General features: G+C 40.0%; 2 protein-coding genes across 4 annotated transcripts; one reads left to right on the top strand and one right to left on the bottom strand.

Annotated features, from left to right (window-relative positions):
• Positions 1-11,346: 11,346 nt before the first annotated feature.
• On the bottom strand, positions 11,347-12,588 carry HTR1A (5-hydroxytryptamine receptor 1A). The gene has a single exon (XM_054186206.1). The coding sequence runs from the start codon at positions 12,586-12,588 to the stop codon at positions 11,347-11,349; it is 1,242 nt and encodes a 413-aa protein (XP_054042181.1).
• A 53,767-nt stretch (positions 12,589-66,355) lies between these two features.
• Positions 66,356-141,722, top strand: RNF180 (ring finger protein 180). Of its 3 annotated transcripts, none has more exons than XM_054186884.1 (7): positions 66,356-66,420; positions 73,134-73,269; positions 75,535-75,630; positions 78,179-79,132; positions 117,056-117,281; positions 124,335-124,460; positions 138,437-141,722. In XM_054186884.1, the coding sequence occupies exons 2-7, from the start codon at positions 73,168-73,170 to the stop codon at positions 138,634-138,636; spliced, it is 1,704 nt and encodes a 567-aa protein (XP_054042859.1). In that variant the 5' UTR covers positions 66,356-66,420; positions 73,134-73,167; the 3' UTR covers positions 138,637-141,722. The 3 variants fall into 3 exon arrangements, with proteins under 3 accessions (XP_054042859.1, XP_054042858.1, XP_054042860.1); XM_054186883.1 differs by having other exon boundaries at positions 138,434-141,722; XM_054186885.1 differs by lacking the exon at positions 75,535-75,630 and having other exon boundaries at positions 138,434-141,722.
• The last annotated feature ends 2,457 nt before the right edge of the window (positions 141,723-144,179 follow it).

Below are 144,179 nucleotides of genomic sequence, written 5' to 3'. Positions count from 1 at the left end.
GTATCCATCTTGCTCCATCTTGCCCCCTAAAACTTCTTGTCAAAAATTCTTGTATGCAGATTTGAATATCTACAAGTGGACTGAGCCACAGGCATTTTGCCTCGGGCATCACTGTTGAGATCTGTTTCATTTCTGCTGTGATTAACTTCCCAATTTTTCTTAAGTATAAAAGCAATAGTAGAAAGCCACTGTCAAGACGTTTATAAAAGTTAATTCCGTCTGATTTTTAAAAATGTCAGCATAAATGATGTGTCTGATAACTGATGCTTACTTCATCTAATGCTATTGCTGAGTGCAAGAGGGGAGTTCCCTACACCTTCTCATTCTTCCTTCTTCCAGAACTGGCTATATCCCAGGCATGTTTAGCATTTGAATTTCATCCTGCTGCAATACATTTTTTATTAAACTTTTGTCTGGTTGAGGACAGGGATTAAGTGCTGATATTCTCCCGCATTCCTTCGTGCTGCTCTTATACGCACTGGAGAGAAAAAAAAAAAACGACACCAAACACACACACCAAAAAACCACACAAACAAACAAACAAAAAACAAAACCCAGAGGAATTGTGATCCCTGTCAATTTTCCTATTTTGATGGGGAAATAGAAGGAAAGGAAGAAGGCTGCATGTACTGTCCTGGCCATTACTGGTATCAAAGGATTAAATAAGACTTGTTTGCTGTGCCTTGCGATTCTGATCACAGGGATATCATCAAGCTTCATGAACAACAGCCTTTTTATCAGTCTTTTAGGCTTTCAAGTAAATTCAACACAAAACCCGTTTTCTACTGGAACTGTTGCAGGTGTCTCCCCCTTCTGCCTGCCTTCTGATGAGCATCTAACCAGCCCCACAGCACAGTCAAACACCCTTCATCAACACGGGTCCAAACTGCTACCACGCCCGTAATGAAGTAATTTCTTGATTAGGACTAGCTGATGATTTAATATCTTTTTTAGTAATGCAATTTTTTTTTCGACAAAACTGACTGAACTAAATGCATATTTTTAAATTCTAAATTACAATTTCAATATACATCAGAAGTAGCTACTTTTAGATTTTGAATTCAGAATTCCTCTGACATGATCCTTTTTTTGCTTTTTTACCTGGTTCCTCAGGAAAAGAGGATGAAGTTGCAAGGAAAGAGAAACATTTTTGGTTTTCCCTTCCTCTTCCATTTAAAGGCACACAGTAGGTGCACCCTAATACTGATCTTTGAAGTCTTCAATGCCAGGGGTACTTCAGCTGTCATACCTATGTCTTAACCTGAATAACTCTTACATTCTGGTTTTACATAGAATTTACCTTGCAGGAGAACAGCAGACAGCTATGCAGTTATCAGTGCCTTGAGAGCAAGAACAGGACACTCTGGCCCAGGATGCGGCAACCATGATTATAATGATGAGCTGCACTCTGTGTGCGACACTCTGGGAGGAATCCAATGTGCTTGGTTTCAGATGCAAACTCTTTAAATTAAAATGATTTCTTTGGGTCTCTAATACTATGAAGACAAGGTTACATCCTTTGGAGGGGCTGGCATGTTTGTGCATGTTTTCCTTCAGGATAACATCCAGAAGAAGATACAACCACTCAAGTTTATAATAAGCAGCATGTGGTATGGATCCACTCTACAATCTCACTGACAAGTTTTCATTACAGCAACTACTGTCGCTATTCATAAGCGGTGATGCCAAAACCCAGTAGCCTTCCAGAATAATAATCATAATTACTGGCTTTAAAACTCTAGATTTACTAGGCTACTTTACGACACAAGACTAAAATGTTAAAACTCTACATCTTACAAATCCAACAAAAGGAAAAAAATGCAAATCTTTATTCTGGTTGTAAAGACTTCTGATGGAGATTATATATGTGAATTATTTTGCTCTTTATGGTAATCTACTCTGTATTACATGATTTCACTTTACTATTACTGCTACTAATCTTCTGCACACAATAAGTCCTAAAATCCACCAAGGAAAGGAAAGGAAAAATTCAATTGCTCAATAAACAGGAAGCTTTCCATGCAACAGGAGCACTGACTATAACCATCCTTAGTTGTTGAAACACAATGGTAAAAGCTGACTGAGTTATGAGTGAAATTACATGGCTTTTTCTTTTCTCTCTTTATTTATCAAAATCTGAAGAAAGTTCTTAGAATGAAATGTAATTTTTTCTGCTTCCAAGTCATATGTCACTACCCTTTGCTTTTTCCTTTTCTTTTTTAGTAAAATACAGCTACTGAAAATTAAAATGTTTCCAAACTGGAAAGATGAGTCGTGATTGGGACTTTAAGGATTTGAGTGAAATAAAAAGAGGTCTATGTGACATATCAGAAGGCTATTGCTTGTTGCCATGCAGGTACATTTCTGATTACCCCATAATCTACCACTAGTTTTGTCTCTTAGCAAGTTATCACCTTTGTCTTCAGCAACCTAGGGCAGCACTAGTCTGATTTTAAAGTTGCAAGTAAACAAAAAACTTGTAAAAACAAGCCTTACTTGTTATTTATTTACATAAGACTGCAATTCCAAATGTAATTTATCAATTTATTCTGCACATACTTTTCACAAATACTGTCACTTACTACAATTACATGTCCAGATACATAAATCGCTTACTTTACAGTAGGAGTGACGCAGTTTTCCGTGGACAGCATCACAACGCTTAGCAGTGGGTAAGTACTGCGGTATCCTACTGGCATCTGGGACCTGCACAAGAAATTCTGCTCTCAAAGCAGGTCCCTTATGCAGCTGCCCATGCCTAAGGTGACATCCCTGCAAAGGCAGGGGCTGAGCCCCTGCCTGCTTCGGGGGTGGACAGTGGAGTGGCGCATCCAGAAGCGCTCATCTCTCCTGTAAATAGCACTGCTGCCTCAGAAACTCTTGTGTCTGGGCAGTAATTTGATGGGGAGAAGCCAGTTTAGCCAAAACACCATTTTCGTGTAAAATACATGAGATACTTTAAAATTACACAGTGCTGGTAAATTATTTCAATTCTGAATGTGGCTAGTGCCTTTTAAATGGCTATTTCACATAATTTCATTATGTCGATATTAGCAATGTATGTATTATGGGACATAAACCGTGCCTATGTCATAAGTCACTAAACACAGCCGCCACTTTGTATTGCTTGAAACATTTTTCTCCACTGAGTGGTTCATAAAGGAGATGATTAAATCTAGGTAAGACAAGATGTTACCTGTTTTCCATCGTGATAACTTAAATATTCTTTTTCGTATTGTTACAGTGACCTTTTACAACAGATCACATTCTGTTGTGATGTTGTGAAAACTTGTAACATTGTCAAAAACATTCCACACACATTTACTTAAATTCCATAGGGAAGCATTGTTTTACCTGTCTCTACTAAGAGAGCCACAGCTTGTAAGGGGGTTGATGAAGAGGCAGAGTGCTTGTTATCCCATTTTGCTTGCTGAAGCCAGACTAGAATTTGTGCAAATCTGATTTTTTTTAAAGTTTTGTGGAGCCGCAGAAGAAAATGAGACTTCAAAGATAGATCTCACAGTAATTTCACTGTAGTAATTTTGAAAAAGTAGAGAACTTTTACCGAGCAGTTTTGAGCAATTGGATGGCTTGCCCACAGAAAAAAGGGAAATAAATTCTGAGGGCTACAGAAAATGGCATTCTCAGGCAACTAGCCCAAGGATTTTCACAATAGGTGTCTGTAATTGAAGTGCAGTGGGGAAAATTGCCTCTTTGACCTGTATGGTGTTTTGATTAAATGCACGTGCACTGAACTATGACAAAATAATGTAGCGTATCAGCTGGCTCAAGACATAATACACTAAATCCATGCCTTCTGCAATTCTTCTGAAGACAGCAGTTTTCTTCAAGGAACAGACTTGATTCAATGAGTTTCCTGCTTTTTTTCTTTTTTCTTTTTTTTCTCTATCTGGACTTTTTTTTCGCACTTAAGACAGCTAAAACAAGGTATTAGGCTCTGCAAGGAGAGCTTTAAACCTGGGAATTCCCAGTTTTAGCTCCAAGTCTATTGCCGTCTAATCACAAATGCACATGGCAGGAGCAGAGACTAATGTGATATTAAAGAAAATAGCTATGAATCCTAAACGTAACTCCTATCAAAAAGGACATTCTCTGCATCTGTTTTATAGTTAGATGGGCTTTGCTGACTTGTTACAGATAGTTTCTCCTCTTAAAGGGTGAGAAAAAGCCAGAGTCTATAAACATTGCACACTCTTGCATATCAAAAATAGTGAAACAAGGCCAACCCGGTAATAGTGTGTTACTGTCCTGTCTACATTAGCTCTCCTGAAAGCAAGAACGACATTGGCGGATACAACCATCAGTTTCCTGCAGGAGAGCAGGCACTCCAGGGAGCCCAGACAGTCAAGGCTGTTTTGATCAAAGAGACGACCCCTCACAGATATGTGCCACTAACTCAGTAGCACCAGTTCCAGGGCTTGAGCCAGAGGCCGGGAGAGAGCCCATGGAAGACCATTCAAAGGGAGGAGGAAAAGCCACCTGCCTGGATTGCAGAAAGCTGGCAGTAATTCTTGGGACTGTGTACAATAAAGGCAAAAAGCAAAGTGTGCTGGAGGCAATTTTCAACAGGCAGTGTGACAAGATCAGACCCTCTTTGGCTCAGACCTGGGCTGACCTGAGGTTTACAATAATCTGCCCAGTGTGACGAGAGTAGTCTTCTCCATTTCAGGAGCAGAAATTTCTGAGACTGAATTCCAGTGTCCAGCCTCCTCTCCAAAAGCAGGCTGAGCTGATTCTGTGTTGTGAATGCTCACACTTGCTCACTGCTCCTCTCCTTCAAGAGACTGCACATGCCGAAAAATTCCTCCAGGGCAAACCCCAAAGGCTATCACAGGTAGGTCTCCCCCGGGGCCTTTGGCTGCATGAATTTTCCATGTTATTCACCACCTATGGGAAGCTAAAGAAAGAGGCTGGAAGATGAGGGAAGTCAAAGGACCACCAATTTGAAGGCAACACCCGGACTGGCATTTCGTCTGCGCTAAGCATAACTTTTCCAAAATCTCTGCCTGACATCAGTACCTAGATGACAGGCAGCTGGCCAAACCCGAGTCCAGGCAACACCTTTGAGCGTGGTCCAACTGTTGTACCTGATGATTTGGGTGTCTGTCTTCAAACCCAACCCAGCTTCACTTCACCTGGCAGCATTCTTCCAAAGCCCGCCTAGAAATGAAAGTCTACTGAGATCTTGACTTCAAAGACATAATGTTTACATGTTAAATTTAGTATCTTCTCAAATATTTCACAACTCACTATGGTTCAAAAGACTTAGGCTTGGACTATAGCAATTCAAGCCAAGGACCATTATATCTATTTTATTTTGTCACTGGATAGTTTAAAATCATAACCAGCCACTTAGATATCAAATTGAAAAATGACATCTTCCTTCTGAGACACTTGAACAAGAGACTACGGTATAAGCCAACTCTGTCCTACCAAGCAGGTTTCAGTTTAAAGATCGGATTGCACATGACACTCCCTAGTGAGGATGTGTGTGAAACTCTATAGCTGTCCTGGTTTCAGCTCGGACAGAGTTAAATTTCTTTTTAGTAGCTGCTGTGTTTTGGTTTTGGTATGAGAAAAATGTTGAAGAATGTTGATAACATGTTTTTTTAGTTGTTGCTAAGTAACGTTTGTATTAGCCAAGGACTTTTTCAGCTTCTTATAGAAGCTGAGAGGGAGCATAAACAGGACAAGCTGGCCAAAGTGATATTCCATACCACAGACATCATGCTCAGCATACAAAGGGGGGCTGGCTGGCGGGCAGGGATCTGCGATCACTGCTCAGGATGAGCTGGGCAACCAATCATTGGGTGGTGAGAGACACTTGTGTTGTATCACTTTATTAATTTATTTTATATATTCTTTTACCATTGTTAGTATTGTTGTTGTTTTCTTCTTCTGTAACTGTTGTATTAAAATGTCTTTATCTCAACCCATGAGGTTTTTTTCTTTTCCCCTCCTTTTCTCCCTCTTCTCCTTACACTACTGAGGTGGGGAGGGGGGTAGTGAGTGGGCAGCTGCATGGACCTCACTGATGACTGGGGTTAAACCACAAGAGCATGCGCTGTATGATATTCCCTCTAGTCAGTTCCGTACAAACTCCCTTAGGAGTGGACTCCTACATCCGCCCACCAAAACCAACCGTGGTGGGAACGCCAGGAAGTAGGAACAAGTTACAAGTTAAAATAGGCCACAGATAACACCTTTAGCTTACATCATGCTCGTTGCTTCTGTATGTAAGTTATGGCTCAGTAGAGTGGGTGTAAATAGCTCTGAAATGTGAAAGTCAATTTGGAAGGATTGTATTGACTCTGCCTAATAGCAAAAGAGCTTCAAGTGCTGTTTAGTACAAACAATAAAACAAGATGTTATTACACTGGGAGCAGCTACTGACCTCTGCTTGTGCTGGCCAACATTTTCATTACAAGGCTCTTGTGCCTTTTTCATTTGTCTGTCTGTTTGTTTGTAAGAAATTTTTTTTCTCCTTTTTAAGACCCTCACTATTTTCAACAGGTCTGTGAAGCTTGCAAGAACCATCTGGATGGTCATGTGCCTTTTTCTCTTTTTTTTTCCTGTAGTCCTATCAAATTTGTTCAGGTTTAGTAAACTTTAAAATATTTTATAATCCATCTGTTTCCCATCCCTCATCTACATTCTGCAGGACAATGCTGACAGCCTGACAAACTAACTTGGCACGGACATCCGCAAAGCTGGGATTTGTGGCCGTATATAAGTGTTTGTAAGGGTTGAGTCTCCAGTCCTCCATGTTTTTGAGCATTTGCCTTTTCTCTTAACTGAAACATGTACAAAAACACCAATAAATCTTCTGTCACTCACTGCCCAAGTCAAGAAGACACACCGTTAAGTCAAATAACTTAGATTACATTCTTGCTATGGAAAGGATCATGCACTAAAGGTTTTTTGCTTCCAGAAGGAATTTCATGCTGCACAGTTGACCCTCTTTGTGGCTGGAAGTCACACTGGCTACCCAGAGATGAGAGGAGCACAGCTGTAGACAGCAAGATAAGGTAAGGCTCATAGCAACATGTACCAAGCAGGGTGACCTGGGCTGACATCCAGAAATAGGGAAGATACAGTATATTTTGAAAGCGTGAGAGGTGTGACCATTTTAGATTTCACAGAGCCCCACTAGGATTTTCGCATGATACATGATAGCCATTTGGATTTTCTCCAGCCGTATCCAGAGGGGTAATAGTCACCTGTACCATTAAAAATTCTTCTCTGAGCAGCTATGAAACAGAAATCCACTCCCAGCATCCTTTTCTGTTTCTTCTTTCTGAGGGATGAATTTTTTGGTTATGTGTTTTAATGTAAGATTCACAATGTTGCTCTGAGCAATGTTTGAAACTGAGGATTCATTCTAAAGAACAGATTTTTAACTATGAGGAGATTGGGGGATATTTGTTTGGGGGATTTTGTTGTTTGTTCCAGACCAACAGCATGTTTCTGTCAGAATGGGAATGCCAGGGAAAAGTAGGTAGTCTTAAATATTTTATAGGGAAAATTTCTATTAAAATAGATGAAATTGCATGGACACAAAATCCATTTTGCAGTTTGATCCAGTATAGATTGTGCCGGCACGTCTTTCCCTTTTTCCTATCCCATTGTCTCCCCAGCCCCAACCATAAGTACAGTTGGCCACTGTAAGTGTGCTTGGACTGCTCTGCCAGTGCTTCTTGTCAGATGTGGATTCAGACCCAAATACAGCCTGGACTGGAGTCACGGAGCAGAGAAAATTCAAAGTTATGAAACTGTCTTCTCATTTTACAGCAGTCTAAAGAAGCATTTTTAAAGGAAGAAAAGGTTAAAGCCTTTACATCTGTGTCTATCTTTGGTATTCACAATTGACTCAAGTTGTCAAAACTCAGTTTTCTGCAGCTCTGTTTAAAACATAAAAGATATTGCTTTCTATTTGGATTTTTCTTTATTCATTGCTTGAGCTTCCATAGGTCCTTTGAAACTGAGAGGAAGCTCTCTAAACTGTGAGGAGGTTGCTCGTTAGTGGAGCAAATACAATACTGCAACCAACTACAAATATTGATATAATACAGAATTGATTTCTCCTTAAAAGCCACTAAATCCTCTGTTTGTTTGGGTTGTGGGTTTTTTGGGTTTTTTTTAATTTTAGTGGAAATCAAATGAGGAATTCGAAAAATACAGCACGGAAACAAAAAGCCCCATCTTTTCAAGCAGGCCGTTTCCTCCACATTAAAGATTTAATACAAAGGAGAAAAAAAGACAACAGAAGGAGTCAGAAATGTAAAACTGCTCAGAGAAACACTGTCCCCACTGAGGTCGGACCGGTATTTCTGCGGCGGCCGATGCATGAGGCAGGGAGCATCCCGGTCTGGGGGATGCAGTAAGACACCCCGCGGCACCGCGGCTGCCGGCCCGGCGTGGGCGCCTGCGGGGTCCGGCCCGTTTGGCCCCGCCGCAGGCAGGAGAGCCGCCGAGCAGCTCTTTTCCCCGGCGAGGAGGGAGGCTGCCGCCAACCATCCGCCTGGAAAGGGGGTAGCAGGGGTCCGGGTCCGCTCCCCCCGGCTGCTGTCCGTGCGAGGAGCGGTCGCCCGCACCGGGAGACAGGTGGAAAAGCCGGATGGGGAAAGGCGCGTCTCGCCTCCCTGCGCCAGCCGGAGGCATCTGCTCTCCCGAACTCCCAAATTCCCCCCGCTCCCGCCCCAGCCGGCGGTGACGCAGGGTGGCTGGGGCATCTCGCAACCGCCGGCGGGGTTTCGGGGGCTGTGCCCGGGCTCCCCCCACCCCTCGGCCTGCAGCGCCGGGGTGGGAGGCAGATGAAGGGGGCACAGGAGTTGCACCCCTCCTACCGCCCTGCCTGATGCGGCTCCGGGTGGGCCCTGCCTCCAGCTACCGGGGCTCTCGGCGGAGTTGGACGGCCCCCGTCCCGCAGTCGGGCTCCAGACCCCGGGGCGCGGGAAGTCGTGCGGGGCCCGACGCGGCGGGGGGGGGCACGCTTTGGGATCGTTACCGACGAGTTTGCAGGAAGGTCTGCGAAGAAAAAAAGAAAAAAAACCTTTTTTTAAAAGGTCAAAATGTGCCCAAACGCACTTGCCGGAGTCGGCAGGACTCGGGTAAGAAGGCGGCGAGAGGAGGGAACCCCGAGACGCGCCGTCCCCCGCCGCCCTGGCCGTGCGCTCCCGGTCCCGCTCCCCACCCTGCCCCGGGGCGCCCCGCCGCCCGGCCCGGCCCGGCCCGCACCCCAGGCCGGGGGTGGGGGGAGTTGTCCCAAAGTCACAGGGTACCCGAGCACGCCGGAGAAGTTTCGGCTCCCTAATCGCTGCAGGCTGAGTCTTCCGACAGTCCGGCACTTAAGGAATATCTAGGACACACGTGGTTAGGAGTGATCAAAGAGGAGATAAGATCAAAGATCACTTTAATTGCGAAAATGAGGTCAAATAAGATTTTCAGAAAATCAGCTATATATCTGAGGCTGTTGAAAGCACTATTGTCATTTAATGTAAGCGGCTGAAGTTCAGAAATGACTGGACACTTACATTCACGTGACGCACAGATTTAACATTCCCTTTTACCTACAGGTAACACAGATTACACAAAAATAAACAGGAAAATATATATATATATATATATTTGGTCAAGCATTCATTTCAGGCAGCCCGCCGCAGCCGGCCCAGCGCCAGTACCCGGCCCGACGCCATCCCCCCACCCCCACCCCGCCCCCGGCCCGAGAGCGGCCCCGGGTCCCGGCCGCAGCCGGGGACATGGCAGGGAAAGGGGTCAGGGCGGGCAAAGGGACTGTGCGGCGAGCAAGGCTGTCCTGCCGCCCTCCTCCAATCCCGGTCCAGGCGGGGGAAGGGGAAAAACCCCGGGTTTCCCGGGGCCAAGCAGGTGGGGTTAAAGGGAGAGGGGGTATCCCCAACGTGCGGGGGGGGGGGCTTTGTGGAGCCGCTGCGCGGAGCAGCCAGGCCAGGTTTGGCTCTCTCTGTCCTTGGCATCGCAGTGACACTCTCTGCTTCCGGCCGTAGCTCTCAGCTTGCGGGAAGGGTCGTGCTTACCCCCGCCGGGGCTGGCCCGGGTGAGGGGAGACCCTGCCCCTTCCCAGCCTGAGCCGAGGCGCTGCTCTCTCCCTCTGCGGCTGCCGGCGGCGGCTGCTCTCGGCCCCTCCCCTGGTGCCACGGAGCACATGGCAATGTTTTGGTTGATCGGTTTGGTTCAGTCTGTTGTTGTCTGTTTGTAGTTTGTTTGTTTGTTAGTTTTTTGTTTGTGTTTTTTTGTTTTGTTTTTCCCCGAGCAAAATGTGCCGCAGCTGGCTGCGTCCGAAGCAACCGGAACGTCTCCGGAGAAAGTTTCAAACAGCTTAAAAAAAAAAAATAGAAAAAGAAACGCTACTTCGCAGGCTGCTTAAACTCTGCTTAAACTCCCTGTGCCGCTGCGTACGCGGTGAACTCAGGGACAGTCGCACAGCGCCAAGCCTTTCCTTGGTGGGAAACCCTCGGTCAAAGGCATTTAAGAAAAAATATCTCCATATAATGAGGGGAGCGGTTGGGGTTTAAGCCCCATCACCTCCCTGCGCTGTAACGAAGGGAAGCACGATGAACTGGAAGGTCCTAGCATAGAAGGAGAGCTGTTAGACACACGTTAACGCAGACGGGGATGTTGCTCTAAGTACCTTGCAAGGTTACAAAACACTTTTCCCCCAAGAAAATCCACTTAGTGGTTTCACAGTCCGGGAAGCGACGAGCCGAAAGCCCCTTCCTCCGCCCGGGGAGTCGTCTTCAGCCTCCGTACTCACACTGCCAGACCGAGATCGGACGCTGAAGCCCCGCGCCGTCTTCTCGTAAATCCAAGAAAAATCCCCGAAACGGCGTGTTTCTGCATAGGGTGGTTTATTTTTACCAATGCTACTCGGGCAGACACTGTGGTTTACAGCAACCACAAGCAACGACCTGCAAACCTGAAGTCTACCCAGACTGATGGAGGGGAGGAAGGGAGAGCGGGAGGGAGGGAGGGGGGAGCGCCGGCGCCCAGCAGCGGAGTCCCGGCGAGGCCAGGCGAGGCGAGGGCGGCTGCGGAGCCCTCCCGAGCCGGGCATCCCCCCCCGCCGCCCCCGGTGGAGCCCTGCCCTGCCCTGCCGTTCCCTGCCCCGCGGGGCTTGTCCGACGGGCGGAGGAGCCGAGGACCCGGGCACGCTGCGGAGCGGGGTCCCGGAGCCCCCCGCCCTTACGCCGGCGCTGCAGAGGGGCTAGGCGGGGGGCACACTGTGGCGGAGGACAGGCGGATGGAGCCAGTGGCAGGAGCCTCCGCTGCCCCGTCCCAGCGCGGCGGGCTTCACTGCCGGCAAAATTTGCACTTGATAATTTTCTTAAAAGCACTTTGGAAGTCTTTGTTGAAATAGGCATAGATGATGGGGTTGAGGAGGGAGTTGGAGTAGCCCAGCCAGTTGATGACTGCTCCCAGCCACTCGGGCATGTAGCACTTACTGTCACAAAAGGGCAGGACCAGCGCCACGATGAAGAACGGCAGCCAGCAGAGGATGAAGGTGCCCATAATGATGCCCAGGGTCTTGACAGTCTTCCTCTCCCGGGACAGAGCCATCCTCCGCTTGGCCTCCGTGTTCTTCTCGTTGCGCCTCTCGAAGGAGGGGGGCGGCGGGGAGCCGCACGCCTCGCTGGGCAGCGGCAGGTGAGTCTTGGAGGAGCTGTTGCAGCGCTGGACCTCGATGATCTCCAGGGCGGCCCCGTCCTCGCCCTGCCGCACCGCGCCGTTGACACACGCACCGGGCTTGGGCTCCACAGTCCGCCGCCAGCCCTTGCCGGGCTCCCCGTTGCTTTTCTTCTGCAGGGTGGCTGGAGAGAGGGTGAGGCAAGTGTCGGCGATCTTCTTCTTCTCCGCTTTCTTGACAGTCTTGCGGATCCTGAAGCGGGCCGCCTTGAAGATGCGGCCGTAGAGCACCAGCATGAGGAGGAGCGGGATGTAGAAGGCGCCGAAGGTGGAGTAGATTGTGTACCCGTGGTCCTTGCTGATGGTGCAGGCATCGGGGTTCGAGCGGTCCTCGGGCGTCCTCCAGCCCAGCATGGGTGGGATGGATATCAAGAAGCCGATGAGCCAGGTCAGACTGATAAGCACGGCGGCCCGCCGGGGAGTCCGCTTGTTGACATAGTCGATGGGGTCCGTGATGGCCCAGTACCTGTCCAAGGCGATGGCGCATAGGTGCAGGATGGAAGAGGTGCAGCACAGCACGTCCAGCGAGATGAAGATGTCGCAGGTGACTTGCCCCAGCGTCCACTTGTTCAGCACCTGGTAGAGGGCCGCCATGGGCAGCACCAGCACGGACACCATGAGGTCGGTGACGGCCAGCGAGCCGATGAGATAGTTGGCCACGGTTTGCAGGGAGCGCTCCAGGGCGATGGCCGCGATCACGCAGGCGTTGCCGCTCACGGCGCACAGGATGAGCGTGCCCAGGAGCAGGGAGGTGAGCAGCTGGTAGCCTAGGGTCACCTCGGCGAGGCCGGCGCCGCCTGACCCCTCGGGGGAGCGCTCTGGGGAGGTAGTGTTGTTGGCCACATCCATGCCGGGCGGGGGGGTCGCTTCAGGAGACGGGCATGGGAAGAGGCGCCGGTCACTTGTGCGCTCCCCTGGCAGGAGGCATCGCCGCCCCGTCCGCTTTGGCCACGCCGGGCAGCCCCCCCACCCTCCGCCACCCCTCCCTCCCCTATATAGCGCGGCGGGAGGCGGCCGAGGCTCGGAGGACGGCGGCTGGCGGAGCCGCCCCGCGCCCGCCCATCCCCGCCGCCTCTGCCCAGCGCGCAGCCCCGGGCGGCGGGGGCGGCTCTCCCGCCGCCGCTCGCCGAGCTGCTGCCCCTCGCTCCGCCGCTCTCCCGCGCCGCTCCTTCCTGCTCTGCCTCTCCGCTCTCCCCTCGCTTTCTCCCTCCCTCCTTCCCCTCCCCTTCCGTCCCCCCCACTCCATCCCGCCCTTCCGCGGGGGGGTCTCGCTGGGTCGCCATCGTCCTCCGGCGCCGCCGGCGGACCGGGCGGGAGGGCGCGGGGGCGCGTCAGTCGTCGCCGCCCCCTTCCCGCTGGGGGGTACACCGCTGAGAAACCCACCACCACTCCCCCTCACCGCCGCCCCCTCCAAATCTCCTCCCCGCAGCTCCGCCCCGGGCAGCGGGGGCTCTGGGCTTCCCCTCGGGAACTGCGCCGAGGCTTGTGCGGGGTATGCGAGGCGGGGAGAGGCTTTCTGTGGTCAGGCGTTGTCGCCTGGGCCGGGGGACACCGCACACCCCAGCGCTGCCTGCGGACGGGGAAGCGGGAGCCAGGGCGGGTGGCTACGGGGGTGCTTATCGCCACCTGCAGGCAGGCGGCAGCGGCCCGAGGGCGCGGCGCGCGGGGGGGACCTGGCCGGGCGCCCCTGGCCGCGGGGCCGGCGGGGCTTTCTGCCGTCTGCACCCTCGCCCCCTGCCCGGCCGCCGCTCCGGCCGCAGCGGGCGCGGTGCTGCGTTGCCCGGGGAGCAGCACCATCCATGCCGCCGCGGGTGCGGGGACAGAAAGACCACGGGCAGCAATGTCGCGTGGGTGTCTCGGGAAGGATTGCTGTACAGCCCAGAGGCGGGCAGGGCTCCCGCTCTGTCGCTTTCGAGTGCTGGTAGCGATGAAAGTCCCATTCGTGGTGATTCATGTCCTCGCCCCAGCGTCCTGCCGTCGGGGGTTCCGCGGCACCCCGCGGCCTCCCGCCGTCCAGCTCCCCGAAAGATGGCATTGACCCCCGGCGCCCCCGAGCCGGGAATTACAGTGCAACACACTATTGAAATCATTGTCCTCTCAAAAAAACAACAGCAACAACAACAAAAAGGGAAAAAAGCCCAAAACGTTGCAGTTCCTCCCAGTAGGAAGAGGAAAGGCTGAGTCTGAAAGTGAAATTAGAAAAATACCTCTGGGAACAATCTTGAATAAAAAAGAGCGTCAGATAGATACATCATAAACAAATCCATTAAAATCTAGTATATAGAACAAACAATCGCAAACCTGGCAAACATCTGCCATACAAAGGGAAGAAAAAAAAAAGTGGTATTTACAGTCTTAACTCCAACTGTCCGTGAAACGTAAAAGAAAGTCCTCTGACATAACTTCTGTGGCAGGCTTTCCACTATCTTGCGGCTTTTTAGCGATATAAGATGTTTCATTCTGCTTTGTAATTGTGCCATGCAAGCTCAAAAAGCTCAGAATGCCAAATAAGTAATTGCTTAACAGGAAGAGTTGCCAGATTCTAACTTAATCGAACTTCAGATGAGGATCACACAGCCTGGCTTGCACACGCTCAGGTTTCCTCATCTTCTCTCAGTCAGCACTTAAAAATAAGGCTGCGTTCACAACTTTACAGCATTTGGACAGATTCCGGCCAGTTCCTCTTTACGGGGGGTCCAGGCTACGCTTCTCTGCCTCTAGGCTTGCTGTATTTGCTATAAACGACCAAGGCGCAGAGACGCGCTGGGTAAGCGGAGCAAAGCTGTATCCCTGCATGCCAGTTTTGTTAACAGATCGTACTAACATTTACGTGCTCTATGCCCTATCGAATGAAGATTAACACTGTTGAGACACAGACAAAACAAAACGTAATCGATATTTAAGTGTACTTTGCTGCTTCACTACCAAAACCTATTTTCTTTTTAATGTCTCCTCGAATGCACGGCACTTGAGCAGCCGTCTATTTAGACACCCTTTCCCTTCAATGAAATCAAAGTTTGTGCTTCCTGCTGCTTAGAGCCAGCCTGATGCAACGAAGAAAGTGCAAGTCTGGGAGGCAGGAAAATCTCTGAGAGATTGTCCCAGCTTTCTTACATGGTGGTGGGCAAGTCATTAGCCTAATTAGATTAGCCTGAAATTAGCGTTTCAAAGCCACGGGGAACTCGGATTTTAAGAGTCCACGAAGGACTCCTGGGGAAACTGTTTCCAGAGCTGTTTTGCACTGACACGGCCACTCTTTGCCGAGTCATTCTAGTGGGGGAAAGTCGACAGGGTCCTTTTTCAACTGAAATCTTCTAAATCGGCTTTACTTTTTGAATTTATGTTTTGTTTAGGGACTGAAAGTCATTTCACTCTGAATTAAATTGAGAAGCAATTTAGGCGACCATGGAGGAAGGGGAGGGAGTAGGAGGTGGAAGATGTAGACGAAGGGAAAACTCACTGTTTTGATGTGATAGTGTCCCTAATCCTACTAAGCCTTTAAACAGCAAAATGCTGGTTAAACTTTCAAGCAATTAAATGACGTGCTAATGTCTTTAGATAACCTAGGTGAAGAAACTAGGGAAATTCTTTAAGGAAAGCCATAGTCTCATAAAATCCACCCTGATTTGAGAGTAAATGAAACCACAACGCCACACAACCTTAAAAATTCCAATTAAAATATTAATGTTATTCAGTTATGACACAGCTGCAGCAAGCAAGAGGTTCCTCGGTAAGTACAAAAAGAAAAAGCATTAACGACTGTGGCAGAAGATGCTTTCCTGAGCAACTTCATTCTGCACATTCCAAAGAAAGGGAGAGCTATGTATTCTTGATGCTCCAGATTATGACTGTATTATATATTTGCCAAATTAAAACTGAAATGCTACAATTTGATCACAGCATTTTGTTCATGATGTTGCATATTACACTTTGGTTTGAAAAGGATTTAGGTCTTGGGTTTCTTTTTTTTACTATTCACCAGGATAAAATCCAGCATTTGTTTTATTCAAAATATTATGTTCTAATAATGGTTTCAAAATGAATGGGCTTCACTAGGGACCTAAGGAAATTAACAAATTCACTGATCCAGTATGTGCAGTCTTCTGTGAAAAAAGTTCCAAGCAGGTGGAAGGAAAGATATGCCAGGAGACAACCTACCAACTACAGCCTTCTTGAATTTTCTTGTTAGGTATTTTGGAAATACAGCCAACAGGAATTAGCACTACTCCACACTGTTTGAAACTTTCTGAAGAACAGCTGTAACTTTAAAATACAGAAAAGCAAACAAGAATTTCATGGCTGAAGCGACTGTATCATTGAAACTCCTCTCTTTCACACAAGCATACACATTTCACTATGAGATCCACTTGAGGATACCTGCTCTCACCTTTCATAAAGAGCAAAATGTTTCACAGTACTTCAACAAATTTAAGCTCTGTACTGTAAGAGACCAAAAGCTGTAAGAAGGGAACAGAAAATTTTAAGGCCATTGCTACTGTTGTAGCTGCATAGCTCTCAGCCAAACTGCTCTGGATGAAAATGAGTCCAAATTTGGCAATCTGTTTAGTCCTGACTTTGTGGACAAAACGAACCAGCTAGGAACCTAAGTAACTTTCAGTACCAGTAGCAGAACTGTTCCCCATGTCCTGTCTCTAGCTATGGCCATTTTGTGAAGCCCTGCACATCCAACTCATATACATAAAGAGGGGAAAAAAATCCCTCTTGAATCCTATAATTAGTCTGCTCAGAATCAATACACCACAAATACAGTGCAATAGCACAATAAGGAAGCCTAAATTTCCAACTTCCAGATCACCTTTGTGCCATCTCAGTATTTTTCCCCTTTTGGGGCATGGAGGTGGGGCTGGCTAGTTCTCAATGCAGCCCTGTGCAGCCAGCTCAGAGCTGGCTAGCTGTGGCCCACTAGGAGCTATGCAGTGCTGAGATGTTTCAGTAGCTCTGCAAGAATCAGCTCGGGTCTGAGATAACAGCATCAGCACAGCACTCAGCTTCAGGGCTGAGTTAAGTCCTGCCAAGGTACTGAGATGTCTCTCAACCTGTTCCTTAACACTCCATGTTCTGCAAACACAGAACAGTGACACCCCAGGTCAGGCTTGGAAAGATCTGCTGGCTCTGGTGCCAGTCATGCCAAAGCAGCAGTACTGCTCCATGGCTTTAACAGGTCTTGGCAGTGGTACAGTTGAGTTCACACGCTGTTAATTCAGCTTCTGGTGGCTCTGCACCGAACCCAGTCAGATTTCTGTTCCCTCTTCATTGCATAGTTAGGACCAGTTAGAACCAGATCAATAATCTGGGTCTGATAACCCAGAGGAATAACCTGGAAAATGCAGGAATAACCACCGTCGCAGAACGCTGGAGCCCTGTCTGATATGTTTCCCATGTTATTGGCCATGTTTCCCATTGCCACTATCGTCCGAGACACTGTTGAGCTGACTGCAAGTTTCACTGCCCAATTCTCATTCTGTTCAGCTGCCTTACTGTAACTCTCCTGTTCATCATTTTTATTAAGGCCAGAAACAAACTAGTTAGATACACAAGTTTTTATTTGCTACTTCTGCCTTTCTCTGCCAAGAGCTTACAGCAGTAACTAAAATTGTAGCATAACTCAGCATAACCCAGAAAAAGGGATAATTCATTCCACCTCACCCTCTTAGAAGTAATAAAAGAATAGGTAAATATTTCATCCAAAATGAATAAATATTATGTATATTCAAGCGGCATCATTGAAGTGAAACTGTTACTAGTGATACCTGCTATCAAAATCATGGGGCAGCTTTTATGCAATTCTAGAAATCTAAGATTAATATTGAAATATGTTTACTTTAATATTATTCTCTGTGAAGGAAAGACACATTCAAGCATATTTGTTCAAACATAAGTTTTCATAAGTTCATAGAAACTTCTCAGAATTTTGACATTCTGGGAAAACTCGACTTTAGGCTCAATTTTCTGTGTTGCCCTTTCCATATGCAGCACAGCTGTGATTAAGGAAGAGCTGGAAGATTGTCTCTTAACCATTTGTGCATTTTCTCGATACTTAAGCTGCTGAGCACAGATTTGATCCCAGAGAAACTCTGTGACAATCTATTTAGTCGACTCAAATCATGCTGTGGAGAACAAAGCAATGTTCCAGTTATGCTGAGGTTTTTATCAGCACATCTCCCGTGTCAGAGGCAAGGGAGAGCAACACGCAGAGCTGGTGCATTAGAAGCTGGTCCCTGTAAAGAAGGACTTTGCAGCTGGTTAAGAATCACCTGTGTGGTGCAATGCAGTCCCAAGAATCCAAAATACAACGAAACAGTTTCTTAAAAACTATAATCTGATATTTGTAATTTAATTAAAAGTACTTGCTCACAACTAATTTTTTTCTTAACCAGAGTTTGCAAAATAAATCATCTTAATAACATCCTCTACACAATTTTAAAATTGCTGACTAGCACTGAGCAGCTTCTTGGTTAAATCAGGCTTTTTCTTGTAGTTAATTAAGATTATTCTATCTATGTATTGAACATTCACATTCATCTTGTAGCAAAATACACAACTGGCTTAAAACATTTTCTGACAATACATACCAGACTCGAGTAGTATTCTACATCTTAAGCAATTTTTCCAAGTATTAAACAATATTTGCATGATTCTTTAAACAAGGACTGCCAATATATTCCAAGCTTTGCAAGCATTTTTATTTTTTCTGTTATTATTTATTTTATTTGTGGATACGTTTTAATGGACATATTCAAACTTTTTTTGTTTTGTTCTCGCCACCTGCCCCCCAAAAAAGACCTAGTTTCTACATAAGAAGTAATTTTATACAATGAGCATTAAAAGAGTTTAAAATAAAATTTTGCATTCTATGCATTTTTATTACAAGGGCTGTTTTTGATGCTTTTATATACATATGTTTTCACTTCAGAGGAGACAAAGTAAGAGGCAAATTATTCTTGAATAACAGCAAGTTATGAAAAAACATCTGATTTCTCTAGCTAAAGTTCTACAGGCCTTAGCTTTAAATATCAGGCCAATATAAATGAGTTTATCAATATTTTCTGAAATAAAGTTAAGGTGTTTGAATCTTACAGTTGAGTTGCAGGTGCAGCAACTGATGAACTCCTCTGCTTTTATCATGTCAGAGCTTCAATACTGCACTAGAAATTAAAAGTAAATTACGTAGCATTATTGTCTCCTTAATCAATAAAGATGGCAGGTAGAGTTCCAACATCATGGCTTATAAAGGATATAAACTCTCCTTTTTGATGCATGCTGACTGGAGCTCAACAGTATTGACTGCAGTTCAATAGTATATTAATCCAAGTGCATTTTTCAAAAGATGTTATTATGATTTAATTTTAATTTCCTTACATTAAAATGAAGACAATATTATTATTATTAAAAATAATACAATTTGGAAAAAGCGGAGTGATGTCTAGACATTAAATTTTAGGAAGGTCTTTTCTTTGCAGACTAACTTTATCCTTTTAAATGGAAAACAACTTATTTTATCTAAGCAGAGAGGAGCCACATTTAGTCACACAGACTCTGCTTTTAGAGTGACCTTGACAAAGGCCATGAGGATATTGTCTTTCTTTATCTATTAATCTCCCTTACCCAGGGCATTTGTTGGCACAGTACTAAACCACCACGTCTTCCCAGGAACCTGGGACCTGGTTCATGGAGGAAGGTGGTCTTGTTTTCCTGCTGGAAGTAAGTATGCTCTTGAGGAATTACTCAGTTGCAACCCCCTTCTTTTTCTTTATGAGTTTTCCTAGTGCAGTCACTGTACCATGCACAAACGCTAGTGCTTGAGGCAGCTAAAGTATATGGCCAAGGATATGGTGTAATGCAGAAACATCCCTTTTCGCAGCATCCTTGGTATCAATTTATAAGGGTTCACTCGTTATTGCTGGTCATTAACTTTTAAGTGTCTTACTAACTAGCAGGGTTCAGGTTGAGTTAATCACCCAGGATTACTATGTAACAAATGAAGTTCAAAGATCCCGAGAATACAGATCCACAAAAGTTAGCACATTGAACATACAGCCTCTTAATCCTTCCAATAGTAAGTGCTAAGGAGAAGAGTGTTATTTAGCCTGTTGTCACCAAAGTAGTTCAGATACCTAATTCCATCGGCAGAACTAGAAACCTCAGGAAGCTGCTATTTTCAAATAGTTTAAAAAATCCTGCGGTTTTGGGTATAAGGTGATGGGAGGCATCACTACTATCTCCTCTTGGTTATGTTTGTATGGGATTAGGCCTGTTCAAAATAAACCTGCTGGACAGACGTCACAGTCTGTGAATCCAGCTGGAGCTTAGATGGGAGCAGGAAAAGAACAGTTCTGCGCATTCACTGCAGCAACAATGTGGGCTTTCTTAATTTGACCAGGGAAGTCACCAGTGGAAAATAGACCAGTGGAGAAGTCCAAGACACAGACGAGCAGTGCGGGCCACTGCCCCACACCTCGCTTTCACCAGGTGATTCTAAAAGGAGGCCAGCAAGGGAAAACATACAGTGAGGGCAAATATTTTGGCTAACCATGGCATTTAGAAACACAGAGACTAACACATTGTGTAATCTAATGCATGAGTTTACTACCAAGACAAGCCAAACAGACCTTGGCTGCTACAAAGAAACAAAACTAACAAAGCTACAGCTAAGTGAGATTTGATCAGATCTTAAACATCACTGTAAGAATACGAGGGTGTTTGTGTTATTTCTTGGGTGCCTTGATGACATTAGTTCTTTCCCAGTGTTCTTTTTTTTCTTCTCTGCTCTCCTATCCTGTTAATCAATCCTTATAAGCTCCTACGTGCTAGGCAAAATTTCTGTGCTCTCAGGAGCTTCATCACATCTGCCACAGACACTCAACATTCCCTTTCTAGTTGCAACTGCCATCTGAACTCCCTCTTAGCAGTTTCTGTCATTATTCAATTAGGTTCAAAATAAGTACAAAAGGCTTTTTTTTGGCCTGTGATCACCTTGTTATCACTTCCCCATTTTTAATCTCATCTGACCACATGGGATGAGATTTTGAGGCCCTCAAAACTATCTAAATGTCTCATTGCAACCATGGAGGCTGTAAAGTGTAATTGCAGTGCACAGTGTCCTACTAAAACTTTTATGAATATTCATCTACAAGTAGGCTTTGTGAGAAGCAGAATTCTGCCCATAGGCACGTGTTGCAATAATGAGCTTAGTTGAAAACCTAGCCCTTACTACTTCTGTTAGGTGCTGTCTCCAATTACCTACACGCAAAAGCTCAGCATTGTAGCACCAGTATCTTTACCACTACAGAACAAAATCTGAGAATGAGGTGTTAAGAAAATTCTAATAAACCAGACCTTCCTCTCCATTCTCTCCAATAATCTTATCTTCATGACTGTTCATACAAAAGTCACAATGTGTTTTAAGTAGTCAAAGTAGTCTTCACTGTTTTTCTTGCTAAGACACGTTTTATGTTAGTCATGAAATGCTATATAACCTTTCTTTCACCTGTACTCTGGTGCAATATATAATTGCATTACTGTAAAGAAGCATAGAATTATGCCTCTGAGAAGAGCAATTAATTTCCTTCACTCCACGTGTCCAAAGGGGAGGGTAAACTACCAGTTGTTACCTGTTTCCATCGATCTCCTTCAGAAGAAAAAGGAGTATGTCAAAAGCCTCTTCTTCCTCACTATCTGAATATCTGCGGGGCATTCTTTTCCCCATCCAACACTCTGATTATGTGAACCAAGAAAAAACATAGTTTATTCACTAATCGAATAAAGTTATTTTTCTAAAGACAGTTCTATGAAAATTAACACTGCGGCCATACATATACTTCATGTATCTGTTCCCTTTGTATCAGTCCTCTTCTGCATCATATTCTATTTTTAGTAAGAAATCAATATTACGATATCACCCTTGAATTCAATTGCATTTTGCTTATTCTCCATTTCTGTTTCAGCAGGACTTTGGCAAGTAATTATGCTGGCTAAGGCTTTTCAAACAAAAAAGGGAGTAAATTGTTTTCTGCATAAATGCACATATCTGTTTTTGTTTATCTTGATGTCAGAGTAACATTGTCATCATGGGGATAGATTTACTTGTATTTGATTATTACAAGACAATGAGACAGAGCAGAGCTGAGGAAGATGGTATTTATGACTCTCTGTGTCTGCAATATCACTCAAGTTAATAATCTATCTGGCTTTAAACAACACAAGAGAGAATCACAGGGAAAAAATGATTACCCATTCTATTCCTTACACAGATAAAATCCTGGATGTTCCTTTAGGGGTTCATATTTTAAACTGTGGCTGCATCTTCCTCTGAGGGGCTTCTATCTGACCATTCTTGAAGTGGTAGGTAAATACATAAGGTTCAAAGGGGGAGAAATGCCTGTCCTTCATTTCTGTCACCAGAAATCCTGCCTTTTAAGTCTGTGGCACCGTTTCTGGCCCTTTCCAGTACTTAAGTACATTTTTTTTTTCTGTTAATCTACAAAAAGTCAAGTCAATTGGATTGAAATTACTGAAGTCTAAGGGGCTTTCTCAGAGGGAGATTTGGCTTCATCCCTCTTACTCTGAAGTCCCTGTAGATCCTGTGCAACCTGCAGCTGGGAGAAGCTCCACTCATTGAGAAAAGCGATGCATCTTTATCCGTCAGTGGCCATAAACTGGAGTTTCAGAGGACAATTATGCACAATATACCTATTGGAGAAATTACTGAAAGATTTTGCAGTCCCACGCAGTTAATGATTAATGTATATTGAAAAACAGGAGAGAATCTATTCTTATCTCTTTACATACATTTTTACCCTAATATAATTAAGGTCATAAAAATATCAGGTTCAAAAAGAAAGCACATTTTGCGCTTGGCCTTTATTTCACATTTGGCAATGAGTTGAATAGTTTAATTATATGTTGCATAAAGGATTATAAATGGGGTTTTACATTTTTATTAGAGAGTTTTCTATTTGTGTATTGAGAAAAGCCTGAAATACCTTCTATATCCTTATTTTATCTAGCGCTCATATATATTTCTAATAAGTTCTGTCTGAACAGAATTAACCCAGTCTTTTCACATCACAGGGAAGCTTTTCTATCTGTCTAAGCTCTTCTCAAAAGTAGAGTGCCTGTTGTGTCTCTCGGAAGCATTGTCCCAGGACAAGAGAGCCTATAAAGTTCCTTTTCCTTTTTCACATTTCACTTCGGCAAATGTGAAATTTTCACCTGAGAAAGTAATTTAGTTATTGCTTCTAGTCTCAATCTTCAGAAGAGTGTTATCAGTAACTAGTTCGATAAGCAGCTCTTCTCTCTCCTTGAACTACCTTACTCAATGCATATATAGTTTGGAACAAACTCCTGTATAGTATTTGGTTTCTCTTGCATCCATTTTTCTGATGGTTAGATAAAGATTTCAAGCTTTTTCAATAAGTAATAGCATTGTCCATATTACTTATCATGAGTGCAGACAGAAATTAATAATCAGTATTTAAATTAAAAAGTCTAAAGAAATTTCCTGGATAAAGAACAGTGGAAATTGGTTAGAATAAATGTCATTACTAAGAGATGTGGGTTTGATTTCCCAGCTGCTGTAAATCAGGATAGTTTAATCAAAATGTAATTATCAATAGCCATAAATTATAACAAAAACTGAGAACCTAGTAAGACTCAAAGACATTTGTGACAGATAAAATAGAATATCCTCTGTCACATGAACACAGACAAAAATTAACTCTGGTTTCCATCACACTTGGTCACCAAGTGTAGGTTAAAGATTTTGACTGCTGTTAATAATGCTCCATTATTCCATGTTTTTAAGGTAGTTCAATGGAAGAAAGAAAGTGGGCTGAAAAATTTTCAGTTGAAATGAAATTGTTTCTTGGTTACTCTGAACCACAATAATAGTTGCACCTTTTTCACCTAATAAAACATGTCCCACCTTTCTTAATCAGATGCAAATGAGGGTGATATTATCAGATGCAAGAAACTGGATGCAAATGTGTCATTCCTTTAATATACAGGCATTATGGAAATACAGACATCCAAGACTGTGAAAATAACTGCAAACTGAGACAATGCTGGAATATCTGCTCCGCTGCATGATGACTGTAATCCTGCACCCACCAATCTTCATCCACAGGATCACTGCTGTTGGGGCTACATTCCTGACTTTGGGTATCTGCCAGTTTTTGCTGTAATGGTTATCATGTCATTCTGATCAGCCTTTAACAAATGCTTTCTCTATAATAGTTGTTACCTATTCCATATAGCAATTCCATTTGCCTGCTGTATTGGGGTCATTGTAATGAAAACCACCTTTAGAGTTCTGGTATGTACATGTCACTTTTTTCTAACTCCTTTTTCCATTTTTTATTTGTCTTCTGTTGAGGTTCACTGAAGATGGATCTTTATCATCTTCTTTCTTCTATGGCTATACTAGGATCCTGGGTTTCTTCATACCTGAGGTGGATATTCCAATTCTTCATAGGATGATGTTCACAGAATGGACACGGGATGAAGACAGTCCTAAGTCTCATGCATCAGGAAAGTCCCCACTGATTTTAATGAAGTTCTGCAATCATAAGGGCTACAGGTTTACCAAGTATATATGGACAGCTTCACAATACCAACAAAATTAACAAAATTCACAATACCAAACAATTAACAAAATTTTTCTTTAAAACTACATGAAAATAAAGACTCTGGCAAGCAAAAATCCACCCATAAATGGTCTCTTGGAACAAGAGCCTTTGCTCAGACAAAAAATTTTTTCCAACTTGAATTCATTTCAGGCAGAGAGAGTTGAGAGTGCAGGTTTTGCAAAGTATTTTAAGAACATATGCCATGCTTAGCAAACATATAGGTCTGTTTGAAAGGGTATGTCCCACTGACATATATGGGCAAGTCAACTACCCCACAAATATTCAGAATTTGGGGGAAACAACAGATGAATCTCTGGCTATGTTAAAAGCAATTTTTTTTTTTTGTGTATTGAAGTTCTTTCCATGGTCTTCAGTGAGGATAGGCTTTCTTTCAACAATTAATTTTCATGTTTATCATATCTTGGAACAGATTCTCTTTTATTTTCCCAGAACATCAAAATCCCCACTTCAAAAATGCTTAACAAAAATTAGTGTTAATGGCTAATATTTACAGCAAATCACACATTTGACTAAAACTAAAAGAAGATGAAACCCAATAGTTATCCTAATTCAAATAATGATGCTTCTGTTAATGTATTGTTGATTGTTCATTTTCTAAACGGTAGAAAGGTGTCAAGGGAAAGTATAGATTCAGTATTTGTCTCTCTAATTCTCTCTTGATTAAAACTATTTTACTTTCTCTAAATAAATAAATATCCATTAGTCCCCAGGGAGAGTGATTCAGTGGTTGCGTGCATACAGCCATAAGATCTCTATCACTGTGACAGATTAATTGTTTATACAAAGCAGCACAGCTCTAACAAGCTGCTGAATATCTCCACCACAAGATGAAAAGTGCCTTACTTCAGCATATCCAATAGCCTCATGGCCAGCATGCCTTCTGGGCATGGAGAAGACCTAAATTCAAGTCTCTCCCACAAATCAAACAGAGTTTGGAGGACTTCAGTACACATGTTCAAGACCTTAGGGATGTATCCTAATGATCCAGCTGTCACTTATGAGAAGATATCTCTCAGTTTCAGGCCGTTTCTGAGGAAAAGTAATTTAATCTAAATAGTACTGTCCTTTCTATAGACATTAGTCCTAAATTTGTGCATGTATCCTGGAACAAAATTACTCTTGGTGTCAATATTTTTTCCTCCAATGTCTCATTCTTTAGTCTTGGTGTCTGGGAGAGTTTACTGAAGACTGGAGTTAGACTGTAATGGAAATCCAACTCCTTTAAATTGTAACCCTAACAAGTTCTAGCCTAACAGCAAAGCAGGTTTTCAATCTGAAAAAAATCAGTAGTTTCACAGATAATAGCTAAAAGCAGTAGCCATGGGGAATAACTGTTATTTTGATAGCCATGGATCTCACACAACTTTATGGCCTTTTATTTTACTATCAAGCAGTGTAACATCTTTCAAGGCCAGATTCCTAGTTGCTGAACTCAGATTGGAGGTATCTTTTTAGGCTCTGGATTAATCAGTCAATTGTATTTTTGCATCAGGAGGGAGTTTTCCCAAAAATCTAGAATAATCCAGGCTAGACGCATATTTCCTACTTGGCAGCCTCAGATTTGGTTGCATATTTGGTACTCAACATCTCTCTCTGAATTTGTCACAGTAACAGCCTGGTTACAAAGGCCAAGGACGAGCACTTGTCTCCACATCTATGATTTTAGACTGGCAAACTGTGAGTTGTCTGAGAGACCAGAAGCTTTGGATACCTGCAGGCTGGATCTTCTTCTTTCACAACAGGATCCTTAATTGGACCAAATGGCTAATACTCCCTAAGTGCAGGTATGTGGTCATAGCTCTTTATCTGTGCACTGGATACTAACTGTACCTGGATACGGATTTTTCAAAAAATCAAGCTGCAGCCCATCGCTTGTCCTATAAATTCTCAGTCCCAAAAGCTGCAGCCCATAGCTTGTCCTATAAATTCTCAGTCCCAAAAATGAATTCCTAAGAGCAAGTCTCTAGCGGCTTTCAGCCATAGGTAGCCTAAGAGTGACCCAGCATTTGCTTCTTTCCTATGCACCAGATTTACTCCAGTATAATTCAATGCACTTTCTCCTAGATTACAACAAGGTGATGAAAACCAAGCTCGCAGCATGCTGCAGAGATCTAAGGCATTTCTATACGTGATTCAGCAGTTGCAAACCTGCAGCTGAGATAGTGTTTCCATTTACATTTAGCCCCCACTTTTCCGATTACAAATGTCAGACCAATGATCTGGTACTGGAATAAATCAGAAATAATTCAATTAGAACCACATTGGTTTAAAATTGAAAAAAGTGAAAGCAAAATCAGCTGTATGATCATCTGCATGCTATTCTGACATCCATCTAGGATTCTGTCACAAAGTTGTCGTCTACAAACGTTTTTGATAGTACAACCCCAATATATGTTTGTTTGTGTTTTATTTATTTATTTATTTATAAACTATACACGTTATATATGCACATTCTAAAATGCACATAAAAACAGAAATGAAAAAAGTGTAAGATTAAGATGAAATAAAGACATTTTAAAATATTCTTTTGTTTTATTTATTAGTGGAACAAAAAATATTTTCTTTCCATACCCCAACAGATTGTCTAGTGCATCCCCTGGGGTGCGCACACCCCACTTTGAGGACCACTGTTTAGATTAAAGTTCTTTCATTGCTGTTTCTTTTCCTAAAAAAAGACCATCCCCATGTAATTTACAAATCACTGTCAATGACAACGGTGTTCTGCATTGATGGTTTAACTGGCAGGAAGCATTCAGCAGTTTAAAATGTACAACTACAATGTGGCAAGCCCTGCCAGCTCTGCCATCATAGTTTCTATAGCTGACTAAATGTCTTATTTGTTGCCCAGGACCACAATGTTGAGATATTTTTTTCTGCAAAGACATCATCTGACAAACAATTGCCAACACACAATTGCATATGAAGATGTAGATACCACTTGAGATGAACTATCTGGAAAAGTCGGAGAAAGGAAACAAAAAAAGGACTTAGAAGCATGAAAATAAAAGAAATCTCATAGGTAAGAGTATGAAACTTGTACATAAAATCCTGGTTCCCCCAAAATTCAAAGTTCCCATCCACTTAGACCACGTGAAAATTCTGCACCAAATACAGATGTGGGCAGATGTCCTAGTCAGAGCCAGGCAAGATTTCAAACATGTACACTGTAAGTCAGATCAATGCATATATTTAGAAAGATAAAATATATTTCACTTGCTGGAAAGAAACTGGGTTGGTGGAATGTATTCAGTAACTAGCTGGAAGAAAAAAAATCCATCTTTTGAAATTAAATGAAACTGTGCTTAAATGTATTTTAGCTGGCAATCAGAAACTGCCAGTCTGACTGATTTTTAAATGTAACTCAGCTGCAAGAAGGCAATCCAAATTTTGAGAATTCCATTCAGGAGTCAGCTAATAGGTACGAAAAAGAGCAAAGCAGCAGCAAAAGCTATACCAGTTCTTATCAAAAAGAGATAAGGTGCAGATTAAAGTGGACTTGTAAATGTTCTGCTTTTGGCATGTCTTTTTGTGAAGAGTTTAAACCCCACAATTACAGTAGCAAGGCACATCCTTTAACTTCTAGTGATTCCAGGGACCTTAGTGAGGCTATCTGTATGCTTAGAGATAACTCCTGATTCAGCAAAATACTTGAAAAAATGTTGAAACTAGCAGGCATTTACATTCTTCAGCGCTCCTGATTGAAATCACATAGCTGCATGTTTGCTTTAGGACACGGGTCAGTACTCTTTACTTATTTCAGTGGTGTTTCTGCTTCAGGGAAGCAGATAAATCTGTCAAATCTCTAAATCAGATCAACACATTAAATGGTAATATGGACACAAGAGGGAATTACTAAAGCACAGAGTCTTAAATCATGGGTAGGTGGGAATGCCCTTTACATATATGTGTACAAGCAGTGGTCAGAATGAACCAGCATGTGATGGTACTCCAGACAGGTATCTAAATTTTTCTCTCAGCCACCTGTGATTAGGAATCAATAGGTAAAATGTAAGAAGCCTTCTAGTATGTAATGCATAATCCTCAGCAGTTCTAGGATGAAACCACTCAATTTTGAGCCTGGCAAATAGCATTTTATAAGCTTCCTATAAAGCTTGCTGCCTCTCAGTCGTCATTCCAGTTCAGGTTAGCAATCCTAAAATTAAAACAGATCTCAGCTGCTACCCGGGCTGCAGTGAGGTATAAAGAATAGCCAGAAATGCTGCCAGTACCCTCATGCTCACCTGAAAACACCGAAAGGGGTTGAAATTGATGTGAGAAATTTCACATACTGCTTCAGTTTTAACAGAAGGGATCCAAGCAATGCAGTACCCATGAAATACCTTCAATAGCTCTAAACATTAAATTAGCTCATTTTATATCATATTCTCCAGGGACCTTTGCTTGTTTGGGACTTGGGGGGGATTTTTCTGGTGATGAAGTTACAAATATATTTGTAAGTAATGCATATGGGACCAGGGGAATTTAGGTTAGTAAATGTTGAAAGAGGAACATAACCAACATAGCAGACCTCAGGAAGTCAATTGTGCAAAGACAATAGAAAGAACAAGAACAGTTTTCACATTGTAGTAGAAACAATTTGTCAGCACTTGAAAGAAACAAGTCAGTGTCCTGGCTGACTCAAGCTGCTAAACGTCGTCATTTAGCTGGGAAACTGCAAAATGTTCCTCATATACACAGGGTGGAAATGCTGAAAAAAATGAATGAACAAACAAATAGCAGCTATTATAATATGAATCTCTTATGCAAAGAAGTCTTTGTAGCATAACAGAATAAAGTTGGGGAGAACTCTGCCACTAAATTATGGGTAGCTCAACTTTTAATACCCTGGTCAAGGTTTTATGTTATATGCTTTTTATAACTAGAGTTGAAAGAAGTACAATAAAAATTATTGGCTGGAATGAATATAAACCACCATCAAAGAGAGTGGTAGTTTAAAGAACAATCCTTCCTTTAAAGGGAAATGATGGAATGACTCTATCTAGGTTATAACGGTCATATGGTACATATGCAAGCATTGGAGCTTGTGAGGGAAAAGCAGAAAAATCACAGCCATTTAGCAATCTCTCATCCAGAAACTCCTTCTCATTTCTCATTCCCACATTTCTCATTCCCACAGGCATAGGGGTCAAACACTGTAGAGTCTGGCTATGTGGAAGGACCAAGGGACAGCAAGCTTACACGTATGTGCGCTCTTCAGGATCATCTTCCCTCAGCAAGCCAGACTTCCTTTGGTAAATGGCCAGAAATTGGACAGAAATATGTCTGATCATTTTTAGCTACATGTTTCCACTATTTATCACTCTGAGATATGGGGTCACAATTGATATAAAGTAAACCACACATTTTTGTAGATGCTGCATATTTATGGGCTGGGAATTTCATGGACATCAGGGGAAAAAGAATTGGCTAACACCGAGTGCCTTTGAAAATGTTTCCCTAATGGAAAGAGAGCAGTAATGGAACAAGGACAAGTTTTAATATATTTAATTAATGCTTCAATTATTATTTTCTATTAATAATTTAAACAGTTTGGGGACCATCAGCCATTGACAGCACCCAGTTCGGCAACCATATACAGTAAAGAGCAAGGCAGGCAGCTCAAACTGTCTGTTCTAGTCAATTAAATGGGAATGCTCTTGGGCACTGAAGTGAAATGCGTGAAAAGGCCCACAGCTACGCTAACAAACTCTCTTAGCACCCAGAAGATGGTAGTTGCATGCAATATGTCTTTTAGCAACAGTCCCAGAGAAGGCACAGGGATTGACTGGAAGTTGCAAATGACCAGAGCTGAAGGCATCGCAGGGAAAGCTCGTGCAGTACAAGGGGACATGTTTTGGTGCATGAGCACATTTGGGCTGCTGCTCAGCAACCTGGGAAGCTGTAAACTGCAGTGGTAGATGTAGTTGCAGAATTCAGGTGTATTGTTGCACTTTATAATTTGATGTCTGATCTCAGACACACACAAACACTTATGTGCAAATCTGAACAGTTAAAATTGCACACTTCAAGAATATGCTGTGATAAACTGCCTAGACTCTAAAAGAGGAAGGACTGATCTTGGTTCTGATCTGATTTGTATCTAAACAGATACAAATTTCATATAATTTTGAATTTTGTTAACCCACTTCACTTCCACACCCAGATTTTCTTCTGTTCATTTTGTTTGACATTGGCACTGAACTAGGCTGCAGTTACTAGCCTTTGGCATAGAACTGCTGAAGTGTGATATTGCTGAAATTAGCAATAACCATAAAATGAGAAAATGTGCAATAGCTGGTTATGTAGGACCCTCAGCTAGTGAAAGGGCAGCTTTGGCAGTAGTAAAGAAAGAATTTTTCCATGGATTGATAAAATTAAGACCCAAAGGAATTTCTGATCATTCAGCCTGGTCTTTTACATGGCACGGACCATTTTATTTCTGTCAGTTACCCCTATACTTATCCAAATAATTTATTATCCAATTTTGATTTGAAGGTATTTGGTCATTAAAAAAAATACTTTGATAGTTTGTTCCAATATTTCACACCTTCATTGGTAAAGCCCGTGCTTAACATCCAGTTTGAATTAGTCTCTATACAGCTTCCAGACTTAATTTACAGCAATTGCACTTCTTAGGTTTTTTTTTCTTTACAGAGAAGAGAGTTTTTAGCTGTAGGATATCTCAAATAAAAAACTGAAAGAATTGTAGTAAATTTCAGAGTCATCATCTCTCTCAGGTTGGAAAAACTCTTTAAAAGTTTTTTGGTACATTTTTTCACTATACTTCTTCATTTAAGAGTCACATTTACTAGCAGTTTTGGAGGTATTTCTACATCTGTTCATAAGCACTCAGCTGCTTTCCCTGATTCATTGAATACTAAAGCACTCACTCATTTTGAAAATAAAAACATTCAAAATAATTTTTTCTTTTCAAGGAAAATTGACACCTAGTATATTTTCAACCTTAACAAAGCCTCTTTTGGTCTGTGATGCTATCATCACTTGTAAATTTTATTCACACTCTCTGGGTATAATAAATGCATATTTAATACACAGCACTTTTTCAAATATTTTTAAAAAATCTGTAATGTTCAGTAATTCAGTTATGCTGTTTCCACTGCAAAGCAGAGGCTTTTGGGTCATCTGCAGAGAGCTGGCCATTTGAGATAATTCGAAAACTGGTAAGCTCAGGGCAAAGCTGCGGATTTGGCTGCAGTCAGACTTGGTAGAATGTTACACTGACTCTTTTATTCCTGTGGTGGTTTTAGCTGTCATATATGGTTTTGCCCCCACCTACCAGATTAAACCATTTTTTTTTGTCCAGAAGACCTTCTTTATTTATTGTGTGTGGTTATATGCACATTTCCCTAAGTGACAAAGCTAACCCAAGTGACCCCTGTCTCTGACTACTCATTCCTACGTCACAACACAAGGCATCACTCCTCAGCTGGTTTTACACAGCTTACGGGAGTCCCACTGCAAACTAAACGACTGAATCACTGAGATCACCCAGTCTAATAAAGAATAAACAAGCAACAACATTTTGTGGGACGTTTCTTTCCCATGGCCCAGGGTGCAGCACAGCTCATGCATTTTGGCACTGCCAAAAATGAGGTGATGACAAACTACAATGTAGAAATAAGAACATGCATCCACAAGCAAGCAAAGGGAAATGTTTTATACCATCTGGGATATACTTGGGAAAATACCTGCAACTATGCCGTCAGTCTGTATTTCCAAGAAACACTGAGTCTGGCTTTAGGGCTTCCAGTACCAGATCAAAATCACTGCATTAATGTGACACAAAAGCACCAATCCATCTCAAATTCGTTGCAACTTGAGATGTTTTCACACATGCCTTGATGAGCTGACTTTGTACCATGAGAGAATTATCATCTGAACTCCTGCATCTGGATTTTGTCATAAAACCAGCCATGAATTCCACAGTATGCTCCAGCTAAAGAAACATAAATACATCTATAGACTGCATGCTTGATTTGGATCAATTTCTTATAAATGAGTGATTCAATAATATGTTAATTTGCTGTTGATGACTGTGAAACTATGGCCTCACTCTGGAGTGAGACAGTTCAAAACGACAGCCATGACAGATGTGTCAATTGTACAAATAACTCACAATTTTTCTAACTCTGTTATCTGATGTGAATTTCTAGCAAAAGCTGGAAAAAGCTCCCAGTATACACAGTTTAGTACTGCAGGGTGGTGGTTGAGTCAAATATGACCTCTTCTCCTAATACACATACACACTTCCAATATCCACTCCTTTGCCTCCTCAAGTACAGATTGGGTGTAATAGACTGGAACCTTTCTTTGAGTTAGGGATTGTGTAAGCAGGACAAAGTTCTGCTCCACTCTTTTACACTCTCTTAGCACTAACTTAAATTCTAGCGCTAGTTCTTTGTGTCCTGTGATAAAGAATTCTGTATTCTTTTTCTGATAACTATTGTTCACATTATTCATGTAAGTGGAGTGTCGCACAGTGATTGAAGGAAGGTTTCCAGCCACACAGCTTTCCTGGTCTTAAATCACTCTATTCACAGCCCTCACAGGAAGACCGGACCAAGGACGCTACTAATCCAATGACTTACAATAAAGAAAGTACATAAAATTCCACCAGTATCTCATCCCTTCATCCCAGAAAACAACAACAAAACAACAATTAGAAATATTAAAGGGATAACTCCATTCACATTTATTATCATGAAAAGCTCCACAGTCACACCTCATGAAACACTGCTGCAGACTGTACTCCCCTATTTTACAGCAGACAACAGATGGCCAGACGTGCCCGACTCTCCACTGACGAATTTCCAAAAAACTAACACAGCTCGGCCTGAGGAGCACTTTTGTCTTGACTTCTTTTGAAGTCAACAGCCTGCAATACCAAACACAGCTGGGGAAAAGTTCACAGTCCACTTCAGGAGTCCTTTTCCACACAGGAAAACCACAAAGGAAAAGCAGGTATCTGGAATATCTTGTTTTGCTGTGATGAAATTGTTCTCTATATGTAAAAACTGGTGTTGCCAGCTTAGACAGTCTGATAGTGTCTTTATGGATCTTCTCCCCAGCGCTAACCATATGGCCTGTTGTGTACAATATGACATTAGCTGTTCTTTTAAATTTGCTTTTTTACTGCAGTTCTGTAATAATGTACTCTATCGGTTCTGTTCACGTCCCATCATGTTTCATTATTATCTCCCCTCAGAGTGCTCAGTTCTGTGAATTTTCCTCGTATATCTTAAATGCGATTATGCTTGACTGCTTGTTCCTAAATAGCTCCGAATTGCATCGGTTGCTCAATTAATTATGAAAATCTTACTCATGTATTCCTCAGAAAACATGTACACTTCCTCACTTTGTGTGTTTTGGTGAGGCGAATGCCAGTGTCACTCAATTCTGCGAAGATCAGTGAATGCTTATTAAAATATTTTCCCCTAGTGTCTGTACACTCCTGCTACGAATTTAAAGAAAAAGCTAACCTTTAAAAATAGAACATATACAAAGGGAATATTATTTGCATGTGTTTTATGGATGTGATTCACAAATGGAATGCTCTTTAGAGTTTGGACTCTATTATAGTAACACTCTGAATTCCAATCTCCTGTCTTTCCTCCAAAGCATTTTAAACTTGTTGTAGTCCAGTGGTATCTGAAGACTTTCTCAATATGGTCTTTATTTCACCTTCCAGGCCATTAATGACATTCTTGAACAGAAGCATGCCCTAGACAGACTTATGCAGTAGTCCTGAAATGACCTCCCAGACTGAGAGGACACCATTGAGAATCACATTGTGTTTCCCCACTGGATGACTACTTTATTTCATCTGGACCATATTTCCGAAGTTTGCAAATGAGAATGTCATGCAGGACAGTGACAAAAGTCTTACTGAAGCCAGTATATCATATAACCTGCTTCTCCCTCATTTGCTAGACTGGTTCTCCTACTAGAAAAGGAAATTACATTAGCTTCCGCTATATAATCTTGACAAATCTACACTGGATACTTTAATCAGCATTGTTATCCCACAGATGCTCACAAAATTGATTGTTCTAGCACTTTAGCCGATACTGATATTAGGTTGACACACGTATAATTCTCCAAGTCCTTCTCTGCTCTTTTTCAAGGTATATGTCATATTTGCCTTGTCCTTTCCAGGTTCAAAGTGATAATCTCCATTGATTCCAAGGTTGCTCAGGATTTCTTCAACAAACCAGAGTTTCACCAGCCCTTGCAACCTGTAGTCATACAGCATATACAAATACTTTATTTTCCTTTGTGTTATGGTCTGTTTACCCTTGTAAAGAAAAGTTCATTAACAAAGTGCTAATAAATGGCTCTTTGAGAGAATGTTTCATCCTTTTCTGCATCTATGATTATCTGAACACAGCTCCCCTTTACAGAATAAGCCTATCTGTTCCTTTCTGTTACAGAAGAATGCCTGTTTCTTGGTGTTTTCTTGTGTCATTTACTTTCAAGGTTAGTCTTATTAATTTTGTTGTTATATACCTGTGCTTGTTTGCTCATTAAATAACAGCAGATGCAGCCATATTTCTCCCTTTTTGTGTTACCCTTTTTTTTTTTCTCCACAGCTTGTCAGTTTGCCACTCTGATTTCAATAAAGATTCTTTCACTAATTACGTTCTTTCACATATTCCTTTTTAACACCTGCCTTTGTACTCTTACTTCTGCATGCATGGTTATGACTACTGAATATGCAAATCTAAACAGTTTCTATGTGTTATTTCGTAATTTCTGTTCCTTAAGGAATTTTCATTTTCTTCAATAGTATTTTCATTCCCATTAGTTTTCTGATATAACGGATTAGCAAACACTTCCTACTAGTTTTTTTTCTAATTATCTATTAGTTCCTCCTAAATAAGACTCAAGCCACCACTTCAGAATAGTATGAGATGCATTCAGGATCATGTGTTGGAAGAAAAAAAATTAAGAGATCAAATGATATTATCCCGTATCTCAAGCCAGCCAAAAGGTAATAGATCTGTAGTCTGTGGGTTACTTATGCATTATGCTAGAAATTAGGTGAACAATTCCATGATTGATAGGTAAGATGCTCTGGTGTAGTGTCTGACATAGGCAATTATTTCTCTTGTCCATCTGCTTGCATTTGTGTGAGGCTTAATTTGGTAGGCTCAGTAACAACTAAGCTGCTTCATGAGTGATCAGCTGGATTTGCTTCAGAGGCATCGGTGCTGTCAAGGGGCTGGGCAGTAAGGTTAGGGCAGTAAGCTTTCTGGTTTTGGTCTGACAACACACATCTTACTATGCCCCGGATAAGCCAACTGCGGCAATTTGCCCAGGACTACTACAAGTTTCAGTTATATGGACCCATTAGATTAGGACTTTTGTAACCAGTGGATTTGCTGAAAAATCCATATATGTCTATATATGTATGTCTTCTGCAAGACTAATTTGAACATCAGCAGCACCCAAGTTTTACCTCACCTCCAAGATAGGCCAGTTGGTGAAAGCTTAAAACACTGTTTGCTTCTCTCTGAGGACTTCTGGGTCCTTCTGCTAATGCTGAAAGGATGAACGCAAGCTTCTATACCTTTACGTTTTGTCTCTATGCTACCTAAATCATATATGCCCCGTGTAACAGGGAAGAATGGACAAACTTGTGCTCAAATATTACAAAGGTAAACATAGAATCTTAACTACCTCATACACATAAGTCTGTACTATAAAAAACCTGTTTCTCCTCTTGTAGATGTTTTTCTCCTTTATTACCTGTAAAATTCTCTACTTTACAATAATACATAGCAAATGCTAAAATGCTGCCAAGATCAGATGACAGTATTTTATGTTCCTTTTGCTTTGATGCATACCACATCATGCAGGGTAACAGACAATTACCCTTTTAAGGACCGAATCTTCATGTTAAATGTAACAATAAAGAATAAGATTCTACTTCTTAAATGTGAATAAAAAAATGACACTCAGAGTTTGTAATTTCTGTCTGCCTAAACGCTGTCAATCACTCCTGCTATGCAACACTTAAAGGCTGTCAGCAGTATCTTCTAGAGGCATCTAATCTTTTAGAAGTCTCCCTGCAGTATTACTGATTATAAAAATAATATACAGCTGCATGCCATGCATCACATGGGGGGAAGTGTGTATTCTTTAAAATAGATTTATTCAGCCATTGTGCAATAGTTTATGCAATGGAAATCATGTTCAGTGATGAATCACTTTCTACTGGAACGATCTGTACATGCATGAAATCACTAAAATAATAAAATAATTAGTCAAGTTTGAAACTTAAGGCAAATAAGCCTATTAGATACAACACCAAAGATTTATTTGTCTTCTTGTTTCCCCATATTTTTCTGACTCAACCGGCAGGTACAGCTTCTCAAAACTGTAATAGACTTTATACAGCCAGAGACACAGTAAACACAGAGTCTGGCACGCCACATAAAAATAAAAATTTCTTTCCATTAGTGATCCTCAAGTTTGTTAGAAATCATTTCCATTTATAGGGGAGGAGAAACCCCTTCCACTGCTCCTCTTCCCTTCTCAGTAGATCTGTACCATATGCAGTGTGTTTCCTTCAATCCAGGGCAGCCATTCTGTTTCTGTGGGCAGGATACAAGGACCATTCTGATGCCGCAGCTGGATTGCAGTTCCTTCAGGACTGTTGGACCTAAATGTTTGACAGGACTCATTCAACACAAGTCTCCACTTTTGTTACAAGCATTTTCCCAGAGCCTATTCCCATGTGCCCAGACAATGCAAATGGCAGTACAGTGTGTTGTCAGTAGCTTTGGCCTGCGGGAGGAATCCTTCCCCTGGTCATTAGCATTTGTCAGGTGTAAATTCAGAAGGAATCTGCAGCTCCAGCGTATCTTTACGAGACAGTCTGAGTATGAATTTTACAAGTCATAGACACGCCTGTTGAACAGCTGTTTTTTTCTTCCAATACCCAAGAGTGTGTCTGGGGATTTTAGGTGGGTTAAGTAACTCCTGGAGATGCCATATTGGATATCTTTTCCTTAGCATATGTTCTGAAGAGCAGACACATGTGACAAGGCCCTTTCAGAAAAAATCCTTTTATCACAAGTGCTAGTCCCATGTTCAATCACAGCAGTTCAAACTAAATCATTTAATCTGTGGGAAAATGCTTGCTCACTCTCCCCTTTCCACCCCTGGACCAACATGTTCTTTCAGCCTACTCCCAGTGTCCTTGATTTTGACATTTACCACAGTCATATGGTCAACTTTATACAATTATGACTCAAGAAATGTAACTCACTTTGAAAGGCTGAACATACTTGTCAGTTTTCTCATTCACAATGACCTAGGCAAGCATATTTGTGCAACAGTCTTCTATTCAGTATTATCTGTGGTCTAAGAAGCAAGTTAATGCCTGCATGCTAATGCGTTTCATCTACTCTTCCCGTGAGAACTTCAGGGTCTGTTTTTCCTTCAGTCAAGAGACCTCCCTCTCAATGTTTGCCACTGAACTAGGTATATTCTGTAACATCAGCAAATGCTAACAAGTAAATTTTTGTGCCACCAGTACATAAGAGGGCAAGGGTCTGGCATGAAGGACAGAGATGTCAGTGAAATATGTACAGAAAATACTTTCCCAAAGCCTGAAAAAACAGACAGAAAACACAGTAAACTGCACTGAAACTTGGACAGTTAAGCATAGATAAAATTAGAGGACAAAACATACAAAGGACATATAAAAAATGAACAGTTGCTTTTTCTCTGTACACAGTTCTCAGCAGTGAAGATAATTAAGTACTTTCTGCTCAAAGTAGGAATTGCTTATAGTCCTAGCAATGAAAATGTGTATTTTCACACTTTCATCTGTATCCACAATACCAAATTTTATTCTATTTACAACACAGATGAGTGAACTTTCCCATCATTACAGAATTCTCAAATACATTAACAGAAATGTGATTCTGCCCAAGTTTCCTTTATTTGATTGAAATTCATGGCTGGTACACATTGATGTTTTCTTCACCTCTATTTTATCCAACTTGATCTCTCCTATGCTGTTCACTGTCATAAAATTACAGAGCAAGATTGGGTTGTCCTTTGAAAACAGGTCTTTCTTTTGATTTCCCTCTGCTCTGTTACTACAACTGTGGAAACTTTTCCCCAGTATTTCTGTTTTAAACATTCACCACAGTTTTGTTACCTTCAAAATCCAGTCACCTTTAGACAACTATAGTTTGGTAAATCTAAATCAACTTATTCCCCCAAAGGTATTGGTCCATTTTCTTGCGCACAGAGCCCTACAACAAACATAATGTAGCACAGTTCTCTATAAAGAGAATTTTCTGTGTATCTATAACTGTACTATCTAGAGTCCACAAAGTCTCAAAAAAATGTTATATATTTTCTGTTTTGGCTTAAGGAAAAGAGAAAAAAATCCTGACCTTGGCATTAAGCCTGGCTAAAGTTGCAGAGTCTTCTAGATCAGAGAAATTCCTATCTCTTGTAATAAAAAACAGTTTTTCAATATTCAGATGTCCAAATTCATGATGCCGGGAGTTGCTCAGAGTAATCACAAGCTCCCTGGGAAAGTCCTATGGAATGCAAAAGTGAAGACTACAAGGAAGAAATTAGAAAATAAATTTGCAGAAATTACTCAAACAAGCTATGAATTGTACTTAAGAAAGACATCCCTCCAAAAGGATCTTATTCAAATAATTGTACTCTCTTGGATTATTACTAAAAACCTCGATGGTGCAATAATTTTTCCATTAAGATACTCAAGATACTTAACTGTTTTAAAGGAAAACATATCAAAAGTGGTATCTACCAAGGGCAAATCTATCTCTCAAAAAACCTGAACCTCGAAAAAGAGTTTTACAGAAAATGTCTAGAGAGATGCTAACTTGTACTGGAAGCACAGAAGTTCTACTTGCTAACTGACCATTTTTCCTAGTGGTTACAGATTATAATGATGTGAAAAACTACCATAATGTGAGGGCAGCACCAGGATGCCTTTTTTGATAATTTCACCTCCAAGGTGAAAAAGTAGATACAACATTTCTAGTAGCTTTTGTAATCACTATGGCAGTGATTTCTTTGAGAATCAGTGCATAGTGTTTACATTGGACAACTAGATCAAATACATGTGACAAGGCTGAATCATCTGTGTCATATTCCATAATTTTGTAAAAACGTAATAGAAACGACACAGAGCCAGTTCTGGAAAAAGTAGAGACCAGGGAGGAGAAACTGAAGAGGGAATAGCCAAAGACAAAATCTCTTCCTTTTATGGAAAAATCCACGTTTGTCACATTGTGTAATGCTCATGTGATTTGCAGACTCCGGTGGCATGCCTCATGCTATATGTACCACACACTAAAGCTTTGGTCTGGTCCTGCTTCCTGTTAAGCAGGTCCCAAAATGCCAAGAAAGGCTGAAACATTAACGAAACAGCAGATCTAGTGTAATTATTTTTAAGTGCTACACATAGCATTTGGTGATTTTACCTTACAGCTCTTGCATGCAGTATCAAAAAAACTCACAAACCAAACTAAAAAAAAAAAAACCAAAAAAAAAACACTGAAAGTTTGTCTCTGTCTATGACAAATGAAATCTTTAAAATTATTATGTGTAGCCATGCACAGCATTTTCTTCTTGCTGCTTAGTCTCATATCCTGGTTTTCATTCCTGAGTGTGTTCTGAGCGCAGCAACTGCGATGCAGTTCTTATCGTTCTGTGAAAACTTTGCTATGACTGGACATAATGCAGATGGATTTGCTTAAGACATTGTCATTTGAGATCTACTGAACAATCTTGAAAGTATTATAAGATGTAACTAGGATCATTTCCAAAACATTGTCAATGGAACTAGACATCCATCATTGCTGGTTAAGGCCATTGCTGGGTATATTTACAATATGGTTTCATATTACTTTAATCCCAACATAAATGCAGGTTGCTACTGAAGGAAGTGATTTACATCATCCACATAACCCTCATCAGCACATCCACAGCACACACGAACATTTATTTGGTCATTTGATGAATCAGAACAGGAAAGTGGTGCAGCTGAAAAGTATTCTTTTAAACTACTTGTTTACTTTGCTGTTATCAGCTGGATCAGTTCCAAGGCCCAGTTTACCCATCCCAATGCTAAGATCTGCACAAGAAAGGGTCTCGGTACAAGTGGCTGCAGGTAGTGAAAAGGTCAGATTAAAGCAACCATGAAACAACCACCTCAGAGCACAAGAGTCAGTGGTAGCGCCTCTTTGTCAGGGTGCTGGCTAACACTTCTTAAATCTGTCACTTTTTAATGGCAAATTATAATCTGACATATTAGCTTTTGTTAAAAGAAACTCTGGAAGAATCAAATTCTTGAGATAAGAGTTTATCTTGACTGCCTAATAGATTCAAAATACAATACATCTGCGCTAGATTTTTAAACAGTTATTTTAATGATATTAATTAATGTGTTCACAAAACAAACAAAAAATCCCGGTTTTACCTGGAGGTAGGTGTACACAGAGAAGAGAACCAATATAAAAAAGCCCTGTGATCCTATTCTATCAAAGACCTTTACAATAATAAAATAGTTTGCAACAGGTGTTTTAGGCAAATTGCACAGAAGTTAATTGATAATTTGTAAGTGTCAAAACAAGCTGTGATTTATATGGTTTATCAGAGTGCAGCCTATGATATCAGCACAGGGAAATCTTAATTTTAACTATGAACTTTAAACATAACCATGTAATTTTTAGGTAACAAATTGTAAAAAAAACCAAGGACAATAATTTCATTGGAAAACGTTTTACTCTCCTGTACTACTGCCAAGTAGCCCAAATTGCATTTCTAAAGCGAAAGTTAACATCATGTTGACTGGCCTCCTGTTTTCTGAGCCTCCGAGGAGGAGCATTTTCAGATTTTCCCCTATTGCTCATTAAACTATAAAAAAGCCCTTATTGCAAAGACACTTAAATTGGTTGAACTCCTGTTTATGTCTATGTCACCCAGATAACTTATTGACTCAAGTTAATTCAGTTAAAAAATAATTAAAATAGATCAAGCATATTTTTTCTTTTAGCTCTTTGAACTGCTCTATGTAAGCTGCTTTGGTTTACCCTGCTGCAACATTTTACATATGCAGGCACCCAAAGGGATCTTAGTTTTGTAAAGGCTGCCTCTTGCTCAACACACAAGGACAAAATGGGTGAATTCTGTAACTGGAAGAATCAAGATTGCTGCCGTTTGAGCTAAGGAATCATGACTCAATTGTTTGAAGGGATATGCACAGAGAGGAAATTGAAATACATGTGCAAGCGCATAGACTAGACTACGCAAAGTCGTATAAGTGAGTGGGCAGGAAAGGTCAATGTTTTTATAGGCAAATTATAGAGGTTATAATTTTCAGGAGATAGCCACTTGTATATGATGTCCACTGGTACACTCAGCCAGGGAAATCTATCGTTAAATGCTCTCCCATATGTGGATGAATTAAGAAATTAGTTCGTGGAATTAAGAAATATTCTCAACTGCAGAGCTGGCTATCTCTCCTGGGCACCTTTGCATCTTCTTGAAGGGAACTGTGCAAAGACAGAATGACCAGTTCAGTAACAGAGGAAATTTTATCAGAATCTATTCTAATAAATTTTATTGAGTAGAACAGGTTGATATATCAAAAAGAGGAAAATCCCTCAAAACTATTTGTAAAGAGTGGGAACTTGAATAGATGACATGACAATCCTCTCGTATCATTTCATAGTCATTTTAGTGGAAGAGACAAATTCGGTAATTTTTATTTTGCTCATACATCTTGCTAAAGACATAAGTGATGTAAATATTCATAATTTTTTCCATTATTCAGTAAAGATCCTCACAAGAGCCGTCTTCAACAGTTTTCTTCATGCAGATATCTCAGTCTGGTTGTGGCCTGAGCCCATCTCAGTTGGGAGAAGTTATCTTGTCTTAATTTGGGTATTGCTTTACGGCCATTATTGAAATGTGGCTTTAGTACAGGACTGTTAAAATAGCAACTTGTGATCTTAAAGCATGTTACTACTATTTAAAAGTAAAAAAAAAAAAAGATTATTTAAAAATTAACTTTATATATATTTGGAGTTCTGTATAGAAGCAGTAGGATTATATTCTAATGTGTCTCCAGTTCCCATGAGACATGTTCTGTAGTTAGGTGACCTATCCACACCGTGAATCTGTTTTTTTGTTTCTTAGTCCTCAAATCAGGTTTTTGTTGTTTTGTTTGGGTTTTTTTTCCCATTTTACACATATGGAGATTAAAGAAAGTGTCTTCATGCAGCCTAGTGTACCCTCTACCCACCACTGGCACCATTTTTGGATCTAGAATCAATTCTCAATGCCTTAAATAGGTTCCATGCAGGGGCCTGGCAGAGCATGGTACCAGTACAACTGAAACCTTCAAAAGCGAAGTCTTCTTTCAGGGCAGCTTTGCAGAAAGATTCTGGAAGAAGACTACTATAATTGAACACAGACTGCAGTTTTTTACCACTTCACATTGTTTCAATACTGATAAAAGAACATAGGTCCTTCAGCGTGGGACGTGTATAACCCACCAATTTTACTAGTCTGAGATCTAAATTCTGCCCTCATTGCACAGGGTTGTGTTCACTGAAGTACAAGAAAATCTGACATAAAGAAAAGGATAGTAAGTTTCTCCTGTGTCTATTGGTGCAACAGATCTGCTCACCTATAGAGGAGAAAGAAGGATTTAACTCCTTATCAGTGAAATGTGGCTTATGCACAACACCTTTACTGAATACTGGAAGAAAAGAATACACTTTGATTTTCTGATCCCAGTTGTGTCTGCATATAAAGATAGGGGGGAAAAAAGTAAAATAAACAGATTTGATACAGTAATAATGATGATATTTTTACAGACATTTCCCTGATTAGGAACTCATTGTGATGTTTGAAATAACATTGCACTGAACACAGTGGACTCTACCAACAAGAATAATATATTTCAAAATTGCTATCCAATTTTTGTATGGCAATATGAGCTTTGCAAAGCAGACTGAAAAAATATGTAATTCTTTACATTCTGGAACTGGCACAAACAGGCTGTCTGACTCAAAAAATTACTCCAGCCAGTGGAAGTTTTGTTGAATTATGATATCGAGCAGGTCTCACATAATACATATTTGAGGACTCGAGAGCATCTTAAATCAGATTTTTGTTTATTTTTATTACTCTGAGTTCAATCACATTGTTGCAAAGAAAATTCTAAAGAAAGATAAACACAGATTATTTTTATTGTGAGAGGTGCAATTTTTATTCTATAATTTTTTGAAAAGGGATAGATGGTCTGTAGTAGCTCACATTGAAATCAACAGAAAGCAGATTAATCAATGATGTCAAAAATCCCACACATAAATGCCTTCTCCAAAAACTTACATTCCTCTAATTAAACCTGCCATACAAAAACAATTTTCAGAAAACAGCAAAGGTAAAAAATACTTATTTGTATGACATGCCCTCATGACCCTAAGCATGTGATGGCTTACAATGACAATGGAACTGTTCAGACGGGAGAGGAGAAGGCTCAGGGTGGGTCTTAACAATGCGTACATTTATCTGAAGGGAGGGTGAAGAGAGGACAGAACCACACTCTTTCCAGTGGTGCCCAGTGACAGTACTAGAGGCAACGGGCACAAACAGAAGCACAGAAGGCTCCGTCTGAACTTCAGGAAACATTTTTTTATTGTGAGGGTAACTGAGCACTTGCACAGGTTGCCCAGAGAGGCTGTGGAGCCTCCTTCCTTGTAGATATCAAGAGTCCACCTCCGATATTGTCTTCAGTTTTGGGCCCCTCACTACAAGAAAGACATTGAGGTGCTGGAGTGTGTCCAAAGAAGAGCAATGAAGCTGGTGAAGAGTCTAGAGCATGAGTCTTACAGGAGTGGCTGAGGGAACTGGGGATGTTTATCCTGGAGTAAAGGAGGCTGAGGGGAGACCTTATTGCTCTTTACAACTACCAGAAAGGAGGTTGTAGCAAGGTGGGTGTCAGTCTCTTCTCCCACGTAACAAGTGACAGGATGAGAGGAAACAGCTTCAAGTTGTGCCAGGGGAGGTTCAGGATGGATATTAGGAAAAATTTCTTCACTGAAAGGATATCAAGCACTGGAACAGGCTGCCCAGGGAAGTGGTTGAATCACTATCCCTGGAAGTATTTAAAAGATGCGTAGATGTGGCTCTTAGGACAATGGTTTAGTGGTGGACTTGGCAGTGTTAGGTTTATGGTTGGACTCAATGATCTTAAGGATGTTTTCCAAACAAAATGATTCTATGAATCTATTCAAAAGTCTGGACATGATCCAGGGCAACCAGCTCCAGGTTGAGAACCTGCTTGTGCAGTGGGGCTCGACAGGGTGACTTCTAGAGGTCCCTTCTGACCTTAGCCATTCTTCAATTCTGTGACAACTAATCCACTACTGAAACAGAATTTTCACACATTGAATCATAAATATTAATTGTATATTTATGCTTACTATACTTACAGGAACTTGATATTAAAATAGGATGAAGAAAACATGTGCAATCAAAGTCTTTAGCTGGGAGAAATGAATGATGGTCAAAGTCCAAAAGAGCTGCTCACTTTATTGTCTACAGCTCTTTACCATAAGACCAGGTGAAATCTGCAGAAGCAAAATATTTTATGGCTAAGCTTGCATAAATGGAGGTCATATGTGACGCAGAAAGAGAAAATCTGTATATATTGAAAGAACATTCAATAGAGTGAAGGTAGAGTGCAGGTCAAGTTTGAATTAAGAATGGTAGCTCACTCAGCTGATGGTTGCAGAGAAGACTGTTTATACGCTTCAGTGCAAACTGACCATCTGTACTACTAGCAGCCTACAGAAATGTATATTCAATATTATTGTTATCCAAGCCAGCTCATTTAAAGCTAGCTTGGATACATCTATCTAGGCTGCAATTGCCATAATTCTTTTCAGACGCAGTAGCTTATACAATATTCCTATTGCTTCTGCAAGAGACCCTGTGCATAATGTTATCAACAGAGTATCATTATATTAGAATATAACCACTTAAAAAGAATTGAATCCTGCTTGCCTTGTTTACAGAAGAAATTCTACTGAAGTAAGTCTACTGAAGACTGCTTTCCTGAACAAGTGGAGGAGGATTTGCCTTTATTTGGAAGTATACTTCTCCAAAGCCAATAGGATTTACTCATTGCTTACATGCTACTTTCTTTTCTTACATGCTACTTTTTAAATGGAATGTGAAGAAATACAACTTTTGAATCTTTTTTATATCAAAGAGGAAAAAAACTCCATCAGATGAGGATAATAAAGAGAAATCTGCATGTGTTTAACAATGAAGCAACTACCTTTTGCTTTTCCTATTAAAAAATAAGTTGGAATTGATACAGAGAAGCATTTATAATTAACTGATGCAAACTGACAGTTGTTGATTGTTTCTCACACCATTTTTCATTTTGCATGGTTGCCATTTTTTCTAGTTAAATCACCTACAGACTATTCAAATTATTTGTTTCATTCTACAATACCTTTCTATGTCCTTCACAGCTACTTTGTCAGAAATTAGCAACATTGATGGAATGTTTGGAAAATATGAACTCTGGTCCTCACAGATAATCTCTTAAATGGAATTAAAAAAGGGCACTTCAATGACAACACACTGTGACTGTAAGCAAGCTGTTCAGAAGGGATTTCTTTTTACCTGTGACTTCATTAGTAAATCTGACCTTCAACAGAGTTGTTAGATCAGACAGATAGTTCCAAGTCAAGGCTGTAATACAAAATCTGCTTTATTGTTATTCCAAACAATGTCCTTGTAAGAATGTTTTGCCTGTATCTCTACTGCTCAGATTGTTTTGTCGCCATAATGTAGTGCCTTGATTTAACTGCCTGAAAGGTCCACTCTGGAAGTCATAAATAAAAAAATTAAAAAATCAGAATTTATACACAAAGACACAGATCAACTCCAAGATAGTCATCAAAATACTGCTGTTGTTGAAGGCCTGCTCTTGTTGCTGCTCTGTATGAGAGTGGAGTATACAATGATTAGGATTCTGCTAACACAGTTTTTCCTTATTTAAAAAGTAAGGAAGGATGTTTGTTTTTGTTTTTATTAGACTTCACAGACAAAATATGTACAGCCTGACTCCCATGGATGTCAGTAACAAAAAAGCCATAATGAGCAAGATCAGCTGTCAAGACCTCAGTGAAAATCATCAGCGAGACAAACTTGCTAACTTTCTTATTGTAATTCATAATCCATACCGCCATACACAGAAATTAGCACTTGTCACTACATACTGCATTCCCTTTCCTCATGTACTGTCTTCTCTGTATGTTCAGACTGAAAGTTCTTAGTCTGGGGATTCTTACATTTTTTACTAATGCTTTGAACCTGTGGTGATCAGTCAGCTCCCTGCGCATAACTCCAGAGCTATACAGCGCACTTTACATGAGGAGAAGGAGCCATGGAGCTCCCCTTATGCTTCAAATCTCAACAGTCTTTCCTATCTGTGACCTCAACTGCTTTTGCTCATAGCTTCCATTCTTGGTACACTAGCCTGGGAATGATGGACAGATTAATGAAGAAAAGATTGCAAGGCCAGCTGTGAAAAAATCAAGACTGCTTAACAAAAGTGGCTGTATACTTTTTCTGGGGTGTTCAGTGATTTTTTGCATACATGACTCGCAGTCAGAAGAATTGCAGTATTTTTGCCTCACGTTCTATCAAATCCACAAATAATTAATTGTACTGCAGAGGTTTTTTTAATGTCACTGTGCAATGTTGGCATGACTTTAGTTATAAGGTGCGTGAAGGAAATATGCATAGCTTTAAAAATAATAAGCAGCTTAAAAGCTAACACAGATATTGTCAATGGACAGACAATACACTAATATGCAACCTCCATTCAAGATTTATTTATACCTTATAATAATGACCTTTAGCAGGAAGGAAAGAAAACTTTGAAACTGAAATCTTCACACAGATAATTCTTGACATTACTGAAGTCCTCAAAACTGGTTTCCAAACAAGAGTAAGAAATACTGTTCAGAAATACTTCCAGATCTTCCCACATTTGTGCCAATAAACGTTCAGGTACTCTTGATTCTGTACCTTCATTATTTGTCTCTTTGATTCTTTCCACTAGAATCTGCAGCACCAGAGACATAGTACATGCCAAGTAGAACACTGTGTTAGCCAGGAAGAAGAATGAGACTGCTCCAGAATGTAGGAAGACATCAGTATAATGGATAAAGGATGCCTGAACAATTATCAATTACGACATGAAACTCAAGACTTCAGTCAGTGCTTCAGTGACATTTAGGATTTGAGGCAAAATAAATTTCAATTGGTCTTAAAGGTGGAATTCCATTTCCTTCATTAGTGAGGACATGAAATGTTTCACTACTTATCTCAGACTTCTGCAGAATCTATTTAACTTAGACAGGTGTGATTAACAACTAAATCTCTTGCCTTCTATGTGTTCAAAAGTTTCTTTTATATCTTTATATTTAAACAAGTAGGAAATTGCCCTTGAGAATATGAGTTAATCATTTTCATTGAGCTACATCACCATATTAGCAATTGTTTTCAAGTAAAGCTAAATTATCTTCTCAGAGTGTATTAAGTCAGAGTAGTCTGCACTTTTAGCATCTAATTGGCCTCAACTGGATGGTTACACACTGAGCAGGCACCTGTTTTAGAGTGATATTCAGAAACATAGCTTGTACTTTACCTGGTTTATGTCTTTCAGATTTCTCTCTTATCTGTGATGTTTGGTGTTTTTTATTGCCTCGTGTGAGTGAGAAAATGCACTCGCAGATGCATTTTAAGAAGCAGGATCAATGTTTTCACGCTAGAAAATCCTGCGATTGAGAGCTGGCAACACTTCTTGTGTATTAGTATGCAAAGAGTTTGTTACAGTGAGCACCGTCACTTCTGGTTAAGATTTGGGGTAAGGAGGTAAGGAAATCAATGTATCAGCTGCTCTTTGGATGCTCAGCCAGATGCCAAGGAGACAAGGTCGTTTCTGCATGGCTACTCTGGAAGAGGGAATAAGTGAACCTTACAAAGTGAGACTGTTCCTAGGCCTTCATTATGGCACTGAACAAAATGATGTAATGTCTCTTGTGTCACTTGATATACCATAAGTTCAGTTAAGTGTGCCTGTGACAAGTTGCTGACGCCAACCAGGAGGGAACAGCTCACTTCCACACTACTAAATTACCTTAGCCTCTACAGCAGCATGGGCACATACAAACTGCCTAGTGGAAATGATTCATAGTGTATCACAAACTGGGCTTGGAAATTGGTTGGAACAATGCAAGCTTGTGTGGGCCAAAAATATACTAGGAACCGCACAGCATGTACAGTTGAATTTCAGTGCTCAGGAGTGCTCCCTTGCACTGTTCAAATTTACTAGTAGGTTTCAAAAAGAGAATTTATGATAACAGTGAGGTTCCTTTGCCCTTAGGACTGTTTGAGGTAGTTTGCTTGGTTAAGGATTGATGTAATCTCAACAATGATGCAAGTTTCTGTGTACATGAAGTGTAATGGCTACATCTACTTCCTGTAAAAGAATAGCAATCATTAAGGCAAGGGATACTTCAAGTAGTCATCACACTGAAAGAAAAATTGAATTGCTCATTGTTTTTCTCTTCAAGGAAGTGATATATATAATTTCAACCCTTGCGTGAGTAACTCCCCATCATTTCTGTGCCACAGTAATAGCAGCGACATGGGAAGCAGCATCAAGAGGCTTTTTCCAACATTTCTACTCACACTTGTTGAGAGTTCCAGAGAGCCAGCCAGCCTCTGATGCAGCAAAAGTTCTCCCGAGTCCTCAAAATTTGCAGAAGACAGAAGAGAAAAAAATCCTAATCTGAAGCATCCTGAATTCTCAAAGAAATTCTGACCAGAAGAAGATGGCTGATTCCAGAGAAGACTAACTGACTTAGGTATGTCTTAATGCCCTTGCTTCTTATCTAAAAGTTAAAAGCATTTGAGGCATTACTGCTAAAGCTGCATTTAAGAAAAAAGTATCTTAAAGATGAAAAGGATGTACTCAGAATGGAAAATTTTTATTCCCCTCCACCTTCTAGTTTTGTATGATACTGAGAATTCTAAAACAAGGAAAAAGTAGAACAAATGAGCTTTCTAGCAGAAACCTTCAAGGAAGCAGAAGAAAAATAAAACACTGTCTAACTTAAGATGCTTTCAGTTTTTAAGTATAGAAAACTACTCAACCAATGAGAAAACACTCTTAAGAAAGAGAAGCGTAAAATGTTATGGAAATACAGTTCAACCAAACAGATTAATGGTCTACCTGTGCATTTTTAAGATCTCTTAAAATTTTACATAGCACCTAAACCTTCTCTCTTTCCCAATGTTTTCTGAGTTGCAAACATTTCTATCAGGAGTTGCTTAAATTTTGTGTGCTTAGCAGTTTTGCAGATTGTGCCTTTCAGATTCTAATTCCTCTATCTGCAGCTGTGGCTCTGTGCTTGAAACCTATGTGTGATCCAAATCAGAATGCTGAGCAGCGATGTGTAACGAGACTTCAGAGTAAAGAGTTGTATGTCTGAGGCCTTGACTTTGGAGTCAAATGTAGATATCCGAAATACCAACACTGTCAATTATGTTAAATTCAGAGGGGTAAAAATAATCTGAAAGGACAATCCAGGGGGATGACAAATCCCCACTAAGAGCACAGTTGCCAGTTCCAGAACTCAAGCCAGTGTAGATGTTACACCATTGTGCTTGCTCACCACTGGGGACTCCTGTGCTTCAGTTAATTGATCACAGTTAGCAGAGGGTAGAAACAGAGGAGTTAAGCTTTGAAGATACTGATTCAGATTCCTCCTACAGAGACTGAGATTCTTCCACATGTTTCCAGTAGTCCTGGCAGCAAATGCATGGGTGTGGAGCACACTTCTGTAAAAGGCAAGCAAATTGCTGCCACTTCTGCAGAGGCAGAAAATAGCTCCCTGCAAGACTTGCTCTGCTGCGTGAAACTCCAGCTCAAAAATAAGGACTTTTAACTGAAGTTTTGGAAAGTAAAAAGCACTGAATTGACCTCTTTTTACACAGAGGTGAATCTTACCTATACGTAGAAGCAACTAAGTTAGGCTGACGGATAACACCTGGAAAAAAAGGGCCCCATTGTGCAGACATCCCAGTTGAAAAAAAAAGCCATGGCAAGGTGAAGTATAGAGCTAAAGAAGACAGTGCTGTGCTCTCATTCTGTTGGCTTTCTAAACTGTGGGTTTACAGCTGATCTGCCTTATTAGTAGAAATGTTTGCGCCTCCTTTTCACCATGCTTTGAGAAACCACTAGCTGTTACAGTGACTCTTGACTAACACCTCTGTTTGGGGGAGTGGAGGTTGTTTTCTAGAACTACCATCTTTGTATTCTTCCATACACTGAGGAGGTTCAGACGGGCAAACCTAGTACGACGCAAATTTCAGCCCAGCTAATTGTATTACTAGACAGTGGAAAAATCCCTTTTAGCGTGGGCTAACAGGGTAGGTAATCTATCTGTTTGTCATCTAGTAAGCAAAAAGGGAGTCTGTAAATCTTAGAGCAGATGGTAGATTTATGCTACAGTCTGTGTTCTTTTCATGGGATTTATTACCATATGTGCTGCTTCTATTTTACCATCCTTCTGTTTTGATTACTGATACAACTCTATTTGAATGCAAGAAGGATTAGGGCTCAGTGTAATGTATCCAAGTCAGGTTCCAAAAGAGCAATAAGCAATGTACTCTTCCTTAATGTAAAGATGGTACAAGATCAAAAGTTAAAATTTCATGAAATAAATTATCAAATTGATTTAATTATCCAGTTTTTTGATATGCTGTAGTCTGGGATTTAAATTCTTCAAAGAAGGGGTTAAAGGCCACCATGAGCTTTTAAGAACATTAATGCTAAATTAGCATTAATTAGCATTAGTATTAGCATTTAGCTACACACTGAAATCCGTAAGACAGTTGGCAACTTCAAGAAGCCTTCTTTGGTGGATCGATAGACAGATGTCTCCTCTGTTTCTTCATTCCAAGCCGCAGTACTATTATTCCTATTTTTACTCCAGACCCTCATCCATTTCTTGTCTGTCTCTGTCTTCATTTCAGGTAGTTGACTTCAACAGATGGGAGGGGAGCAGCCAAAAGGAAAAAACATTCAGCCAAAGATGAAGTCAAATATACCTTTATTTCCCTAAAGAAGTGAGAGCCTGTCACTAGGTTGCAGAATAAGTGATCAGTGTATCTCACCGAAAGTCAGAAATATTTTCGCAATAAAAGCAGCCCAGAAGAGATCTGTGATTCCAGTATCAATTCTAGAAGGTTGAGAAGAGGCTCTGTTTGGCATCCTATGGCTCAGTGTTCTCCTCTATAACTTTATAATGAGGAAACGGATGGCCAGCACTAGCCCTTGAAAAACAGCTACGGTTGTGGTGCTACCTGTGTTGAGCTATAAAGCACCTTAGGCCAAACCACAAAAATCATCATCTTTCCTGGTTTTCATTTGGTTTAGTTTTGTTGAGGAAAAGGGGAATCCACCTTCTCAAGGATCTGTTTGGGGTTTTTTCCCTCATCAATATGCTGGAATGAAAGAAGTTCATTGTACATTATTGATGTCTCATCATGTTCTTTTTCTATTCAGGAAAAAATCTGTGACTTCTAGACAGCCTAGGACAGCTAATAATCAGAGAGTTGTGTATTTGTTTGTTCTGTTTGTTTACTGTGATATAAATACTAAAGTTATGGCAGACTTGCTGGAGAGGGCAATCAGAGCCCACACAAATCTGTATACTTTACACACGAAACCTGGCAGAGCCAATAAGAGTCAGTAAATCGCCACTCTGAGCATTCATTACTGACACAATTTGCATTTAAAATAAAGAGACACACTAGACACCAAGAGATGCCAAAAGAAGGATATTCTTCAAGTTTCTTATATTTTTGAAGTATAACACCTGTAAGCACGCACCATGCCACAGGGTAAATTGTGACAGAAACCAGTCAGAAACACAAGATCTCACCTCAAGTTCAGTTATGTTCTATCGAGGCACTTTATAAATAAAGGTAACTTTTAAACAAATTACAATAACAGAAATAGAAACCACATTTCACAGGGAAAGCCTAGTGCAAAGATGCTTGAGAAACCATTAAGCATACAGGTCTGCTCATACAGCACTATTCAGCACCAGTACTAGCAACCATCATATTAACTTTAAAGAAGTTAGCTTGGGAACCTTTGACAGTCTAGCCACAGCCACACAGCTCAGCAGAAGCTAAATTTAGCCTGGTAAATATCAGTTCTTAACTCACTGCTGCTTTGAGTGGATAGCCCTTGATTCTCAACCCAGGTTTGTTATATCTCTGTAATTTAGAGCAAGTCATAATCTTTAATAGCCTTTTAAAAAGCAGCCCAGCATAACCTGGAGAGTATACTGAGTGAAAGATCCTGCCTGATCTAGAAGAAGGGACAAATGACTTTTTGAACCAGTTACGAAAAGGAGAAATCCAAGTGCCAACATTTACAACATCTTTGCATTGGAATGTAAGATTTGTGTTTAACCGATACCTGTGTGTGAAATGCTTATTGAGCATATATTCATACATTCATTATTTCTGTCAAATATTGGACCTCCCTTTCTTAAACATTGGTCCCTTAGAGCTTTTAGAAACTACACAATTGCTGTAATTTGGCAAACACAATTCTACCATGTAACATTCCTACTAACAGTGGACTCCTGGACAATAACTAAAGTCTGTAAGTTGACATACAAGTACACATACAAAACAAGCAAGAACATCCACCTTCATCTTTTTAAGCTACAACAAGTTCTTTTCAAGGTAAATACTACCGGTAGTGAGCCGCTAGCTAATTATACCATATATAAAATGGTGGCTACAGAAATAGTAACAACAAATGCACCAAAGCTACTTTAGGTGAATGTCTAGAACAATGCATGCCACAGCAAGGAAGGCTCTTTGGGGAGGAGTCATAGGGAAATAACACCTCTGCCAAAAGAAAATGCCTATTTTTAATAGTAGTAGTTGCTCTTGGGAAGATCTAATTATAAATACTGTGTTTCCCCATTTCTTTCAGTAGGTTCCAATCTCTTCTGAAGCATGTCAAAAGCATATACGGAATGACAAGTTATTAATACCCAGAAAAATCAGAGAAAAAACAACATGTCAGTCATTTTGACTGTTCTGTTATCGCAAACCCGATGTCCTTTCAAAAACATACAAAAAGTTGAATATATTCTTTTTAGCCAATTTGCATTAGTGGTCTCTCCCACCGTGCATTTTCCTTGGAATAAATATCCAGAATACAAATAATACCAGGTGAACTCTGTATTTTGGAGGATATTTTGGGAACAGTTTGATGGTGACACAATGGTGGGAGGTAACATAAATCATTAAAGTGCCATTGATATATCTCACATTAAGGAAAGCAATTTCATTAGGCAATTATCTAAAAATTAATTAACCTTGGGGTGGCGCATGTAGAAGATGCTTTTTGATGGCCCCAAATCAGTGAAAATTCCTACTGTTGAAATATGAAAATTTCCTATGATGAAAATCCCATTGTGGGTGAAGATGAAGTAAGTGAGTATAGGAAAATGTCTGAACAAAGTCTCTGTCTTGGTCTTGTTCTCACAAATACTTAAACCATTTACATCATGATATGGGGATGTTGCCTGCAGTCTGATGATGTGTCTTTTCAAAGAAGGTCAGCCTTCTGAAATATGCTTGATTTTTTTCTGATCACATCAGTCAAATATAAGCTATTAGCCCTCCCTAGTTCGCTGCAAATAGAAGGAACCATCTCAAATTAAAAAAAAATCCTAAAAATGACACTTGCTGGCAAAACACTTCCAAATACCCAGCCTGTCAGAAATACTCCTTCATATATTTAATATCATATTATGTCTTTCAAGCCCCATATCTATATAAACAATTCACAAGCATGGGCTTCCCTAATTCTATATCAAAATAATCACAGCAGCTAGGGCCAAAAATAGCTAGTGGGTCACCCACCAATTATTTCCCTGCCAATATTTAAGTTTGCTCTTGTGGATGTTACATATTGACCAGACTCAATGACATAACGTAGAAATCTTTATGTTAATCTTTGTGTTCTTTTGAGAGTGACAGTGCATACTGTCTTTGCCATCCTTTAATACCTCAGTTTTAATGTTTTTCACTGCTAACAGCTTCAATCTCCTTTATCTTTTGAGATTTTAATTTTCTGTTAAGATCTGAATTACATGTATTTTAGTCAAGAAAAGAAATTAAGATGAAACCATTACCTAGTATCACCTCCCTTTCCCAGGAGAATACAAATTTGGCTGATGTTATCAAACTGCTAATTCCGAGCATTATTTTCAGACTGCAACAGACTGTTAAAATAAGAATCGCAGGTGTCCATCACTTGATTTAATGCTTTTATTTTATTAGATGACAATACGTGTAGGATTTTGCTCATTGATGATTCCCATCTTCAGGTGGGATTTTTAGGAGAAGCATTCTGTCTCAATATGATACCAAAGCCTCCCTCCCTCATCTGCAGCTACTGTGAAATTACTTTAATATTTTGCAATTAATTATGGTGAGCAAGATGTTTGTGTATTCTCCCTTTGAATGTTATTACTAGATATCCTTAAAGTAGCTCCTAATGACCAAAGCCATGCTGACTTCTATTGTGGCAGGTGCTCAACAAATGCACAGTAAGTAATTAAGCAATGTTGATAATTTTCAGATGCATTTTCTGGGCTGTTCCATCTTCTTTTATTGAATTCTAAAAGCATTTCCATGTATTAAATGAGTAATACATGTGCACAGTTTATAATAGGGTTTTGATATATTGAGAAAATGCTATCAAAATAAAATAACTCCCCCTCAACAAAGAAAAATACCCTTACGTTACCCATCCTAATTACAACAGTCTAGGTAAATATTACTTTGGCATTTGGTATGACCTAAAGATCAGCAACAGTAAGCGTCCTTATGTCACCCAAGTTTCAACCACTATGTGATGTATTACAGATTGGATTACTTACCCAGAACTCCATTGGGTGTGGTTTGGGTTGCGATTTGGTATTTCTTGTTGTTAATAAACTTTGTTACAGTATGCTTTCTGAAAGCTACACACTATCCTTTAATTTCTTTTTATCTTATGTTTTGATCTAAAATTGCATCCTAGAACATTGCCAATCCATAAATTAAAATGTTATTTGAATCATTATCAAGGCACGTTGAATGGTATTGTTCCTAATACTGACTTTTTGTTGAATCCTCATGTTTACCTCCCCACAATTAGTTTGAGTAATTATTCTTTAGTTCATAATAACCACACCCATTCATTTTATTTCTAATCTAGAGGCACAGCAATCCCCTCCCAGCAGCCCTATTTTTAACAGAACTGAAAATTAATTTCAGTAAATTCCGGAAGGATGCATATGACATTATGATCGAAATGAGATTCATAATGTTCCAGGCACTACCAGTGAATTAATTACTCATTACATAGGTTGGCTTTTATGAGTTGGTTTTATCATTTGTTTACATCATTTCCATAGTTAGTGGTGAAAATTTTGTTAACCAATAAGTATTTCAGCAAGAAGATGTAGCATTTCAGCAAGAAGATGTAGCATTTCAGTTTACACGTTAATGAACCGATATGAAAAATTACATGTTCCAGTAATGAAATGAATTTCTCTCTTAAAGACTCAATCTCACTTCATCAATATTTGATTTGTAGCATTTGTGAAGATAAATGTCACCACCATAAATTAAAATTATTTCCTCAGTATGTAATCACACTTCTACACAGCTAACCAATTTTGGGCCCCTCACTACAAGACAGACATTGAGGTGCTGGAGCATGTCCAAGAAGACCAACGAAGCTGGTGAGGGTTCTAGAGCACAAGCCTTATGAGGAACAGCTGAGGGAGCTGGGATTGTTCAGCCTGGAGAAAAGGAGGCTGAGGGCAGACCTTGTTGCTCTCTATGGCTGCCTGAAAGGAGGTTGTAGAGAGGTGGGGGTCTCTTCTCCCAAAAGACAAGCGATAGCACAAGAGGAAATGGCCTCAAGCTGCGCCAAGGGAGGTTTAGGATGGATATTAGGGAAAATTTCTTCACTGAAAGGGTTATCAAGCATTGGAACAGGCTGCCCAGGGAAGTGGTTGAGTCATCATCCCTGGAGGTATTTAAAAGACACGTAGACCTGGTACTTAGGGCCATAGTTTAGTGGTGGACTTGGCAGGGTTAAGTTTACAGTTGGACTCAATTATCTTAAGGGCGTCTTCCAACCTAAATTATTCTATGATTCTCTGAATATTTCTTTATTCTTATCTCCTAAATTCCTCAAACTTTTTACTAATTAAATAAGAGTTGCATCCATTTCAAGATAGTGCTTTCTGTTTAGGTAGTTTACATATTTTGCTTTAGCCATCTTTTTTTGTTATACATCTCCTCACAAGCTTTATGCTTGTGCCTCTGCTGTCACTGTGATGCTTGCTCTTTGGGGCCGGAGTCAGGGCATCCCTAACAGAGGGGTATTGACTGTGGAAATCACTCCCTCTGCTGGTCATTCGAGCCTCTTGCTTTTACAGTTTATAATCACAACCCAGCATTTACCAGATGGATCCAACCTACGGTTTTATCTTTTCCTATCTGTTTGGTGTCCCACTGCCTGGAAGCACAGTCAGTATTTTTGCTTTACATAAAGCAATCTCATACATATTTTTATGTGAGCAAGATATACTGTCTGCATGTTTCTGTTGAACTCATAAAATTAAGAGAGGGATATTTAATGGAAAGAACAGATACTTGGTAAACAAATAAAAGAAGAAAAGCAGTGCCAGATAAAAAAAAATACTGAACACCAATAAGAAAAGGGTAGATAAAAACTAGAACACAAGAATATTGGTACCTTGAAAGATAAGAGATACAAAAGATTGCAAAGGGGACACAGAAAATATCTTAAAACTATTACTACAGAAAAAATACACAGGCTAAGCAGGTATCAAAGAGTGCATTAAAAAATGCAGTTAGGAGAAAAATGGAAAATAAAAAAAAAAAAACCACAAACAAACCCCAAAGGCAGATACCTAGACCTGGATTTTGTGGCTACCCCAAGCATGTGCTTTCTACAAGGCAGCGTGAGAAAAATATGTATCCTGTGTAGTGTAGGATTGTAACTGTGCATGACCATCAGTATAGATGAGAGCAGTACCACTCCTGTTCATTGACAATTCAACCTCATGGAAGTTTATGGATAGCTGAAAATACAATTTTCTTGACATTCCTACTTTATTTAAAAAGTGTTACATTAAAAATATGCCACAGCACACATCTGATTTCTTCGATTAGAAGACATGCAAACATGGTTATGGGCACAAGTCTGCTAATGACAACTAGTTGTTCCTTCCCTCGGACTCAGAAATAGTGTCTTTAGCTCTTTTGGTCAGTGATGTGACACTTCTATGACGCACCACAGGTGGTTGCTTCAGGAGATGCCTGTGTCCCAGGATCATTCAGAAGCATCCAGAGCAGCGGCAGATACGCTGCCTACACACAGTGACTCGTCAGGAACAGAAAACTGAAGGGCAATTGTGTGCCTAGAAGGGAGAACTCCAGTCCACAATCTCTCCAGCTGTTCTGGAGCTCTCCGAGCAGTAGGCCAAGTAAGCTCTCACTGCCAACCTGACACAGGCGATACTCCAGTTGGGAATGTGATTCTTTGACCCATCACTTAGCATCTCCTTAGCATGTTGCCTGGCCGTGAGAACATGCAGAGCACAGGTGACTTCTGACATTATTTAGATTCTTTTAGCCATCTGTTTAGATGGTTTAAAGACCTATTTTTCCCAATGTTTTACACAAATCCCTGTTTTCAATATAACACAAAAACATTTTCTTTCTCCTTTTTATTAAAGAATTAAACTTTTAAGAATTCAGCTTTAAAGGACAGTAAAATGTTACTTCATGCATTTCTATAGCCCCATTAACTGGACAGATACTGTTGTAGCAAACTGAATTTACTTGCAAAATACCAACAGCTCTTCTCACTTCACCTCACCTTGCAATGGGCAAGAAGAATTAAATATTTTTGTGGAAGTATAAAAGGATTTTACTACTCATTATTAAAATTAAATAACATCTTCTTATAATCCTCATTATTTAAATTGCATATGAATTTACAATGCTTTTGCTGTGCTGCACTTATCATGAGGAACTTGTAAAGTATAACACTGTTAATACAGAAATCAACAAATATTGTACCTCATATGTCATTAATATTACTAATCTAACCAAATGAAAAAAAATTGCATCAAAACAAAAACTGAAACATACACAATCACAGATCTAAGATTCCTGCAGCAGAGAAAAAGAGGTGCCGTAGCAAGTATTTGGCACATTCTGAAACAGTGACATCATGGACCAAAGGATAAAGCATTGGCTGAAGACTGCCATTTAATATAAAATTATGATTACACGCCAACTGTATATTGCATTGCCACTGTTATACATCAGTATATCATCATGATATTGTACCATCTTTTAAGAGCCAGATACAGTCTCTGCCATGCTCATCCCTGAAGATACATCCCAAAAAAAATCACTGCACCTGTTCTGAGGATTTTCAGTTTGAGCGATGCAAGTGGACCACCTGAGTGGATGTGGCAAGTAGGAGCTGCATATACTATTCTGTTATAAAGAGTGTACAGATCACGTTAACTGTAACAACTATGTTGTGATTATTTTGCATTTCATGCTATTTTTGCTATGTCTTGACTGACTGAACATCTACTGTGAGAAAAGAAGACAACTCAACAGCAAATTTATTAAGAGGGAAAAACTACAGGAACAATTGAAAGGAAAAAAATCTCCCTTTAATTAGTGGGCTAACCTACAATGCCTTACGTGTGAATGAACAATTCTTCTTTTAAGCTTGATAATTTTCATAAATTCAAATTTTTAATAAGAAAATATTCAGTTTCCCACCTTTTATTTGTACCTGGTATGTATGAACTCAGATATTTAATTTATCTAAGATATGCTAACACATGTTTCACTGGTGGATTTGTTTTCCCCTGATAGAATTCAGTGAGGTCTTTGGCTGATTACTGTGAAAAATATTTTTCAGAAATACAAATTTGTCATGAACAAGGCTCTGAGTTTAAATCCTATTTTTTCCAGTAGAAAATCCAGATGTAAAAGCCAAGCTATTTGTGCAAATAATGACCATCTCTCTGTTATTAAGGCTTGAGAAATACAGTAATTTGTTAGGGAAGCTAGAGTGCCTGGATGTTTGTTTTGTACCAAAGTTAATCTCTTTATATCCGTTTTCACATTTCAAGGTTCAAAAAATTTTTCTGTGTCCCCATAAAAAGCACATACAAAAACATTTTACATGTCAGGATGTGAGAATATGCCTTGCTACCCTGTATCGAGATTGCAGGAATTATTCTCTTTTTCCTTTTTCCCTTTTCCTTCCCCTCCTCCTTCTCCCTTTCCTTTGCTCTCTCCTTTTCCTTTTCTTTTCTTCTTCCTTTCCATTTTTAAAATTTATTTATTTTATGGTAATCACGATAATTAGGCCAAGTTTCCTACAGTATGGGGAAAGACAGGAAAGGTTTCTTGAAACTCAGACCACTATAGCTTTTCTACCTCATATTTTTCAAGATTCTATGGAACAGTGTCAAATATTCATGACTGATCAGGTTGCTATAAATCCTGACATTTTTTTCTTATTTGGAAAGTCTTGTGTTTAAACCATTATGACTGACTACTATTTATTTTGGGCTCATTCAACAGTACCTGTGTCCCAAGAGACTGACAGGAAAGCACACTTATCACAGTATGGAACATAAATGATGCATATGAACAGTCAACTCTACTGGGCTAATGAAAGCTATTTAACATCAGGATGCTGAAGTACATTTTAAATTTGGGATTGGCAAAGCAACCAGCATTCGGGGGAGTGAAGGCAGATGGAAATAAAACCGAACTGCAGACAACTTATCTTACAGAAGAACAGTGTGCTGCATGATCACATTCTCATTATCTTCTGTGGAATGACTTTTATCTGCAGATTTTTTCCCTACTATTAATAGCAGTTATTTTTTCTGTGTCCTGTTACTCATTAGAAATTTTGACATTAAGCAAAGTTCATAGCCTCAGCATAATTTAAGTTTCATGATCCCATTCAAGGGCATATATTTTATTACATAGACAAAAGAAAGAAGTTACGTATGATAACAAACTGCATTATGAGTCCTACACCACCTTTGCAACTGCTGGAAGTTATCTCTGGGTATAAGAATCCCAGGAAAGAGCTCACATTGTTCCCAACTATATCCTGACATACTTGGCCACTTAACAACTTAAGTTTCAAAACAGCAGTTCTTACTGATTTATTGATCTATAGGTGGATTTTTGACATCTGCTTCCAGAAATAATATAACAGTTGATAGCTCCAAAGTAGGGAGGGCAGTCTCCCTGTGTTCTCACTCCTGACAGAAAGGCAGGCAGGGGAGATATTAGACTTCTGCGGGATGACACAAGGGACAGACCAGACAACGGTACAGTTCAGCTTCCATTGCTTTTGTGAACTGTGCAGTTTTCCCACTGCCAGGTCAGAAGAAGCCCCCAGGCACGTCATTTCAGGCTGCAGACATTGGTTTTGAAAGCCAGGATGGAAACAAACAGCAGATCTCTCCCCAAAAAAAGCCACACACACTTTCAAAGACTGGGGAGATGACAAGACAGCGCAGACTGATTGCAGCTGCTGTAAGTTCCCATGTGTTTGGAAGCTCTTGCCAAGTCCCTGGCTAGAAATGCTCTCTCTTATGCACTGCAAAGTGCATCCACACCAGGGCTCCACACAGACCACCCCAAGCTGCTTGTAATACACCCAGATCATGACAGGAAGATGTTTCCAATGAAGAACACTCGCTAGAGTCACAGAATCCCCAAGGAAGAGATTTCTTCAAGGCACTCCCACCAAGGCAGGGACTGTGCCACTGCTCCTCACAGGACCTGAGCTTCCTCCTGTCCACATACCCAGAAGGGGTTCTCCTGCACCCCAGCCCTTGAGCCCTGTAGCCCAGGAACAGCCCATGGTCATTGCCAGCAGCAGGGCACCAGCTGCTCAGGCTTGCTGTGCTGGGATGTGGTCTGGCCAGCCTGGAGCTAGGATTTCACCAGGCTGAGCCCTCATGGCACTTTCTCTGCTGACCAGGTGGACACTGTGCCTTCATTGCACTCTTGCTCACCTCGGTAGGGCACAGCCATGGTTTTACACAAAGACCAGCACCAAGATGTGTCTCTGCACGGAAGGAGGTATTGGGTGCAACCATACCAAGGTCGTAGCAAAGGCTGCCAGCAGAGCAGAGCCCCAGGACGTCAGGGCAGAGACTGAGGCGTGGAGGAGGCCAGGTCTGGGCTAATGAGCACTGGGGCACAGACTGGACCTGGAGACCTCCCCACCCCGCCAAAGGGCTGCCCAGCTGTACTCCCTCCCACCAGACAGGCCCCATCGACATCAGGTTGCAGCAGACACATGAGGGGGAAGGTGTGCACAGCACCAAAAGAAGGAGGAGAAAGCATCACAGGTGGGGACAGCAATACCAGTTGCACTGTTTGTAATGACAGACTAAGACTTTTCCTGAAGTTTTCATAGTTTTATATTCTTCTTTAATATTTAGATTACTAACAAGTGCCTCCAAGTCCCCTTGTGGGCCAGCGCATGTTGCAGCTGCTTCTGGGGCACCCCAGTGTTGTCAGAGGCATGGCCTCTTGTGGGCTGCAGAGGCCTGGAAGCTGCTGGCCCTCCTCTTCTGGGGGCACCAGGGCCACCCAGGTGAGCAGTCCCTGCCCTGGCCAGCAGTGGAAGGATCTGCCACCACCTGCACCAGCTCCTTGTGTGGCTCCTCCTGCTCCTTGGATTGTGGGGGCAGGAGTACCCCCCAGGGAGGCAGCGGGGCCGGGGGTGGCCGCGGGACTGTCATCCTCCTCCTCGGTAGCATAGGAGTCCAGCAGGTCCAGCTGCTGAGGAATCTCGTTGCACCAGTCACTGGTGACATGGATAAGCTGGTGCACAAATGTTACTGCCTGGTTTTGCAGAAAGGGCCTGCAGCTCCTGGACCAAGGCCTCCTCATCCAACCCACAGCAGCACAGACTTACTATGATGGTGCCCTGTGTCGAAGCTACCTCCCACCAGAGGGACCCATGGAGCACCTGGTTGAGCCAGGTCAGCAGGGGCTCAAGGATCTCCAAGCAGTCCCAGAAAAGGCCTGCCAGACCTCAGGCTGGAAGCCAGCCATGTAAGCTCTGGGCACTGGTCCCACAGCCCCCTGCTCACCCTGGTGGCCAGCAACCTGAGGAGGCAGATGGGGCAGCTCCACTCTGCCTGCGTGGCCATGTTTGCTTGTCGCAGTATGCTGGGGAGAGCTGAGGACAAGGAGCTGCTGCCCCTGCTGGTGCCACGGTGCCAGCCGTGGATGTCACACGCTGCAAAATGCAGAGAGGCCATGGTCATTCGCTGTCCCTGGGAGGGGACGAAGAAATGCCCAGGTCCTTCAGAAAGGACAGCCTCCCAGGCCCCTATAGCTTGGGTGTTGCTCAAGCACTCCCCACCCAACCTGGGACAGGGTCTGTCTATGTGGCCAGGACCTCCCCAAGCCCCATTGCCCATTCCATGGCCACCCAGGAGGATGTTTTCCTGCACAGCTCACCTCTGCTGCTAGAAGCACTCCCCAGGGTGCTTGTCTGCCTGAACCAGAAAGGGCCAGGGACAATACAGCTGATGGCTTTCGGCACAGGCACAAAGACCTTCCAACAGCAGCACCAAAGCACAACCCAGCACCAGGAAAAGCCTCGCTCAACCCTCCAGACATCACAGGCATGCTCAGCAGGAGTCCAGGCATGAGCCAGGCTGAGCCAGGCTTTGCCAGCACCAAAATACAAGCAGTGAGGGCTGTGTGCTCATGGTCCATTGCTTGGTGATGTCCCAGTGGGCCATCTGCTCCTACAGTGCTTGCATGTGTAGTGCTCTCTATGGCACTGGCAATCCTGCCTCTGCACACATGTCTGGGGCTACCGCTATGCTCCTTTCCACTCCCTGCCCTCACCTTCTATCTTCTGCTTGCCATCAGTGTTTCGTGCCAGTCACCACGGCCTCAGCTCAGCTGTGTCCTCCCAGAGTCCCACCAGGTTGCTCTGGCCATGGCGCTCTTCTGTAGCAGAGCTGAGTCAGACAGTTATTTAACTCTACAAGGTCTCACTAACCTGAACAGCCCCACAGTAACTATCTCCAGAATGTGGTATATGCCGTAACACATAAAAGATGGCTTGGTTTTTATCCATTGCTCACAAAATGTGTCAGTTCTTGTGAAAATGAAAGAATGTAAAAGATTTGTTTCTAGTTGAAGCTTTCTGTTCACACTCCATGAGTTAAATGGAGACTCAGTAGAAGGAAAGTTTTGGTGTGATCAACCAAAAGGCACTAATAGCACCACCAACCCCTTACTCAGCAGGGCACGGTGAAGACACCAGCAGAAATCCCGATGTGAGAGAACCACCTTCAAAAGCACTCTTTTTGAGCAGCACACCTTGCGCCCCACTCCCTGTCCAGAACTGTACTTGCAGTTGGCTGTGCATTTTAATCAGCAAGTATCCCTTTCCCATGGGAGTACTACAATTCTTTGGGCACAGGCATGTTCTCTTCCATCCCGTATAGTCCCACAGATCATAAATTCTTTGAAGCTGTGCCACCATATAGAAAAAAAAAACATGTTTTTACCTTTAGCTGGGTGACTAGTGTGTTCTCCCAGATTATGGGAAATGCGGGATAAATAAGCAAGTCGTAGAAAGAAGTGACCTTAGGTCTCTTTTCTGTATGAGTACTTTCACTTCTAGGAATTAGTTCCCAACAGGTGATAAACAGAACACGTCTAATAAACTTCATTGACCTTACTCATTTGCAGAACGTGTCTTCTTTATGGCGTTTTCTTTTATCCTACCTCAAGATAGCAGGATTCCTAGATTAGCAGGGCTCTGAAGCACAGAGAGGATCCCTGTGTTTAACAGTTTTGGATTCTATTCCAGGGAACAAGTGACCAGAAACTAAGAAAATGGTATTAAGAATGACTTTATAAGATCTAGTCCTAAGTAACTCTAAAAATGTTTACCCTAGCTCTAACACAGCCTATATAAATACAGCAATTTCAGGCTGATCTGATTGTTTTTTGAAAAGAAGCAAAGGGAAAGCAAATGATTTATTAAATGATGGATATTCTGTATAGGTTTTAGATTTCTTACAGGAGTAGGACGAGCTTTACAAATCAGATTTGGAATCTTAACTGCAAATATAAACTATTATCTTCAAGGGAAAGGGCAAGAAATAGCATTTTTTTACAATTGACTTTCTAATAGGAAAAGTTCTTCAATGACAGGTTAAATTGAAAAAGTGTGTATTTTTGAAAGGAAAATAACATGTAAAAAAGACTATAATCTCCCTACAGTGAAATGTTGTGCTTTATGGTTATTGTAACACTTAGTGTTACCAAAGTTTTTCCAACAATGAATCCTACAGTGAAGGGTGAAACAGGCCAGTGCTGCTCATTGGGCTTCTCCTAATAAAATGCTGTTCAAGTGTGCAAAAAAACAGTTAACAGCAACAATAAATTTCCTCCTGGGCTCAGTACCATGTCCCAAAAGTTCTACCCAGTAGCTTCCCTCTCTTCATTCATTTCTCCTAATACTCCCTCTCTGGTCATTTTCTAAGACACTTTCCTCCAGCACAGGTGATCAAATAATAGATATGCAGGTCATGGAGATGACCCCAGCTGATGGGGACAGCCTAATGGGTCAAAGGACTACGGAACTGGGTTAACGCCTATGGTAGTCACTAGTGCACTATTGAATACCTGGAGAAAATGTAATTTCTTCTATTGGAGAAGATGTATTTTGATAAAAGGAACTCTACAGGAGTGAAAGTCAGGTCATCCATTTTTCTAGGCAGCTAAGGATTACTTTTTCCAGCTTCATCAACGCTACTGGTAAATAAAACATGTCCCTGATGTAGCTATTGGAATACACCACCACTTGTTAGAAGAGTTCATAGAGCACCTGTGAACATGTGCCATGGATGTGAAAACAGTATGTGCCACTTTCTATGCACAAATCACTACACCACTGCAGTGTGTTTCAGTGTTCACTGATGCCTTCAATAGCCTTCGATATAGTCTCCCTGCTGTAGTATCCTTGTCTCAGAACAAGAAGTCAGAAATATTCCTTGGTTTCTGATTTACTGTGTGTCAGTTTGGCACTGATCCTCGGACTGCTCACCATAGCTGCCTATTCACATAATCCGGGGTTGCTGATGACACCCACTATGTGACTGCGTGTCAGCACTTGTGGGTCCCCCTGATCTGCCCGGCCTGGCTCTTTGGCAGTAACCTCTCTGGGTCTGGGCTTGTTCCTCGGGCCCGGAGAAACATATGGGTTTTGTCCCAATTTTTATGGAGAAGTTTTCCACTAGTTAGCCGCAGCTCGCCGCCGTGCCTCTTCACGGCTGTCACAGCCTGACCCCACCCCGGCTCCATCCCTGCCAGTCAGGAGACGAGAGGACGTGCCACCCTCAGGCCTCGGGTGAGGCCGCTGCCCCCTTCCCCGGCGATAGCAGGGGCTAGCCCCGCAGCCGGCCATGGGCCCGGCCTCCCGCGGCGACGAGGGAGGCAGCAGCCGCCCGAGAGGCCTGGCCTGCCCCGGGCTGACTTCCACGGCCGGCCAGGCCGGGCGGGCGCCGCGCTAGCGGAGCGCTTTCCGGCGCCGTTTGTCTCCCGTCTCTTCCCGTTCGCTGGAGCAGCAGCTGCTGCTGCGCAACCCCTTCCCCGCCCGCCCGCCCGCTCGCTCGCCCCAGCGGCGTCGCCTCCCCCTCTCCGCCTGGCACAGCGCGATCCGGTAAGCCAAGCGGGGCCGGGGCGGGCGGGGCGGAGGGAGGGAGGTGCCGCCGCCGAGCTGGGCCCTGCCTGTGGGGGCCGCCGGACAGCGGGGCGTTGGGGACGCGCGGTGAGCGCTGAGGTGCCGACACCTGGCTGGAGCTTGTGGGGGGCGGCGGGGGCTGCCCGTCCGGGGGCGAGACCGGCGCCTGCCTGAGGGGGCGCCGGAGCCCGACTTCTCCTCAGAGTTAACTTGTTGGTGCCGCCGCCGCCGCCGGCTGTCAGCGCCCAAAGCGCCCCGCCAGCCCACCGGAGTGCGGGGCTGCCAGCCCGGCCCTCCCTGCGCCGCTCCGGGGGCGGCTGCCGGGCGCGCCGCGGCTTCCTCCCGCCCAGCCGGAGGCCCGGCCGCCGAGCCGGGCCCACAGCGGGGCCGCTGCCGCCGTGCTGCCTGGTGGCCTGCGGTCAGGAGCCCAGGGGACGTGGGCACCGTATTCCTGCTCGTTTGGTCCCTTATTATGTGCAACAGCTAATGTCTGTACTTGCAAGCGCATGGAACAGGCAGTACTGGTCTGCGGGATGTCATGCAAGGAAGAGGTGACGCGCCGATCCATGGTTTCCATGGACCTCTTAGGTCTGTGCCCTGTCAAAGGGATTTAAACGTTCCACATTCCCTTGCGGTGTCTGGTAGACCTGTTGACTTCAGCGCATGCAGTAGGATTCTTTAGCAAGTTAAGTAACGCATTGCAAGTAACATTCTTTCCCGTTTTTACATTAACTGCCTTTTAATTACGTGGGTTACTCTTCCTATAAGGGAGTTATCACAGGCTGGCCACCCTCTCTCATCAACCAGCGGTCCATGGTGTGGAAGCTGAACACACAACAATAGCTGAACTGGTAGAACAGTTCGTAATCGAGCAGGAGCTGGCAGAGGAGCAGATGGCACAGCTCCTCGCACATCTTGCAGTTTTGCTTCTCTGGCAGCCTGGAGTCAGTTCTTTAAACTTTCTTTTCTGTCTTCACATCTAAGTGCTACTTTATTGAGAAACACTGGTTAAGTATGCTTTTAAGAGTGCCTCTTTAAGCAGAAATACGTTGGAAACCAGAAGCTAGCAGCAAGTTATTATGTGTACCTGAATGCCTTCCATAATTGTTTCTCCGTCCAGCAAAGTATCAGCTCCTCCCTTTCTGGGAGCAGGAACTTCTGGTATAGATACTTGTTGGCTAGGACAGCTCATCTAGCTTCTCTCTGTCATCCTCCTTCAAAGCTGCTACTCATCTGATATTTTTTCAAGACTCCTGGTAACTAACGCTCAAGTTTCTGTGCCCTAATTTTTCACTGCAGCCTAATTATTGTTGCAGTCTTCATGGCTGCAGTGTTCTGAAAGGAACACAGGTGACTTTTGAAAAAAAAAAGCGTTGAGAACCACTTGTCCTGCTGTACTCATTTGCTTATTGTTAGGCATTTGGGGATGAAGGGCAAGCTAGTTGAAAAGAAATTCTAAACTAGGTTTTCAACAGAAATTCAGTGGTTTGTGTTTAGTTCTTCATATTGAACATTTGAGAATTTTTTCTTGGGGTTTTACTTCATGTTTTCTAGCAATCTTTTTGAAGAAGAAATGGACAAAGCTTAATACATTATACAATTAAGATTGTATAAGAAACTTAGATCTAAATATCAAAGAGGACTTACTACTAGTGAAGGGATTCCAGAAGGAAAAGTGTCCCATTCAAGGAGTGATGAATAAACAGGAAGCTGATCTGCTTTGTACCATTTCTCTGGCTGCTATGTCTGCTGCTTGATCCTTCACCTATTTTTTGTTGTTTTCTTTGTGAATAGTTTCGCTGCCTTTCTGTGGTGTTTCCAGCTTTCTGGGTTTTCCAGACAGAGTGGGAGGAAGGGAAAAAATACAATTCCTGTTTCCTCTTCCCTTAACATATTGATGAGCATGTATGAATCTGAAAGTCTTAAGGATATCATGCTGAAATTACTTAAAAATTGTTTGCTGCTGGGAGTTATTTAATTTTGCAGCATTTGAGGTTCTCACTGAGCTATTGTAAGATTAAATACATTCTAGAAATGTGTTATGAATTTGTGAAGAATAAATTAATTAGAGCAGCTTTAAGGTGTTTGAGTGATACAAACAAATTCATAACTTCGGCTTCTATGACAACGGGACATTCTTCAATGACTATAGCCTGCTAAGGAGGGATGGGATCCACCTGTCTAGAAGAGACAGGGGAATATTTGGCAGCAGGCTGGGTAACTTGCTGATGTGGGCTTTAAACCGAAGGATACAGGGAACAGAGTCCAAAGAGGCAACACTCATGCCACTGCAACCAACTAGGGAAAAGCCAGACCAACAGGAGCAGTGACAAATGTTCCTTAGCTGCCTCCCAAGATGTGAACCAGAAGACCAGCCACCTCAAGGGTATGCATACCAATGCATGCAGCCTGGGGAGCAAACAGGAGGAACTGGAGCTCTGCACCCAGTCACAAAGTTATGATATCATACGAATAGATGAAACATGATGGGACAACTCACATGACTGGAGGATCGTGGTGGATGGCTATAGGCTGTTTTGTAAAGACAAGCAGGGAAGAAACAGAGAATGAGTCACGCCCTAAGTTAAGGAGAACCTTGAATATATAGAAGTCAACTACAGCGATTGTGAACGCCCTGTCAAATGCCTCTGCGTCAAGATCAGAGGGGTCCTCTCCAAGGCGGATCTTACAGTAGGCATCTGCTACTGATCTCCAAACCAAGACGAAAAGGCAAACAAAGGAGTATTTGGGTCAACACAATGTGGTTCTTATGGGTGACTTCAACTACCCAGATATTTGTTTGAAGAACAATACAACAGCTTACATGTCGTCCATCAAGTTCCTGGAGTGCATAGAGGACTGCTTCCTCCTACAAATGTTAGATGTGCCAACCAGGAATGAGGCATTGCTGGACTTACTACTCACAAACCAAGAAAACCTGCTTTGTTAGCAATAGTCTTGGCTGCAGTGATCACAATATTGTGGAGTTTGGTATCCTGCTGAGCCCACTGAAGGTTAGTACAAAGACAAAGGTTTTAGATTTTAGAAGGGCAAACTTCAGCTTGCACAGAGGTCAGCTGGGAGGGATTCCATGGAGGATAAAGGAGCTAGCAAGTGCTGGGAGTTTTTCAAGAACCCTCTCCAGGAAGCACAAAAACAGTTCATCGTCTTTAAAGGTCAGGGAAGTAGGTGGAGCAAGAGACCTCCTTGGCTTAACTGCAAGCTTCTGAGTTCAAAACCAAGAGAGAAGCGTACCAGAGATAGAAAGCAGATGAATACTCATTGAGAACTACAAGGACATTGACAGGGCATGCAGAGAAGCAGTTACAAAAGCAAAAGCTCACCTTAAGTTGAAATTGGCAAGAGATGTCAAAAAGTTCAAGAAAGGGCCCTTCAGGTACAAGCAGAAACAGAAGGAAAATATTGGCCCACTGTTAAACAGGAGAGGTGAATTAGTCACCAACAATGATGAAAAAGCAGAGGTGGTTCTCAACAATTTCTTCACCTGCCTTTACCAGCACTGTTGGGCCCCAGGCCTTCAGGACAGCAATCCAGGTTGATACACACACAGACCCACCATCAGTGAAGGAAGAGCTGGTATGTGAACCATTACAGGAGCTTGGCCCCTACAAATCGATGGGCCCTGACGCTATCCACCCGAGGGTGTTAAGAGAGATGGCTGACGTCATTGTGAGGCTGCCCTCCATAATCTTTGAGAAGTCATGGAGGGCTGGGGCATTCCAGAAGACTGGAATAAGGCTAATGTCACCCCCATCTACAAGAAGGGCTTAAAGGAAATTATAAGCCCGTCAGTGTCACGTCAGTTTCTGGGAAAGTTATGGAAGGAATCCTCCTGGGGGCTATCACAAGTCAAATGAAGCACATGACTGTGAAAAGCCAGCATGGATTCACCAAGGGAAAATTGCACTTGGCAAACCTGATCACGTTCTGTGTCAAAGTAACCTGCACGGTTGATGGGGGGCGAGCGGTGGACATTGTCTACCTGGATTTCTCCAAGGCTTTCAACACAGTTCCTCATAGCCACCTCCTAGAGAAACCGAAGCATTACAGTCTAGACAAGTGGCCTATGCGGTGGGTGGGGAACTGACTGACAGGCTGCACCCAGGGCGGGGGTTGGTGGTAAATACCTCCTTTTCAAACTGGCAACCTGTCACAAGTGGGGTCCCCCAGGGATTGATCATGGGCCCAATGCTGTTTAATACCTTCATTAACTGATGTGAATGATGGGCTCAAGTGTACCCTGATGAAGTTTGCAGATGATACCAAACTGAGTGGGGAAGCGGACACTTTGGAAGGGAGAGCAGCCCTGCAGGAAGACCTAAATAGGCTGGAAAAGTGGGTGAACAAGAACCTTATGAACTTCAACAAGGGCAAATGTAAGGATTTACACCTGGGAAAACATAATCCAGGAGTGAAGCACAGACCGGGATCTACCTGATGTGGAGCAGCTCTGTGGAAGGCGAGCTGGGGGTCCTGGTGGACGACAAGCTCAATTTGAGTGAGCAGTGTGCTGTTGCAGCAAAGAAAGCCAACAGGATGCTGGGTTGCATCAACAAGGGCATCACCAGCAGAGATAAAGAAGTCATTATCCCACTCTAAACAGTGTTTGTCAGGCCACACCTGCAATACCATGTTCAGTTTTGGTCCCTGCTATACAAAAAAAATATGGATAGGCTGGAGAGGGTCCGGAGAGGGGCCACAAAAGATGGCTACGAAGACGATGGAGACTCCTGGGGAGATTCTGATTGGACACAACAGGAAAATTTTCCACAATGAGAACAATCAGTCATTGGAATTATCTCTCCAGGGAAGTGGTGGATTCCCCAACATTGGACACTGTTAAGGTTCAGCTGGACAGGGTGGTGGGCCATCTTGTCTAGACTGTGCTTTTGCCAAGAAGGGTTGGACCAGATGATCCTTGTGATCCCTTCCAACATCGTATTCTATGATTCCATTACTCTATGATAACTTGTAATCATTCTTTCAATACCCTGTGAAGTCTATTGCTGCATTTATCACAGCAAAGTGATACACACTGCTTGTAAAAATCTTTCAGAGCCTGAGTTTACTTTTTTTTTTAAAAAAAAAAAAAGTCATTCATAGAGAGGTCCATCATTCTTATACATTGCACTTCCAAAATGTGTCTGGTACAGAAAGTAGCAGCACTGACATAGTGAGGTTAATAAAAAGTTACGAGAGATTCTGTTAAAGTCAAGGCATTTAAATCATCACATTTTGGTCATGAACAAAACACGTTTCTAGTGTAAATACTGCCTTTTCTGTAAGTGCCTCTTCTATAATCTTTTGCTTGGCCATCTTAACTTACATTAAAATATGTTAATGGAATTTTAACAAAAATTCATTTTAATTGAATGTGACATTGCAAGAAAAGGCGTAATGTCTGCCTTAATTTCACTTTCTAAGCTTAGTGTGGATCTGATTATTAAGAGCTGCATGTACACTTCAGCTAGGATTCTAATGTATGGACACGTTGTTTCTGTTCTTCCTTGCCAAATTGTGTTTCAGATTCTTTACATACGTAGAAAAGTAGGAAATCTGCTGAAAGAAGAACTCAGATAAAAATGAAAAAATAATGAATAACCTCTGTGTGTGTTCTTCATTGCTTTGATAACTTTAGAAAAAAAGTCAGGAAAGGGAAAGGTAGAAATGGGGAAAAAAGGTGAAAATGCAGAAGTCTGTATGGCTCAATAAGTCAAACTGTTCTTCAGACAGCCTGTACTGAGGACCTCAGAGTTTCTTTAGTTAGTGAAAACTAAATAAAAATTAAATCATTGAAATAATTGCAAAATCCTATCTTTGGACTGTGGAAGAACAGACATTCTTTTAATACTGGTTTTAAGTTTTATGCCCCAGCTTCCCTGTCAGTAAGAGCTGTACACTTTACCACTGTGGGTAGGCATAACTCTAGCATAGTGCTTGGGTTGAATGTATAGACGTAAAAGATTTTCTTATTTTTCTCATGCAGCTAGCACAACGGGGTAAAAACAGAAGCAGGTAGAAAGAAGAGTTGGAGGACCTTTGGAAAAAGCATGGTGAAAAGGGAAGGCTTTGAAAACAAATTAGAGAAGATCAAAGAGACATCATAACATATCAAGGCACAAAGAGAAAAATACTTGTCTTGTCCTGGTTGTCTTAATTTAGGTCTCCGTTTTAGGAGGAGGTTGATTCAGGTCTGTGAAAAGCTCTGTTGCACCAGCAGCACTGACCCTCCCACACAAGATAATTGAAGGGAGCAAGCCTCCAGGGGCACATTGAGAAAACTGTCTTCTGTGGTTTTATGTCAGCATTCATTTTTGTTATGTGGCATCATGTGTGTGTATTTAATGTGTAGGATAGCAATCACTTATTTCTATGGACGTATTCTGGGAAAACTGGAGTTCTCCTGTATTTTGTCTAAATATTGAGCAAGTTGTTTTGTTTTGTTGTTGTTGTTGCTTTCTGGTTCTGTATGCAACCTGTGAATAAAAACAACTGTTGCACTTTGCTACTGAAAATGTCTAGGTGGCATGCTATACAAGATCAGAGATTATTTGTAAATAAAATATTAGTCTCCTGTATAGTGAAGAGACAATTGATAGACTTCTGGGTCACAAGAGGAAAGTGTGTGGTTTCAACAGGTGACTGAATTATATGTTTTGTGGTCTTTACAGATAGACATAAAAAGCTGAAGAATCACAAGCTGAAATGAGTAACCAAGAGGCTGATGTTCTACGTTGCTGGAGATGTAGAAAATATATAGCCAATTCTGTTTGCCTTGCAAAATGTCATGGAAAAGAACCATCTGAAGTAAGTCGAGCATCTGGAGGGAATTTGTAACTTTTTCCAGTGCCATTGTTTTTAAACAAAGGAGAAGTATTAGACTTGCCATCGCTTAGTAATTAATCTCTTGTGGTGATAAGTACTAAAATATGGACAATTCCATAGAGAGTAATGTAAGCAGTAGTGCTAGTCAAGCTGAGTAGGTAGTGATCACCTTTATGTTCTGCAGCATGAAGGCTGGTATTCATGATACATTTGACTACTAGCTTGTGTAGAGTATATAGTGTTACCACTTGTCATATAAAAATGGGTTCCGTTTTTGACAGTTTTAATGCAGTAATTTTTTGTTTTAATATGCCTTGACAGAGAACTCTTTGTTTCTAAGGTGTGTTTTGAACACTGATACTAATTTCCACTGCAGTAGTTAACTATGTGTCAAATATTCCTACATCAGAAACTTTTGCCCTTCATTTTGAAAAAGCGGGAGATGATCTGTGCACAAAAATATTAAGAAGATTAGCCTGCCCTGGGGGGAGGGGGTGCCTGTTACTAAAATACTTCTTAGTAATTTATATAATCTTTATTAAAATAAACAGAAAAATCATTATATGGAATAAACAATGACAGAGTTATTTCCTGCTGCTTTATAATGGAAGTTAGTAATCATAAAGACTTAGAGTCTTTCGAAATATGCCCCAAGTCTGTGTTTACATCCTATGATCTTGAATCAAAGTGAAAAAGCAAAGAGAAGGGAAGGTGTTGATCTTTTATATTATTGCACTAGAAATGCAACAACATTCTCTTTGGCACTGAAGAAGGGTATAACCAATCGAGGTAGAAACTAATTTACTATTTTTAAAGATCCTGATATAATTAGTATTATTAATAACCCCCATTTTGATCAGTCCACTTACAGAGCTTGAAGTTCTGGAATAGCCTTCATTCTTTATACTTGAAGAGTTTTTATTTTGTGCATGGTTTGGAGTGGGTTTTGGGTGTGTGTGGGGGGGAAATTTCAACTCCTTTCATGGAAAAAATGTAGTGAAAAGAAGGAGGTTATCTTTGTCTGTGCCCCATGGTGGAGCTTTTAATTGCTAGTGGAGATTCACCATCATTGTGCACAAGATTGAAGTACCTCCTTCTCTAATTATGTAGATAGCAGATATAAAAGTGTAATTTAACACTACTTCCTGAGACACTGGGAGGCAAAGTTTGCACTATGATGAGAAGAGTAATGTTATCAGTATGTCAGCTTTCCCTGCTGAATTTTAGGCCTTCAGTCAAAGATGTAGCTGAAATATGAGTAAAATAGAAAAATCTTAGAACAAATCTTAAAACCATATGTTGAAGTTATGAATGCAGTATAAACACTTTAAATCAGAATTATATCCAAGGTGAAGTACAAGTACTCTCCACAGATAGGAGGAAGACAATAGCGTAGACGTGGGAAACGGATCTATCTATCTGTTGTCATTACTTGGAGAATTGCTAAAATGTTCTGTCTTCTGTGTATAGCCCCACTTTCAATCTTCAGCATAATGAAACTTTTATTCCCATGAGTTTCATAACATAGGAGTCAGTGATTTTCCATATTCATAAATTTTAACAACTGATTTTAAGACTTTAACACTCGCCAGTTTCCTTATATTTTTATCCATCTTTGTAACTTTGCTGACATTCTAAACCATATTAAAAGATTTAATTGCACTAGTATCACTTCTGTACTAAAAGGTAGTTAGGTAAACATTTTTATTTTAGTATCAGTTGGTGAAATGCTACAGTTTTTTATATTTTGTTTTCTCTTCAGCCAGTCACATCATTGCAGTAAAAACTCAAAAGTTGCTAAGAGTACCTGGTTTCTCTGCTAGTTATTCTGACAAGCATTAGAATAGTTGTGCAGTACTGAGCACAGTCTTCATATGAACTAGAACTCAAATTTTCCTGTTGTTACTGGAAAATTGTGCCAGCTGATAGTGCTTCTGAAATCAATTTCCGAATATACTTGGAAGATCAGCAATTGCATACTTTCTGTTCCTGTAAACAAAACAAAACCACCTCCAAACGCCTCCATCCGCACAATGGAGTCTGTCCAATGTCCTTAGATTCATAAATAGACAATTGTTGACAGCATCTACCTCATTTTTAGCTTAAATAATGCACCAATATATTTCAGTTTTATCATTTGTTAATAAAATATTTACTGAATTTGGGAAGCTGAATTCTCGCTATATTCAAACAAAAAAAGCTTACCTGAATGCTGAATATCAATAAAATAATTCTTGTTTTTAACAGACATCACAACCTTCAGCTGCTGCTCAGGAGTCTTGCAATGTATGGCATGTGAACTTAGAAGCCATCCCAGAGTGGGTGAAATGTGTCATTGAAAAGGTAGATCTTTTTTTGCTTGCATCTTTGTCATTCAAAATGTGAAAAAAGTAAGGGGAACAAATTTCAAGGGCATTTTTCTGCCAAGGTCCACGTATATTACAGAGACCTTCTAACTGAGGGAATTTTTCTCAGTAACTTCTATCATTACCAGAGATTTTTTTCCCCTCTTAAATATTTTTTTTAACATATGCACAAAACCTACAAGTGATAAATTCTGTTCCTGCCCATTTATAGGTGAATGTATTTATGTTTATTCACACAAAACCTATAGACTGCTCAGAAAAGGCTTAACATATTTACTCAGCATTGCAGAGAACGCATTTCTCTATAAACACCTTCAGTATCTTAGCATTCATTTTGTCCTTTAATATCCTGGGAACTCTTGCCTCATTCGCTTCAGACTTCTCTGGAAATATCCTGTGGCTTTATGGATAAATGTGTGGGGTTTTTTAAACAATTCTAACTTATCCCCAGATCCTCCTGGTCTCTGAATAATTTTGTGATCGTGTGTTATTTTCTCCTGTACGACTCCTAAATCATTTTACATAAGCACAAAGTCTATTTGCAGGCTGTAAAAACCCACTGCTTCCCAGCCAGTTCTTTTTTGCCATCTGTCCCTGTTCTTAACCAATCTCATCGGGTTTCATGCAGGCATTAGCATATAGTAATCTTCAATAATTATAAATATCTAGCTAGTGCTCCTAGTGACCTTTATTGACCTGCATTTTCTTTTCCCCATCACTGATCACATGTTTTAGCTTCTGTGACTAACCCTTCCCAGTTTTTCCTCTGTGCAGTCCATCATTAAATCTGTGTACCCTCAACTCCTTTTCAGATCTTGCTGATTTTCCCCCTACCACCTCCTCCACTAGTAGGCTGTTACTTCTTTTACTGAGTCAATGCTTCCACAGTCCATTGCCAAACTTACGCTAAATCAGTCCTGGACTCCCTAGTGCTGTACCTCATCTCCCAGTCTCTGGGCTTATAGGACACAGAGATGTCCTTTCTTCCCTACTGTCTCTTGCATTCCCATTTTTGCCAGGCTCCTGGCCTTCTTCCCTAACCTTCATGAATCAATCCTGCTCTCCATTTGAGAGATCCAGGTTACTATTCCATAGTGTTTTGAGTGCCAGAAAGACTCACTAAAGACGCTAGAAAGGTCTTTTTCCTGAATTTTACTGCCTAGCCCATGGCATCTGGGAAATGGAGTGTGGGAGATTTATAGTAAATCTCTGAACCAGCTTAATACTTCTTTGGGAATGGCATATGCACGCATTGGTCAGCCTTATAAATTGAGAGAGACTGTGCCTCTTCAAGGAATTTTCAGGGATTTGAACGCCTTTGGGCATAGGTAAACTGAGATTTTTTTCTCTAAGTTAAAACATATGCAGATTTAAACAGATTCTCATAGGTGTAATGAAAGACACATCTTTGATACTTTGTGAAATTTTGAGGTTTCAACCCGCAAGGCAGGAGTAAGTTTCTTAAAGACAGGTTTCAAGTATTTTTTCTCACGTTGCATGTGAAAAATAATCCTTTTTCCACACAAGTCTTTTTTCTGAACTGCAAAATTGGTTTTAGGGAAACTTTCTGAAGCTTTCAATCAGACAAGCATCAGTCATGGAATCATCTTCCCAAACTACCTTGAAAGACATTTGCAACTGAAAGCAAGGCTTTAGCTAGAAATGTTGGTCAGGTTCTGTATTCATGGCTCAACCCCACTTTAGGCACACTAGTGAGTAATGTGTGACTGGAGTTGTTAATGTTGTTTCTGATCTGGGCTTTGATTCTACAAACTCTTGTGTAACTTTAATCCTCAAAAATGTTTCTGCTGACAGATGAATATATTTACTGAAAATACCAATAGTTGTGCAAATATGTAGGATTTTATAGATCTTTGATAAATATTTTCGTTTGAAAAAGTGCCTTTAGAATTGAAATTAAATTCATAGAATTACAAATAATGAAAATAACTGTCTCCGTATAGACACAGTATTAAGGATTTGTCGTGCTATCTGCACATAAATTGTGTTGTAATACTACATACACCAAAATACAAGTACCATTTCAAGCTTTTGTGGGGTAAATGAAGTAAAAAGCTCTATTCGTTTTGTAAGAAATCTCCTTCCACTGTACTTAGTATGCAAGAAATGTATCAGCACTCAGAAGACTAGGCTGGGAAACTGTGCTTGCCAATTCCAGATTAACATGGTAAATTGATTTCACTGCTTTAAAGGATCTAATGTTTTCATTAGTATTTCAGCATTATACTATCTATGGGCAAATTTTAAACATATTTCAAAGCCACTACATTTTGAAATGTGTGTTCTAGGTTTCTTAGAATTAGTTAGTACTGCAGCAAATAGAGTTTTGACCAAAACATTATTTATGGCGGATTTTCTTTCTGCCGTGAAGTCTCTTTTATTGTGTTTGAAAAACAAAAAGGAAATCCTTTTATTAAAGGAGAAAAGTAACTCTAGTGATGATTTCTTAATCACTTATTTGCAATGAATGTGTTGGATGTTTTTGTTTCTTTTCTTGTCAATAGGCACAGTGGACAATTGGAAAACTGCACTGTCCATTCTGTGAGGCCTGCTTAGGGGGCTTTAACTTTGTTTGCAACACAAAATGTTCCTGTGGACAGTTAGTAAATATACATTTCTGCAAAACTCGGACTGACTATCAGCCAGCTTTCTCTGTTGAATTGGCAAAATCATCAGGAAAACAGTTACCTCTCCTCAAAATTCAGCCTGGTTTTAGCAAGGGTACGTCCCATGAAGTGGAAACTGCAGCTTTGAAAATCAGAAATCAAGGGATTTCATACATGGCCAGAAATAATAATGGAACTGAAAGATTAACAGAAGCACTTTGTCTAGAAGTAAGAGCTCCTGGATTTGAGATGAGAAGTAAAAAACTTCCCTTAAAGGCATTATATAAAAAAAGAAATCTTTCTGCTTCCTATCCTATGAATGATGCCTGCACTGTAAAACCTTTTCACAGAAGATCACGTAGTTTGGATTTAAATATCAGAGAGAGACTTGTTTTGTCACCTGCGTTATATGAAACTTGCAGCATGGGAACAATTTACCATGGCCAAAATGAAAATCCACTTCTTTACACACGGAGTGGCTTGCAATTGGAGTCCAATAGGAAAGATAGTAGTTCTTTTCAGGACCTATATAGATTGAGTGCTGACAAACTACTACAAAAAAGGTTTCGAGTTACTTCCTTTACTACCTTACTACATAGAGAAACAGAAAGTAAATGTGATTTTGAAGCTACTGGACAATCTTCTGGGAGTGCCATTGCTGATGGGTCACCATTTGTGATGGAGCTTTCTTCACCTACAAGTACTCTAGAAGAGGAACAGTACATCACACCTGTTGGTCTTGTGCAGCCTACGAGTATTTCCTTCAACCAAAAGCTGAACAAGAGAGAAAGAAACAAGTTGAAAAGCTTGAGGAGGAAACAAAGAAGAAGAGAACGATGGCTACAGAAGCAAGTAGGTGTTTAAAATCAATTATGCTATTTTTTAGTGGTTTGGCTTGCTTTTGTAAGATGTTTGTATTTATTATTTATTGTAACACAAATATTTTTATTTGAGTAAAGGATTGTTGCTATTTAAAATATTAGTCTTTAGTAGGTAAATATTTTGTCCACAAATCTAACAGAACTGTTACATATTCTTATCAATTATACAACCATGGTTTCCTTCTTCAAACCGTCTAAAGCAGAACAGAATGGTCATGCAATTTTTGGTGGGAGGGAGGGAGAAGGACCAGTAATATATCTTAAAATTAATAACAGTTTTTGTTTGCTCTGAAATTCAGTAGAAAGACTAATGATATGTATGCCTTTGAAAGAAAATTTCTCATCATAAAAAAATACTGTGCGGCCAGCAAGAGCAAACATACTAACTCTCATCACAGATCAAGAAATCGTTCCCACTTTGGGTAGGTATGTCATTGTGATAATCTTCAAATATTCCATAGGTGAAGTGTAGTGACATGTAAAGCTCACGTAAACCTTATTTCACAGATTATTTTTTTTAATGTGATTGCTTTACATTTTATACTAATCAAGTCTAATTTAATATTTATGTTTTATTGAGAAATACTAAGCTTATTTGAATGAACTATGCGTAGGTTAGATAGTAAATTGTTTTTATTTGTTTGCAGTTCATGCAATAGGATAGATAGGACCAATAGTTGTTTGTGTTAAATGAAATTATGATGCAAAAGCACAGTATATATAAGCCTTTGCACAGTCATGTCATCTGCAGTTTCTCCAGACACTTTAATCTTTGTTAGACATTACTTTCAAGAATGAAATGTTGTACAGAGAAATAAAAATATACTTTTGGATCTTTTTAAATGATGGTTAACCAATTCCTACATTATTTTTAAGTTTCATAGAGCAAATGATATACAGTTGTTAAATCTGGTATGTCTAATCAGTAAGCATACAGTTTACAAAGTACAAAAAATTTAAAAATAAGTATGTAAAATAAATCATCTGGTTTCAAAAAGTAGTATTAGGGGAAAATATTTTGGTTTTGCATTGATTAACCTTGGTGAAAGTCTGTGATCATGAGATGGGGTATTTAAACAGGCCTACTTCTCAGTCGCTGTGTCAGGCAGCACGTGCGGCTGGTGCAGCTGTGTTTCCCATCGCTGTGGTATCTTCCCAGGAAAACTGCATCTTCTGTACATTCTGATATGTTGCAAAAGGGGATGCTCCTCTGCAAGGCACTCCTTGTTGTGGCTGCTTCCCTTTTGTGTGCCAGTCTAGATATCCTTCCTTTTCTTGCAAGTTCCACTTGCTGTCCTTTTTCTTCATCATTCTGACACCCCTCCTTGTAAAAATATGCATTTATTATAGCAGTACTTATAACATGAAGCTGATCTGTGGTACTTTGTTACCATTTCCAGCATACTTACCACACAGGCTTAAGCAATCAGATAGTAAAACTTCGCAGAGAAAAAGCCTTTGAGTGGACAGAGTGAAAGAGTTCTGATAAATGATAATGGGAAGTATTTCATTTAACTGCTCTTTTAAGAAGTATTTCAGTGCAGCAGAACCTTGATGTGAGGTGAATCTCCTAAGCCTGTTAAAGGTACTGTGCATCTCATTTTTATCTTTAAAGCTTTTCTGGTGAGCAGTCTGAGAGAACAGAGCTGTTCAGGCTTTGGAATTTCTTTGTAAATGCATAGGCTGCTTCTCTAGGTTTATTTTGCAATGTGATAACTTTACCCGTCAAACATTTTTTCTGTCTTGCAGTAAGCCAAAATGTGCCCATAAAAGTTGTGTTGTGGCAGAATGCTCTCTATGATTAAGTTGAAGCATATAAACCGTGGATTGTGAATTGGAGTGATTCTGTGAGCTCCTGGCCTGCGCTTGCCCCCCAGATGCCTGCCCTGATGCAGGCTCTGTGGAGTAGGTGTGGGACCGAGCTCGGCTGCTGACAGCAGAGGGACCCAGGATCCCTCTGTCTGCTCTGCAAGGGGAAGCTCTTAATGCCTGTGAGGGGGATACTTGCATTTTGTCTCTGTGTGTGTGTGTGTGTGTGCACGCTCTTGCACATTTGTGTTTGTGGGGTATTTTTAGGTTTCTGGTCTATTTTTAGGGTATGATAATAACTACTTAATTCTAGGAATTGCCAGTACTGATAATGGCTCTTGTTATTGTGGGTATAGCTAAGAAGATGAACTATTTCTGTTATAGATTCCCTTTTGTGTGTATCTTGTTGTATGTTTGCATTGTTTGGTAATGTCTGAAGCTTGTAATAATTTTCTGAAGGATCTCAGACAGAAATATCATTTGTGGCTGCTCCAGTTTTATTTCATTTCTCTTCACGATCATTTTACATAGAGGAAGACTATGTAGCCACCTTCAAAACTGCAATATCCTCTTGGAAATGGTCCTGATCCATCGGAAAAAATATTGTTGTCGTTTTTGCTTCATTTTATAACTTGACACAACATCAATTCTTTTGTATCTTTTTTAAAACACGAAAGTTTTGTCTTACAAAGGTGACTAGTGGTCAGTTTTCATGAAGTGAGTTTGCTTTCATGCTCCCAGGATAAACAGGTGGATTAGATACTGCTTGTTTATCCACACTCTCAGGTGCTGTTATCTTGCCTGGCATCCTTGAGTTTTCAAGTCCGTACTGATGTTCTCTAGCAACTGACAGTCTTGTAGTTGAAGGTGCTCAGCTTCAAAGGTATAACTTGTGACCTTAGTTCACTTAAATCTATGTTTGTATCTTCTTCATCTGTACATTGGTTTATAATTCTTTTTATTGCTTTGTCATGTTTGCATTTAAACTGTAAATGCTTCAGGTGTCTCATTATGTGTTTATGTACTTGGATTTCAGTCACTCTTTCTATGATGATACTCATAACAAAAGTTATCCTCAGACTGCTTATGGATTCTGCTTATGGATTCCTCATCTGGCTGTTGGAGGGATAAAAGCATTATTTAGTGTTGGTACCAAAGTGAAGCAGGAGGAGAAGGAAGTGAAATGAAATCACAGCTGGAGGAGGCAAGCAGTAACTGCAAGGTCTCAATTGTGACCTTCGTTAGGGAAATACGAGGCCCTGGAGAAGTTACTTACAGTAAGGAAAAAGGAAACACAGGAGAAAAGGGGCAGTCCTAATCCCATAACCTGAGATCTGTACCAAAAGACAGTGGTTTTAATATGAAGTAACGTTCAGTTGCAGTGACTGACTAGCTGTGAATCCTCAGGATTAAGACTGAGGGATGCAGTAGTGGGAGAGCATTTTGACACTGTGCAGCTCGTACTGAATCCGCACCAGCTTTCACATTCACTTCCTCAAATGACTGTAAGAGAAGGGAAGATCAAATATTGATATAAACCTTTCCAGCCTGGAAAAGGTGGAAACTTTGATTTCAGTGTTCAAAACCACTCCTGCTCTGCATAAATTCTCAAAATAACATAGCAATTTTTAAGTTCCATAATTAACCGGTTGAACTTACGTTTAAAGCACAATAAACTTTGATATAAGGAAGACTGAAGTGCTTCTGTTTTAACTTGTAGTTGCAGAGTTCACAGTCCTTGTCCTGATATATTTATGATTTACTCTTTCTGAAATAATAGTATTGCACTGATGGTGCTATGGCATTAATGGTTTAAGAGACATTGAGCAGCAAGGCTGCAGGGTGTTACATGCGCATCCTGTTTATGGTCAAAGAAGAAACACATGTTGTGTATATTAAGCCAAAGAATTTATTCTTCATATAACTGAAATCTTAAAAGTGTGATTATTGTTATTCCAGATTTAACTGTTAAAGAAAAAAGAAAGAATAATATGCACTCATTTGCTCCTCCCCTATCCCTGCGGTTCTGCCCATGGCACTGCGTCTCAGGGCTGGGCGGTGGCAGCAGACCTTGGGGTCTGGTGGGAGGGGTGTTACTGCCGCTTGCCAGCATCTGGAGCCCTTCGCTGGGAGCAATATGATGTTCATGTTGATCGTTTCTTTTTCTTTACCCCAGAATCCACTTGAGATAATTTTTTGCATGTTTGGTGACACACTTTTATACCTTTGCTCTTTCTTCAGTGCTCTGCAGCTTCATGCTACATCCAGATTACCTGATGTGGTGACTCTTATGTATGTAAGATACCGTTTCTTTGTTCTGTTTGTCACCCTTAAAACCAATTCTGTCCAGGCCCAAGTCTGCATTTCTTTAACAGACCCCTGGGAAATTGCTTATAGCTGTTGTGGTCTCCAGTGCCAACCCAGTGCCCCATCTCATGTGGCTCCATGCCAGTACTCCTCCATTGTGCATCCTGGGTCTCCGTTTCTCAAGACCTCCACTGTCTTTAGCAGGCCTGTATTTCTTTACACTTCATCATTATATCAGAGTTGTAAATATCTCATTCTACATAGAATATCCTCTGTCAGTGGTTGTACCATACAAAGATAACAAAAGTAAAACAAGTTAGCCCCAGGCGTCTGATCAGTTAGAGAAATTGCTTTCGCAGCTAGATCCCGTAAAACCAAGTGGGAGGCAGGGCAAGGGAAGTTCAGCCAGAGAAGCATGGCCACCCTCGGCCCCCAGGGCTGGGCCCCAGGACTCCCAAGTTCAGTACAAAGCTTGTGGCTGTTCCTAGCAGCAATACTGCATTACAGGGCTACGTGGTTACAAGTAAGAAGCAGCATCTTTTTTAACTAGCTGATAGAAGGAGGGGAGAAATTCTGGGCATGAGCAGCTTCTGAGCCAAGGCTTGTCTATCATTGCTTTTTCTTTGATTGTAACTATTGTTACTACATGGCGACTTCTGTAATTAGGAGATTACTTCTGTCGCTGATTATAAACTGGATTAACAAGAAGGTATTAACAATGATGGATTCGTGCTCAAATGCATGACTTACTTTTGTTGAATTGCAGTTGTGGTCTGTATGGAGGTTGTATCTGAGGGAAATAGCACGTAAAATCTGCTGGTTTCTGAGATGCATCTGGAGCTCCTGTTCCAAACCTTTAGACCCCAACTCTTTAGAATTTAATTACTTTTAGCTGCAGTCTTTTCATGCGGTTATGTGTGATTGCAGCTTTTGAGGGCGTTGTCTGACCTGACCTCTTCTACTGTTTGATATGTCTTTTACACAATTTGGTATTAATAATAACCAGTGGGATAGAGAGTCATGCAAACTTGCCAGGAATTGGTCAGGAAGAAGCTCTGCTTGCCTTCTTTCATGGATTGTATTGTAAACTACTTAACACTTCACTCATACGGTGGAAAAGAGAGAAAATTACTCAGGGCACTACTACTGGATAAATGTAGCATATCAGGATTGTCTCAGTGTATCTCTGTAAACTAAAGTTTTTTCTGATTGTCTTGAAGCTAGAATATATAGACTAGAATATACTGTACCTACACTGTCATAATATACCTTTACCGAAGACCAAAATAGCTGGCTGTGCTGTGAATGTATTCCTTCATTTAAGTGAAATATATAAGAACAAGCTGCTTGTCTATAAGATACTTTCAGAATGTATAAATACTATAGAATAATCTCAGCATAGCAGAAGCCTGAGCTCTTGTGCATTAAGTGCCTGTCTTGCGAAGGGGAGATCATCTGCTTCTTCATGTGTCAGGCCAACGTTGGTTGTTAGTATGCTAAGAACAGGCAATGCTTTTCACTGACCTTTTTGTACTTTTCCAGCATCCTTGGTAATGTGTAGTTTTTCTGAAAAGAGACACACAAAGTCTGCAAATGCAGTCACCTCTACCTGAAATAGTAATGTTTTACCACTAGTGCTACAACCCTAAGAATCAACAGCTGGGGTGATGTGCCATGGCATGGATAAGATCCTGATCCATCTTCCCAGGCATTGTATCTTGCTGGACAAAAGCAACACAGGAAAGAAACTAAGCCCAGTTAAGTGAGTTATGTATTTTATTGTTGACTGTCAAAAAAGTGGGTTGTTTTAATAAAGAGCATACGGATCATTGCTGCTGTTCCAAGGTTATATTGATTGCTAGTCCAAGAAAATCTTGATGAGCAGGCTAGAACTATAGAAATACTGTATCCTTTTTTCTTGTATAAACTGTAAGTATTAGGAATTATTATTTTAGGTTTCCTAGAAGTGCACGGCCAGCGTAGATCATAACAATTTATGAGATATGCTGTCCCTCAGCTAAGACAGGCAATAACCCGTTCATGGAGGTGGGTTGCAGTGGTGTGTCGTTAGGTGCATCCCATAATTGCAGCGTGAATTCTTATTACACAGATAGAGTGAAGAGCAGACTACATTGCAGTTATATAAGATTACTTGTAGCAGATAAAAATCAAAGTCCAACAATGGTATGAACAAAAATACAAAAGTATTTTCATATTTATGAGTTTTACTGTGTATTACCAGAAGGACCACATCAGATACAGAGTAAGGAGAGAGTTTAAGATGAGACTTGGCATATGAAAAGAACTTAAAATTTTATAGAATTTTGTGCCCCAGGCCGGTAGTCCTTCACTGCTACAAATTGTTACTGATGCAGTGACTAAGAATTTGAGTAAGTTTTATATTTCTAATTGGTTTTCATGGTACTAAACTCTCTGAATAATACATACAAACTGAGGTAAACTAAATGCTGCTTGCATGGAGATTTCAGTAGGGGGTGGGGTTTAGTTCTTCAAATTCAAAAATAATTTTTTCAGGAAAAAAGGTATTCCTAACATAGGAGAATTAAAGCTCCCCATCTTTTTTTTAAAGAACTATTTCTTCATGCTTTGTAGTGGTCAATGTATCTATGAATGTGTCTCATCCATGACCTCTTTTTAAATTTTATGGTGTTTTTTTTTCCTCATGGTGAAGTGAAGAAGTTGGTAGTCTTTTGGGCATATGAATGCCTTTTTCATATCCAAAGTATAAACTTATACCAGTAAGTTAAATAAAACTTATTTTAAAGTTTCCTGTGTTATAATCTAACACCCTTATGGCTGTAAAGCTGTGACAACATGTATTTTTTAAAGCTAGCTATTGCTAAGATTTTATTTGGTACAATTCTTGTTCTGATATCATGTGCTTCCCTAATGCTTTATATCAACACCTAAATTAAAGTGATCATATATCAGAAGGGAAAGGTTTCCTTTATAGATGACTTGGCTAAAAACCTGCTTCATATTTAATACAATTTAGAATTATGGGGGACAGAATGTGTGGTGGGTTTTTTTTATTTTCTTTCAAGAGTATATATGCTTTTTGTGAAGATGCTAGAAATCTGTCAGTTCCCATTATTAGTAATTTGCAATCAAGTTTCTAATTAAAATTATTTCACCTTTCATTTGAGCAGTAGGACATTTGATGTGTTGTTTCTAAAGACTGGAGATTGCAGTATGAACAAGAAAACGTTTGGCCATAGTGAACATGCAGAAAAGAAACATTCGTATTCAGTAATGATCTCACATTTTTTAAAATGCCATCAGTCAGAAAGAGGCATATTCGTCTTCATTAAGTAAGGCGTCCTCCCCATATTCTTTATAAAAGAAATACAACAGTTTGACAAAAGGTTAACCAAATCTTAATCCTCTGTAGCTCAAAAAGTTGAAAAATTTTAAGTGGTCTTATTTTCATATTTTGTATATCTCATTTTCCTCTATGTAGAGAGTAAGGAGAGCTTGCCCTACTTTCACTAATCAATTTTGTATGATTAGTAAAAGTATGTATAATCAAATAAATATTTGACGTTATGAACACTTACTCAAAGAAATAAATCATTTGATGCTTCTCCCAACTTTTAATGGCATTATCTATTTCATTTATATTTTGTTCAATAGCTTTTAAAAGCCATTTTGAGTTTTGATTATGATTTAGACTTTTTGCTAAAGTGCACTGCTAATACAGATTCTGAAGCAAATTGCGGATAATTAGCTAGCAGCTTGAGAACTAAAATGTGGTCTTAGCTAAGGGAAACTGAGAGGAAGCAACTGGTGAAGAAAGATGAGTCTGTAACTCTTCCCTAATTACAAGAATTTTAATTCACGGTTTAGTAAAAGCTGTATAGAAAGTGAAGAAATGTCTAACAAAAAAAAGGGGGGAAGAAAAAGCAATTCCATGGCCTTTTTTTAAAGTTAAAATCAGAAGGTCCAAGTAGATCTAATTTATAATATCTCAGCTTCCATTTGCAGATGAAAATTAGTATGTCTCAGGAAGAGGAGTGCTAGAATTACAGTGCAACTCTGGAATGCATTTTAATGGAAAAACAAAATTCCAACCGTGTGCTTGCCCAACTATTATTCCCATCATTCTTATGCAAAGCAATCCATGGGTTAAGAAAATAAGTCATAGAAAGCTATTTAATTCATAACAGAGCAAAGAACATTCATTAAAACATGAAAAAGGGCTTGACTTCACAGACATAGTGAAGGATGAAAAAGCATTAAATAGTGAAAGAAACTGTGCAATGTGAAGTGCTACATTCAGTGGGCTCCCTGAATTGGAAAGAGTAGGTGATTTTGGAGCATTCTGACTGTTTTCCAATTGGATATAACAGAAGGTTTGTTGTAAAAAAAAAAAAAAAAAGGCACGTATGATTAGAACGAAACATTAGTCCTGAGGTTATGCTGAGTAAAAACTCAGTGCCAGTCATTCATATGGAAATAAACTTACATTCTTCATTTTTCTGTGTTTCCTCAATATTTTTTACCCTCTTTGTTCATTTCATCCACAATTTATGGTGTAGTAAGTTTCATCTTGGAATAACTGCTCGTATTTAGGAAATTTAAGGAAGTTGGGTAAACGTAGGAGACTCTTAAGTGCTCTAATTTGGGAAATGCTGTACATGAACATTGCAAAAGGAAAAAATACCAGTCATAAAACAAAAGTCTGTAGAAACCAAGCACTGTGGTAGCAGACCTGCCAGCACTGGCACATCCAGTCCTAGATAGGACCTGCTGTTCTTCAGTCAGGTTAATTTCCTTGTATTCCTCAAGTCTGGTGCACAGCAGATATACTTAACTTATTATACCTGTAAAGATCACAAAGACTTAATCTTGCATCTTACAGAAGCTATTAAGTATATTCCTCCCTGTTAGCAGTAGAGTTGGGGTTTAGAGAACTACTTGTTTGTTTTATTGACAAGATTGGAAAAGTAGGATTCTAGAATAGCAAAGAAGCGTAGCATTGCATGTGGACAATTGTATACAATTCTTATAATTTGCATTTTTCCCAGGTCTTAAGTGGGTTCGGGGCTCAATCTCACTTGCTACAAAACAGGCAAGGTTGCATGAAAAGATATGTAAAGAGATTGTTTGAAGATTAGATACAGGCAGACCGGGCAGTTCCTCTTGCCTGCATAATGACACAGCTTGTACTGGTAAGTAGTACTCCCTACTTGTAGGTGAGTCCAAAATCCAGACTGAAATTAGAATGTTAATTATGTTACAGTAAAGAGGAATACTGATTTTGGTGTACTAGCAAAATGAATTTTGATTTTATGCATTAGAAAAAATGCTGAACAGAAACAGATTTCTTCTGGATGATCAAATCTCTTCTACAGGGAGCTACTAAACTGAAAAGCAGAACACCATTTTTGTGGTTGCTGTGGCAATATGTTGTTTCCCTCTGCAGCACCGCGCAGCAGACCAATCTGGTTTCTAAAAGTAAGCTGTTTTAGGAGGATATAAATAATGCATTGGAATTACTACTAGATTAATCTTTCTGCATTGAAATCTGTTAATGTATGGAATATATCTGTATTTAGAATGGTATTAACCACTGTGTGGATGTCTGTCCTTTGGATTTCTTTTGTTCAAAAAGTATCCCAATTCCCTTTAGCTTGAGTATAAATGTAGCATTGACTAGTGCACTGAAACTTTTTTTATATGACTGTGAGCAGTGATGAATTTTAGAGACATAAGCTGAAAAGTAAAATATGTGACCGACGACAGTGGCAACAGATGTGATGAGGATTTCCTGGGATTAACTTGATCCACTGTTAGTAAAATACAATCTCACTTTTTAATGGACAGCCGCCGTAGGAGGTGGTTGCTCAGCCAGAGTGATGAGATGGTCTCCCAGTTGTTCTCCTCATGAACTTCTGTGAAACCTGCCTCAGTTAGCAGTGGAAGATCTTAACGAATTTTTTCTCTACCAGCATGTTATATTACTCTCTGTTTCACTTTATCCATACTACTCTTTCATCACCTTCAGCTACAAAGCTACATTTTTCTCTTGCTTCTAACACAGATTTTGTTCAGAGTTCTGAATCTCAACAACTCCAGTGATCTGGTGAGATGAGATTGAGGGTATCTGTTTATCCTGTGCTTTTGGCAGCAGTTTGTCTCTTTTTGCCCTTTCTTGACCTACATGTGGTGCCTATCAAAAATCTTAGGACTGCTGCAGTTGCTTTTTTGAAATCTCATGTGCATTTTCGCATCATCTTGTCTTTCATTTCTTATTTTAAGACAAGTTTTTTTCCTTCTTCTGTCATTTTTCGAATATGGGTGTTCAGGTTCTGTGGGAGAAGACTCGCTGTATTTTTGCATGCAGTATGCTTTTTTCATCATTTATTGCAGGTAAAGTTCAATTGTTCAAGTAATTCTTCGTGAAAAGCAGGCAGAAAGTGTGATTTTGAGCACAGTGGAAGAATTCTTACACTTCAAAATGGATATTGTAAAAAATGTTTGTCAGTATTTTCCTAGCCATATAGATGAGGGAAGGGATGCCCTCCAGAGGGACCTGGACAGGCTTGAGAGGTGGGCCTGTGCGAACCTCATGAAGTTCAGCCAGGCCAAGTGCAAGGTCCTGCACCTGGGTCATGGCAATCCCAGGCACAAGTATAGGTTGGGCAGAGAATGGATTGAGAGCAGCCCTGCTGAGAAGGACTTGGGGGTGCTGGTGCATGAGAAGCTCAACATGAGCTGGCAATACGCACTTGCAGCCCAGAAAGCCAACCGCATCCTGGACTGCATCAAAAGAAGCGTGGCCAGCAGGTCAAGGGAGGTGATTCTGCCCGTCTACTCCGCTCTCATGAGACCCCACATGGAGTACTGCGTCCACCTCTGAAGTCCTTAGCACAAGAAGGACATGGACCGGTTGGAATGGGTCCAGCGAAGAGCCACAAAGATGATCAAAGGTCTGGAGCACCTATGCTATGAGGACAGGCTGAGGGAGTTGGGGTTGTTCAGCCTGGATAAGAGAAGGCTTCAGGGAGACCTCATAGCGACCTTCCAGTACCTAAAGGGGGCCTACAGGAAGGATGGGGAGGGACTCGTTATCAGGGAGTGTAATGATAGGACAAGGGGTAACGGTTTCAAGCTGAAAGAGGGTAGATTTAGATTGGATATCAGGAAGAAATTCTTTACTGTGAGGGTGATGAGGCACTGGAACAGGTTGCCCAGGGAAGCTGTTAATTCCCCACCCCTGGAGGTGTTCAAGGCCAGGTTGGATGGGGCTTTGAGCAGCCTGGTCTAGTGGGAGGTGTCCCTGCCCCTGGCAGGGGGTTGGAACTAGGTGATCTTTAAGGTCACTTCCAACTTGAACCATTCTATGATTCTATAACATCCATAATGTGCACTAAAATAGTACATTTTAGTACCATAGGTATTGAAACCTCTGCAGCAGGACCCCTCAACTAGTAAACTATGGCCCAAATGTAGCTCGTGTCACCTTCTGCCACTCCACTGTAGCCCTGATACTAGTTTGTAAGAGGTCCTTTGTGTGTGGAGACAGAAGAGACCTGGCACAGACAGAGCTAGCTGGAAGTTTGCTGTGAATCTTGAGTCCAAGAGTAGCCTAAGAAAGTGGAGGAAATACAGGTTTTTTTCTTCAGCTGTCTCTTGTCATGCACCTGCTGTGTTGAGTAGGACTACAGCTGGAGGTCGTAGAAGAACAAAAGGTAGTGGAGCTGGAGTGCAAATGCATGTACCTTTCCTGCTTCTAGTGTGCTTTGTTTTGAAGCTGGACTATAAAGAAGAAAGCAGAGTGGGGTGAAGCGGAGCAGGCTCTCTGGAGGCTATGACATCTTACGTACACACAAGTCAAATCTAAGAAGTAGAAAATAGAGACAAAGAGTGGTGCCTGTCAACTCACACTTATATTTGGATGTTGAGGAAAGAGGCCACGAGCTTGTGGGGGCATGTGGAATACACAGAATAGACAGTGTAGTGTCTTTTATTCACTTGGGTCTATGTTTCTACTTTTAAGAAAAAGGTAATTTAAGACATATTAGTAAAAAGCAAATTGTGTCCATTTCCGTGGTTTGTCCAAGAACATCCTCTGTATTTTCTTATAATCTTATGAATTTCTCTAAGGAAACCCTCCTAGTTTAGTGTAGAGCAATAATGTTGAACTTCTTTGATTTTATGAAATTTTTGTGTTTAGCGTCAAATTTATTCAGAAAAGCCCAATGCTTTGTCAAAATTTTATTTCAGCACAAATTTGTGCTGAAGTACAAACTTCTTATCAATGCCAGTAGCTTTCCTTTCCTGTTTTTGAGCCTGTTGGTGCAAGATCCACCTTCTATGGGACATTCTTCTGGAAGCTCACTAGGAGTTCAGCGCCCCTGCTACTTTACAGCTTGTCCTTTTGACAAGTTTACTAATGAAGTTGGATTTTTTGGCACAAGACAGAGCAAAAGGTGTGATACTTGTACTCTCCTGAATCTTGTGCCCTTCTGCAGGGTTCCTACTAGCAACTTTGTTTAGGCTGTGTGAAGAATGCCAGCCTGTCAGAATGGTGGCCTGGCATAGTGGATTTCTGACTGAATCAGAACTTTTCAGGAGTTATGTTTGGCTTTTGCAAGGAAGGTATATGACTCACTGTGCCAGTGATTTGCTATTGCAACGTAGTTTTATGAATGACTTTCTAGGCAATTTGCACAGTTCTTTGTTCAAAGTACCAACATATTCAGAACAACTTGGCAGTGCCAAAATATGCCAATATCTAATTATCTCTTTAGTTTAAATGGTAGTGTGAGTAGGCAATGTAGGCAGTGGTTTCATATTACTGTGGGTGAAAAGGAATCTCCATACAATTCTGGCCACAGCTGTCTACTACTCTTGTTTCATATGACTCCACCGTACTCTGATTCAGAGAGGATAAAAAGGCAAAAACTAAATAGTTCTCTTATTGATTTTTCTGCCATGTCAGCTCATGCTGGGTTCAGTAAGTTTCTACAGCCAGCATAAGAGTATAGTTGGAACTGTGTGATTGGAGGTAAAGAAATGTTAGTTGATAGGTCAGCCGAGCTGTAACATGAAACATGCCTTTATATGCTTATTATTTTTGCTAACTATTCATTTGTTTCATGTTCTAATAATCCCGCTAGAAAATGTGCCAATGTTAGAGTTCTGGTTGTTTGCAGTCATATGGCTTCCTATCAGCAAATCTTCACTTGATAGATGTTTCTTATGATAGCTATAGCAATGTAATTATTCTCAGTGGAAATGTATGACACATTATCCAGAACTGATTTGCTGCTAAGGGAATTGAGGGCTAATGCGTAATCACAGTATATTGATACTCTGACTCTATAATGTGACTATAAAACCTGATCCATCTTTATCTTCATAAATTTTTAAGATGAGCTTTTGTATCTGCTTTGGAGCTTTTGTAGCCTTACGTACTTAATGTATTTAATAACTCATACCTAAATAATGAATTATTCTAACCTAGCATGTCCACTGATACATTGCTTTGCAGTATAGTCAGGGAGTTTGTCTTTTGGCTCTTAGAATTTTTTATACTGCTATAAAAATTACTGGGTTTAGGGGTTTTTTTTGAGAAGGACTACTTTTTCAACAGCAGAATCTGAAATGTTATTCAAAAAATTAAGAACTCTGAAGGTAAATGTTCTCCTCTGTGATATACAAGATCTTAAAATATTGGGGGGGGGGGCTGGGATGGGGAGGTCAAGTACCATGGAAAAGAAGCATGTATTGATTCTTATTTAATTAAGATCAGCTTCAGTAACTATGCAGTACCATTTATGTAGGGGTATTTGTAAGAGATATTAATATAAATATTTATTTGTTTAATTCCAAATGGTCAAATTTGAAACCCCAGTTCCAGCTGTCTGTTCCACTTGTGTAATGAAAAGTAATTGACAGTGATCATTTTACGGAGCACTTCTTAGGCACTAAGAACAGCCTGCCTATTTACTTATGTACAACCCTCTTTCCACAAGACACTGAGCATATTCTTGGGTTAAAAAATATGAAAAGTACAATACAAACTATGTATCTGGTGATTCCAGTGTTTCCAAAGAAACTAACGGGTCTAATTCTGTGTGGTACACTTTAATATCCACCCAGTAATGCAAGAACAATGAATAGGAACATCCTATCTAGTAATTGTGCCTGGGTGACCTGCATGCTGATAACATCAGGTAACCAAAGTCTGAAGATGTACCCTGAGGTTAACTGATTCAAGAAAAGACAAATTTTCACTCTCATGTTTGGCCCCTTACTTTTGTGCTAAGTGTAGCCTGAATGGACATGACAGTACATCATAAACATAGTTATAATTAACTACTCTCTACAAGTATTTTTGAAATTAATCTGAAATTACAGAAGTTATTATATTTTTATCATTTGATAGAAGAAAAAATGTCCACCCATGTTTTAATAGAATCATAGACTCTTCATGGTTGGAAGGGACCTTTGAGATCATGGAGTCCAACCATACACACACAGAGAAAAAACCCTACAATCTCTGCCACGAGAGCATGCCCTGAAGTGCCAAATCTAGACGTTTCTTAAATACCTCTAGGGATGGTGACTCAACCACCTCCCTGGGCAGGCTGTTCCAGTGCCTGACCACTCTTTCAGTAAATTCTTCCTAATATCTAATCTAAACCTCCCCTGCTGCAGCTTCAGACCATTTCCTCTGGTCCTGTCATTATTCACTTGGGAGAAGAGGCCAACGCCCACCTCTCTACTGCCTTCTTTCAGGTAGTTGTAGAGGGCAATGAGGTCTCCCCTCAGCCTTCTCTTCTCCAAACTAAACATGCCCAGCTCCCTCAGCCTCTCCTCATATGACCTGGTCTCCAGACCCCTCACCAGCCTGGGAGCTCTCCTCTGGACACAATCCAGCACTTCAATGTCCCTCTTGTACAGAGTGGCCCAGAACTGAACACAGTACTTGAGGTAAGGCCTCACCAGTGCCGAGTACAGAGGCACGATCACTTCCCTGCTCCTGGTGGCCATGCTATTCCTGATACAAGCCAGAATGCTGTTGGCCTTCTTGGCCACCTGGGCACACTGCTGGCTCATGTTAAGCTGGCCATCCACCAGCACTCCCAGGTCCTTTTCTGCTGGGCAGCTTTCCAGTCACTCTTCCCCAAGCCTGTAGCGTTGCTTGGGGTTGTTTTGACCAAAATGCAGGACCCAGCACTTGGCCTTATTAAACCTCATACAGTTGGCCTTGGCCCATCGATCCAGCCTGTCCAGGACCCTCTTTAGAGCCTTCCTACCCTCAAGCAGATCAACACTCCCACCTAGTTTGGTGTCATCCGCAAACTTACTGAGGGTGCCCTCAATCCCCTCATCCAGATCATTGATAAAGATATTAAAAAAAACTGGCCTCAAAACTGAGCCCTGAGGGACACCACTAGTGACCGGCCGCCAAGAGGATTTCACCCCATTAATCACAACTCTCTGGGCACAGGCATCCAGCCAGTTTTTAACCCAGTGAAGAGTACACTTGTCTGTGCCATGATTCTCCAGCTTCTCCAGGAGAACGCTATGGGGGACAGTGTCAAAGCCCTTACCAAAGTCCAGATAGACAACATTTAGAGAACTTCAGTCAGTGGCATTTTAATTTTATCCCTGTAGAAAAATTTTAATGCCAAGTCAGTATTTCTGAAAATTAGAAATATGCTCTGAAAAAGTGAGTGAGTTCTGGCAATACAAGCATAGCTTTAACTATTGCACTGCCTAATTGATAACAATTATATTACATAGTAGCATGCTCTCTTGTATTTTGTCAAGCAATGAAAGTGTTTTCCTGTTGTTGTTTTTTTCTTAGGAATAGAAGAATTACGAAACACGGTCCACTGCAGCAAGTGCATTGAAAAATTAGCAAAAGGTATACAGCAATCTTATTTCAATGCTGCAGAGTTGCTATAGAATATTGCTATAGCTGTAATGCTAAATTATGATGTCAAATATGTGGATACCAACAATTGCACAGTTGAAAGTAAAAAGTCTGGCAGTATATTAAGGCTAATTCTTGTGCTTGATTCATTCTGTCCATGAGGAGGGCTTGGTTTAGCTTAGCTTCATCATACTGCATTAAATATTTGTTCCAAAGCCTATGAACATTATTTCATTTTTTTTTCCACTAGTGTTGTTTTGGAAAAGACTGCTTTATATCTAAACAATAGCCATCATCACAGATGATTTGTAGCCTACAAATTGTATTACTTGTTAAGGTACGTAAGCTTGCTTATGCTAGTCACAAATTGGAAAAAAGGACATCACATTCTGGAAGGACAGAAATGAAGTTAAATGTAGAAGTGTACCAGTGTACAGTTGCAGTCACACTAAATACACAGTGATGGTGCCTAAGAAGCTGTAAGAGCTCCCCATAAAAATTGCTGTATCGTTTGTTTTAAATATTGCTAAATTCATACCAAACCATTTGGTTTGTAAGCAACATTTTGTTTAGTGTGTAGCTTTTCTGTAGAAGTGATTTGTAGCATTTCCAATTAAATCTTTAGGAAGTAGTGTATCCTAGCATCTGTTTCAGAGAACTTCAGAAGTGTTAGATGCTTTTCAGTGTAGGTAAACTCAATAATCCCTGCCTCAAGGGCATGCAGTTTACTTTCAGTAATGCTTCAGTGGAAGAAAACAGCCAACTTGAAAGGTGAAGATCAGCTGAAGTAAAGCATGAAAATTGGAGAAATAAAATCAAATGCTCAACAACACCTTGTGTATGAAGAAGCACGTGACCAACTGAATATAATTAACAAAATTAGAAATAAATAGTGTTTTCTTTACTCACTGTGACTGAAATAGGTGCTGTGGAGACTAATGGTTAGACAGTTCAGGGAGGTTACTGCGGGAGAAAAAACTATTGGAGGCTTGTGGGAGAAAAAAGCATGATATGGTGAGGCTAGAAACACCGACAGACCAGGGACTGTGAGATAAGATAGATTAGATATACTAATTCAAATTTAAATTTGATCTGATGCAAAACAAAGCATGTCATGTCTTCCAGGTAGAGGTTTCTCTTTGTGAATACTGAGCACAGCATAGGTACTTCATCTGGAGCACGAGGAATCCTGGGGTATTTCAAGGGATGGAAATGATGAAAAACACAAGTAAAATGGATTCTCCAACCATGCTGTAAAGGCACGTTGTTTGTTGCATGTATAATCGTTCTGGGTCTGGCCTGGCCAGTGCTGAACTCATGTCCGATATGCCTGTCTCAGGGAGCAAGCTGAATTCTGCAGGTGCTCCTGCGTTCTTTTGCTGTCCTCTTCAACATCACAGGACGATTGATGTGAATGCGCTGAGGGCTACATTCAAGTCGATTCCATGGTTTACACCGTCGAGAAAGAGCACAATGCAGGACCATCTGAGAGCTTCTGTATGAATCATCCTGAATCCAGGCAGGCTCGCTCAGGGGTCTTCAGCATACATTCCTCTTTCTGGGTTCATCATGCAGAAGTATTTGAGCTAACATTGCACAGAAGCGTCTCTGATATGCTAAATTTATTTCTTCACACCATGTGAAAGTGACTAGACTGCTCATGTATCTAACTGGTGCTGAAAGCTTAAGATCAGCTTTCATGTGATTCTGGATATGTCCTATGAGACTTGCTAGATAAAAATGGCTGTACTAAGAGCCAGTTGTCTTTGCTTTGTTGACAGTTAATCACAACCCAAACAGACATCCCAGAAACAGATAGTTGCCCATGCAGAATGCAAGATTAGTCCATATCAGAATGGCAGCAGACAGTGGCTAGTGATTTTTCACAAGATATTTCCAGTGTTACAAAAGGTTAAATTTCAAGAAGCAATGATATGTTTGCTTGGCAGGGCATTTACGGTATTCTTCGTTTTGTTACATGACCATCATACCCAATTGCAAAGATTTTCTTTTCTATATAAATATGTATGTATATATGTAAGTATATGCCTGGTGCAAACCGCAAATCATCTCCGATTTGAAAGATCATAGTCTTATGAAGTATTTTCCTCAGTTGGGTTAAAAGCTGCTGCATCGATTGTGGTATTATGGAGTAGTCTGAATTATTAATTTAGTTTCATTTGGCAGGTAAAATAGTTTTTAATTGATGATGTTATAAAAGATGATATATGGTTTCACAGAGCTGTTATCTGCATTTTAAAGATATTAATGAATATTTATTGCTGAGTATGTATAAATTATGCTTAAAACAAAGCATAATCTGGAACCAGAAATACATACTTGACAAAAGGACAGTTCTGTGAAAATAGTCTTATAAAAATTGGAAGTACTTAAGAGGCTGTAGTTCAGGTGATAGATTTCAAGTTTTAAGTTCAAATAAGTCAGGCACGTAGACATACTAGGTACGTCTGTAATTGCTGAAAGAGGACCATGGAGTCATCCTCTGGCCTGAAGCCTGGTGGCCCTGGTCCTGTCACTCTGCTTAGAATTCACTCCCCACAGAGCATACTTGTTGTGTCCATCGTGCAGGTCACTTGTGTGTGGGTCAGAGCCCCAGATGGTGCCCTGCAGTCTGAAGATGTAATCAGGTCTTGGATGTCTCCTTTATCAGGTCAAAGTGGCTATATATGCTACAGTGTACCAGTGTGGTGGTTTTTGCAGCATGAAACTATGCGTAGGTATTGCGTGTCTAAGAGTATGGTCTGAGCATGTGGGGTGATATTTGGGATGCAAAAGCTGTAGTTGTATAAAGGAAGATGTGTCGTTCTCCCCTTTCCTATATACCACAGTTCGTCCTGCAAAAATGTTTTTTTCTGTTAACTATTCTCGATTACTATATGTTCCCCTACCTGTAAAGTAGTTTCTAGCATAGTAAATATAAGTATTCAGAATGCAGTGCTTCTAAGCACTTGTCACATGTATAAGATACAATATCATTTCATAGAATCATAGAATGGTTTGTGTTGGAAGGAACGTTAAAGAACATCTAGTTCCAACCCCCCTGCTATGGGCAGGGACACCTTCCACTACACCAGGTTGTTCAAAGCCTCATCCAATCTGATCTTGAACACCTCCAGGGATGGGGCATCCACAACTTCTCCAGGAAACCTGTTGCAGTGTTTCACCACCCTCACAGTAAAGAATTTCTTCCTAGTATGCAGTCTAAATCTACCATCTTATGGTTTAAAACCATTACCCCTCATCCTATTACTATACTCTCTGATATAGAGTCTCTCCCCATCTTTCCTGTAGGCTGCTTTAAGTACTGGAAGGCTGCAATAAAGTCTCCCCGGAGCCTTCTCTTCTCCAGGCTGAACAACCCCAACTCTCTCAACCTGTCTTCATAGGAGAGGTGTTCCATCACTCTGATCATCTTTCTGGCCCTCCTCTGGACCCGTTCCAACAGGTTCATGTCTTTAGCTCCAGGTGGAATCTCACAAGAGCGGAGTAGAGGGGCAGAATCACCTCGACCTGCTGGCCACGCTTTTTTAGATGCAGCCTAGGATGCAGTTGGCTTTCGGGGCTGCAAGCACACATTGCCAGCACACATTCAGGTTTTCATCCACCAGCACTCCCAAGTCCTTCTCTGCAGGACTGCTCTCCACTCATTGCCCAGCCTGTATGCATGTTTGAGATTGCCCTGACCTTGCACTTGGTATTATTGAACCTCATGAGGTTCACATGGGCCCATCTGTCTAGCCTGTCAAGGTCCCTCTGGATGGCATCCGTTCCCTCTATAGAGTATCTGCCACACCACTCAGCTTGGTGTTGTCTGCAAACTTGCTGAGCGTGCACTGAACCCCACTGTCCATGTCCCCAGCAAAGACATTAAATAATACTGGTCCCAGTACAGACCCCTGAGGGACCTCACTCGTCACTGGTCTCCACTCGCACATCGAGCCATTGACTGCAGCTCTTTGAGTGTGACCACCCAGCCAATTCCTTATCCACCCAGTGGTCCAGCTGTTAAATCCATGTCTTAATTTTAGAGGCAAGAGTGTTGTGTGGGACAGTATCAATTACTTTGGCCTTTTTATAACTGGTAATAACTTAGAAGTATTATTTTGATTTTGCAAATTAAACTGATTTTGTATTCTTCGATTAACTTTCTTAGATGCTGTCTCATCTTTTAAAAAACTAACGTGAATGTTGTTTGTTGGCATCTGTATGCTGGCATTTTATATTGATTATATAAAGCCCTATCTAGTAAGTTTGTATATTTTGAAACAGGAACACACATTGTATAGTGAGATGTTATATGGACTTAATTTTGTTTAGCAAACTAATACTCAGTTGATATATAGTTTCAACTACTCTGAATATTATTTTAGAAATACTAGGAAATGATAGAGCATTCTTTATACTCAGGAGTTAACATATGCTTCTTTCTACATTTATGAAAATTGCATTTGTAGTGTATAGTATGTCATTTCAGTCTGCCTTTCCCAGGATGTGGAAGTACAGTTTAACTCTGTAGGTTTCTGCTGCAGCTGTGCAAATATTGTGCTAAAGAATGGTTTTCACAATTTCTTGTTTTTAAAGGGCAGCTTATGATGACATCTCATATAAAAATTATAGGGGTAAGATCTAACTGGATTTTATTACATTTTAGTATTGGTTTGGGATTCTTACAAGATCTTTTAAAATAATATTTTAAAGTGCTTAATATGAAGTGGTCTCTTCTGGCATTTTAAAAATAGCAGTTGAAACTCAAGGTTTATATATACTAATGTAAGGGGCACTGTGTGAATGCACCGTGATTGCAGACTGAAGAACTATTAAAAACTTGTGTACATCATTTGCTTTAGTACACAGAGCAAAAAATATAATGCTTTCTTATATTCCTTAATTGTATAATTATCTTCGACAACTATGTAACAGGTGACTTTTTTGTTTGAGGTTTTTATTGTTTTCGAAGGAAAATTATTTTGTGATCTGTATTCCTCTTTATTCCTGACAAGATATGGTCTTTGGAAGAATAACTAAGCATTTATTTATTAATATCTGCTCAATACCTTCAGGGCTGTGGTGGGCTGACAATAGCCAGCAGCCAAACACCCACCCAGCCTCCCACTCACCCCTCTCTCCCACAGCGTTGTGGGACAAATAGAAGGAAAGCAACAAGATTCACGGATCAAGATAGTGACAGTTTAATAGGGAAAGTAAAAGCTGTATGTGCAAGCAAAGCAAAAGGAGGAATTTATTCACTTCTTCCTGTCAGCAGGCAGATGTCCCGCCACCTCCTGGGAAGCAGGGCCTTAGCACACATAATGGTTACTTACACAGAGAAACGTCATAACTGCAAACGTCCCACTTTCCTCCTCATCTCCCTGAGGATTTATTGCTGAGAGTGACATCCTGCGGTGTGGGTCAGCTCTCTTGGCTATATCCACTCCCAACATCACAACATGAAGCCCACCAACAGCTTACTTGCAGTGGTGGGGGGAGAGGAAGCATTGACAGTGTGCAAGCACTGTTCAGCAATGCCCAAAACACTGGTGTGTTATCAGCACTGTTTTGGCCACAAATACAAAGCACAGCCACATACGGACTTCTAGAAAGAAATTTTCTTCTTTCTCTTATTGGTAGGTGTTTTTTGACACATGTTCATGCTTTTCTCTGCACTTTCTTCCCAGCAGCATCTCCAGTTCCCAGCTGAGTCTGTTTCGCTGCCGTTTCATACCCTATGTATCCACTAAATGATCCGTGGTTAAGTGACTAAAGTTGACAGTGATGGACTTGAGAGCTAAGGCTGCACTCAGGCTTAAGAAGGGCAGAGTTCGCATCACTGAGTTTTTCTTTCAGGTTGTCTCCACCAGTTAAATTTTATTACTTTTGAAGGTTTTTCTGCAGAATGAGGGCTAAAAACTTCTCTTTAGTAACAAAATGTTGGGTGCTAGAGGATTTGAACTCGTCATGTGCACTTGTAAGTATTTGTACTGGTCTTACCCTTCACAAAGGCTTTATGTCAGATCTTCTGCTTGAGGGCTTTAGCTTGCATCCTTTAAGACCCAAAATAAAGTCCTAGCCTCCCATTGAATGCACTGTGAAAGCCATAAAATAAGAAGTATGTAGCCTAACAACTTTTATTCTTTTTTAGATAAGCAGGTCTTTGAACAATTTAAAAGTGAGCTTCATTGCTCCGAACGTGCCCTGCTTTTGCCTGAAGAACTGATATAAATAATACATCTAAAAATGATCAGTTTGTCAGCTAAAAACTTACATTAAGGAGGCAACCAACCCAGCACAATCAAACTAAATGACATTGGTTCACTTTGTGTGCTTTACTGTATTGGGTCTTTTGTCTTTGCCTGTTATGTTTTTGCATTAGAAAAGACTTTTTCCATTGTGCTAAACTAGGACGTAGGATGCTGCCCACATTAAGGAAATTAAAATTAGTAGCTAACATCGGAAAGTTTCCAAGACCTCACTTGAGAGTCCTGAATTATGCGGGATGCTCTCGTGCAAGATCTGTCCACTGCTGAAGTCTAGTAAGTTTATTTTGATAGTTTCTCCTTTTTTTTCCCCTCCACAGTTTTACTAGATGCAAGGTAGGAAGTAGTGTCCTTTATGAAGATTTAATTAGCTATAGAGATTGTCACTATTTTAGGACTGAATTTGTCCGTTGAGGTTTTTCTAACCTTTTCATAGGTGATTTTTTATTACTCACTGTCATTTGCCAATTATTTTTGTTCTTTTTGTAAGGAAGCTGTATCGTTTTAATTATTTGTGCACGTAAGCAAAATGGGAAGTAAGTTAGTTGGAGCTCTATTTGGAGATGAACATAGATGAACATAGATGAAATGTATTCGCCACATAAAATTAACCAGAAATTGGAATTCTTCAATTGTAACAGAATGTGTTGGGGTTGCTTCAGTTTCTGGAGATGATGTGATTAGAATACGGTAATAAAGTTTCTGTTACAGTATAATCAATTCACAAGGTTTGAAGCACATTTTCTTACAGAAACATTTTATCAAAAGAATAATTTGTAGGTGAAAATGAGAACACAAAGAGCATTTCTGTACAGATCCCTTCATTAATGAAATATGTTGCTGGTTTGTATTTTGCTCATAATGGAAAGATAAGTTCCAGGTCAGTGTGCAGTATGAATGTAATTGTTACAAGAAAGGCACAAAATATACCTGAATGAAACAACAGCCATGATAGCAGAATCATAACTTACTGCTAAGCACATTTTATCAAAAATAAGGAAATATTTGTTTCCACTGTCCTACACAGATAATCAAAATGTGGAGTAATTTCGTTAGAGCAAGAAGACCAATTCAGCTCCACCGTCTCACCAAAAAAGTAATCTTCTTGTGTTGAGCATTGCAACGGCAGTGCTCCATGGTGGCCCTTGTCTTTGCATCTCACATCCCCTCTGAAGAGAGAGACATAGGAGCCTGTCTTGAGGCAGGTCCCTTGTCCCATACCCTCTGAGTCGCAGAAGAAAAATTATGTTCAGTCGACATCAGCTTATAGCAGTGGATCTTGTCAAGAATGAAACTGTAATGTTACAAGCAATGGATCACAGCTTAGTAACTGGCAATGAGGCTTCCTCTGGAAGATCATTGTCCAAGATGTTCTAAGAAAGGATAAGTCTAATTCTACCTCCTAAATGTCGCCAATATCAGAGTATCCTAAACAGCTGAGCAGAAGACAGGTTTTGTTATTTCTTCATCCTGCTCATTATTTGCAAAACTTTTTCTGCCACTTCTGCGTCATCTACGGGGCTATATTCTTTTTACACAAAGACAAGAAAAAATTTGAATTAAATTCCTGTGCAAATGTAGTGAAGCGCTTGTTCCCTTTGCTAATAAAATTTCATCAGCAATGTAAGCAGAAAATAAAATCCTGTAGCATCACTGTTCTTTTGATTTTTTTTTTTAATCCCAAGGTCTATTTTCGTAGCAACATCTTATTTAAACAGAAACTTATGGCATAATAATTAGCAGAGTAGCATGTGTATCATAAATATAACTGTGTTATAACAACTTTATACCAGTTAAAGAGGTGCCACATAGGATGCCTAGCCCACTGCTAAACAGTGAAGAAATTTCTGTACAAGAGAAGGGCACAGCTGGCAGGGCTTGTCAAAAGATCTTTTCATCAGTCTGCTGCTTAAAATTAATAAAGCTTCAATTTTTGGACCATCTAGACCCTATGTAAAGTTTATGATTTAAACAAGTTATTTCAAAGGAAATGGTGTTTGAGAAGCGAAGGTCAAGGTTATGGTGTTTGAGAAGCGAAGGTCAAGGTTATGGTCTGTGATTTTTTTAATCCATATTCTCTCTCTTACACAGTTATTGTTTACTTTGAGGTTGCTTTCTTATTGCTACTAATCCTATTTATAATCATTTATAGACTTTAGCACAGTAATTCTTAAATCTTTCTGTTGGTGAGTATGTTGCACCAACATTAATAGTTGCATCCTACTTTTTTAATCCTGGCAGAGAAATGTGAAATAGCAGATGTTCAGCTTGATTTTTCTATTTCAGTATCCTGTCAAAGGAAAACTTTAAACACTGATATTTTTTAATATTTCGGGGGTGGGGGGGGCTGCAGGGGGTGCGGATTTTCATATTCGGTTTCTGAGAAGCTTTGTGAGAGCCTTCACCAGAGGGGAAATCTGCATTATTAAACTGTAGCAGAGAGAAAAGACTGAAATCATCAGTGGTCATTATTCAGACCCCTCAAGGTTTTTGTACGAAGGCTCTCGAGAAATGTTGCCACCTTAAAATTTAAAATGGCCTTACCATCTTCATAAATAACTTCTGGGGAAAATGAAGTAGGATGCAATATGCTGCTTATACAACACGGAAAAGTCATCTTGCATGAAATAAAGTCTGAATGTTGTAATACCTGTTCAGGGAATGTAATTTGCTCTGTATGAAAGGAAATATTTGTGGAAGTGTATATGAAATTACTAGTTATTATACAAACATGCATACAAGATTTTGCACTTATCTTGTGAAATAAAAAATAAGCAATAATTTCTGCTCTGTTTATCAGACAGAAAAGATTTGGATAATAGCAGCTTAAATCAAGTATCTGGAAAGAGGATTTATTTAGGTATCATTATACCGACAGTTGACCCCTTTGAAGCCATCCATGTTGAGCACTTTCAGACTGAGGCATCTAATGGTTAAATTTGAGGAAAACAAGCTTTGGCACAGTTTGGATGACTTTCGGTATGACTGAATAAAATGCCGAGGAAAGAATGTAGTGTTTATTGCTGACAGCTGCCATGACAGAACTGTAATTTATGATAAAATTTCTGATAAATTTTGTGATAAAATATCATGAAGAATAAGAATTGAGGAGAGATTGGTTAATCTAATAGAGCATCTAGATATTATTTGTCGGAAAAGCAATATATGGAACAGTTGGATTGTATTTTGTTACTGCAGATCCACATGGATTTTTTTTAAACAGCACAGGATCAAATTTCAGAGTCACTCTCCAAAGGCTGCATGAAAAGAAGAAACAAAGGGGACTTTTTTTTTTCCTATTGCTACATGAAGACGTCTGAAACACTTTGGTATTTTGTTGGTTTATTGTTTTAATTTTGCATTACAATTTCTACTACAGATGGATTACAAGTTTTACTGAGTCAGAGTAACTATCTAATCAAAATGGAGAAAAATATTTTTCTTCTTGTTGTTGATGACTCCTAGAGTCTTAACCTTAAATTATTTTTTTCTTTCCAAAGTGTCCACTTAGAGAAAATCTCCAGAAAGGCAATAGAAGTTATATGGGGAATCAAACAGATTTGGACTTCTTGCAAATTTGTATTAATGGAAAATCTACCATTGTTTTCCTGATTTTTTGAAGTAAAGACATGTATGTATGTATGTATTTCAGTGATTTGCTTTTTTCCATTTTAAAGAAAAACTGTGTATGATCTTTTCAGGTGATCCCAGAATTGCATAAGAAGTGAATTCACAGGTTTGATTCTGATGAAGTTAGGATTCAGTAGTGATCTGACTAGGTATAAAAAAATTAAGCAACAGTGATGAAATCTGATTACCTTTTCCCTAAGTTTTTCAGGTATGTTCTTTTTTGAAACCCTTTACTTGTCTTTATTTTCCTTTAGTGTAAGTGAACATTGTATTTTGATCACTGTTTAGAGGTAGATTCTATTTATGTCATCAATAATTAAATTGAGTTTTAGGAACTCTGCACTTTAAATAGGTGGCCTGATTGTTCTGAGCAAGATGATCACCCAGTTGCCCCACCCAGAGAAGGAAGCTTTTGAAAACTGGGACAATCATTTATTTGCCTAAATACAGCTTTAGGTTCCTAATTTTAGGGCAGCATGTTTTAAAGCAATTCACCTCACTAGGTGAATTCTTCTTTTACTGTAATATGTCACAAACTATGCCTCGCTTGTGGAAACAGAGGGTACTTGCAGATTCGTAAATCTAGGGTGTCCTCTTTGTATCTTGATTTTGGGGTGGGAGGTAGGCATGTACCCAGCCCAATGAAAAGGGCACTGTGGGCACCCAGCTCAGGTGGAAGGATGTCACATTTGACAAGTGCCCAGCTGAAGGGTCAGGGTTGGGCATACCGTAATGTGCATCCAGGTAAACACAGGTAGACGCACAGTTAATTTATCTGGGTTAAATACCTCTTTTGAGTCATAGTTGTGATGGTTCTCACCTAAATTCTCTTCTCTCTGATGAATAAAAGGCAAGAACTTCTGCCCCAGCCTGTGTTGGAAATCTGTGTTATTATTGTATTAATAAATTTGAATCATCATGTAGTCACCACAATTAACGACTGAAATGAAGGTCATGCTTGCATAAGGCTAACAAGGAATTTGTGTAAAATTTATTTAAAGACATTTTTGAAAAATCTTATGGTGACAGTTAAGTTCAGCAAACTGAAACAGTAGTCCGTCTTCTATAACCATATCTAGCAGCAAGAAACTCTGTGTAACTCTCATTGTGTTGATCTTGTGATAACTGTTAGCAGACAAATCTGTGCAGTTGCTCTAGACTTTATGAGCAGAGAGAACTGTAACTTGGAGCTGGAAAATCCCAGGAACAATGAGGCTTTGGTAGGAAACATAAAATCTGTAGAGTGATGTTATTTATAAAGCTGTGTTCCAGAAGTGTTCCGGATACATTGAGTTATAAACAGTTTGTAAATACTATTCAGAACAGGAGTGGACCTCCATCTCTGACCAGCACTCTCCCCATGTCATCTGCTCCACTTTCTGCTGTATAGTGCTGGGGAAGAGCCCTATTTTAATGGTAAGAGTAGGTGTTCTGCACTAAAGAGCCTTTTCTGTGATATCTATTAACTCAAATTGTGTCATGCATCACTGTAATTTGCTTAAATTTATGCTGACTGACAAGAAGAATTTCAGATGGGTTGTTTGATATACTATGACTATATTTACGCAAAGCTGCCAAAATATAGCAGCACTGTTCCAGACGTTCTTTTACAGACATTTTGTTACAAGTATTTTCCCTAACAGAGTAATACTACACATAGATTCACGCAAAGTCTAGAAGTAGAATGGAAAAATAAATGCATCCAATTGTTATTTCAGTGCTGCAAATCACTTTGTTAAAATTAACAGATACACTGTTCTTACAGATATAACATTAATATTTCAACAGAAATATTTTACTGATTCTCTAGCTCTTGATGTATGTGAATTGACAGGATTCTGTCTTTTTACCATTTACCAGCACAACTACTAGGTTGTACTAGAGAGCAGTTGTATTCTCGTCATATTGGAGAGGAGGACTCTTCAGATGTAGATAGCAACTGCTTTGATCTAACTAACAGAAGGCAATCTTTGTGCTTGCGGCTTGTTTACTTCTTCAGGACTATCATTTAACCCTCCAGTCCAAATATGTCTGTAAACTTCAGCAGTATATTTAGCACACGTGTTACTGCCAGTTCTACATCATTTCAAATGCAAAGGAGATCTCTAATACCAAAAGGAGGAACCGGAGCAATATTAATCACATTTTTTCCCCTACAACTTCTGGGAAAAAAAAAAAAAAAGAAGTTGTAAAAAAAGAAAATGTTTTCTCTGCATAGAAGTCACACCAAAAGGGCCAATACAACCTCTTATCTGTTATTTAGGCATTGCATCAAGGCTCTAGGAGATTCATAGAAGTTTCTGCAGGCCTCTGCAAATTAATTTTCCTCCTCTTTTTTGAAATAATGGTTACAATACAGATGAATTATTATTAATATTTGCTTTATTGTTAGGTGTACTGACACTAATAGCTGTGCCTAGATGCTCTACTCTGCATATTTATTTTTGGCGTGAAGCTTCAGTTACCAACTCTAGCTATAATGCTCACATCATTTTCTCAAATGCCTGAGTAAATAATGTGTATGTTTTATTAAATGCAAAATCAAAATGAAAACGAAGGTAGGCTTGTAACTTGGCACTCATTTCTTATGTCCTCATTTAGGGGTGGGTATAAATATTAAAGCATTATGATGATTTGGGTTCAAGTAATTTGAGTAGTATTTATTCTAGTGGCCTGTCTCTGAATTCATCTTGATAATTAAATTATTTTAAAATGAATAATTCTTTATGATAAGTCAATGAAGTAGTTGCCATGATGTTCAAGAGATGTTCATAAATGCTGTGTTAACAGATATTCCTTAAACAATAAATATGATTCTCCTAAGAGAAATTTCCAAGGGGGTAATAATATCTAGAGCTGCCAGTTTAGATGTATATCCTAAAGCTTAAAGGCTCAATTACTCCACAAGAGGAACTGGAGAGATTAACCAAATTGCATAACAAAAAATGCTTAAATAATTTCAAATCCATCATAACAAGAAACTGAAACGTATTATATAAGATGCTTGGAAAGAAAGGGGATATGTACATAATACCTATGTACAACATCTTGCACAAGGGATATTCAGATCTACGTGGCCTGTTTCAAACCGATTAAAACAGTATGAGTCGGTAATATAATAAAATATTCATTATTCTAGTTCTGCGAAGTGTGTACAAGAATAAAAAGAAAAGATATTAAATAATTTTCTTCTCCTTTATCTGTTTTTCTGAGTTTTGTTTTTCACTTCTTCCACAAAATAAGCCTTTATCTCCTGACATAAATAAGATTAAAGATCTGCTGAAGTTAAGAATATTTCAGTGAGACAAATTGATTAACTTGCTATGTATCAAGGCATTTTATAAATTTATTTTTCTTAAGGTACTCCAGTTATGTCCTCAAATTGTCCTTTCACTTTAAAGAAATCATATTAACAATGCATTTAACTAATGTTAAATAATCTTTGTTGTTAACAGGCTACTGAGGTTATTACAGTTCTGTAACTCTCAATGAATCTCTAACTGGAAGTTTAAAAAATGTTCTAAATAATAGTCATTAATTCATTTGTTAATTAATGAAGTGTGTAAAAAGGACATGGTTCCTTGAGCAATCAGATTTAAATAAATATACCCAGTAAAACTTTAAATTCATTCTGAGTAAGTTATGTTTATTGTTGCTTCTTTGTAGTAGTTTTAGGTCTATGAAAGTCAGATATTGTCAGATTGCCTTGATATTTTTTAAATATAACTGCTTCTCCAGAAAAGAAAAACACAGGCTGAAACTACTTAGACTCCAGTGAAGCACCCATGTGCAAGGGCACTTTATGTTCCATCGAGTGCTGAATTAATCCAGCCATTTCAGTGCTAGTACTGTTTCTGAGTACATTTCTGCCTGCGGCTGGGTTGTAATAGTTACACACTGTTAAATAGCCTCTTGTAGGCTTTGCACTTAGTGTCTTATACCTGCTCCATTCATTTACAGGCCTTGGGATAAGCTATTTTGAAAATAAATAGTCTGCATAGGTAGCCTGTAACTCTCAGAGAGTTTATCACATTGATAATCCATCTGAATTGTTATTGTTCTTACTTCCAGTTTGTGGCTTATTTTCAGTTTGAAGTGTTAGTCACATCTTTAGCATGTGGCACCTTGTTATTCCTTTTATGGTAAATTTTTAAAAATCAAGTTGATTGAATTCTTTTGCCTTCTGTTGTAGGAAGAATTTTTGGCTTTTATATGTTTTTATTGTGCCCCGTCTGGTTTTCAATATTAATTTTAAATTGTAGATGTTCTCCCTTGGATATGTTATTCTAGAAGACATCTCAGTAACAACCTGTACAGAACTTCAGGAAGGCCTTTAAAAGCAGTTTATGTAAGGCAGCAAGAGAGCAAGTGCAAACTACATTCTTCCAACTTTTTTTATACCCACATTTACCCTGTGGTTGTGAAGGTGACCTGACATTCAATACTTGAAGAATTTTTTTGCCTTAAAAGGCTCCACAGAATTGTCAGGTTTTCCATATTCCTATATCTTCCATTAGTGAGGCCTCTGCTCTGCTGATAATGTGAATGGCCTCATCAAAGGGGCAACATACATGAGTTAAATGAAATGCATAGTTTCTTGGCTCTGGACACTTGACTTCTGCTTACTAGTCATAAGGAATAGTTTCCAGTACAGCTGCCCCAGGCAGTGTTTGTAAGCACAGAAGCAAGGCTCTGTGTCCATGCATATCCTTTGCTCAGTTCCCAGTTCCCACTTAGCCCAAGTGCTTCCATCTGGTAACAAAGAAATTGTCTCCTTTCCTACCTCCTTCTTTGTGCTTCAACAATATCTTCAAGCTAACTTTTACAGGCCAGCATATAAGAAGACTTATTTATATTTCAGGGTGCACAACTTTCAAGTCTTTCAACTCTTGAGGAAAGTAGTGAACTCAGAGCAATTCTTAAAGATTTATTGACTATGCAGAGCCTTGTCAGCACCTTTGATCCCTCCTCTGAACTGTGTCTTCTTGCATGTGAACAAAAGAAAACAGTACTAGTGCCAGTTCACAGATTATGGTTCATAACTAACAAGCATCGTTTGCTCTTTATGAGCATCTCATCTTCAGGCCAATAGCTCACTGGTTTAATCTCTAGTATCTTTTCTGTATGCTATCCAATTTTTCTGCATGCATTTTAATTTGCGGCTAACAGACTTGGACCTTCTAATGACTCACCAGTGATTTGTGCAAAGGCAGTCGCCTAGTCACGTCCAAGCACCACTGTGCAGAACTTCACGAGTTTATCATAGCTGAGTAGGTTGGCAATAGTACACAGTCACAGCAGGCAAGGACAGGAAACTTTAATGCATATTAGAGAAACTGATTGAGCTAACCAGACAAATTGTGATGAGTTGTACTCCTGAAATGCTCAGATACTAAAATAATAGACCGGATAATTATCTTCAGCAGGAGTATGATAAATTCATAGAGTTATTGACCTGGCTGTGTTTGTAGCATGTGTAATGTTTGAATACAGTAAACATTAAAAACCTGATACTTAATTTTCTCAATTATGGCCTATGCAAAATAATTCAGTAAACTTTAACTAGCCTATGTTTTTCACTATGAGATCATTCAGGATTAAGAAAAGATTGTAGTAATACCATCATTACCTAAAGATAGAAACAATTCAAGATTGATAGAGAGAAGTTAGTTAGTACGTGTACATATATTTAATTAAACAAATCAAATAAAGCATATTTGATTAGGCAAACTGCTCGAGTGTGGAAAAAAACAAAGTTTGGAGGGTCAAAAATTCTTTTCAGGTCTGAAAAGCAGTAGCCCTCGTGAATAAACATGACCTCAGAACAACCTTTGGTAACTCAAATAGAGAGGGAAAGGGCATTAGACTGTTAAGGAGCATATCTTCTCAGACAAGCAAGAAGATAGGTAGTTTATTTTTTCTGGAACATGGAAGAGGCTAACTAGAGGTTAGAGCGCAAATATCTGTTGAGAATATTCTTATTTTCACTTTCATTGTTTATTATATTCATTTATTGTTGTCTCTTTAGAGCACCATATGCAAAAAGTATAGGTGTCCTGTCAGTAGTTGCCTCAAAATCCTTGATCTGTAAAGCACATAATCACACAAGATGAACAACTCCACTGCCTAAAGCTACTTCTAAATGATGCAGAATTTAAAAAAAAAAATAAAAATACACTTTTAGCTTTAAACAAACTTCCCTAGAAGAAGAAAGAAGAAAATGCCCTTCAGTTGTTTCCCCTTGAGCATTTTTTCCAACCCAAATGCAGCAGAGAGGGTTGAACGGAGGACGTGGCAGAAGGTAGCTCCAGAGAGATGCTTAGGCTGCTTTGCTCTGCTTTGAAGTTTTTGGTTTGCCTTTGGATTTTTCTGAAATGTTGCACAGGGAGAAATTTGGCGTTCAGGGACTTCAGACTGAATTATTGATTTGTACAGGTATTTAAGCCATAGGCATTGGCCTGTCTGCCCTGTTGTGATTTGTATGTTTCAAGCTTAGGTTTGCCAGACACCTGAAAGATGCCCTTTTGCATTCATCATACCAGTCAACCAAAACAGAATGCTCAAAGGCATACAAACCCTGGTGGGCCTTATGGCCTGATTTGTAAGAACTTCTTCTAGTTCAGATTTTTGGTAGGGTTTTTCCTACATTTTAAAATTCGACTTGAATTTGTTTTCTTTTGTTTGCTTTTGAAATTCCATTAAAAGTCACCAATCTAGACTGCAGAAATTAGGTTAGATAAATTCTATTCAAAACAACAAAGCACCTGCAGACTTTCCTATAGTGATCACACTCATTTCAGTCTCTCTACTCAATCTAGCTGTCAATTTTCATGAAATTTTCATGAAGGAAATGTATCTGAGGTCACAACCCTGTGTCAGGTTTGGTTACAATTGACTAATGGGTTCAAAAGCTGTTGTGGGACCACCTGACAGATGTATAGACGTGGCACTCCCATAAGCTGCATTTCTGTTGGAAATCAGGCTAAACCAACTGGTTATTTTTCTCCAGCAGTAACCGAGAGTATTTGTTCCTTTTTGATCCATTTCTGTACAAAACAGGATCTATATTCATTCTTTCAAACTTTTTCAGACCTGGGGTGTATGATTCTGAAGACTGAAGACTTAAAGTCTATTTTAGAGCTGCAAATCATTGTAGATTTTTTTTATGTACAGTTTATGAATAGCATGGAACAAATTACCAAGAGGCAGCTTCCAAGAGAACAAAGGAGAATACGCATACTGTGCCTTTTCAAAATGTGAGGTATGCCAATATGCAGCAAATCAGGTCTTCCTCTGGGTTTGTTAAGTGAAAATGTGGCTTCTTGAGCCTCCCACACCACTGTTACCCTTTTGAGGTACTGTTTGAGGTACTGTTCATGTAAGAAAACAGTGAAGGAGTTGCCTCTCCACCTTTACATTAAGCATACAAGGACAGAAAGAAATTTTTTCACCTCCTAACCAGTCTATGTAATATCTAATGGAACATGTATTCCAATTGCCACATATGTCACTATCTTTTAGTAAGGAATTACTGAAAAACATTATCATTGTCCAGTGGAACATGTAGTCACTGTTACATTACAAGTGCAGTCTGGAATGGGATCTCCACAGTTTTATGGCAAGAATGAATAACTTTGGATGTATTTTGGTGTAATGCCTCTGTCTTGTTTCCCCAGTTTCTGTTCCACGGGGCTCTCCATCACTCTTACACAATTTTCTGCATTGTCATGTGCTATTTAATGCCCAGCCATTCCAGAGTGTTTGTTAGTACTCAGGCCAGCATCTCACACTGCTAGGTGTTTCTCTAGGCCTCTGTACTGCACAGCACTCTGCTGCTTAGCACATCCCATCCCAGATTATACAGATTATTTCTCATTCTTGGTACCACAACACTGCAAAGCACTCCCCTGAAAATGGCATGTCTGTGCTGAATGGCTTGTCCCTGACTTTGCTTTCACACTAATTTCAATTAGATGGGGAGAGTCCATGTCATTCTTTTTTAACTCTTGGTTGGTAGAAGAATGTAGACCTACAAGGCATTTAGATTATTCTTCTGGTGTAATTTCAGGGCAATTTATCGGCACAATTACTATGCACTAGTAGTAAGTCAACTACTAATTAACTTGGAGTTGTGTTTGCATTGACAAAGCATACACAGGTATCTTTAGGCTTCCATTCTTCTGTTTAAGAAGTGAAATATATGGAAAACTTTCTCTAATGTTTACTTAACTTTAAAGCCTTTAAAAAATTCCACCTTTGATCATTAATCTTTTCTGGGTTAATATTTCTATGAAATACACTTTTATGTATTTTTTCCAAGTTTTATTTCAGGCAATTATCTTTGCAAGATAATCAAGTGAAGTATAGAATTGATGTTTTTCTTGGTCATCATTTCCTTTAACTGTGGGCATTTTTGAGCTTACAAAGCATTCTAAATTAATCAGTTTAAAATGAAGGGGTTTGCCAGTTTTTTTTCGTAGTTTGGCATCTTGGGGAAAATGTTATGTGCTTTATTTAGTTTTATCACTGTTCTGATCATACTTCCAGATTTTACTCTGAACGTCCTCTTACTGGTAGCATACATATAGAATCTTTTCTTGTTAGTGTCTACATCCACTAGTTCTAGATCTTTCACATGATTACAGGTAAATCTTACATTAAATATCATGCTATTCGTTGGTGCATGTGTTTTCTGTGAATGTGAGACTGAATCAGATACTTTCAGGTAGTCCAGCCAAACTGCGTTAGACTTCCTGTTAATTAACATTCTTTATAGGCTTTTCAAGCAAAAGTTGATCCTCTGTTCCTCTCTTTCTTTTTTTGTTAACATCCTTTGGCCGTCCAGATTGTGAAATATCGGGGGTTACCATCAGGTGATACAGTCAGTATTAGCAGTTCCAAAGTAACTTAGGAAGGTTTTGGAGGCTCTTACCTTCCTTTGATTTCTTAGGAGTAATCATTTTGCTTTCAAGGTTTTCCTATTAGTATTTGGCAATCTTTTACTCCCATGACTGTCTTTGGTGTCTACATGGCCTTTCTTGATTTTGTCTGTACTATAATTCTGCAAGAACAATATTCTGGTTTATGTTTGTAAAGCTCTCAAACGCCAAAGCTCTGGCTCTAGTTGGAACATATAGGCACTGCTTAATTGCAAATGAAAAATAATGCCTGTTTAATTATTGCGCATTAGCTTCTTGCACAAGGAAGCTGCTCTGATTTTAGCTTTGCGGTACTAAATGGTGCCTAGGTAGGTCTTTTGAGGAGGGGTATAAAGCTGTAGAAAAAACAGCTCTTCCTGTGATCCACTAAGCAAATTACTGTTAACTAGAGTCTGGTTTGCACATTAGAATGATTTTGATCTTCTTTCTAATTGCAATTGGGTCTGAGATTCTCCTGCCTGTGCATCTTACAGTGATTACAAACCTATCTCAGAACCAACCATTATCCTTGAGTCCTCAGCCATTTTGCCTCTAGCTCCCTCATTTACTTAATTGGCTCATACAAGATGTTTAACTTGCAACCAATGAGACAGGCAGCTCCTCTATAGACAGTGTGTATTTTCTTTCCAATCAGTGCTCATCAAAACCAGTCAGCAAAAGCTTGCTTCTTTCCCTCCCCCCACCCCCAGCCATCTTTTTAGGTTTATGCTAGCTTTTAATCATGATTTTGGCCTTGCATAGAGTCATAGAATCATTTAGATTGGAAAACACCTTTCAGGTCATCAAGTCCAGCCATTAACCTAACACTGCCAAGTCCATGTGGCTGGTTTGGAGGAGGTTGTTATTGTCAGAATGTATTAGTATTTCCTAATTTCTTCTGCTGTCATCTCTGTCATGCTCAGACTACTTTCCTCACTTTCTGTGCAAAATTATTTTCCACTTTTTGTCAAAGTAATGGTATTATGAGGCTTCCTTCATTCTAAGCTTCATTCTAGGTATAATCAACTCTCAGTTAATTTTTGCCATTCCAATCTCGTGTGGGTTGTCTGTGCTGTAAGTGTAGAAAAGCCTGGTCAAACAGTGTTATTGATCAGTTGTAGTACAGTGCTGCTGTTTCCTAGAGCATGGAGTTAGAAGTAATAGTCCCAGTTGTTTCTGTCTGGGACCAGCTTCTATAGATGGTAGAGAAGCTAGAATCCAGTCCCAGGCAGACCTATGCCAGCTGCTTGTCAGGACAGCCTAGTTGCCTCTACAGTAAATTTCAGTACACACTGAACCTTTCTGGGCCCATCTCAAGTCTGGCATGGAGAAAATCAAGCTGGAGTAATAACTGCTGAGGTAAGTGCTACAAGAGTCACACAGTTACTGATGCTGAGGGTTGCGCAAGAGCTTGCGTTAGGACACAGTGTTAAACACAGACTGTCTCCATGCATTTGTGTCACAGCAAGCCAGAATTTATAAGGCCTCTTGGCACCTGGTATTCTGGAAAGGCTGACTGGATAAGTGCTTATCCAGAACTGATAAATTCTGGGTAAATACTTCTGCTCTGTGTATTTAAATGCATTCCACAGTACCCATACTGTTGGGGCTTATTCATTATTTGCAGTGCTCAGTATCCCAGGTAGAAGAGGACTGACTATAATGAGAGACAACAGAAATCCCAGCCAGTAAGCCGTACATGTAATTGTCTCTGAAACAGATCTAGAGAATCCCATCTCTACAGTAGACACAAAATAACAATTGTCATTAATATTTGGTGTACCAGTGTCAGGCAGTAGTTGTCTGCCATGGCCTGTGAGTGTCAAGAGGCCTGTATATTATACAGCTGGTGAGTATGCAAATTAGATGCAAATCAAGCAGCTGCCCTAGCACAGAGTAGTATTTATTGGGTAGAAATGCACCAACAGGTGTGCCTAATGTCAATAATAGGTGTCTGGAAGGACTTGCAGGGCTGGTGTTGGAGGACCAGAAAAAGAGGTAGGTACGGAGCAGTGGTTGAGCAAGAGTTATGAGAGTATTAAGCATGGATACTGGAGCTTGCAAGAAGTCACTGGTGGTACTACAAGGTGGCTACAAGCACTGAGACTACAAAGCTACTACAATTAAGACACGTAAACTGAGATCATTAGGCAAGGATTGGGAGTTTAAAACAAGGGGCATGAGAGAAGAGTTTTGACACTCAGCAATGTCTGACACCTGCTGTCTTGGTTCTTTCCTGGTGGGTCTCTTGGATATTGGGTTATGTTGGGTAGTCAATGGGCAGTCAATGTCTCTTGAGTGGCTCCCATAGAGATGAAAAAACAATATTTTTCTTTCTTTAATCCAAAGCCCTGGATGCCATCAGTATGAGATCTTCATATTACATGGAAAGGTATATCTTACAAGAGAACACCACTTGGGAAGTCCAACTATGCTGCCCTACAAATATACCAATGCAAGGAAATTTTGGGCATACATTCTGGCAAAAACAATCAGTTACCAAGGATATTAGGGGTTCCTACACTTTCTAGTCTAAGGTTTAGATTCTGCATTATCGTAATAAAATTGTGGCTTGCTTCAAACTCTGAGTCATTATTGTTGCTGAAACATGCCATTCACAAATTGCCTTTTAAAGGGAGAGCAATCCACAGGTTATTTTTAGAGACTTTTGTTTTGCCTTTCTTGGCGAAGTAACCAGGTATTTTGATAAGAAAGTTACAAAGAAATTGCTAAAATTCATTTTGAAATAAGAAATCAGATCATAGTAGACTTTTACTCAGCCGTTTTGGTTTTGTTATTTCCTTCTTTTACTGTTTCTCATGGTTTTTGTTCTCCTTTCCCACAGAGTGCTTGTTGTGACATTCCTGTCTTATCAGTACGTTTTATCACTTCATTAAAAGTAACCTGTATTAAAAATTAAGAATATCACCAGTGTGTACCAACTTCTTAAGCATTATTTAAAGTCACCTTCCTGATGATTGGTTTATCCAAAATAGTTATGAAATGAGCAGTGAAAAGATGTTTTCTTTTTCTTCTTGCAGACTGCAAATGATAACCTGCATACAGACGATGAGCACGAACTCAGAAGGGATAAAGAAAACTATCTCTGTGCAGTGTGCCTGGATGTTTATTTCAATCCTTACATGTGCTATCCATGCCACCACATCTTTTGTGAACCTTGCTTAAGGATGCTTGCCAAAGACAATCCAGCCAGCACTCCATGTCCACTGTGTCGCACTACAATTGCCAGAGTCTTTTTCCAAGCAGGTATAAAAATGGAAATTTTTATGATACAGAAAAATATTTGTAACTTTCTTCCTGTATTTCAGGCCTGAATAAATATGTAGTTAAAAGAAGAGTAAAACACTGCTAACCAAATATAGTCATAAAAAGAAGAAAGAAAGAAATAATAATATGCAATGGGCCACATCCAAAATGCATGCAGAGCAGAATTTGTTGATGCTAATCCACTGTGAAGTTTTCTTTGCATTTAACTCTTCCTCGGATATTCCGTGCAGGCTTTCTTCAGTGGCAAGAAGCTGTTTCTGCACGCCTATTTTAAGACTTTCTGATTTTGAAGTGAGGTTCTGATATTTTGCATTTATTTGGTTTCCTCTTGCTAAATAATCACAAACTCCAAATATAATAAACATTTTCTCAAAATATCCTACCAGAAGAGCATTTTTAAAATTGCTAACTTAATGACACAAAACAAAAATGCTATTTTCTTGGTTTTATGGCTTTAATTTAGCTACAAGTGAAAATAAATGCTGGCAGAACTATAGAATCCTCCTAATTAATCTTGTTTTTAAGTTCTCCCTTCGTGGCCTCTTACACCCTTATCTCTAGTGTTCCTGACTTTTAGCAGAAGTAAAACATGGTGGGTAAGGGGTGTTTGATGTCAGAATTGGTACAGGGATAGAAGAGGGTAAGTAGTGCTGTAGATGGGATACCTGGAACAGCATGAGCCAGTCTTTTATGCCTGGAGCTTAAAAAGGTAAATTCAAGCACCATGGATAAAATTGCACAATGATGTCTGGATTTAGGCCCTTTACAGTACTTGAAACACTGCATAGACAGGTCACAAAGTAATGGAAATGACTCAGCCATGTAGGAGAGTTTGTTTATTTTTGCACGCTGCAGAGATCTTGCAACGATCCTCTTTAAACTGGGAGAGTGCTGTGATGATGACAGGTTGGGGATGCAGATTAAAGTATGATTTCACATTGATCAGCAGAGCTGCCTAGCTTCTATTTCTGGTTTTGCACAGACTCTTCCTCTGCACAGGCACAGCTTTGCATAATTTGGTGGCAGCCCGGTTTGAGGAGCTGACTGGGTTAGATAAGAACTCATTTTGGTGGGAAGGAGACAAACAAACTGCCCCACGATGGTTCAGTGGGGACCTGCTGGTGGCCAGGGATAGGGACTGACTATGTCAGCAGAGAAAATGGATGGAAAGCTGCAGCCTGAGCACTCTCAGCACCCTGCCTGGCTCGTGTACAGAGGTTTCAAGCTGTTCTCATTTCATATTCTTAATGTTTGATGCTTCTTTGGATTTGATGTACAGATCAAGTGCGTTCACCAATAGATAATTACTTCTAGATGTTTTAGGGCTATTTAAATTTTAAAAAAGCTATTTAGCAGATTTGCTGCAGTAAAACACTACTGGGAGAGCACGAATAGAGAATACAGATGCTTGCTAAAATGTATTTGCAAAACTTTTCAACACATCTAAAGTACTGTCACTTAAGTGAAATATTACCAGGATTACTTGTAGCCTTTGAGTACTTACAATGTAAACATATCTGATGGGAGGGAATGAAGAAGAGGGAGCTGGAGTTTTCTCAGTGGTGCCCACTGACAAGACAAGAGACAGTGAGCACAAATAGAAACACGTGAAATTCCATCTGAATACAAGAAAATACTTTTTTCCTGTGAGAGTGGTCAAACAGGTTGCCCAGAAAGGCTGTGGAGTCTCCATCTGTGGAGACACTCAAAACCCAACCACACACACTCCTGGGCAACCTGCTGTAGCTGACTCTTCCTGAGCAGGGTGGATTGGACTAGTTGATCTCAAGACATCCCTTGCAGTATAACCCATTCTGTGAAAATATTACAAAGATATGTAGTGGTGAGGAGAAGGGTTTGTGTGGCTAAAGTGTAAATATAGTGTCATGAGTATGTAAATGGAGAGTCTACAAATAGAAAGCCATAACAGTATATGAGATGTGTTTAGTATTAACAGCTTCAGATGAGAGAAATCCGTATGACCTTACAGCAGCTACTTGTGTATTGCTATACAGTATATAGCAAAACATGCTTGGCTTAGCAATATATTTTTGAAAATAGATACACTAAATTTACTTTGTTTTATTATACATATATTTAGAAAAATATTTTAACAGAATCGTAAAATTATAGAAGAGTTTGAATTGGAAGGGACCTTTAAAGGTCATCTCGTCCAACTCCCCTGCAATGAGCAGGGCCATCTTCAACTACATCAGTTGCTCAGAGCTCCATCCAACCTGACCTTGAATGTTTCCAGGGACGGGGCATCTACCACCTCTCTGGGAAACCTCTTCCACTGTTTCACCACTCTCCTTGTAAAAATTTTTTTCTTTATGGCTAGTCTAAATCTTTGTTCTTTTAGTTTAAAACCATTACCCCTTGTTCTATCACTATAGGCGCTGCTAAAAAGTTTGTCACCATCTTTCGTATAAGCCTCCTTTAAGTAAGGAAAGGCCACAATAAGGTCTCCCCAGAGCCTTCTCTTCTCCAACTTGAACAACCCCAACTTTCTCAGCCTGTCCTCCCAGGAGGGGTGTTTCAGCCTTCCTCTGGACCTACTCCAACAGGTCCATGTCTGTCTTATGCTGGGAGCCCCAGAGCTGGATGCAGTATTCTAGGTGGAATCTTATGAGAGCAGAGTAGAGGGACAGAATCACCTCCCTTGACCTGCTGGCCATGTTTCTTTCGATGCAGCCCAGGATGTGGTTGGCATTCTGGGCTGTGAGTGCGCAGTGTCATCTCATGTCCAGCTTTTCATCGAACAGTACACCCAAGTCCTTTTCCACAGGGCTGCTCTCAATCCCTTAATCCCCCAGCCTTTATTCATAATCATAGAATCGTAGGGTTGGAAGGGACGTCTGGAGATCATCTAGTCCAACTCCTCCTGCTGGAGCAGGGTCACCTAGAGCAGGTCGTGTAGGAACGCGTCCAGGTGGGTTTTGAATGTCTCCAGAGACGGAGACTCCACCACCTCCCTGGGCTGCCTGTTCCAGGGCTCTGCCACCCTCAGGGTAAAGAAGTTCTTCCTCACGTTTAGGTGGAACTTCCTATGCCCAAGTTTGTGCCCATTACCTCTTGTCCTGTCGCTGGGCACCACTGAAAAGAGCCTGGCCCCATCCTCCTGACACCCACCCTTTAAGTATTTATAAGTGTTGATAAGGTCCCCCCTCAGCCATCTTTTTTACAGACTGAAGAGACCCAAATCCCTCAGCCTTTCCTCATAAGAGAGATGCTCCAGTCCCCTAATCATCTTTGTAGCCCTTTGCTGCACCCTCTCCAGCAGTTCCCTGTCCTTCTTGAACTGGGGAGCCCAGAACTGGACACAGTACTCCAGGTGCGGTTTCACCAGGGCAGAGTAGAGGGGGAGGATGACCTCCCTCGACCTGCTGGCCACACTCTTCTTGATGCACAATGGGGGTTGCCCCAACCCACGTGCAGGACCCTGCACTTGGCCTTGTTGAACGTCATGAGGTTCACACAGGCCCACATCTTTGGCTTGTCCAGGTCCCTCTGGATGGCATCTCATCCCTCAGGTGTGTCAACTGCACCACTCAGCTTGGTGTCATCTGCAAACTTGCTGAGGGTGCACTCGATCCCACTACATCATTGATGAAGATACTGAACAGTACTCGTCCCAGTATGGACCCCTGGGGATACCACTCATCACTGATTTCCATCTGGACATCGAGCCGTTGACCACTGCCTTCTGGATGCAACCATTCAAGCAATTCCTCATCCACCAAACAGTCCACCCATCAAATCCATGTCTCTCCAATTTTGAAAGAAGGAAGCTGTGGGGGACCATGTCAAAGTCCTTACAGAAGTCCAGAAAATGGCATCTGTAGTTCTTCCTTTGTCCACTGATGGAGTCACTGCATCACAGTAGGCCAGTAGGACTTGCCCTTGGTGAAGCCATGCTGGCTTTCTCAAATCACCTCCCTGTCCTCCGTGTGCCTTAGGATACCTTCTAGGAGGATCTGTTCCATGATCTTCCCAGGCACAGAGGTGAGGCTGACAGGTCCATAATTCCCAGGGTTCTCCTTTCTACCCTTTTTAGAAATGGGTGCAATGTTTCCCTTTTTCCAGTCACCAAGGACTTCCCCTGACTGCCCTCACTTTTGAAATACCATGGAGAGTGGCTTGACAACTACATCACGTAATTCCCTCAGGTCTCTGGGATGCATCTTGTCAGGTCCATAGACTTCTGTTTGTTCAGGTTGCTCAAGTGGTCTTGAGGCTGATCTTCTCTTCTAGTGGGAGGGACTTTGCTGCCCCAGTCCCAGCCTTGCGGGCCACCAACTCAAGAGGAGTGGGAAGACAGATTGCCAGTGAAGACTGAGGCAAAAAAATTGTTGAGTACCTTGACCTTCTCCTCATCTATTGTTACGAGTTTGCCATCAGGAGGGGTATACTTTCTTTGACCTTCCTTTTCTAGCTGACATACCTGTAGAAGCCCTTTTTATTATTCTTTGCATCACTTGCCAAGTTCAGCTTGTAATTCAGTTGTAATTTCTCAGTGCATAACATATTAAGCAGCTTTTTAATCAACCAAGAAATACTGATGATGATATCATAGCCATAGTGAAATTAGTAAAATCAACACTAATGTGAACTAAAGGAGCATGACTGGTGCCAGACCAATGTAAAGGGTAGTAAATATTTTTTTTTACTCAGATTTAGTAAGCCTTTTAAAAATTATGCTAAAGTTACTGCTGCTATAGGTTTGTGTATCCAACAAAGCAAAGTTGCTAGCATTCTTACGTATTTCTCTGACACTACAGCTGGGATGTCTTATTTCCCTCAATAATTTATTGTGGATATTTTCTGGAGCTTTCCTCTTGGATAATTGCATTTTATCTTACAAGGATATCTCAAAAAGAAAACATATAAGGATATATTCAGAAGTTCACTTTTTAAATTGTACAGTTTTGCAAACTGAACATCACTGCAACGGAAGGATGCATGTAACAAGTACAAAAAGATGGAGGCTAACAGGTCAATTATCCACCAATTGTGAAGAAAAAGAGTACTTAACCCAGAGCTACAAAGCCGGATGTGACCCACAAGGGTGCTTCCTCTGCCCTGTTGCCTTCATCAAGTGAGCCTTTTCCACTGGTTTCCATGAGAGTGAGTTCCAGTCCAGATAGGTTGCTCTCATGGTGTCTGCCTTGCATTCCTGTCTTTCTCAGTATTCCTTAAAACCCTTCTCCCATCAGGATAAACTCACATCTGGTCAATTGATAGGATGCCCAGGATACACCTAAGACAACAGCTTTTGATCTGATTGCAGCAACCCATTTCAAGTAACTTTGTGTTTTAAATGCCTCTTCTGTCAGGGGAAAGAGTGAGCCGGGAATTGGCTTCTATGCTTTCATTTGTACAAAATTTCATTTATTTTGAGTGTTTCCAAGAAGGGCCAGATCTGGCACTTATGCACAATAAATCCACCACTTCGGAGAAACACAGACTCAGTGTAGTGGTTGTGCACAGGAGGTCCAGGCACGTGGCAGGGAAAGGGTCACAGACATGCAGAAAGACAGGTGTCCTGGGCAGCCTGAAAGGGTCCTTTATTAAAAGCCTAACCAAACAACCTTCTAAAACCCAGTAAGAGGTGTCACCACTGCCTTTTCTGAAAAGCAGGAATTAGATGCCTCACCAGAGGTTTCAGTGTTTAAATTTGGACAATAAAGTTTACAGAACTGAGTCGATTTTTGTGGCCTGTAGAAGGAAACTAAAATATTCTCAGTTGATGCTGTGAGAGGCTATTTCTGTGAATCCGAAGAGCACTTAATCCAAATATGTTCAGTAGCATATAAAGCTCTTATATAAAAATTAAAAACCAGTATTGAAAAATACACAGCTTGATCCTTTTACATTTAGGAGAGAAAATGGCCTCTTTCCCTTCGCTGACAGACGTTTATGGGTGTAGTAACACTTTTCTCACATAACGAGATAGAAGGATTTGGAGATTTCTGTACTCTGCATGTGTTGTGTAGCTTCATTCCACCTGCGTTCTGACTCAGTGAAACACAGGATAATTTTCAGAATAAGACCGGCATTTTGGGGTTTTTTTTGCTTCAAATATGCTAAGGCCTTCCTCTTACATAGAAAAAGCTACTGCGACCAAAGGGCATTTGGAATTTTTTCTTCTTTGTGGAGCCTGCTCGCAAAAAGCTTAGCTTTCTCAAATTTGCCAGAGAAAAATATTTGATCCTTTCATAAAAAATTGATTATTGAAAAAGTATATACACTTGCAATGGACCACGTAAAGTAATAATACATAAGCCTTTTCAAAGATCTGTGAAAGTTTTCCATTAACTACTAACTTGGCAACTCTAACTGTTACCAGCAGATCACTTTTCTGTTGTAGGAAAATACGGTTATTTTTAAATTGTTTTTCATTGGTGTATTGCTATGGATAGTTTAGTTTTGACGGTTTTGAGTTGCAGTCCATATAGATATTTCCTCAAATTATATCCCAAGAAGCTGGTGATTTCTTGAGATTAGTAAATTATGTCAAGTCTTACAATGTGTTGTTAATCATTCTACAAATGCGTTCTTAATTCCTGTTAATCCAAAACATTTAAAAAATCTCCAAAAAAATTTTCAGACGATTCCCCTGTCCTTGCATTACTGTTCCTATTTGATGGTGTTAAACAAAATACAATATGAACTGAGAATTAATACCACAGTCAGTTTGATAGATGCCATTTTCATTCATAGACCTCATCATAGTTTTGTAAGTTAAAGTGCCTGATTCGTTATGTATTTCATTTTGCTAGAATTTGACACTGTCTTTCCTAAATGCTTTTTTTCAAAGGAATAGAATCAAAACCGCGTGTTTAAGACTTGTTCTTGCATATCTGGAAGTGCTTGGGTTTATATGATTTTAAAACAATTTGAGAGATGTTATAATCAGAAAAAGGATTACACAATAGATAAGGCCTTTTTATTTTATAGTATAAATGTGTGCAAATTATTGCCATATTTACAGCATTGATGTATACATTCTTTTCGTATTAACTATTGTAGAACTGAACAACTCTACCAAATCTTTTTTCCCTATGGAATATTTGAAGTTAAAAGAAAATTTTCAAAAATCAAATTCTGCAAAATGGCCTCTACCAAGCTGCAAGAAAGCCTTCAGAGTTTTTGAAGGTAAGTTTTTTAATTTTTCCCTAAACTTCACTCAGTCTTGAGTACATTTGAAAATCAGTCTCTAGCTATACATGCCATAGAAAATCAGAGATGGATGATTATTAGAGATTAGTTAAATTCTTCTGGGTGACTCATACACAGTGCTCTGAATCTAAAGATAAACTGCAAATTGCAAAAAGACAATTTATGTGTTTACCTGTTTATTTATTCTTAAATCTTTATTTTTGTGCACATCATCAGGCTAATTATGTGTAGTTTCCTGTTTGGAAAAATTGTGTCTGCATAAGGGAATAAAGGAAAAATAGTCAAGGAAAAAAGTTATTAGTTCTGAGTGTGGTCAATAAAGATGTCTCCAAAAAAAAATCAGAACCATTCTTTTATGAATGAATTCATATTGATTGGATTGTGTTATCATGTATTTATAGTTTAATAACATTGTACGTGTAACACATGCATGCCATTAAATTGGAGTTGCATTCTATAAGCACCGTACAGTCACAGAAATTTCACAAACTAAGGGTAAGTCTCAAAAAGCAATTTGATACCACAATGTGGACTAAAAAAGGTGATAAAGATCATTTAAATTGAAAATGCAATACTTAATTTGGCAGTGACTTTGGTGTAGTCAAATGCAGGAATTAAAAAACAGACTGAGACAGACAGTACTCTGGGCAGAAAAGCTTGTGCATAAATCTGAGATAGAAATACACTGAAGAGACCAGAGATACAGAATAGAGTAGTCAGATGGTAACGTTGTAAAAGGGTGCTGTCTGTCTGCATGTAAAGATTGTAGATATGCCTGAAGATAAGTACATAGATAGGTGTTCAGAGTGAAAGAGAGGGATTATGAAACCTCTGAGTTACAGCCCTTGGTGACTATTTCAAGATATAATTATTCCTAGACTAATAGGAAATTTCCTCCAATTGTTTTCATGCTAACGTTTTTATTTAAAATATACTGATTAAATTGAAAATGGGTGACCCTATTTAGAAATATAGCAATTCTTTTTTATCTGTTTATTTTTTAATGCTTAATCTAGAAAACATTGCACTAATGTTGCATACAATGAAATCTGTGCTAGTTCTTTACTGATCTCATCTGTTTAGTGACTTAATAAAAAGCTATTGACTTCTGCATCAGTCAGGGATTGCAAGATACAGTGTTTTCAATGCCTGCTAATAGCAGTGGAAATTCCCACCACCTCAGTATGTCACATCTGCCATGTCCTCTTATGTAACCATTATCTAAAGAAAAGGGTGTGCAATTTCCTACATACTTAAAAAAAAATAATAATGTTTTGAAAGCTTTTAATAATGCATGTTGGTACGTTTTTGTATCTCTCTGTCTCTAAATTAGGATACAACACTTTAAAATCTACTTTCTTGATTCAAGATTCTTGTTACCGTGATTTCAGTCAGATAGGCAATAAATGAAAGACGTTAACAGCTGTGAAAATTTACAACTATAAAATTACATCAACTACGTTTTAAGTTCATACTTCTGTTTTTAAAAAGAAGAAAAAACTGATACTGGTTTTCAAGTTTCTGATGCTCTGATCTACTGAGAAGGGAAACAAGAGAGGTGTCACCGAAAATAGAAGGTGCAGCATTGATATTAGCTATAAAGAATAATGCCAGAGTATAAGTCTCTCAGAATAATCCTTATATTGAGCTATTTTTCCCAAGTCCTACTGTTCCGTCCTTCCTTACTGCATTTTTTCTTTCAGTTAGTTTCCTTACTTCCTCATTGCTTTTCTTTAAGTTCCTTTGTCATACTACTCAAGACTGCAGTTGTGTGACCATGCAATGGTTCTTCACTAGGCAGCTTTCCTTTTTCAGCCAGGATCCATCAGATTCTTCAGTATAGCTTATGGAACCACAAAAAGCTAATTTGCACACATGCATTTCCCACAAGATGCTTTTACAGTCTACAGTCTTTGCTGTGAAGAATTCACAGTGAATTTTCTGCCTCAAGGAGACACACATTACTGGGAAGTGTTGCCTTTGAGCATCTGTTATGCCTATAGTATATTAAGACAGAAAGCATGGAATCCAAGCACTGATGATTGTGTGTGTCTTAGGTCACACTGGTGGCAGCTTTGTCGTTTTGCTGATTTGTCAGCACGTGGAGCCTAACACTTGCACATGTTTTCCTTGCCCACAAGTGCTTTCAGCTCCAACAGGTCACTCGTAAGAAACACATGACTGGTTTTTTGATTCCAAGGTCCCACATGGGTCCCACAGAGCAGCTGTGCTCCAGGTACCCTTCAAGCCTTCACTTCTGCACCTCACCATGCAAAAGCGGATCTGAAAAAAAATAAAATAAAATGGAATGGAAACTTTAAGGTACAGAGATGTCTTAAGCTTCAGCTATGTTATCACTGCCACTTTCTGTCCCTGCTGTTTTGCCAACAGCATTAGTACAAAGTGTTGTGTAAGTATCAATAGCCTTGTTTATCTTTTAAGCTGTTTTGCAGAGGCTGTTCTTTAGAGACTTCTTCATAGCCACAGTCCCATTGGAAAAGATATTTTCTAGCCTTTTCCCAGTGCTGAGGACTGCATCCAGAGCTAGCCTGTGTAGGGGAGAGTGAAGTAACTCTCAGAAATTATGGCTGCTCAGTCATCTCTATTGGTTCATCCGTGCATTGAAGGGAATAAAATTCTAGCTAATCTGTATGTGTCATCAGGATTGCTTGTTTCCATTTAGCTGTGATAAGACTGGTGTACCAGGAATATTGATAGCTATAATTATGCAACACCAAGGATTATGATAGAATGGCCATGGCAAAAAAAGCATTCTGTAGCCTTTTCCCATGTATTTCTTGACATATCCCTGAATAGATGTTAGATTGGCATCTTTAGTTCTGCTTAGAGAACCAAGTGTTCATACTGGCTGGTAAGACAAACTAGGAATATTTTAGACCTCTTACGCAGACACGGTCCCACAGCTATGCTGAAGGGATCCAAATGAACTTGTAGGGGAATTAGAGGTATCACGTTTTTAACCCTGCAGCTTAGAAATTCCAAAAGTCTTTGGAGAAGGTTCTTTTCTGAAGATGCTTGAAAAAGCATAGCTGTGTTCAGGATAAGAGGGAAAATCCTCTCATCCGTTAATAGATGTTTAAAAGATACCAAACAAAGAATGGAAATAAATGATTCATTTTTCTCACCAGAGGGACATTAGCAGTCTGGTCCTAGAGCGTTATATGGTACAGTTTGTACTATCCAGCATATTTATTACTAGAAACAGAGGTCATAACGTTTGTTTACAGTAGTGAAATATTCAGAATAATAAAAATGAAAGCCAAGTGCAAGAAGTGGCAGAAGACTTGTGGTACTGAGTGATCTTTAGCAGTGTTTACATATTTTTCCTTTCAGTGCAAATGGAGGTAGTAAACTGGAAGGGTACAGAGAAGATAAATAAGAATGTCAGTTTTAAATTAGTTCCTGATGAGGAATATGTAAATAGGCTAGAATGCTTCAGCCAAAACAAGAGATGACTAAAGAGGGAAGATGATAGAGGTAATTAAAATCATGAGAGGCATGGCAAAAGTGAATGGGCTGCTGTTACTCACTGTCTCATAATAAAAGAAGTAGAGGACATAAAATAAAATTGTCATTACCCCAGAGCATGGGTTCAAATAACAGCAAATTCTTGGAAGAAAAATGGAGTAAAGTATACTAAACGCAAAGAGACCCCATTTACCTGCGAAGATCCTTGAACTGCAAGTCCCTGGGAACAGAGAGAGCACCAGGAAAAGTATTGCAATGTGCTTGCCCTGTTCTTATGTTCTTTCCTTGCCATTCACCAATTCCTCATTGTTTGACCTTGTCAGAGAAAGAATGATAGAGTAGGAAGACCTTTAGTCTACTCTTTGTATACCTGTCCTTATGAAATATCCTACAATTTGATGACAATCGTGTCTTCCATTACAATTTTAACTTAGGCATTGTAAAAAGATTTCGTGTATTTATGAAAGAAGATTACATAAGTATTTATTATTTGCCCTCTAAAGACAACTGAGAACAATACATAATCATAGTTAAACCACCCTAGGTAAACTTTGAATTACTAGCTTTTTAAAGTGGTAGTCTTTCGTCACAGAATCCGTTTAGAGCCTAAAATATCTCTTGGTCTTAATTTTTTATGTTTTGTGTAAGATTCTGCAGACACTAGTTCAAGTTACGACGGGTCTTTGTGAACAAGTGGAAGCCAAGATACTTTCAGTCTTCATCACTGGTAGCAATTAGCAAGTATCTTTCTATGTGTTCTAGTGGAAGTGGGGAATGATCCTTGCCAGCTATGCCGACTAGAATGGCAAAAAGATAGATCATGCCCACTGAGCAATGACCAGTAAAATTATTTTCCTAATTATCTATGAACTAATTATGTTTAGTAAACATTTTGTCAGACGCACTTCCCCAGCACAATTCCCCGATCCACTTAGCACTGAAATGCACTGCATAGGAGAGCAGTTTGTACTGAAGTAGCCCCTGAAGTCTCCACTCTGCTGGTGTAAACACATCTTACGTTGAAAGTTAAGTTTGCCCGGTGTTCAGTTGTTTGATTCAATGCTTCATAGAGATACCATTTGCTATAAGAATAACAAAGTATTTTGGGCTGAGAATGGATTGTAGAGAGATCAGTTGGCTTCATCACTATCAATGAGTTGATAGAGAAGAAAGTAGGATGAACTTGTACATTGTTTCTGCTTCTTAACATGCCCACGATTTCTGTTTCATACCAGTGATACAGACAGTTCCATGCCATTGCAAAATTTGGACATGAACTGCTAAGGTTTCTGGAGGAGTATGGTACTTGCATAGCATAATTACAAAAACTGAGGCAACATTTTTTGGGCAAGGCAGAGTTTTGGAGACCCCTAAAAGTGAAAACAAAAGCTGAAATTTGAATTTGATGAAGGACAAAAGAGGAAGCCTGAAAGCACTCAAGGTGACATGTGAGAATAATAAACAAGTAAAGGTGATTGTATTTTTATTAGACCAGAGCCAGATTAAGCGTACCTTCTCAAAGGAGCAAGAGATGAGCAAAGAGCAGAGTAAAGCCAGGAGACTTTTGGTGAATATCTAAGCTGAGTAGATAAAGATGGATGTTCGAAATGGCATCAGAAAAAGTCAGAGATAACCACAATTACACATTTAATGAAGGATAAAGGACGGATTTTTTTACAGTTCATAAACATATTTTTTAAATTTTAAATAGCTTCTTTCTTGATAACCTTTTAAGTAACTTTTCTTTGTGAAAATTTATTTTTAGTTTTCTGTTGAACATATATGAAGGCTTTTCAGACAGCTCTTTCCGTAGAACCTTGGTCATCTTCCTAAAAACTTGTTAAGTACTGTCAGCATCAGAAAACTTTTAGTTCAGAAAAACTGTGACACCTTTCTTAAGATATGGTCTTCTGCTTTTTATTTTTCATTCTCTGGAGGAATTAATATTTTGCTCAGAGGGGAAGTAGGAATTTTTGGGGTTGCCATTAGCTAAAGCTAAATATGAATTTGCTCAAAGATGATGGCATGGCTCCAAGATAGGTCATTCACCAGTTTCTCTGGAGGAATTAAGGGAGGCATGTTGCCAGACAGCTAGATTTGCAAATAGACTAAATGCTTTGTGTAACTACATACAGCCATGTCTTACAGAGGGGTGTGGTGAGGCCGTGGCATGCCTGTCTTGTGTTTTCGCTCTGACCTTTGCTGTCAGACTGACCCTGTCTTAAGACAAGTTGAGCCAATTCATAATGCTAGTTTTAAGTAAGTCGTTTTAAGAAACTATTTGCATTACTGTTACCTTGCGACGTTCCACTAAAATTGGCTTAAAACATTAAAGCCTTAAGCACTGAAAGGCCTGTAGGCAGCAGTGTATAACAAAAATCTGAAAAGTTTTTGTTAAATGATCCTTAGTATTAAATTAATATTATTTTTTTAACAAAATATAGTGATCATGCAAATCAAGAAATAAGCAACTAAAGAGAATTGAGCACGATACGAAATAGCATTCCCACTAGAGACAAGCAACGTTATGAAATACTTTTTAATGCTATTTTATACTTATTCAGTCATCTTGAGCTATTATATTAAGCCTACCTATAAATATCAATGGCTTTTGCCTCTACGTATTTTGTCTAGTAGCAGTCCGAACAAATGGAGCCTGAAGGGATGTAGGTTAGGCAAGAGTCGTAGAGGAGAATAAACCTACAGGGAGCTGATACCATTACAGCAATATGGTACAAGAGGGTGAAGGGTCTTATGATGGTAATTTAGCAAGTGTTGCTAGCAGTGAAATACAGTATTTGATCAACTGGGGAGATGACAAATATAAAGAAAATATAAACGTGCAGCATGACTTTTAGAAATGTTCAGTGATAATAAGTAAGAACAACAGAAGAGGGTGATGATGAATAGAGTTCACGATTTAGTGAAGAGACAGTGGAAGAGAAATGGAAAATAGATACAAAATTAATAAGAAAATTCATGGAGTCAGAATATTCTGAATACTTTTTAAAATTATTTTTTCATATAGATTATTGGTGCACATGCCATGGAAAGTTAAATACTTCAGGTTGCTGTTTGAGATTCCCTGACTTTCATTTTCTGCACTGTCATGGCAAGGAGAAAAGTTGTCCACAGGTTAAATTCACTGTTAAGTTTACCTACATGCAAATGAGAACAAAAGTGATTACAAATCCCCATCTTAAAGGTAAATGTATGAAAATTATCATAACTATAATATGTATGTCATCAGTGTCAAAAACTTATCTTTAAAAAACTTACCTTTAAAGTTAAAGGAGAACATTCTGTGGTCTAGAATGTATGCAAACTGTCCATTTAGATCCATGACATGATCTCATGGGGAGACCAGGCAGTGTCATTTCTTGGTATCAGTCATCAAGACTGTGGATTGCAGTCAGAACAGGTATGGTGAAGGGGAGGGCAGCTAAAAAGCAAATGTTTCATTTGTTCACAGATCTAGTTTACACCCTGAAAAATAAGGCCATGCATTTCAATTACTTTATATTATTTTTATTTCATCTGTATAATATTTTTATTTCATCACCCTTAATTGAATTTTGAAATAAAGTGGTTTTAAAGTAGGAGAGTAGGTTTTGCTATAAATCTTTTTAAAAAGCTGTTCTATGTTGTCCTGCCTGTTTCGTACTTTGTGTGTTATGGTTTACAGGAAGAAAGGAAAAGCAAACAAATAATTCACTTGGTTACCTAAAAAAACCCTTCTTGCAGGCTGGCTATCAAAATTTCTTTATGGTTTCCATGGTCAAATGACTTTTACATTGTGAAATGTGAGATTAGTTACTCTTGCTTTAGTATGCTTCCTAGCACTTAAACTAGCCAATTAGCTTGTATTTGTGAGTATTGATAATTATAGAATAATCAGAAATGTTTGGACAGAATATGTTTTCTAAGCGTATTCTGCCCTCCCACAGTCCTCTTGCTTCTTGATTCATTTACTTCCAGGGAATTAAACAGCCCAAGATAGAAAACACGAGTTGTTCTAGTTTTGCTTTCAATTTATCAGAGGGACTGGGCACAGTAGTCATTGAATATTTTCATAAAATTGGTAAATAGATTTCATATTTAATAAATTATCAAAATGTTGGTTATGCAAAATACTCAGTGTAAAACATGTATGCATGCATTTAATGTGACTTTTTGCATTTTATCATTCATTTTCAAAGCTTTCTCTTCTTTTCTTTTCCAATAACCTGATTCTGTGATAAGATATACTAGCTTCTTTGTTGAAATAAAGATCTCATAGCCCATTTTAACTAGCAAATCTTGCAATTTAGCTATTATATTAGTATAAGCAGAATATGATGCCACGTGATGTGCATATGGGAGAAGGCTGGTGTTTATGCAAGAAGTTTGGGATGATACCTCATTTGTGAAAGCAGTATAAAAACACTGTATCCTTGAAAAAAGTATAGAAGGCTGGGAATTTTTGGCCCATTTCTCCATGCTGTCATCAGGTCTGCAGGTGACAGCAAATTGGTGGACTGGTTCGTAGCCTCAATGGCAGGTCTGCTATTCAGAGAGAAAAAGACAGGCTGGAGAAATGCACTGAAACAGTGAAGCAGGTGCGTTGGCAGATAAAGTCCCTTTCAGCAGGGCACATAAAAAGAAAACCAGACCAAGGTAGAAGATGGAAAATATGATGTAAAAGAGCACCTAGCAAACTACATTGGGTTGTTGTTGGAATCCCACAGCAGTCTGTGTAGTTCAGAACATTCATTTGGAAAAGTGATACATATACAGCTGATAAAGTTTATTAGTGATACTAAATTATTCAGTTCACTGATGATAGTAAATACGAACTTGAAAGCTAACAGTTCTCTTGATCAGCGACCTCAAGGAGGTAACAGAATGCACTCTCATCAGGTCTGCAGAGGACAACAAATTGGAGGACAGGTTGATAGCTTCAGCACCAGGGCTGCTGTTCAGAGAGACCTAGACAGGCTGGAGAAACGTGCTGAAAGGAACCTTGTGAAAATCAGCAAGAACAAATGCTGAGTCCTGCACCCGGGAAGGAAGAGCCCCTGGCAATGAGACAGGTTGGGCACTGACAGCCGGGGCAGCAGCTCTCTGGAAAGGACCTGGGCGTCCTGATGGAGAGCAAGCTGTGCGTGAGCTGGCACTCTGCCCTGGCAGCAAAGAAGGCCAACAACACCCTCGGCTTTATGAATAGGAGCATGATGTGTGAACAGCAGTAGATGAGGGAAGTTTTTATCCCCTGCTACTCAGCAGACCACATCTAAAATACTGCCATTTTGTCATGTTTCCACCCCCCCCAATACAGGAAAGACAGCAGTAAATTAGGGCAGGTTTAGCGAAGGGACATCAGGACGCTCAGGGGCTTGGAGCACCTGACCTGTGAGGAGAAGCTGAGGGAACTGGCTTGTTTAGTCTGGAGAAGGGTAGGCTTTGGGGAGGTTCTCCAGGCAGCCTCACCATACCTATCAGGAGACCACCAAGAGGACGGACCAGCTATTTACAGTGGTGTGCGGCAGGAGGATGAGCAATGATGGATATGAGAGGTTCAGACTCCAAGTAAGAAAAGCACTTTCACTGGGAGGACAGTCAAGTGGTGGAGCAGTTCCCCACAGAAGCTATGCAACCTCCGCAATACATAATATTCACTATAATGAGCTGTAAATTAGCCATTGCCACTTAAGAAAAGAGAGCTGGGTATTACAGCTATTAGTTTTCTGAAAACATTCAATGCACAATCATAGTCAAAAGGTAAGAAGGAATTATTAGGATCATAACAAAACTGAAACAATTATGTCACATTGTCCAATTTTGCATATAATTTTAGATTACATCATCTCAAAGGATAAAGCAGGTGAAGCATATTGGAGAAAGGATGATCTGAAGTATGGAAGATTTTCCATACAAAAGAAATTTAAAAGTTTTTTTTGTTTGGAAAGGATATTACGGAAGACAGATAGAAGAGGTCCGTAAAATTATGGATGGCATAAAGATGTTTTAGGAAAGATTGTTCACTGTCTCTCAGTGAACAATTAGCAATTATCTCATTAGCAATTATATCAGCCATAATAGATAGGGCAAAACAATTGGCGCTGAGGGCCAGATGTCCACATTTGCATTTTAGGGAACAGGGGCAACTTCCAGTCTCAAGGGCTGAATGCCCATTAGTGGTTGAAGCATCTTATGGGAACACATCAGAGCTCTTGGAGCTCATCTTCTGGTTTACTTTCACCTGAAAGGAAATCAGTTTATTTGCTCTAAGACTACTCCACCAAGGGACACAAAGCGCAGTAAGTGGAGGCAGTGTGGGATCTGGTTCAAAAGAATGCACAGACATATGTAAGGAAAGAAATGCTGTCTTAATGCACTGTTCTGAGCACAGCTTCCAAAGCACTGCTGTCCTAAGCTGCTGGTTGTTGCAAGGGCACATATGTGAAGGTGTCAGTCTGTACTTGCCTTTTTTCTTATAGTCTTTCAGTAGGTCTATCTGTCTGTTGCAGCTCATGATCAGAAAGAAGAGACAGCGTCAAAGTGACCTTGGTACATCTGATTACCTAAGAACACTTGTTCTTAGGTAATTTAATTTTTACATGAGCACTTGTAATGTAAATGGCTATTACAGATTGCATATTACTCATTTCAGCGCACTTATAGAGTAAAATTTTCCATCTCATATCTTATATTCTTTAGTCATAGCAAAATGAGGTCAGTCAATTTATAAAATTGGGAGAATATTTTAAATTGTTTGTAGTCTTATTTTGAGTATTCTCATACCTCATCGGGAGCTTGCAAAATCTTTGGCGGGTACACATGCAACAGATGTGTGTATCGATGCTCTGGTGAAAGTCCTTTTTGATTTGCATGCTCTGGTGGGTATAAAAGTGTGATTTGCACACAACATTGTTTTTGTTATCTAGTAGCAGGTTTCCACTAACAGTCTGCCAGACTCCACGGGCACTGTGCATGCATATTCATATGATTTGAGTGGAAGTTCTTGTTCAGCGTATAGCAACACAGGCATGCACAAAAAAGTTGAGTAAAATATATGTTTTAACAAATACGTGCCTGTGTAGAAATTGTTTAGGGACTGTATTCATCAGATAAAATAGGATTTCTTTTTAAAAAAGAAGCAAATACATTAGATGTGATTTGAAGCTCCCTCAGCTTTTCTGTTTCATAATTCAAACCCCTACTCCATATTGCTGTACAGTTTTTGAGGAACTCTACAGCTCTGAGTTTTTATCTGCAGATGGCTAGAATCAGATGCAGAGACATGGCTTATTCCCACTCTAGCTGGAGAGATAGACATCTGAAGGTACTTTTCATGTCAGAATTTTCTAAAGACAGTAGTCACAGTACAGATCATAGAGTCTGCAGTAACTTTTGTGCATGATTATGGAGGGCTTCTAAATCTGATCCTTGGTTTCACTACTTTATGCAAGTTTACTTGGTAATATACTTCAGGGAAAAGAAACAGTTCTCATTCTTTGTTAGACTCTGTTAAGTCCTAGAATTCATTTTACATAATAGTTGTACTATTGACAACTTCAGCTGAAGCTTAATCAATTTACAGATGGTTGAAAAGAGATTATTTCAGCAATGGAATTGAAATCTCTTCCACAAAACTGGCTGTCAGCTTTCAATAGCTTTACTACACTCAGGAAAGCCCCAGGGACTACACATCATGTATAGTAAGCAGTTCCTGATTGTATACTTATGTTTAATACAGCACCAACAATTTTTCTGTGGGTTTCTGTAGGAAGACCAATTAGAGAATAGCCAGTTTCCTATACTGAAACTGCTGGTCTTGAATGTGGAATGATTACATTGCAAAGTTGAATATGTGATAAATTCAGTGCAGGTTTGCTTAAGGTGAGCTGCGCAGACATACAAATCAAGGATAATATTTGCCCAAATCCTCTAGAAGACAAGGAGTAACAAGTTAAAACTAATGTAACTACATGTTTGCAAAATTTCTTGATTATCCCTGTTGCTCCAAAAACCAGCCTCTAGCATTTTGTGTTATATTTACTTTAAGTGTAGAAATAAATAAAAAGAAAGCACAGGTAGAAGTCTCCACTAAGACCCTCCAGAGTGGATAATAGACACTAAAATTCATGTTTAAAAGGCAAAGCGAATCATATACCACTAGTGACAAAACTTTATGCCACTTGCAAATTAAATTTAAAAAGTAGAACTTAACAGCATAGATTTAGGTTTCTGTTTGACTATAATGTTTATAAAGTGTTAGAAAAGAAATTAAGAAAGATACAGGTTTGAAATTGAGGTAAGTTTTTAAATGAGCATTTTTCAAGTAAGTTCCTTAAAGAAGACATATTTTTAAGAATTTTGTTACTGAATTACTAATGTTATTTTTCAGTAATCAAAGATACTGTTTTAAATTAACATAATTTTAAATTAACATAATCTAAAGCATAACATAAAGAACAAGGAAGTCCATATCACACTTCAAACAGATCTTCAGCATCCTTAAGCAGATGTTCAGCTCATACACTTGGATAAAATTTTGTGGTATTGTAATCTAAAAATCTTTAAAAGTAAATCCTTGGAATTTTTTACTTCTTTTTTTTCTAGAGTCAGTGTAACATATTTAGCTGTGGGACAAATCTGAGCCCACTTGGAGTCACTCAAAACCATTGTAAAACATGACCACTCTCTTAACCAGCATGGAGATTTCATGTATAGTTTCCAAAATAAGGTAAATAATGTTAGAGAGATTCTGATGGATACGGATCTAGAAACTTAGTATCTGTACATGACAAACCAATACAAATTGTCATTAAAAATAAAAAGTAAAAAGAAATGCAATCATACCAGGATGAAAGGAAGAATTTCTGTGACTCAGTAGTCTAGTCAAATTCCTAAGTAAAGCAGTCATTAAACACATAGAGGAGGACCAGTTTACCTATGTAATTTGGAGTCAAAAGGTCTCTGATGAACTATCTTAGAAAAGGTTACCAAAGAGAGAAAATACTTTTATTTGGAAGGCGTGGAAACAGTTGTGCTGTAAAAGTTCTGGGCAAAATATTAATTCAGAAAAAATACAAAGAAACACTCAATATCCACCATTGAAAAGGAAAAACATTGAAATTCCAACAAAGTTCTGTATTGGGGCACTTTTAAAAATATATTTCTCAATTATCTTGAATAAGGTCTGAGAATGTTAAAATGAAAATTACTGGCACATGAACACCAATTATACACAACTATTTATATTAGTCAAAAACAGAGGACTGAAGAACTTCAAGGAGGCTTAATTAAGCTGGACTAGAAGACAGCACAGTAGTAGTTTAAAACTGAGGAAGGCACACTGAGGCAAACTGGTGTGCGGTGGTGCCCACTGAAGGGGACACTGCCTACCCACCTTGAGACCCCAAAAGCCATGATGTCAGTGCAGAGAAGAGTCTGGGAAGCTCAGCAAAGACCTGATTTCCAAAATCATAGAATGCACCATAAAAATTGAGAGTTACCTGAAAACCTGAGAGTTTACCAGACAAGTAAAACTGCATTCCCTCCTTGTCCTTCATCAGAATGGAACAGATCTTCCGCCTTTGCAGCGCAGCTCCCGGACTTTCCTGTGCACAACCTGCTCTCTAACACAGCTGCACAGAGACTCCTCTAACCTCGTATCTTGACATATGCAAGAACTATGCTCCTATACATAGAGAGGTCAGGGGAGGAAGGAAGAAGAAGGACCTTTTGGCAGGACCCCAAGCTCAGGCCATTCTTGGAGTCACAGGATTTTTACCCACTTGAAAGGCTGTGTTTGCATCTGCCTATATACTTTTAAGGTACTATCAGCATACAAACAGTAATTTAAAAATCAAATTTTAACCTGGTATGTATCATATAGAGACCTAATATTAAAGCAAGCAGGATTTATTTAGAAGAGTGTTTTGAACAAAATTCATATACTAGAAATAGAAATTCAGATGTATTTGCACTATTGAACTATATGTGTACACATATGGATGTGTCTCATTTACTGAAGAATTCAGATGAATAGACTTAGGGAATCCAGAGATTAGTTACTCACGAGGTTAATTGCAGATATGCAGCCTTTCAATTCTAGATCACTGAATCAAATTCAGTGGAAGGCAGCAAAAGAGAGCTGTTTGTAAGTCTGGATAACCTAAGCAGATAGCATTACTTTCCTATAGTAAAGAGTGCCAAATCCAAACAAATAAACGTATTATTTTCCAGACATGGGAGGCAGTTACTTTTTAAATCTTTCAAAATTAAGTCCACAGAGAGCTTCTTGCCCAACAAAGCAAGGAAACCTGGCAGTGAGGTGTGAGATTTCCTGCTTCCATTTGTTGTGTAAATAATTGGGGGAAGGAGGGTTAAACCTTTTTTTTTTTACCTTTTTTTTTTTTTAACTCAGTCTGGTTGCTTTTGTAAAGATTTCTGTCTCCTACTGTGTTTTTCAGCAGGTTTTCAAAGACGCTCACATACTGTAACAAGGAGGCATTTCCCACATGCTGCTCACAGGATGGACTACATGGACTTTGAGGATGATAGCCGTGGATGGCGGTTTGATATGGACATGGTGATAATCTACATTTATTCAGTCAACTGGGTAATAGGATTTATTGTGTTCTGTTTTCTTTGTTACTTCTTTTTCCCTTTTTAGCCTGTAGTAATCACAGTTAAGGAAAACAGCAGTCCTGTGAACGACAATAACATGAAAAGAAAAAACTTGAAGAAGGCAAAATGTTTGATAATGTGTTTTTATAATTCAAAATTGTAATAGACAATGAAATGTGATCAAGCATGCTGTGAGGCTATTTGATACCTCTGCTATGTGTGACAAAGTACTTGAGTTTGGTTCCAAATATGTGAAATCCAGATCATACTTCTTTCAGTGGGAGTTGAGCCTTGATTTTGGTGGGAACAGGGTTTATCTCCAATGTATAAAATAATTACTGTGTAGAAGTAGACTACTACTTGTTTGTAGGGGAGTTCTGTGTACTACAACAGAATATGATCCGTAGAGTCATTTTGGGGTTTGACTCTATGTTGACACACTTTGCTCAGTCATTGGTGCTTCAATTCCTCGTACATAAAAGCAATAAAGATGCTTCCCATTTACAGTCAGATCTTCTGGGAACAGAAGATTATAAGCACTGCAGTGCTGCGCCATGAGTTTTATAGGGATTCATTGGAGCTATTTGAATGTTTTAATCCAAATCCTGGAAAATTTTGACAATTGATAGACCTGTCAGCATTCTGCTGTGGAGATGTGCTGTACTCAGTGCCTGAACTTTTGAGCCTATTAACCAAAAAGAGAAATGATACTGCACAGTGTGCTGACAGTTCATCTTTTCAGCAAATGGCAATCAGAAGGAATCAAGTAACAACCCCAGGTTCTGCACATTAAAGGGACCATTTATGTGCAGATTCCCAGAGTAGCACTGTACCTTTTTTTAACCATCCAGATGAGTGTGTTTGGATCCAGCAAGACAGCTAATGAAGGGCAAGCAGCAGGCCTGCTGGCTATGATGCTGAGACGCTAACCCCAGTAAATATTGGAGAAAGAAATATTCTCCGGTGTAAGAAATCAGTATCATTATTAAATTTCTGTAACAATTTTAGGATACTCTCAAGCGTGGGCTCACCATCTCCCATCTCCAGGGAGATCACGTAAGAGGACACAGTATTTATTTGCACCTTTCATGTGAAACAATTCTAAAGCACTTTATAGTTACCCTGTATATAGATTGCGGAGCTACAGTACCAAACTGCAGCCAGTTCAGCAATCGTTCCATACTTGCTGCTTTATACAGTATTTTCAAATGAAAGTGAAAGAGCATCTATTAAATTGCAAAATGGAGGTCAGGAACTACTGTGGGAATCAGGTGCCGAAGAATGGTACAAGGTAGTTCAGGGGCTTACTTTTCAGGAAAGTACAAGGAATTTTTTATTTCTAAGGGCATGACCCTGCAAAGTACACTGTGGTTTCATCTAGAAAAGCATGTGAGTATATATATATATGTAGTCCCTCTGGTATCAGGATTTGTGTGGGAGACCTGTGGTTTTTCAGTAGGTGGTGTACTCCCCTGTTCTAGCGGAGAACAAGGAGAAATGTGTTGTGGAAGGTGCCATCTGCCAAATGCGATGGAATAGAATGAATTCAGGGGTTTTATTAAGCGTATGCTTCTGCTTCTTTACTGGAGCAGGGCCAGCTTGGTCAGTCCCTTATAGGCTATAAAGTGACCAAGACTAGAAACTTTCACTTAATCTGAAAAACAGCAGTAAATCAGCTACTAATATTTGGTTTTCTTACAGGCTGCGTAAAATAATCTCTTTGAGAATATATGTGTAAATTAAAAATTACAATTAGTCTAACTACACTGATTGGACTAAATAACTTTTGCCATCTTTTTTTGATATATGCAAGTTTAAGGGGATATAATAATTGAAATTCACCATCACCACATAGTCATGGTTGTGACAGAAATGCATTTTCTGTAATTAGAGTATATCTAGTTACTTTGTCGCTACCTAAAGGTGATTGGTTCTATTACTAGTGGCATTAGGCATAACGTTTTAAAAGCTTTAAGGTTTTAGTAAAGCATTTGGTGAATTTTCGTCTTTCGGTTCGTACAGTGAAGTCTTTTAAAAGCTAGGTCATAGGCTTATGTTTTGCTATATGTAGATGTGTTATGGTCAATAATTTAAAACATTTTTCTTACCTATGCCAGGACAGGGATTCTAGCTGCAATTTTTGTTTGTCTCTCTAATCTTAAGAATTTACTGCTCCTATCTCAGCAAAGAGAGGGACTGATTCACCTGCTAAGCCAAAATTGCTTCTACCACAAAGTACTAAAATAAAAAGATGTCATGAAAAATTACTTTAAATTAGCTGACATAGTCTGAAATTCCAGTAATAATGTAATTTAAAATTATTTAACTAGGATATCTGCTAAAACAATATCCCTAAGTAAATAATCAAAAATATATTGAGACATAAGAAACATAATATAGGTACTAACTAATTATATGAGAAAGAGTTACTTACATCATTTTTAATAGCATGTTACCATGGTTTTATTCTGAAAAAGGCAACAAAGGAGAGTAAAAAATCCAATGTAATATTGGCCTCTTTTGTACAGCAAGAACTGATGGTTTGCTGCATTTTCCAAATTTAGTAGGAGTGACAATCTTGTATAGCATTTCTAACTGTGTAACTCAACCTTTCTTCAAGGCCTAAACAATTAAGTGTTTCTTGGGCTATATTGTTTTATTTTATATTGGTTGTTTTTAATTCAAGGGGATAATTAGTTTTAAAAGATTACAAATGTACATAATGAGGACTGATGCAACTCTGAGAGACATTCTCCATAGGAAAACACTAACAGCATAGACTGGAGGCACTTTTTTTGTCCTGTATTGCTTTTTTGAGATACATACTTTTATAAAAATACAATAACAATTCAAAGGCTCAAATTTGGTTTTCTTTGAAGTCTGCCTGTAAAACGCTTTTGATATCTGTGGCAGCAAGAGCAAGTCCTTTGTAAGCAATTTTCTGAGTAAATTGATCCAGCTCTGTAAGCTTGTCTTTCTTATCTACAATAGTATTAAATTTTTTGCAATAAAATATGAGTTGTTTTTAATATTTTGCAGTCATTTCACTAGATTTTGCTCAGTGGAATTAAATTTTAATATTTTTTTCAATCAACATCTTGTTTGTTATCCAGTCTGCTCTGTTTCTGCTTGGGGTGCATCTAGGGATTGGTGAATTTTTTGCTACTGTGATTAACTCTTTTCATACTAGCAGCCTTTTATTTGTTTCAGTACTTTCCAGGAAATGGTCAGCTTTTGTCAGAAATCATCCTGGGGCAAGGTGTGGATTTTAACATATTCTGGTAATGAAGAAGACAAAGTGCTTGTGCTGTTAATCCAGACCAATTAACTGTTGAAGGCAGCATAAATCCAGGACAAGACTAAGTTTGGCCTTATCAGGCAAAGGGACTTTGTGCACACTCTGAAGTGTATGAGTTTCTTGCGTAGCAGTGGGTACGTTTGTAGCTCTCCTACCTGCCAAAGGTCCACTCATCTTGCTTACCTCACGCAATTTAAAAAAATAAAAAATTCCCAAGCAACAGCTGCACATGGAGCAGCTGCTGTGAAGCACGTCGGATTCTTTCAGAGCTGCGTGCCTGCCCACAGAAGCTGAAATCTATGTTAAGCCTTTGCTGGTACACCACATACACACCTGAAATATTTACCATACGTCAACAACAGCATTACCACCGGTGGAAAAAGATGATGAAGAAGCAGAGTTGGGGTTTATTTTGTCATTTTTAGAGAAAAGTAGTGCTGATAACGTGAGCCTCTGGGAGGAAGAGTAGGTATTGTAGCTATCAAGTGACAAGTAACTATCTTGATGGTGTGTAGTGTCGCTTTTGTGGATGTGCTTTCAGCATCTTTTGTCCTTGGCAATTCTGAACACTTCGTAACTGTGGGATGCACAGTCTCCCCTGGGGAATTCCAAGCCTGTACACGGGGAGTCACAGGCAGACGGAACAGACAAAGGTAGGACATCAAGAGCATTCTGCTGGTGTTCAGCCCCACACCCAGGCAGATGCTGAGAGAAGGCAGGGAGGTTGGGCTAGATGATCTCCAAAGGCCCCTTCCAAACCCTACCATTCTGTGATTCTGTGAAAGGAGGCAAGATATGCTGTGGATGGCCCTGGGCTAGATGTGGAGCAAGACAATAAGCTCTCACTCCAAGTACACCTTACTTAACAGAAAGTGCTAAGACAGACAGTAATAGCAGACAGTGAGGTGGTGAGGTAGACTTAAAACTAGCTGAACAACCAAGCTCAGAGAATTTTGATCAGTGGCACAAAGTCTACCTGGACCCAAGTAACTAGTGCTACCCCAGGGGTCAAAATTGGGTCGTATCCTTTTCATGGTCTTCAGTAATGATCTGTATGATGGGTCAGAGTGTACCCTTAGCAACTTGCAGAGGACAAAACAGGGAGGAGTGGCTGGTATACCAGAGGGTTGTGCTGCCGTCCAGTGGGACCTCAACAGGCTGGAGAAATGGACTGAAAGGAACCTCATGAAGTTCAACAGGAAGTGCAAAGTCTTGCACCTGGGAACAGCCCCATACCCCAATACATGCTGGAAAGCAGCTCTGCAGAAAAGAACCAGGGGGTCCTGGTGGACACCAGATTGAATATGACCACGCAATGCACCCTTGCATCAAGAAGGCTAATGTTATCCTGGGCTGCAGCAGGTCAAGGGAGGTGATCCTTCCCTTCTACTCAGCACTGGGAGTGCTATGTCCAGTTCTGGACTCCCCTGTACAACAGAGGTGCAGAGCTACTAGAGAAAGTCCAGCAAAGGGCCACTAAGATGATTAAGGGGCTGGAGCAACTCTCATATAACAACACTTAACACGTTGAGGACTAGACAAAGTGGATCCTTCAATAATGGGCAAACAAACCAAAAAGTTCTGAGTTTCCCTTATCATGGTTTCCCTTATCAACACAAAACAGTACAATGCTGGAAGAACTTGGCCCACACTTATGTCCGTTTCTGTTTTTTCTACACATATCTGTAATTGTCTGGAAGAATTCATTATAATTTTTTTTCACTCACTGGTATCTTGAGCCAATGCAACCAATCTCCCTTTGAGTACCAGTTCAAACTTTAATGGGTTATCTTTCCTCCTACTTATTGAAAGCTGTGTTTGTTGCAGTCCTCTAATGGTCAAGTTCAGAAGACGACCAAGGAAGGAATCACAAGTTGTATTATTTCAGTATGAGTCATCTCACTGTCAGAAATAGATATTCAGAATTTATTATTTAAATTTTAAAGTCTAAAATCTGATTTTTTACATGTAAAGGTTTGAATTCAAATTTCAAAAAGTACCTCCTAATTTTGGGTGCCTCAGTTTGGCATTTCCAACGTGAAGCCTTCTTGTCTAAGGGGACCTGATACAGAACTGAAGATCATCTTCCTCTGAAATAGGTTCTTTAGGATTTCTTATGTTGGGATCCAAAGCCCAATAAACTTTAAAATCACCTATTTATGATGAACTTCAGCAGTAATACAGATCCCAGCAGAATCAATGGGAGCCATCATTGTAAAGATCTCATTTGTCATATACACCTGCAACTGAATTTTTGTCTTACAAACATTTTCCATCATTGTAACAAATAT

This window comes from Rissa tridactyla, chromosome Z (assembly GCF_028500815.1).
Source record: "Rissa tridactyla isolate bRisTri1 chromosome Z, bRisTri1.patW.cur.20221130, whole genome shotgun sequence".
In the NCBI taxonomy this organism is placed as follows: Eukaryota; Metazoa; Chordata; class Aves; order Charadriiformes; family Laridae; genus Rissa; species Rissa tridactyla.
Note: the sequence above shows the minus strand (reverse complement) of the source record. Positions and strands in the feature narration are given on the sequence as shown.

Excerpts from the sequence above, each read along its gene's own strand:
- HTR1A (XM_054186206.1), bottom strand. The coding sequence starts at position 12,588 with ATGGATGTGGCCAACAACACTACCTCCCCAGAGCGCTCCCCCGAGGGG.
- RNF180 (XM_054186883.1), top strand. The coding sequence starts at position 73,168 with ATGAGTAACCAAGAGGCTGATGTTCTACGTTGCTGGAGATGTAGAAAA. Across the intron at positions 75,631-78,178 it reads TGAAATGTGTCATTGAAAAG|GCACAGTGGACAATTGGAAA; the intron begins GTAGATCTTTTT and ends TCTTGTCAATAG. Across the intron at positions 117,282-124,334 it reads CAGAGTCTTTTTCCAAGCAG|AACTGAACAACTCTACCAAA; the intron begins GTATAAAAATGG and ends TAACTATTGTAG.